This window comes from Eulemur rufifrons, chromosome 30 (genome assembly GCF_041146395.1).
Source record: "Eulemur rufifrons isolate Redbay chromosome 30, OSU_ERuf_1, whole genome shotgun sequence".
Lineage (NCBI taxonomy): Eukaryota > Metazoa > Chordata > Mammalia > Primates > Lemuridae > Eulemur > Eulemur rufifrons.
The window spans coordinates 36,604,551-36,748,729 of NC_091012.1; the positions used below are offsets into that span (position 1 = coordinate 36,604,551).

The 144,179-nt window shown below is 40.9% G+C and overlaps 3 protein-coding genes and 1 pseudogene across 3 annotated transcripts; 2 read left to right on the forward strand and 2 right to left on the reverse strand.

Moving 5' to 3' along the window:
- Positions 1-7,289: 7,289 nt before the first annotated feature.
- ARHGEF6 (Rac/Cdc42 guanine nucleotide exchange factor 6) lies at positions 7,290-89,419 on the forward strand. Its single transcript, XM_069462804.1, has 19 exons — positions 7,290-7,345; positions 8,654-8,855; positions 20,170-20,240; positions 42,336-42,430; positions 45,481-45,576; positions 46,002-46,124; positions 61,759-61,897; positions 64,382-64,441; positions 66,462-66,608; positions 73,404-73,490; positions 74,280-74,358; positions 75,362-75,507; positions 76,583-76,708; positions 78,270-78,290; positions 79,479-79,572; positions 81,244-81,333; positions 83,854-83,953; positions 86,257-86,311; positions 87,403-89,419. The coding sequence occupies exons 2-19, from the start codon at positions 8,657-8,659 to the stop codon at positions 87,541-87,543; spliced, it is 1,869 nt and encodes a 622-aa protein (XP_069318905.1). The 5' UTR covers positions 7,290-7,345; positions 8,654-8,656; the 3' UTR covers positions 87,544-89,419.
- LOC138378343 (chorion-specific transcription factor GCMa pseudogene) lies at positions 52,467-53,424 on the reverse strand (annotated as a pseudogene).
- An 8,415-nt stretch (positions 89,420-97,834) lies between the features above and the next one.
- Positions 97,835-109,234, reverse strand: CD40LG (CD40 ligand). Its single transcript, XM_069463768.1, has 5 exons — positions 109,079-109,234; positions 107,039-107,170; positions 102,909-102,963; positions 100,952-101,014; positions 97,835-98,211 (listed from the first exon to the last, which is right to left on the reverse strand). The coding sequence occupies exons 1-5, from the start codon at positions 109,232-109,234 to the stop codon at positions 97,835-97,837; spliced, it is 783 nt and encodes a 260-aa protein (XP_069319869.1).
- A 4,422-nt stretch (positions 109,235-113,656) lies between these two features.
- Positions 113,657-114,429, forward strand: LOC138378243 (eukaryotic translation initiation factor 5A-1-like). The gene has a single exon (XM_069463592.1). The coding sequence runs from the start codon at positions 113,700-113,702 to the stop codon at positions 114,207-114,209; it is 510 nt and encodes a 169-aa protein (XP_069319693.1). The 5' UTR covers positions 113,657-113,699; the 3' UTR covers positions 114,210-114,429.
- Positions 114,430-144,179: the final 29,750 nt, after the last annotated feature.

The following is a 144,179-nucleotide window of genomic DNA, read 5'->3' on the forward strand; positions in this document are numbered from 1 at the left end:
CCTGAGCTCAAATGATCCACCCGACTCGGCCTCCCAGAGTGCTAGGATTACAGGTGTGAGCCACCATGCCCGGCCAGGGTGTATGCAAGCTCATGGATTGCTTTTTCATTTTTTTCTATGTCTCATGGAAATATGAAGTGTGCATGCAGGGCTACAATGCCCCTCAAGCATTTTCTTGTGTATTTTTATTGGTTCCATCACTTTCCTACTCTGTGACTTCACTACTCTGAGTCTTAGTTTATTTATCTATGAAATGGGGAAAATAATTGTACCCACACAGCAGTCATGCTGGGAGAATCAAATGCAAAAAATATATATATTTGTATCTTACATCTGTTCAGGCTGCTCAAACAAAATACAATAAACTGAGTGGCTTATAAACAAGAGAAATGTATTATATTTCTCATGGTTCTGTATACAGGCTGGGAAGTCCAAGGTCAAGGCACCAGCAGATTTAGTGTCTGGTGAGGTCCTGCTTACTGTGTCCTCACCTGGTGGAAGAGACGAGGCTCTCTGGAGCCTCTTTTATAAGGGCACTGATCCCATTCGTGAGAGCTTTGCCCTCATGACCTAATCACCCCGCAACAACCCTAACTCCAAATACCAACACGTTGGTGATTAGGTTTAAAGAGGAATTTGGGAAGGACACAACCATTCAGATCAGAGCATATATAATCTCCAAGCATGGTGCCAGGCGCATAGCAGGAGCTCAGTAAATCACTAAGTGGTAGCTATAAGATTAGTGTGAAAATGGAACAAGGGATTGGGAGAGTTTCTTCTCATGTGCTTCCTTGCTTTTGTCAGTTTACATGTTGAAACTGAGAACTACTCCAAAAGGTTGTATTTGTACAGCCACAAAAATATTAACTTCTGTGCAGTTTATGCTGGCAGATCCACAATAGTTCGGAATTAACACCTGGTGTTTAGTGCATTGAAAATAGGTTTTGCTGTCATTGTGGATATCCAGAATGGAAAAATGTGGGGAAACATTTAAAAATGAAATGTCTAGTCTGATTACATCTGCTGATGTAGGAATGGACCTTAAGTTGGCTATATGTAAATACTTCTAAAAAATCCGTAATGAAGTTTAATTCTTGCCTCTTTTATTCCTGACCCAGAGTAGAGCAAATGTTTTTGTTGTTGTTAAACTTAAACCTTGCCTCATCTGATTGCAAGAGTGGTACCTTGAAATCATCTAGCAGTAGTCTAAGAAGTAGTACTTTTTTTCTTGTCTGAGTCATAGTAGTAGTGGTAAGATGAGTGGAGGAAGGAAATCCTACTATTCATCTGACCTTCACAGATCCAACTGGAACTTACTGGCTTATTTCTGGACCAAAATAGGTATAAAGAAAGTTCAGCTAATCTGGGGCTTGGGCACATACCAGAGACACTAAACAGGCTAGCAAGGCTTGTACAGGGCACTAGAAGATCAGTATCATCATGACTGTGTCATGATTTGACTTTGATTTTGAAAAATTTCATTGAAAATGACTTTGAAAAATTATATACAGCATAAATGTGCAGATTTGCATTACCATTTCTTATTATCTATTTATTTATGTTTTGGAGACAGAGTCTCACTCTGTTGCCCAGGCTAGAGTGTCATCATGGCGTCATCCTAGCTCACAGCAACCTCAAACTCTTGGGCTCAAACCATCCTCCTGCCTCAGCCTTCTGAGTAGCTGGGATTACAGGCGTGTGCCACCACGCCTGGCTAATTTTTTTTATTTTTAGTTGCCGCCTAATTTTCTTTCTATTTTTAGCAGAGACAGTCTCGCTCTTGCTGAGACTGGTCACAAACTCCTGACCTCAAGCGATCCTCCCACTTCGGCCTCCCAGAGTGGTAGGATTACAGGCATGAGCCACCCCACCCAGCCTGCATTACCTTTTAACAGGTTCCAGTGCTTTGCAGACAGAAAGGGGAATTGGGTCTCCAGTCTGTCTGTATAATAAGTGGGATTAGTCCTAGGCAAATGGTTTATACCATAATCTACTTTTCCTTGTTCTTCTCACACCCTCTCCACGTTGGGGGAACTCTCCTTTGCTTTCTCCTAGTTGGGCACTAGAGCCCTTAGTCTTTTTCCACATCATGCTCTCTAAACTTGTTTTCACACTTCTCATTTCCACTAAAGTATAAATGACTGATAATGACTTAAAGTGTTGTGCTCCCTTCAGATATTAATAATATTTCCATTTTCTTAAGGGACCTATCTCAAGTCCCCTACGGAAGAAATTCTGGGGTGGAATTTTCAATATCATTTAATTTTGGGCTTAGGAGGGTGTAGTGTGGTAAAGGGTGTTTGTGGTTATATCGGATCTTCCAACTGCTCTGAAATAATAATCCTTAGACATTGCTTTCTCTACTAGTTCCCAGAGGCCTCTTCCAACTCCTTCCTGTGTAGTTCCTAGTGCTACAGAATAGGCTCACAGTGAGAAGAAGTGTCTGTTGATAGATAAAGTAGAATATATTGGAATTTTTTCAAAAGGGAATTGTGTACAGTCCAGGAAACTTCCCTCAAGCAGATGCAGTGACTCTTGCTGATGCACATTTCATTTTCTTTTCTTTTCTTTTCTTTTTTCTTTTTTTTGAGACAGAGTGTCACTTTGTTGCCCGGGCTAGAGTGAGTGCTGTGGCGTCAGCCTAGCTCACAGCAACCTCAAACTCCTGGGCTCAAGCAATCCTCCTGCCTCAGCCTCCCAAGTAGCTGGGACTACAGGGACATGCCACCATGCCCAACTAATTTTTTATTTCTGTTTTTAGTTGACTGACTATTTTTTTTCTATTTTTAGTAGAGACAGGGTCTCACTCTTGCTCAGGCTGGTCTCGAACTCCTGACCTTGAGTGATCCTCCCGCCTTGGCCTCCCAGAGTGCTGGGATTACAGGCATGAGCCACCACGCCTGGCCCACATTTCATTTTCTGATCAGTTTATTTGTTTTCAAATTCAGTCAAGTACCAGTACAAGTGAATAGTACCGGTGTTGCTGTGTATAGGCAGTCAACATCCCTGGATAAGGAACAACTAAAAACAAAAGGGGGAGTTTTTTATCATAGCTTTTGTTCTCATGCTTTATTCTGCTAATATTTAACTTCTGCTTATTATTGTAGACTCCACCCATCTCTACCATACCCACCAAATACACTTATCCACATGCACATACATATGTACACTCCCATTAGGAATTATGAACTAAAAACAAGTGAATTTCTTGCTTTGCTGTCATTTTGGCATAGATGTCATTAACACTTTCCCACTTGATCAGTTCTAAGGGGGACTCAGTAAGTCCAGAATCTCCTGGGATACTAGAGACTCTCTCTCCAGTCTATTGTATGTTGTTCATCCAGGCTTTGACAAACTGAAGCAGAACTCCTGTCAATTTATTCCCGGAAAACTTTGAATTTTACATTGTAGTGTTCAGAAATATATTTAGATCATAATGTTATTTAATCGTTTAGTAATATTAGCATTACTTTTAGTAAGAGTATATTAATTTCTCATTTTTAGATCCAATTGGGCTTTTCAGTCATTTTAACTTCGAATGTAAAACATTGATTGATTAAATGAATAGTAGAGTTGTGAATCCCAGAACAGGAAGACTTGTGTAGGCTCCCATTTGCATATATCTTTATTGACCCCCCCAAACTTGGAAAAAATGGATATCTATATTTTCATTCTAGAAACAGATTTTAGGTCTTCAAGAATATGTACAAAAAGAACATGAAAATTTGTCTTGATGTGGCTCCCAGAAAATATGCAGATTAAAAATGGAACAAATGGCTCTGCCTAATGGGAAGACAGACCCTTCAAAATCCTAGGCCCATTACCAATCATGTCCCATATGAAAAGGTACATTTTATTCCCATCACCACATTTGGGGAAAACTGATGCCATCTGTTTTCTTCAGGAGATTTCTAGGTATCCTGAAACAAAATGTTTTTAGAAGGGGCATTTCCATCCAGAAGGTGAGCATCTGGTTACCTATAGATATGTATATCTACATTGTTGGCTGGCAAATTAATAGATTGTGCCTGTGCTTCAGAATACTTGTAGTCCCAAATATGTATTTTTGAGACTAGAAGTCGTCTCAATACATTTTACTACATTGACTACATCTTAAACTTAACAATTAAATTGTATTTAAAACAACAACAACTGATTAGTGTCTTCCCTAGGGACAGTAGCTTATCAGAATGATAGTTGAGACTGGCAAAGTGAAATGTTTTATTAATTTAATGTGTTTTTGCTGAGAGTTGAGTAATATCAGGAAGGCCAGAGGTCATATCTGGAAAAGTCACCTAATGCCAGTAAGAACCTATAGGCTTAGGTGGGCAAAGATTCAAATCCATGAAGATGAGCTGAGAGGGGGAAGATGAAGCAGCAGAAATCAGGAACTGAGGCTGGGAGCAAAAGGTAGACCTGGGCAGAATGTTTGGGCATCTTGGAGTCAGGATCCCAGGCAGGTGGGATCCAGTGGGCAGCAGCAGGGAGGAAGGGGAGCAGAGAGAAAGGCACTCCTGACAGCGTCCCAACTTAGTACAGTGAATAAACTGTGAAGATGAATGTGTGTCAAAAAGGCTCCGCCTCCTTTTTTGTGGACTACTGAGGACATTCTGTAGGTGATGGACATTAATTGTAACTTATGCATATGAGCTTCCTGTAACTGGGCTGAGAGTATCGATATGCTCAGGTCAGAAGTGTGGGTCTGAGCATGCATTGTGCATTTCCTGGTGGGCGCTGCCTTCTCAGCTTGGCTCTCATTTCCCATTACTGCTTCGCTCTGACTCACTGATGGCCCGCCACATGTCATTAGGCGGCTCAGCTGCCGCTCTCATTTCTCCCAAAGGTATACCGAGGTTTGTGTCTTGGCTTTTACATTTTTTCTTCTGAGAGCTGGAGGAAGTGGGCCTTTGATAGTTTTGTTTGTTGAGTTGAATACTTATAGTGTCTTACAGTTTCAATTTTCCTTTCTCGTAGGTATTTGATCCTGATGACCTTTATTCAGGGGTCAATTTCTCTAAGGTTCTGAGTACTCTTTTAGCTGTCAACAAAGCGACAGAAGGTAAGCAGGGCTTGTGATTTATGAGTTTTGGGTGACATTTTTGCATCCATATGTTTCTGATTACCCTAGGAGCCAACTATGGCCAGGATTGTTTGATTGGTGCAAATTTCCCCTGTGCCGCCAAATAAAGCCCAGCAAGCATCAAATGCTTTAATTTTTCAAGGTTTAGGATTTAGACATACGTATGGCAGATGTTCTCCTAATGCCCTTAATATAATGATAAGAACCAAGAAAATATTTCATTCAAAGCTCTTGAATAGCCAATTGAGTATAACAAGACAGAAAATAAAAAGGAGAAAACCAGTTCCCTTTTTCATAAAGTTTAAAAAATACAGTCGTCACTTCCCTTTCCCCACTAGAGACATATTTTTTCATTGTTTTCCGTATGTCTTGTCCATATAAAGGAATCCCTCAGTAACCTTGCACCAGAAATAAAGCCTTGGGTTTGTAGAGAGTGAAAAGAATATCTTTTATTTAAATGTTTAACACTCATTACTATGTAGGTATTAAATATAAATCTTAAGTGTGAAGAAAATGATGATAAACAGAGTATAATTTTACTCCTTCTGTGATACAGTATTTTACCAACAGCTGTGTAGTAATAGTCACAGTTAAAATGCTTTGAGCTCTTACCCCAGGTCTAGGCTGTCCTAAGAGTCATCGATAGTTTCAGTCAATCTCTGAAACAACCCTGGGGGGTAGGTGTTATTATTATTAGGTCCATATTACAAATAAAGAAAGTCAGGCCCACAGTTGCCCAACTGGAAAGTAAGTGGCTGAGGTGGGATTCAAACCCACATCTGACTGACTCCAGAGCCCTTCTGCCCAAACACAGGTCTCGCTGCTCAAACTGTTGGAGAGACAACCGGCTCTGTACCCAGTACTGCCAGGTGCCACAAAGGAAGTGGCAGATATGGTCCCCACCCTTGAGAAAATTACTGCCTATTTAGGGAGACTCAACTTACCCACGTGAAACAGAGAACAAGAGCAGACAATGTAATCAAGTGCCAAATAGGATGGAGCATCTAGGAAGCTATCAAGTAATTATAGTTTTAGTTAAAAGAGCTGTATTTAATAGCAATACATGTAAAAATACTTCTCCAAAGTTGTTCTTTTGCTTTTTGGGGAAAACATGCTTTTGAGCTATTATAAGGCGTATAGCAGAAAGTACAGCTAATTCAAGCAACTATATTTAACACACATGACAACTATCCAGTTCTAGGCAGGGAGGATCGTGTAATTCTAACATTATGCCACACAAATTATACGTTCCTTTGCCAAACTCTTCTAGCAAGTTTTACAGTCTCTTCCCTTGCCACAGATATTTATAAAAATACAAGGAGGTGAAAGTTAAAACCCACAGCATCAAGGAAATTACTTGGATACTGAGCTTGTCGCCTAGGGAATGTTTGGGCTTTAGACTTTTGCAGTTTATGTCTTTTAAAAATAAATGGAGAGGAAAAGAACCCTTATTTGAATTTGTCAAGAAGCCAACTTCTCTCTTTTGTACACTCTCAGCATACCGAAAACATCCAGCTCAGCCCTGGCCTGATCAAATTTCACGAGGTTTCAAGGAAGAGAAGACTCCTGAGTTTGATTTAAAAAAAATAAATTGTTCTAGTAGCGAGATTGCATCTTTCCCAGACACACACTCTCTCATTCTAATTCTCCACCCCTCCCCACACACATGGGGAGATTTTACATTATATATGCCACACGTATTGTTACATGTGAGTAAGAAAAGAACCACTGAGTTATGGGCCAAAAAACAAAGAGAGAAATTTGAAATATTTCAAAGTAATAAGAGCCACAAACAGCTGTTTGGTACCCAATATAGTTCTGCCTTGGATAACAGGGCATGCTACTGCAACTGGTTCAGGAGGGAAGAGTTGTAGGGAAATGGGTTAAGAGAAAATGTGGTTCTGTCGCTGTTTTTCATTTTACTGGAGAGCAATGGCCAGTAAGGTTAAGAACAAGAAGTTGGTCACCATAAAAGGATGGGGTGGGGGGGAAGGGGGCCGAAATACACTTGGCATGTTCATAATGACGACAGAATTACGCCAGGATGCCTTAGATAATGTCCCATGAAAGATAATGTTATGTTGTAGATGTTTTTCTGCCCGGAGTGCTTCCTTTACCATGCCTTTTCCTCTTTTCACAGATCAACTATCAGAAAGACCATGTGGACGTTCCTCTTCTCTTAGTGCTGCTAATAGTTCTCAGACAAACCCACAGGGAGCAATTTCTAGCACAGCTCCAGGGCTGCAAAGGCAGTCAAAGGCAGTGGTAAGTATAGTCCCCAATTCCCTCTGTCTGTTTTAAAATCCATAAAATTAGATCAATATCCTAGTTGCATCTCCATATGTGGGGAGACAGCCATCGTGTTTGTTTTGGATGTCACTGAAAAAAACAGTTAGAGACCCAGCACCAATTCAGGCTGGCCTGATGGAAAAAATCAAAGGCATGTGGAGCGGAGAGTCAAAAAAATCCAAAAAATTGGGGTGGAAGCCTCAGCTCTGTCTCTCACTAGAATTGGGCCAGTCACTTAACTGAGAATGCTGTGCAAATGTAAGTCATTATGGCTAATTCCTGATGGCTGTTTGCTGGGATTTTCCTTATCTGTTGTTTTATTAGGAGAACGAAATGGTGCCTGACACATAGTAGGCAATGAACAAATATCAATTACTATCATTGTCATTTTTATTTTTCTCTTTGCATACCAATTGAGCAAGATCCAACTTTAAATATCAGTCTATGATGAAATTCTATATTGGGATTTCCCAGTTGTCTTTGCATTTGGTCTTATTGGGAGCTTTTATTTGGGAGGAAACACCTCATCTTCTGCTTGTTGGGTGGAACCTTTATTCCCTGTAAGCCACCATGAACTATTACTTCCAAAACACTTAAATGGGGGGTTCTTAACCTTTTTGAGATCACAGATCCCTTCGAGAGGCTGATGAACACTATGGCTCTACATCCCTTGCACTGTCTCAAATTGTATACAGAAGCCCACGTGTATAAACTCATTTGGGCAAAGATTCATTGTGCTTATCAGATTCTCAAAGGGGTCTGTGACCCTCAAAAGGCCCAATACATACATAACAGGTTAAGAACTCCCAATTCAGTACCTATGGAGTATAATCTTTGCGTATGTGTAAGTCTTAGCCAAATTAATATATTCTTAGTAATTTGGAGATGAGAGGCAGATTTTATGAGAGTAGGTTAGTACATCTTGGTCATATCATTATGTGGACAATGTGTGTATGTTGAGCAGGGGCAGGTGGAATAGTTTATCACTCTACTTTGTTACCTGGCTTAGTTAAATAGATATGCTTAGATAATTGATAGAGGGAGAGGGAAATGAAAGCCTCCAAAATACACATTCTCACAAATGCAAAAGTTTGCACACAGTTTTGAAGGGTTTGTTAATCTCCCCGAGACCCATTTATGGACTCCTAGGATAAAAAGCTAGGAATGGGATGGACCTGGGGTTTTATCCTTGGTTATCCCACTTTATTTGCCTAAATCCATATCATTTCTACCTCTGCTTCATTTAGATGAGTGCTTAGTCTGGTGTGGATTTTGTTTCTTTAGGAGATGACGGAAAATGGAAGTCACCAGTTGATAGTAAAAGCAAGATTCAATTTTAAGCAGACTAATGAAGATGAATTGTCAGTCTGTAAAGGGGACATCATTTACGTCACTCGAGTTGAAGAAGGAGGCTGGTGGGAAGGCACATTAAATGGGAAAACAGGCTGGTTCCCTAGTAATTATGTCCGAGAAATTAAATCCAGTGGTAAGTGAAGTTTTTAAAAGCCTTTTTGCATGTGACTCTTGTACTTTCTTGGGGTTCTTGCTAAAAATCTTGTAGTTTTAATTGGTTAACAGAAACTGTTTATACTTGTATGTGTATGTCAAAAATAAGACCAGAACAGAACTGGAAAAAAATCTGGATTAGATATTTTGAAACAAAGTTGTATTTAGATTACATAGAGGCAGCAAAAAGCTAAAAAAGCAAAGGAATTCAAAGCTTAGACAACTGTTCCATCTTAACTATGTCCCTTTATGTCTACTAATTCTAGCTCATGTAATATAGTACATAGTCCTTCCTGCTACTCTAAAACTCACCATGGCAAAATACAATAATAAGAGAGGCCATGTGCTAACTTCCCTTTTTAGCCTTAAGCCCTTTAAGCAGACGTAAGACTACATGCCTCAGAGATGTGTGGAGAGATAGCAATCATAGGGCTGTAGGAAGCTGTCTGGCCTCTATGATTCGGAACAAGATTGCCTGCCCTTAACTCATTGCATACTGCTAGCGGCTTGCCCTTTTTCTGCAACAATATCCAGAGAACGAAATCTAATTGCTCTTCAGTAGTCTTTCTTAGAGTTTTTTTCTTGTAACTCATTTGCCGTTTATTATTTAAGAAGGTAAGCTCTGCTTAAATTACAAAAAAAAAACCTTTTATACATAAAAATATGTCACAATATAGATAAAAGAGTGTTCAGTCATGCACGTTATTACATCTTTTCATTTTTCAAAAACATTTACACCAGGGCCCTTTGAGTGGGTAGCTCCTCAGTGCATTATTTCTTTTGTTGATGTCTTCGTTGCTTCTTTAATGCCTCAAATTGATACAATTAATTAATTAATTAAATTGTAGACACGCTGTCAATAAAATGAAACATTACAAAAACATATAGTTGACCTTTGAACAATGTGGGGGTTAGGGGTGCCAAGCCCCTGCACAGTCGAAAATCCTTATGTAACTTTTGACTCCCCAAAACTTAACTACAAATAGCCTACTGATGATCAGAATCCTTACTGATAACATCAAGTCGATTAAGACATACTTTGTATGTTATGTGTATTATATACTGTATTGGTACAATAAAGTAAGCTGGAGAAAAGAAAATGTTATTAAGAAAATCATAAGGAAGTAAGAGAAAATACATTGACTATTCATTAAATGGAAGTGGATCATCATAAAGGTCTTCATCTTTGCTGTCTTCACATTGAGTAGGCTGAGGAGGAAGAGGAAAAGGAGGGGTTGGTCTTGCTGTCTCAGAGTGGCGGAGGTGGAAGAAAATCTGCTTATAAATGGACTTGTGTAGTCCAAACCCATGTTGTTCAAGGGTTAACTGTATAATGTAGATAATAAAACTTCCTCTTCCCTTTACTCCCTCCCCCAGATAACCACTGTTAGGAGCTTTTCCCTAAAGCGTTTAAAATGAAATTTAGTTTGCATAGTTTTCTGTGTTGGGTGAAAAGGGACCTCTCCTTTAATGTAATATGTTTACAAATAGATTTATTTATGTGGAGACTTCTTAGCATTTTTATTCTTTTATTTTTATTTTTTGTTGTTCAAAACTTATACTTTATTTTTCTTGAATATTTATATTTATGCTTTTTGTCACTGTCCACACTGGTTCTTTTTTTAAAAAGCTTGAGTCACTTTGTGATTTTAGTCCCAATGTAATAATCATCCCCTCACTCTTAAAATTCCTTTGCCTTTGTTGCTTTGCCTTCTTAGCATTTTTAATTACTGGGCATTGAGAATTTTCTTTTGAGCCCTGAAGTATTTTCACAGGCCTTGCCTGGAATTTTCTTGGTTCTGATGATTTTCACAGATGATTTTTACCCCTTGCTACATCTTTCAATTGACATAATTTTGTTGTCAGAATCCTTAAATTATTTTGCAGATTCACTCTAACATTATTCCCTGATTTAGTATCTTCGTGTGCAAAACTATAATAAAAGGAGCAGCTCTTGTTGCTTTGTTTGGGAACTCCAAGCATTGTTGGGGAGACATGGGAAGTGGACAGCATGCCCTCACTTTTATGGCCCTCATTACAATGTCCCTCACTGTTTGCTTGTAGCACAATCTGGCCACTCTCTTATGGACTGCCCCAGGCTGTTTGTCCTGGTCTTTGGGCCCTTCCCTTTAAATTTCTCCTATACTCTCTTTGGTTTAGGACTCAGTTTAGGACTCATATGGCAAGCTCCAGCTCTGATTTGAGCATTTAGGTAACCCCTAGAAGCATCTAACCCAACTGTCAGGGAAAGGTCTGGGTTGCTTGGGTCAGGGAAGCCCTGGAACTAGAAGTGTATGGAACAACATCTCCTGTAGCTTCCTAATTGGCATCCCTGCTCCTGTCCTTGTCACTCTTATACTTTAATCTAAACTCAGAAGCCAGAGTGACTGTTTGAAAATGCAACTTGGGTCATGGCCCCCCATCTCAAAAAGAGTAAACGCCAAGGTCATCACAATAGCCTACAAAGCCCTCTAAAATCTGGCCTCCTGTTTCCCCTCTGGCCTCTCCTCTGACCACTCTCTTCCTCTGGCCTCCTCTCCCCCATGTTCATTTCACTTTAGCCACACTAGCCTCTTGGCTGCCTGTGTTGGAGGCCAGGCCTCTGCCATGCTTGATGTCCTTCTCTCTGGAACACTCCCTCCAGCTATCAGCACGGCTGGTTTTCTCACCTCCTTCAGGTCCACTCGTTCACTTTGTGGGGGGCCTTCCCTGGTCACCCAGGGGAAAATTGAACCCTGTCCCCACTGCCTCTAATTCCCCTTCCCTGATTTATTGTTTATTTATTTATTTATTTATTTGAGACAGAGTCTCACTCTGTTGCCCAGGCTAGAGTGCCATGGCATCAGCCTAGCTCACAGCAACCTCAAACTCCTGGGCTCAAGCGATCCTTCTGCCTCAGCCTCCCAAGTAGCTGGGACTACAGGCATGCGCCACCATGCCCAGCTGATTTTTTATATATTTTTTTAGTTGTCCAGCTAATTTCTTTCTATTTTTAGTAGAGACGGAGTCTTGCTCTTGCTCAGGCTGGTCTCGAACTCCTGAGCCAAAACCATCCACCCGCCTCGGCCTCCCAGAGTGCTAGGATTACACCCTGCTTTATTTTTTGCTTATCATTTCTTTCCATCTAAAGTACTATACATTTACTTATTTATTTCATTTCCTGTCTATGTCTTACCATTAGAATGTAAACACCACAAGGGCAGAGAATTTTTTTCTATTTTGTTTATACTCAGTAAAATAAATGAATATTGTGAGGTAGCTAATTAAATTCTGTTCAGCTTGTACCTCCTAGGCACTCGGGGGTCTGTAATAATCTATACCTCATGCACTCTGTCCCCTAGGGCCTTACATACAGTGTGGTAGTCAAGACAGCTTTGTACACAACCAACCGTAACAGTATAGGACAGAGTAAGTAACACAGACAAAGGGCTAGGTAAGATACTGTTAGAGCAGTGAAGACACAATTTGATCAACAATAATCTAAAGAGGGGGAAGCACTTGAATTGGGTCTTGAAGGGTGGAAGAAATTTCTGACTGGTAGAAGGAGTTCTTAAGGTAAAGCACGGAAGTAGGAAAGCATGGAGTGGGTGGCAGGGTGATTTCGATTGAGAATCAAGTGTGTGAAGAAAAGGAGTGGGACCTTGAGCTGGAGCTACATTAAGAGGGGCATCGATGTCAAGTTTTATGCAGGGGATAATGTGATTTAGGAAGATCCTTCTAGTGGTAGTGTGGGGGATGGATTGCAGGAAGGTGGGGGGGATAACCAACGAGGATGTAGGGAAACCAGTAGAGGCTACTGCTGAGGTCCAGGCAACCCAGATAGTGCTGTGGACTACTCTGGTGATAGTAGGGAGGAGGTGGATGGATGCAGTAGATACAGTTGAAATAAAATCAGAAAACTTGCTGATGATTAGTTATGCAGATAAGAGAAGTGGTAAGGATAACTCCAAGTCTAGGGGTCCCGCTTGATGGTGAGCTCCTTAAGGGCATGCACTGTCGTCCACCTACTCAGCCAGCAAAGGTTTATTTTTCATGGTTAGGGTATCAGTCTCTGTCCTAGGCACTGGTGCAGCAGAGAAGCACAGGACATGGCTTTGGCCCTCATGGTGCTCGTACTCTAGTGGGGGAAGACATCATCAGAATACACTGTGACAAGTTTAATGATAGAGCTAACTACAAGGTGCTGTGGGGAGGGTTGAGGAGAAGAGGGGCACCTAACTCATCTTGACGGGGAGGTAAAGGGGGACTTATTCATCTTTGTATACTTTTATCTCTCCATAGTGCCTAACAGGGTGCTTTAGACATAGGAAATGTTTGATATGTGCTGAACTGCATTAATAGAGACGAAAGGAAGAGGAGGAGAGAAAGAGAGAGAGACAGAGAGTGTGTGTGTGCACGTGTTGTGGGGGTGGTTGGTACTGAAGATGATAAATTGTTTTGGACTTGTTGCATGGAGGTAGAGCGAGTCATAGGCCTAAAGATTTCCAGCATGTAGTTGGTAGTTATGGATAATGGAGCACAGGAGAGAGATAAGAGCTGGAGATGACACAACCGGGACAGTATAAGATAGTGGATGATGAAGTGTAAAATCTATAGCCGATTATCAGTGTTCATAGGCAGAGAATGCATTATGGCTAAAGAGGTTAGAGGAGGCTTCATGGAGGATATAGATAGGGCTTGAGTTGAACACTGAAAGACAGCTGTAGGGACAGGCCCAGAAGAGAGACAAGGACAATCTAAGGCATAGTCATTGGTCAGAGAAAACAAAAACCATGAAGATTCTGTGGTTGGACTGAGCAGAGTGAGCTTGGAGGAAAGCGGATGAGACTAGCTTGGTGTATAAAAATGTCTTGCTGGGGAAGCAGGTGCTCAAATAAGTCTTTGTTGATTTGAATTCTTTCCCACCCCAACTCTTGCTGCCTCCACAAAATAGTGAGTAAGCCACACCTATCTAGGATGCTGCTGAGGGACATTATAAATTCAATGCTGCATTGTGTTATGTTTGATCTAGAAAATGCTTGTCACTTTTTTTATGTCTTTCAATAAACTCCATAGTGATGTGTAAGCTTAGGAAAGAAGATTTGTCTTTAAGGTGTTTGAAAAAAGTGATTCATAGATGAAATGCATATTTCATAGAAATGAAACCTCCAATTTAGAGTTTTAATCCTCACTGCAATGCAGTCTCTGAGCCATTTATGAACTTGAATCAGGCATGGAACTGAGGAACTTCAGTGATCTCTGTTTGCTTCCTATTGGGTCAGACATGTAACACTGTGGTCACTGGAATAGTCAGTGATTCTGACAAATTCATACATGCAGCCTGGAGGAGGGGAATATTCCACCTGATACCACACATCCTTTTGTGATGCCTTGAAAGCAATACAAAGCAAAGTCCAGAGCTGTACAACCCTCACCCTGCAGATTGCTGTGCCATGGGAGTGCTGTGCATAGTTTTCTTCCCTTGAGCCTGTCACTGACAAGAGGCACTTTGTGCTCTGGTAAATTTGCCCTTGGGGAGTGGCATTTTAAGTTTTGGATTCCACTGTGGTTCTCATCTAGCGATAATTATGGCCAAAGCTCTGGGGACAGCTTTTTCCCACTCTTTGAGAGGAGGCTGATTTCAGAGGAGGTACAGCGTAAAGAACCACCTACCTGATACTATAGAAAGTTAAGAAATAGAATATTTGAGTATAAAACACACACACACACACACACACACACACACACAAATCTCCTTTCAACATCAGCTTGAGACTGAAGGTAGAATAGGTTTTTGTGACCATGATGATCAAAACCTCACTCCAAGGATGCTGGGACTTGGACATTGGTGATATCATGAAGCCATTATTACCAATTCTGTTTGCCTACCTCTGGGTTTCATATTACATGAGAAAAGTAAATGATATTTTGAGCAAAATTATATTTTTCCAAAGATCTTGAAAAATACGTGCATCAATAACTTAGTCATTTATATAAGCTACAGAAGATATATTAAGAGCCTTTGCTCCTTTATTTGAGTCAGATACATTATAAATAAGAAAATTAGCCATTTATACAATTTTCAGTTCACTTTTCAAAATCAGTGGTAACCTGTAAGTTAACTTGTTATTTATACATCAAAGTAATTTCTACCAATACATTGGTAACATAGTAACACATATTTTTTTATTTTTGTCTTTTCTCTACTTTCTAGAAAGGCTAAGGGTTTTGTTAGGACTTTGCATTAAAAATTCCCTGGCAAAACTTTAAGCCAAGAAAATATTGAGGCAAGTATGATTGGAGCAGATATTTTAAGCAAATTCTATTTTCCCCAACTGATTCCCTTAAGAGGTCATTAAATCCTTCTTCTAAAAGTTCTTATGATTAGCAGGTAAATGTAGGTATCAATTGAGGGGATTAGGTACATGGTTAATTAAATTTGTATTAAGGCAGATTAAGAAATCACTCTTCCTGCTCATTATAAACCAAAGCTAGGATTGAGCTTTATATTTAGACTTCCTGTTTTAATCCCTTGGGTGTATCACATAGATGTTTCATGTCCAAAGAAACTATTTGTCATTAGATTTCTTTTTGTTCTATCACCACCAACAGGCAGTAGCAATCTCTACACCAGCAAGGAAAGGGAAAGGATTCAAAGATAATTGGAAAGGGGTCTGGTCTTTACATTAGGATTAGGAGGGTTTCTTATACCTGTATCTATGTGACACTGTCGTTGTTTGAGATATATTATGCCAGACAACCCATTTGAATTCTTCACTTTATTGACTGATTTTTTTTCTCCACTGGTTGGATTGAATTGACCAATCTTTTCATTGCCTTAGAACACCACCTGAAAGATTTATGTTTTTCTGTTTTTCTGGTTAGGTCACTTTGAACCACTCCCAGGTACTGAACTTGTCTTCTCTGAACCTCCACATATTTATTCCTTCTCTGCGTGTTACTGAGTATGGGTTTCAGAGAGAACTTCACATGGCCGGAACAAGCAGTGGAAGGGGTGGGAGTAGGAAGCAAAGGAGGAACAAGCGGTAGGAAACTGTTACTGAGGTCATAGTGCTGGTGTTTTTCTCTTTGGACTCCCTCTTGAATTTTTTCATGGGGCTAGTCATTTGCAAGGGCTACATTTTTTAGACTTTCCAAGTTTATCCATCCAAATCTGTCTTCCTTCTGTTCTTTGTGTTTATCCCCCATGCTAGACCAAGTCCATAGGGAGAGCTAGAACTTCCAGCACCATGCTGAATTAATAGTGGTGACAACATATGTCCTTGCCTTCTCCTTGATCTTAGAGGGAGAGCATTCAGCATTCAGTCTTTCACCATTATGTAAGATGCTAGCTGCAGGTTTTTTGTAGATGCTCTTTATTGAGTTGAAGAAGTTCCTCTTTATTCTCATTTTTTTCTGGGAGTTTTATTTCCTTCAATGGGTGTTGAATTTTGTCAAGTACTTTTTCTGCATATTATCATGTGATTTTCCTTTTTAGACTGTTGTGATCATGGGTTACATTGATGGAATTTTTAATATTTAACCAACCTTGCATCCTTGGAATGAATCCCATGGCATACAATTATTTTAAAATATTGCTGAATTCTATTTGATAATATTTTGTTAAGGTTACTTTGCATTTGTATTCATGAAGGATATTGGTCTGCAGTTTCCTTTTTTTGTGTTGTCTTTGTATGGTTTTAGTGTCAGTGTAATAGTGATTTCATAAAATGATTTGGAAAGTGATCTCTCCTATTTTATTTTCTGTAAGAGATTATATAGCTGGGCATGGTGGTGCATGCCTGCAGTCCCAGCTACTCGGGAGGCTGAGGCAGAAGGATCGCTTGAGCCCAGGAGTTTGAGGTTGCTGTGTGCTAGGCTGATGCCACGGCACTCTAGCTCGGGCAACAGAGTGAGACTCCGTCTCAAAAAAAAAAAAGAGATTGTATAGAATTGGTATTGATTCTTCCCTTAAACACTTGATAGAATTCTTCAGTGAAACTGTATGGCCCTGGAGACTTTTTTCCAGAGGTTTTTTTTTTTTTTTTTTTTTGAGACAGAGTCTCACTCTGTTGCCCAGGCTAGAGTGCCGTGGCATCAGCCTAGCTCACAGCAACCTCAAACTCCTGGGCTCAAGCGATCCTTCTGCCTCAGCCTCCCGAGTAGCTGGGACTACAGGCACATGCCACCTTATCTGGCTAATTTTTTCTCTATATATTTTTAGTTGTCCAGCTAATTTATTTCTATTTCTAGTAGAGATGGGGTCTCGCTCTTGCTCAGGCTGGTCTCAAACTCCTGAGCTCAAACGATCCACCCGCCTCGGCCTCCCAGAGTGCTAGGATTACAGGCGTGCGCCACCGCGCCTGGCCCAGAGTTTTAAATTTACATATTCAATTTCCTTAATACTTATAAGGCTATTTAAATTATCTATTTAATATTGGGTGAATTGTGGTAATTTTTGTTTTTTGAGGAATTGGTTCTTTTCGCATCTCTTTGTCCCATTTATGTGTGTAGAGTAGTCGTTTTTAGTATTCTCTTACTATCTTTTTGATATCTCCAGGGTCTGGAATGATGTTCCCTATTTCATTCCTGATAGTCATCATTTGTGTCTTCTCTCTCTTTTTCTCCATCAGTCTCACTAGAATGTTGACAATTTTATTGATCTTTTCAAAGCACCATCTCTTTTTGCATCATGTTCAGCCATTCAGGAATCTCCAAGGCAGCTGTTCCTTTCTTTTCAATTCATGTTTCGCCTCCGTTCTACTTTACATAGTTAACATTTTGTTTCAATTGCCATTCCCTATTCCTGTGGGCTTTCCATTCCCCTGCTGTGTCTTGGCAGGCACTCCATTACTGTTTACCCTTCCTTTTGGCCTTGCTTTTGAAAGGTGATTACATCTTGCTGGTATTTCTAGAAAATTTCATTTTTATCAAGATTGGTTTACGTCATAATTACACAAAACAACTGTGAATTCTAATTAGAACCATTATAGCTACCTTATAGAAAACTTGCCTAATAAAACCTAAAAGAATTTGGTAACTGTTGATTTTGAATATGCCTAAGAGTGCAATGCTGTGGTGTACTGCAGAGAACACTAGGCTTGGCAATACGATACTTGGGTTCAGGCCCTGGCTCTGCCACTTGCAATCTTAAGTAGTAGGCAGGGTGACTCTGCATTGCTCAGGTTTGCTCAGTAAGGCCTTGTGAACCACTAGTGGATCCAAGTGGATCTTGAAGTAGCATAAAGCTTCTAGAAACTGGCCATACCCCACTTGTCATTCCTGGGGAGTAACAGAGTTGGCTTTCATTGCTGCCTTTTTGCCTTATTTCCACTCTGCCCAACCTGGCTCAGCTGGAAAATTTACTGTTACAGGAACAGAACTGCCTTCAACAGTACCATTTCTACAGCTGTGCTTCTGAAATCCTCCCTGCCTAGAAATCTCTTTGCTGTCTTCTCTGCCTGTCTGAATTCTAGCTCCCTTCCAGGGCCAGATTAATACCGGTTTCTCAGCTAGGTCTTCTCCAGCCATCTCAGATAAAACTGATGGCCCCTCTGAACTCCAGTAGGAACCCTTGCCCATGCCATCCACCACGTCCTTCAGTGGCTTTATCTCTGGTCATCATATTGGTTGGGAGGATGGACTCTTGTCAAGATACATTGGGCTTCAATCTTGGCTCTGTCATTTCCTAGCTGCATGACCTTAGGCAACTGGCTTCACCTCCCTGGACCTTAGTGGACTCCTCTGTAAAATGAGAAGATAATCTCTGCCTGTTAGGGTTGTTGTAAAGATCAAATAAAATGTCTTAAAAGCTATGAAGTGTGAAATAAATATTTTTAACACAATAATAATTAAAAATCAAGGTTAAATGGGAAAATATTCATGAAATAATGTTGTAATAGAAGAATTACAAAACTGTAGGTAAAGTAAGAAAGATCCAAGCGTGTGTGTACGTGTGTGTTCACAAACATACATAAAAAGAATGGGAAGACACACTTCAAAATGTTACTCTGGATGATGGTTAGCTCTGGGTGATGGGATAATTGCTGTTTTTTCTTTTGTTTTCTATATTTTGAATTTTTATGATGAGATTGTCATAGATTTATAACTTGAAAATATTATTTAAAAAAGAAAAATCAAGGTCAGATGATTTATTCTTATTTGGTTATTTATACTCTCCCATAATTCAGAAAGGGTTTAAAGCAACATACAATATAGTAAGATAAAAATTATAGTATAAAACAAAATAAAGCAAAGGAGAAAATACATGTAGTAAAGATGCTATGCAGTGACACTGTTAAACATTTCTTGTGACTGTCTCATATATTTATTAAGTTTTTTTTAAAAGAAAGGATGTCCTAGGATTTCCTTTAGTCATGAGTTTAATAGGTAAGATTAACTTTGTAAAAGAAAGGTAGCATTTTATAATAAAATAGAATAATGTCAAAATGATACCTAAAATAGAAGAATTTTCTGCTAGTTTTCAGTGAGTTGTTGATTCTGATTATTTTGTTGTTGGCACAGTACACAGCCCCAAGAAAGCCAAAGTTGATATTATCTATATTATATTATGGTTGTATAGTAAGTTGCAAGTTAGAAGCACAGATACTCCTAGACTTATGATGGGGTTACATCCTAATAAACCCGTCATAAATTGAAAATATCATAAGTCAAAAATGTATTAATACACCTAACCTACTGATCATCATAGTTTAGCCTAGCAGACCTTAAATGTGCTCAGAACACTTACATTAGCCTACAGTTGGGCAAAATCATTTAGCACAAAGCCTATTTATTTTATAATAAACTGTTGAATATCTCAAGTACACAATAGCTTGCCAAGGCAGGAAAACATCAAAATTCAACAAAGTATGGTTTCTGCTGAATGTGTATAACTTTTGCACCATTGTAAAGTTGAAAAATCATGAGTTGAACCATCATAAGTTAAGGACTGTCTGAATACATTTGATTAGCATTGGTTTTGCTTATCTGTTTTGAATAAGTTGAATGGCAAGGCAGACTAGAGTGAAACAACAAATCCAAACTGAGAGTATAGTTCTTGCCCTAGCCTTGATGTTACTTAGCTAGGTTTTAACTTCTTGGTTTATTCTTCTCTTGGAAATTGAGGGATCTGGACAAGAGGATCTAACTTTGACCATCTATAGTTTAGTAAATTTGTAGTTTCACTTGTTTAGTAATGTGCATTTCCATTGATCCTTCTACTTGGAATCTTCATAGTATGTTAGTTGACTTATGTTATAAAATGTTCATCATAGACTTGTATGATATTAACATAATTTAAATCTTTTTCACAGAGAGACCTCTCTCCCCCAAGGCTGTCAAAGGATTTGAAACTGCTCCACTTACCAAGAATTATTATACTGTGGTGAGTGTTCAGATGATGGACAATTTTTTTTTCAGTCTATATGGAATCTTTTCACTTGTCAAACCATTGATGTATTGAGGCGACACAAAGGAAAAACTGAATAAAGTTGCATGCAAGGGTCCAGTGTCATTTGCATTATAAAGGAGCTCTTCTACTTGTAAGCTTCTTACAGATGTCTAGAAGTCTTACATCTACCGTGCTGAAAAATGCAAGGGTAGCACAAAGAATTAGAGCAAGGCCTATGAAACAGTAGTGAAAGACAAATTGGTTCATATGTAGGCATTATGGTGAAATTCAGCAGTTAGAGATAGCCTTACCAGATTTTTAGAAGGTGAATTCCCAAGTTCCTGTAATGAAATAAGTTTTAAGTGATTGCATTCTGTGATTTTACTTCAGAATCAATCACTCCATTATTATATCCTCTGGAATATTATCAGCCTTGTTCTTGAGGACAGCCCAAAAGGAAAACTGCCCTTTGGCACAGCAAGAGGAATGAAATGGCTCTGGCTTGAACACAGATATGTCAAAGTATATTAGCTATAAATAGGGCATGTGCGATACTCAAAATAAGTTCCTGTTTGAAAAAGAAATCGTATCATTCTCCTTAATCTACTCTCTGCTTTCCTTCATGTCTTCTTTCCAGACTTGGCCCAGTTATTAATGAAAAGGTCAAGTCATCATTACCCCTAAGTTTCCCTGTCAGTCATGTCATCTCCCCCCACGTCTGCTGAAATAGAAGCTTCAGTTTTTACCCAGTGTTTTTTGTGCATTTGTACTGCATACTCATTTCATTTTGTGCATGGATAAAGAGTTTTCAAACATCTCTACACAGGTATGTGAATATCATTTGGTTTCAAAAAGTTGAATTTCACTCTTCAATGAATTTGCTCCATGATGATGACATGACCAGTAGGTGATATGAAAAATCAGGAAGGAACTTCCTAGGTCACCTGAACAATAATCATTGGGGACTATTTTGTCAATTTTCCCTCTTAAATTTCCAAGTTTAAAATATTATCATCCGACAGAATTAAGCTCCCTTCTCCCTTCCTTCCTCACCATTTCATTTAGCTTTTTAGGTGACCCCTAATTTTTAAAGAAAGGACATAGTTGAGTGGTGGATGAAAATGTTACCATAGCTTCTTTTCCCTGTGGATCTGGAGCATATCATCGCTCTGCTTTGGATCTCTCTCTGCTTCTGCTGATTCTACCAATTTAAAATGCTGTTGAGCTTTATGTAAATTCTATGTATATTATGTTCAAACTCGGATATACTGCAGTTTGTATAATCCACCTCCTATTGGAAGACATGTGCATTGTTTCTAGTTCCTTGCTATTATAAACAACTCTGTATTGAGCAGCTTATACATATAACTGCCAAAGTATGTAAAGATCTGGACAGTGGAAGTTAAATTGTTCACTCAAAAGATATATATGTTCAAAAATTTTTGATAGATATTGTCTCAGATCTTATACTTAATAAAGAAAATAGAAGGTCTTGGGGAGCTCATGGTGGCCTGTGAAGAACCTGTAGAACTTTGGTGTGGATATAGCTGAATTATTGAATAGAGAACAATTGGATGCATTGTTGTAACTGGGTATGGATGTGAAAAGATTTTGGTTGGTTGTTGCTGTTCTTATTAAATCTACATTTCTTTGGCTTTGTGTATTTAGGCAAATTTTTCATGGCAATTAATTCAAAATATGTTCTGAGTGCTCTAATTTTATTCCTAATCTGTGTTGAATACTTGGACAAATAAAAAAATTTCTGTCTCACCCATAGGATTTGGAAACTTGGAAGATGAATTTCACTCACATGAAAGGGGTCCCTATCTGAGCTTATATTAACTTTTCTTCCCTCTAAGAATCATTAATTGTAGACATTTTCTGTTGCTAGATCTATAAGAATACTAGTGACTGAATTACTCCATTTAAAAAAAAAGAAATAACATTTTTCTAATAAGTATATAAATAACTGTTTTTTAAAAAAATCAATATACAAAGAGTTTAAAAGAGAAAATAAATACTACCTATAATCCCACCACTTAGAAATAATCAATACATGCCAAACTTTCTTTGAAGTAGTCATGTATGTGAATATATATGCACATATATAGCCTGTAATATATATGTGTGTATATATGTTTTTAAATAAAAACAGGAAACTGTGTATTCTTTATTTCTCTTTCATGAAGATTTTTCTATCCCTACTTGTCTCTGACCAGACTTGTTCTTATGCTCTTGTATTTAGTGAGTCTTTGCTAATCCAAGGCTCCCTTTATTTTGTTACTGTGTATTAGTCATGTTCTCCAGACAAACAGAACCGCAGAACCAATAGAAGAGAGAGAGAGAGAGAGAGAGATTGATTTATTATAAGGAATTGGCCCATGTGACTATGGAGGCTGAGAAGTCCCACAATCTGCTGGTCTGAAAGCTGGACACCATATAAAGCTGATGGTATAATTGTCCAAGTCCAAAGGCCTGAGTACTATAGAGCTGATGGCATAAGTTGCATTCAGAGGGCAGGAGAAGACCAATGTTCTAGCTCAAATAGGCAGGCAGAGAAGACAAATGCTCCCTTCCTCCACCTTTTTGTTCCATTTAGGCCCTCAGTAGATGGGATGGTGTCCACCCACTTTGGAGAGGCAACCTGCTGCTGAATAAGCCCTCTGAGACGGAGTCTTGCTCTGTCACCTGGGTTAGAGTACCTTGGCGTCAGCCTGGCTGATAGCAACCTCAAACGCCTGTGCTCAAGTGATCCTTCTGCCTCAGCCTCCCGAGTAGCTGGGACTACAGGAATGTGCCACCATGCCTGGCTAATTTTTCTATTTTTAGTAGAGATGGGGTCTCGCTCTTGCTAAGGCTGATCTTGAACTCCTGAGCTCAAACAATCCTCCCGCCTCGGCCTCCCAGAGTGCCAGGATTATAGGCCTGAGCCACCGCGAGCGGCCGCCCATTGTTACTTGATGTTATGTGCCAGGAAGGATTAAACAGTAAAAATCAGGAAAAAGATTCTATGCAGCTTAGTTGTCAGGCTTAATTTGTATGTAGCACTTAGATCTTGGCACCCATGGTCTCATTGGGAAGGCAGGACAGACATGACAGTGTAAGCCACATGGTAGAGAATGATGTGAAGTTGTAAAGTGTCATAAGATGAGTTTCTCAAAATGTGGTTAGGGGATCCTTTGCATCAGAAGCACCTGGGGAGCTTGTTAAAACTACAGGCATATGGGCCTCACCCCTGATCTGCTGCGTCAGAATCTCTGGCCATAGATCCCAGAAAACACCATTTTTAACAACTCCCCTCACCTCTTCCTCAACCTCTTTCCCTCAACCCACAGGTGGTTCTGATGCTCATTTACACTAAAAGTTGAGAACCAATCAAGGCAAAAGTTGAATGGAGGAGGTAGGATTCAAAGCGAGTCTTCAAGGAAGGTCAGAACTTTAGGCGAGCAGAGGAGAGCTGAAAGGGAGTTCAGGCAGGAGGAACTATCTGAGCAAATTCCCCCAGGCAAGAATGTGCGTGTCTGCAATTAGTCACTACAGGTCAGAGAGTGGACCGCACTCTCCTTCCCCCATTTCAATGACCCTTGGAAGATGGAATTCTTTAGTTACTGCAACTATTGCAGCACATTTTTTTTTTCTTTCTTCATACCTTCCCATTCCATGCAGCACATTGTAATAAAGCTATCCTTTGTGCTGTCACAAATAGGCCAGACTCACAGTAATCCTAATATTCAACTCTGGGGACGAGCATCTGTCTGCAGAATGAGAGGTGATATTTCCCTGCATTCAAATAGGAAACTATAATCAGTAAGGACCAGTATTATTTACCTTGTTCAATTTTTTTTCTACTTTATGTAACCTACAGTAGATGCCTGAAGGTCATGTTTTATGGAACCTATACTCGGTATAGGGAAGGTGGAGGAAGGCTGTGGCGTGTTACATCACAAAACTCCCAGGAAGCCTCCTGTAACCCTTGCTCTAGCCTCCAGCCTTCTGCTCACCCTCATTTTCTCTCTCACTCGTCTATCTGCCCACTCAGTCCCACCCTGGATGTTCCCGATCTTTCTAATGCTCACCCACCCTTTTAATTCCACCAGCCTAAACCACCTTATGCATCTATCTGTTGATTTTCTTCTCCATATGCCTTCTTATTTTTTACCTACCCTCTTGTCATCTTACTCCTCCATAAATCTTTTCTATCCAAGGACTGGAGGTGAAGGAGGTTACAGGATTTTGTGGAGTTCGTGAGTCTATCTATAGGTAATGGGGGATAGCGCTGCTTATTTTGGGAAAGCTGAGGGCCTGGGCTGCAGAATCAATCACTGCATTTTTATATCGGCAGGCAATTCTGGCTTAGAAGTTAAATATGACATAAATACACTGATTATTGCCTTTTTTGGTCTCAAAGGACTTCACCAACATTAGCTCATTTTTATAGGCATCATAATTATCTTTGAATTTCTGTAATGTGATATTTTTGCTTTGATTTAAGGTTTCCTGAAGCCAATATAGTCTCTGTCATTGGACATATCTCTATTTTCAGCCATTGTTTATACATTTTAGCCCCTTAAAATAATTTCTTCATACTTCTATGATTCCTTCCCTTTGGAAAACATACTTATACAAATGAACTCACTCTAAAGCCTTTCCAGGAAATGTAGGAAATGTATTGTACTGGAAAATCAATAGCCCAGGATGGAGGTACAAAAATTCTTCCACCTCTTTTTCTATGGCTTCTCACCGTCTGTTTTATTCGGAATTCAGGCAAGGGTTAGTTGAGCAAAAAGTTGTCCTTGTGGAGACAGATCTGGGGAGGCAAAGGCAGTATGTGGACAGAGTCTATTTTAGTGAGTTTGAATAGATTTCCTCTCGATCAAATTGTACTGCTCTGAAGTTGGTTGGCTTGCCAAACTCCTTGCCTTCTGACTCACCACTGAGGCCTTCTGTTTGGGAACACATAGCCTTCTCTGTCTGCCTCCCTTCTTATCCTTTTACATTAGATGCCCTGTGGCTGGAAAAATAAAGAACCAGTCTCAGAAGTTCATCAGTTGGTCCTTTGAGATTGAGGAAAGCAGTAAAGTCCAAGTGAATTTAGGAAAGAATCCCAGGCATCCACGCTGATGAGTATTTCTGCTAATCTAACCACAGCAAGGGCAGTTCTATTTAATATAGTACCAATCACATGTTTTGGGGGGACATAATTTGATGAAAAAGACTTATTAATCACCTTCATCACTTTAGTTTTGTAAAGTCATCATTCTGCCACCCTCAAAACTTGCAATAATATTAGTTTAATTTATATTTCGGTTTAGCTCTCCAGAACTCGCTCCAAGGCAGCAGGAAGTGTCTGCCTGCCTCCTTCCCATGGGAAGTGTTTGTCCTATGCCAGTGGCTCCAGCAGAGATGGACCCCTAGAAAGTGTGTTGCCTCACCTAGCAGATAAACAAACCTCTGGAGCAGAACAGTTGGCACCTTTCTTGAAGAATCTTAGCAATTTCATTTAAATGAGCCCCAGATGATAGCATTTTAAAGGAAGTTGAAATAGTAAAGCTATTTCAGTTGAGACAGGGAGGTTGCATTATATCAACCGTGGAATTAAAGTAATGTTTAATTGTTTTAAAAATGACATTTTCGGATAAAAATAATATCTGTGATTTTTTTAATTTAAAAATTCCCTTCAAACAATGACTGGTGTTGTTTTTCTTTATTTCAAAAGATATTATAATTCAGATAGTGTGACAGTTATAGACAACAGTACTAGAAGGGAGGGTGAGGATGTGAGATGGCTTGTTACCGGACATAGTCTTTCTAGAAAAGTGTGAACAAAAAGATGATTGGAAGATTTCATTCCCTCCTCAATATAAGAGGGATGGCATGGCCCCATCCTTTTTGACTCCTAATATAAGTACTATAGATAACCAAATAAATATTTTAATAAAGCAATCCCCATATGAGTCTTATCTCTTCCTTGTACTCCATAAAATGTTACTGTTGAATCCTAGTGTAGTTCTCTCCATTTCTATGAACAAAAAATGAATATTAGTGCTGACCATAAGTGATTACTTGAGGTCCTGCAGTGAAAAACAGCCTAGTTGAGCAGAGAGTTATGATGATAAACAAACTTGAGTTTGGGAGAACACAATACTGGAAAAGGACTTGGAGTCAGAAAAAAAGAAGAGTTTTTAATTAACAGATGGGAAATTTGTGCTTCGATTCTTTTTAAATAACAATTTTATTGAGATATAATTCACATACCATAAAATTTGCCATTTTATTTTATTTCTTTTGAAACTTTCTCTTCTTTTATTTGGGAATCAGTTTGCTTACATTTTTATAAATTTACAATCTATTCTATCTTTCCTTTCAATTTTTATTTGTTTTTTTAAAATTTTTAAATGTTTAATTATTATGGGTACATAATGGTTGTATATCTTTATAAGGTACATGTGATGTTATGATACAGGTATACAACTTGAATTAATCAAATTAGGGTAATGGGGTATCCATCACCTCAGGCATTTATCATTTCTTTGTGTTAAGAACATTCCGATTCCACTCTTTTAGTTATTTTAAAGTGTACCCTAACTTACTGTTGATTATAGTCACTTTGCTGTGCTATCAAATATTGTTATTTTATCTGACTATCTAATTATAGTTTTGCACCCATTAACCATCCCCACTTTATCCTCCCCTCCCTGCTACCCATCCCAGCCTCTGGTAACCATCACTCTACTCTTTGTCTGCAGGGGATCAATCTATTATCTCCTTTCTCTTCTGTCACATGCAAACCTTTCCATTTCAGCATTCTCTTTCAAATAGGAGTCCCACAGGTTTTGATTTAGCTGATCTAGGTCCAGGTGCAGGCCTATTCTTTACACGTCTTGTAAATTTTTATCATATTCTGGACATTGTGTATAAAGTGACAGTAAAGACTAAAATACAAAAAAAAATATTTACCTTCCACATATGAGTGAGAATATGTGAGATTTGTCTTTCTATACTTGGCTTATTTCACTTAACATGATGTTCTCCAGTTCCATCCATGTTGCAAATGGCAGGATTTAATTCTTTCTTGTGGCTATATAATATTCCATTGTGTATATGTACCAAAATTTCTTTATCCATTCATCCATTGATGAACACTTAGGTGGATTCCAAATCTTGGCTATTGTGAATAGTGCTGCAATAAACATGGGGATGCAGATATCTTTTCAATATACTGATATATCCTCCTTTGTATATATACCCAGCAGTAGGATTGCTGGGTCATATGGTAGTTCTAGTTTTAGTTTTTTGAGAAACCTCCATACTGTTCTCCATAGTGGTTTCACTAATTTACATTGTCACCAACAGCGTATGAAGGTTCCCCTTTTTCCACATCCTTGCCAGCTTTTGTTATTGCTTGTCTTTTGGATAAATACCATTTTAACTGGTATGAGATGCTATCTCATTGTAGATTTGATTTGCATTTCTCTGATTACTAATGATGTTGAGCACTTTTTCATATATCTATTGGCCATTTGTATGTCTTCTTTTGAAAAATGTCTATTCAGACCCTTTGCCCATTTTTTAATTGCATTATTTGATTTTTTTTCCTATTGAGTTGTTGGAGCACCTTATATATTTTAGTTATTAATCCCTCGTCAAATGGGTAGTTTGCAAATATTTTCTCCCACTCTGTGGGCTGTCTCTTCCCTTTGTTGATTGTTTTCTTTGCTGTGCAGAAGCTTTTTAGCTTGATATGATACCATTTGTCCAATTTTTCTTTGGTTGCCTGTGCTTTAGGGGATATTACTCAAGAAGTTCTTGTCCAAACCAATGTCCCTGAAGCATTTTCCCAAAGTTTTCTTTTAGTACTTTCATAGTTTTAGGTCTTAGATTTAAGTCTTTAATCCATTTTAATTTGATTTTTGTATATGGTGAGAGATAAAGGTCTACTTTCATTCTTCTGCATATGGATATCCAGTTTTCCCAGCACCATTTATTAAAGAAACTGGCCTTTCCCCACTGTATGTTCTTGGCACCTTTGTCAAAGATAAGTTCACTATAGATGTCTATATTTATTTCTGGCTTCTCTGTTCTGTTCCATTGGTCTATGTGTCTGTTTTTATGTCAATATCATGCTGTTTTGGTTACTACAGCTCTGTAGTATAATTTGAAGTCAGGTAATGTGATTCCTCCAGTTTTGTTCTCTTTGTTCAAGATGACTTTGGCTATTCTGGGTCTTTGGTGGTTCCATATAAATTTTAGGATTGGCTGGGTGCAGTGGCTCATGCCTGTAATCCTAGCACTCTGGGAGGCCGAGGTGGGCAGATCGTTTGAGCTCAGGAGTTCAAGACCAGCCTGAGCAAGAGCGAGACCCCATCTCTACTAAAAATAGAAGGAAATTAGCTGGAGAACTAAAAATATATAGAAAAAATTAGCCGGGCATGGTGGCACATGCCTGTAGTCCTAGCTACTCGGGATGCTGAGGCAGGAGGATCCCTGGAGCCCAGGAGTATGAGGTTGCTGTGAGCTAGGCTGATGCCACAGCACCCCAGCCCAGGTGACAGAGCAAGGTTTATCAGTTTCAATAGTTTCTTTGTGGAGTCTTTAGGTTTCTCTAGATATAAGATCATATGTTCTGCAAACAAAGATAACTTGACTTCTTCCTTTCCAATTTGGATGCCTTTTATTTCTTTCTGTTTTCTGATTGCTCTAGCTAGAACTTCCAGTACTATATTGAATAACAGTGGTGAAAGTGGGCATCCTTGCTCCAGAGCTTAGAGGAAAGACTTTCAGTTTTCCCCCATTCAGTACGATATTGGCTATAGGTCTGTCATATGGCTTTTATCATGTTGAGGTAAATTCCTTCTATACCCAGTTTTTTGAGAGTTTTTATGATGAAGGATGTTGAATTTTAGTGAATGCTTTTTCACCATCAATTGAAACAATCATATGTTTTTTGACCTTTATTCTGTTGATATGATGGATGACATTGACTGATTTGCATATATTAAGCCATCCTTGCATCCCTGGGATGTATCCCACTTCATCATGATAAATAATCTTTTTAATGTGTTGTTGAATTCTATTTGTTAGTATTTTCTTGAGGATTTTTGCATCTGTGTTCCTCAGAGATATTGGCCTATAGTTTTATTTTTTGTTGTGTCTTTGGTTTTGGTATCAGGGTGATACAGGCCTCATAGAATGAGTTTGGGAGTATTGTCTCCTCCTCAATTTTTTGGACTAGTTTCAGTAGGATTGGTATTAGTTCTTCTTTGTTTTTTTAAAGTTTTTTTACTTTCACAATATTAAGGGGATACAAATGTTTTAGGTTACATGGATTGGTTTTGTAATGCTTGAGTCCAAGCTATAGGTGTGTCCATCACCCAAATTGTGTTCATTGTACCCATTAGGTAGGTTTTTGCTCTTCCCCTGGTCCCCCCTCCCCCCAGGTTAATTTCCATTGTGTTTTACTTCCCTCTGTGCACATGTGTGCTCATTGGTTAGTTCTAATTTAATAGTGAGTACATTTGGTGTTCAGTTCTTTTTCCATCCTTGTGATACTTCACTTAGGAGAATGGTCTCCAGTTCCATACAGATTGTTGAAAAGGTATTAATTCATCCTTCTTTATGGCTATGTAGTATTCCATGGTATACAGATACCACATTTTATTAATCCATTCATAAATTGATGGGTACTTGGGTTGATTGAATTGTGCTGCAATAAATGTGTCTTTTTGATGAAAAGTCTTCTTTTCTTTTGGATAGATACCCAATAGCGGGATTGCTGGATCAAATGGTAGGTCTACTTTTAGTTCTTTGAGGAATCTCTATATTGTTTTACATAAAGATTGTACTAGTTTGCAGTCCCCCCAACAGTGTATAAATGTTCCTTTCTCTCTGCATCCATGCCAGCATCTATTGTTTTTGGACTTTTTAATAAAAGCCATTCTGCCTGGGGTAAGGTGATATCTCATTGTGATTTTAATTTGCATTTCCCTGATGATTAATGACGTTCAGCGTTTTTTCCTATGTTTATTGGTCATTTGTCAGTCTTCTTTTCAGAAGCTTCTGTTCGTGTCTTTTGCCTACTTTTTAATATGGTTGTTTATTTTTTTCTTGCTGATTTGCTTGAGTTCTTTGTAAATTCTGGAACAGAGAACCCAGATATAAAACCATCTACCTACAAACAACTGGTCTTTGACAAAGCAGACAACAATGTACACTGGGGAAAAGAAGCCCTATTCAATAAATGGTGCTGGGAAAATTGGATAGCCACATGAAGGAGAATGAAACAGGACCCCTACCTTTCCCCACTCACAAAAAATAATTCAAGAGTAAAAGACTTTAATCTAAGGCATGAAACTATAAGAATTCTAGAGGAAAATGTAGGAAAACTCTTCTAGATATTGGCTTTGGCAAAGAATTTATGACTAAGGCCCGAATGGCAATCACAGCAACAACAAAAATTAGCAAATGGGATTTGATTAAACTAAAAAGCTTCTGCACAGCTAAGCAAACTATCAACAGAACAAATAGATAACCTATAGAATGGGAGAAAATATTTGCAAGCTACACGTCTGATAAGGGACTAGTTCTTTGAATGCTTGGTTGAATTCAGCACTGAAGCCATCAGATCCTGGGCTTTTCTTTGATGGGAGACTTTTTAGTACTGCGTGTATCTCGTTACTTGTTATTGGTTTGTTCAGGTTTTTTATTTCTTCCTGATTCAATCTTGGTAGTTTGTATGTGTCCAGGAATTTATCCATTTCTTCTAGGTTTTCCAATTTATTCACATATAGTTGTTCATAGCAGTCACTAATGATCCTTTGGATTTCCGCAGTATCTATCAGTGGTAATGTCTCCTTTTTCATCTCTGATTTTATTTATTTGGGTCTTCTCTCTTTTTTTCTCCTTAGTTAGTCTGGCTAAAGGTTTTGTTTATCTTTTCAAAAGACCAACTTTTTGTTTCATTTATCTTTTGTATTGTTTCAATTTCATTTATTTCTGCTCTGATCTGTATTATTTCTTTTCTTCTACTAATTTTGGGTTTGCTTTGCTCTTATCTTTCTAGTTCTTTGAAATGCATCATTAAGTTGTTTATTTGAAGCTTTTTGAAGCTTTTCTACTTTTTTGATGTAGGCATTTATTGCCATAAATTTTCCTGTTATTACTGCTTTTGTTGTATCCCATAGGTTTTGATATGTTGTGTTTTCATTTTCATTTGTTTTGAGAAATTTTAAAATTTCCATCTTAATCTCTTCATTGACCCACTGGTCATTCTAGAGCATGTTGCTTAGTTTCCATGTGTTTCTATATTTTCCAGTTTTCCTCTTGTTATTGATTTCTAGTTTTATTCCATTTTGGTTAGAGAAAGTACTTGGTATGATTTCAACTTTTTTGGTTTTTTCAAGACTTGTTTTGTGGCCTACCATATGGTCTATCTTTGAGAATGATCCATGAGCTGAGGAGAAGAACATGTATCCTGCAGCTGTCAGATGAAATATTCTGTAAATATCTAATTAGGTCCATTTGGTCTACAGTGCAGATTAAGTCCAATGTTTCCTTGTTGATTTTCTGTCTGGATCATATGTCCAATGCTGAAAGTGCGGCGTTAAGGTCCCCAATGATTATTGTATTGGGGTCTATCTCTCTCTTTAGCTCTGGTAATATTTTCTTTATATATCTGGGTGCTCAGGATTGAGTGTATATATGTTTAGAATTGTTATAGCCTCTTTCTGAATTGACCCCTTTATCATTAAATAATGACCTTCTTTATTTCTTTTTACAGTTTTTGTCTTGAAACCTATTTTATGTGGTAGAAATATAGCTACTCCTGCTCTTTCTTGGTTTCAATTTTCATGGAATATCTTTTCCCATCCTTTTATTTTCAATCTGTATGTGTCTTTATAGGTGAAGTGTGTTTCTTACAGACAGCATATAGTTGGCTCTTGTTTTTCTTTTTTTTTTTTATCCATTCAGCCACTCTATGTCTTTTGATTGTAGAATTTAGTCCATTCACATTCAATGTTATTATTGATAGATAAGGACTTACTACTGCCATGTTGTTATTTGATTTTTGGTTGTTTTGTGGTCCTCTCTTTCTTTCTTACTTCCTTCTTATCTTCTTTTGTTAAAAGTGATTTTCTCTGGTAGTGTGTTTTAATTTCTTGCTTTTTTTTATGTATCTGTTGTAGGTTTTTTTATTTGAGGTTACCATGAGGCTTGCAAAGAACATTTTAAAACCAATTATTTTAAATATATACAACTCTGCTTATAAAAAAACAAATAAACAAGCAATGAGAAATCTAACAGAAATTCTACTCTTTAATTCCATCCCCTAGCTTTTTTTTTGTTGTTTCCATCCATATCTTTTTATGCTATCTAGCTCTCAAAAAAGTTATTGTAGTTATTTTTGATAGATTTGTATTTTAGTCTTCCTACTCAAGATATAAGTGGTTTATATACCACAGTTACAACAATAGAGTATTTTGTATTTGTGTACTTATTGTTACCAGTGTGTTGTATACCTTCAGATGATTTCTTATTGTTCGTTAATGTTCTTTTCCTTCAGATTAAAGAACTCCTTTTAGAATTTCTTTTCTTTTCTTTTTTTTTTTTTTTTTTTTTGAGACAGAGTCTCACTCTGTTGCCCGGGCTAGAGTGCCCTGGCGTCAGCCTAGCTCACAGCAACCTCAAATTCCTGTACTCGAGCAATCCTCCTGGCTCAGCCTCCCGAGTAGCTGGGACTACAGGCATGTGCCACCATGCCCAGCTAATTTTTTCTATATATATACATATATATTTTTAGCTGTCCATATAATTTCTTTCCATTTTTAGTACAGACGGGGTCTCACTCTTGCTCGGGCTGATCTCAAACTCCTGAGCTCAAACAATCCACACACCTCGGCCTCCCAAAGTGCTAGGATTACAGGCGTGAGCCACTGCGCCTGGCCAGCATTTCTTATAGGACAGGTCTGGTATTGATAAAATCCCTCAGCTTTTATTTATCTGGGAAAGTCCTTATTTCTCCTCCATGTTTGAAGGATACATTTGCAGGATATAATATTCTGGGGTTAAGGTTTTTTTCCTTCAGCATTTTTTTTTTTTTTTTTTTTTTTTTGAGACAGAGTCTCTCTCTGTTGCCCAGGCTAGAGTGAGTGCCGTGGCGTCAGCCTAGCTCACAGCAACCTCAAACTCCTGAGCTCAAGGGATCCTCCTGTCTCAGCCTCCCGAGTAGCTGGGACTACAGGCATGCACCACCATGCCCGGCTAATTTTTTCTATATATATTTTTAGCTGTCCATATAATTTCTTTCTATTTTTAGTAGAGATGGGGTCTCGCTCTTGCTCAGGCTGGTCTCGAACTCCTGAGCTCAAATGATCCGCCCACCTCGGCCTCCCAGAGTGCTAGGATTACAGGCGTGAGCCACCGCGCCCGGCCTCCTTCAGCATTTTGAATATCTCATGCCACTCTCTCTTGGCCTGTAAGGTTTCCACTGAGAAGTCTGCTGCCAGACATATCAGACATATCAGAGCTCCTTTATATGTTATTTTTTTTCTTTTTTCTTGCTTCCCTTAGAAACTTTTCTTTATCCATGACCTTTAGGATCTTGATTATTAAATGCCTTGTTTGGATAGTCTAGTTTGGGTTAATCTGCTTGGTGTTCTATGACCTTATTGTATTTGAATATTGATATCTTTCTCTAGGTTTGGAAAGTTCTCTGTTATTACTTCTTTGAATAAAGCTTCTCTCTTTCTACCTCCTCTGTAAGGCCAACTCTTAGATTTGCCCTGTTGAGGCTATTTTCTAGATCTTGTAGGTATGCTTCCTTCTTTTTTATTCTTTTTTTCTTTTCTGACTGTGTTTTCAAATAGCCTGTCTTCAGGCTCACTAATTCTTTCATCTGCTTGGTCAATTCTGCTGTTGAGAGACTCTGATGCGTTTCTCAGTTTGTCAATTGAATTCTTAAGCTCCAGAATTTCTGCTTGATTTTTTAAATTATTTCTATCTTTTTGTTAAATTTCTCTGATAGGCTTCTGCATTCCTTCCCTGTGTTGTCTTGAAGTTCATTGAACTTCTTCAGGACAGCTATTTTGAATTCTTTGTCTAAAAGGTCACATATCTCCATTGCTCCAGGGTTGGTCACTGGTACTTTATTTAGTTTGGTGAAGTCATGGTTTCCTGGGTATTTCTGATGCTTTTGGATGTTTGTCAATGTCTGGGCATTGAAGAGTTAGATATTTATTTTAATCTTTGTAGTCTGGACTTGTTTGAATCCATCCTTCTTGAGGAGACTTTCCAGATATTCAAAGGGAATTGAATATTGTGATCCCAGTCTTTGGTCACTGCAGCTGTATCAGCACTGGGGGTGCCCCAACCCAAGTAATGCTGTGACTCTTACAGACTCCTGGTGGTACTGCCTTGGTGGACATGGATAAGATATAGGAAAATTCCCTGGATTACCAGGCAAAATCTCTTACTCTCTTCCCTCACTCTCTGTGCTGGGCTGCTGGAGTTGGAGGAGGAGTGATGTGGGCACTCCCTCATGGACACCAGCTCCAGGTCACACCTGAAGCCAGCTCAATCTCACCCAAAGCCTGAGGTGACTGTCACCTGGCTACTTCTGGTGTTTATGCAAAACCCAAGGGCTCTTTAGTCAGTAGGTGGTGAGTCCTTCCAGGACTCGATCTTTCCCTTCAGGGCAGTGTGTTTCCTTCTGCCTCAGGGTGGGTCCAGAAATGCCATCCAGGAACTAAGGCTTGAACTCAGGGGCTTCAGGAGTCTGCTTGGTACTTTATTTTACTGCGGCTGAGCTGGTACCCAAGTTGCAAAACAAAGTCCTCTAAACTTTTCCCTTTCTTTTCCTCAAGTGGAAGGAGACTCCCTGGGCCGCACTGCCTATAGTTGGAGGGAGGTGACACAGGCATTGATTTGGCCACCATTGCTGCTGTCTCATTGGGTCACATGTGCCCTAACTCCACTTGTTCCGAGCCAGCACAGCTGCAGGAATTGCCCAAGGATGCAGCCTTTGTGGCCTGACTATCTTATGAATTTAGTCCAGACTCCAGGCTGCTTTTTGTCAGCCAGTGGTGGGGCTAGCTGGAACTGGGTTTGGGGGTAGAAGATTTCTTTCTGGCCAGGCTGGTCTAAATGCTCCCTCTTCTGTGGACACCGGCAGAATTCTGCCCTGTGCTGTGTTTCTCTGTGCCAGGATGGCCCTGAGTTTCCATGCAAAGTCCCACAACCACTTTCCTCTCCCTCCCCTGGGCACATAGATTCTCTCTCCACTCAGGGTGCTGGTGTGGCACTGCCGGGGGATGGGGGAAGAGTGGCAATGACAATGTTATGAAATTAGATGAGGTAGTGGTAATCACAGCACAACTCTGTGAATATACTAAAAATCGTGCAATGTTGGTAGTGATGTCCACTGTTTGATTCCTGCTTTTAGTAATTTTAGTCTTCTCTTTTTTTCTTGGTCAGTATAGCTAAAGGTTGGTCAATTTTATTGATCTTTTCTAAGACTAACTTTGGTTTCCTTGGTTTTCTCTATTGTTATTCTATTCTCTATCCCATCAATTTCTGCTCTGATCTTTGTCATTTCCTTCCTTCTGCTTTCCTTGAGTTTGGTCTGCTCTTCTTTTTCTAGTTTCTTCAGGTGGAAGGTAAGGTTATTAATCTGAGATCTTTCTTTATTTTTTTAAATGGAGTTTATTTTTTAGAGCAGTTTTAGATTCACAGCAAAACTGAGGTGAAAGTACAGGGAGTTCCCATTATACTCCTAGCCCCACACATGCACAGACTTCCTCCATGATTGACATCTTTTCTAATCTGTATACCTTTTCCTTGTCTTGTCTTATTGCATTAGCTAGTACTTCAAATATGATGTTAAAAAAGAGTAATGTGGGGAAATATCCTTGCCTTGATCCTGATTTTAGTAGGAAAGCATCTAGCTTCTCACCATTAAGTATGATGTTAAGTGTAGGGTGTTTTGTGTGTGTTTTTTTTTTTTTTTTTTGGTAGGTATTCTTTATCAAGTTGAGAAACTATTCCTAGTTTGCTGAGCATTTTTTATAAAAATCACTGGGTGCTGTATTTTGTCAAATTTTTTTCTGCCTCTATTGACAGATCACGTGATTTTTCTTCTCTAGACTGTTGATGTCATGGATTACATTAATTGATTTTCTTTTGAATGTTGAACCAGTCTTGCATGCCTAGAATAAATCCCACTTGGGTGTGGATTAGAATACTTTTTATCTATTTCTAGACTATTTGCTAATATTTTGTTGAGGATTCTACGTCTCTGTTCATGAGAGATATTGGTCTGTAGTTTTCTTTTCTTTTAATTCCTTTGCCTGGTTTTGATATTAGGCTAATGCTGGCTTCATAGAATGAGTTAGGAAGCATTCTCTCTGCTTCTATCTTCTAGAAGGGATTGTAGGGAATTGGTATAATTTCTTCCTTAAATGTTTAGTAGAATTCACCGGTGAGCCCATCTGGGCCTGGTGTTTTCTGTTTTGGAAGGTTATTAATTATTGATTTGATTTCTTTCTTAGATATGGGCCTAATCAGATTATCTATTTCTTCTCTCATGAGTGTTGGTGGATTGTATCTTAAAAGAATTATTCCATTTCACCTGGGTTATAAAATTTGTAGGCATAGAGTTGTTTATAGTAGTCTTTTATATGATTCCTTTATCCTTTTAATGTCCACAGGATCTGTAGTGATGTCCTGTCCTTTCATTTCTGATACTAGCAATTTGTATCTTCTTTTTTTTCTTAGTTAACTTGACGAGAGGTTCATCAATTTTCTTGATCTTTTCAAAGAGCCAGTTTTTGCTTTCATTGATTTTCTCTACTGATTTCCTCTTTTCAATCTCATTGATATCTGCTCTAATTTTTATTATTTCTTTTCTTCTACTTGTTTTTGGATTAAATTTCCTTTTCTTTTTTGAGTTTTCTAGGGTGGAAGCTTAGATTTTTTATTTTAGACTATTCTTCTTTTCTAATATATGCATTTAATGCTGTAAATTTCCCTATAGGTGCTGCTTTTACTGCATCCCACAAATTTTGATAAGTTATATTTTCATTTAATTCCAAATATTTTAAAATTTCTATTATTTCTTTTTTAGAAAAGAAATGTGTTATTTAGAAGTATGTCATTTAATCTCCAAGTATTTTTCTGTTATTGATTTCTTTTTTTATTTCATTGTGGCCTGAGATCATATCTTGTATGATTTCTATTCTTTCAAATTTGTTAACAAGTGTTTTATGGCCCATAATGTGGTCTACCTTGGTGAATGTTCCTTGGGGGCTTGAGAAGAATGTGTAATCTGCTGTTTTTGGATGATGTAGTCTATAGATGTCAATTATATCTGGTTGTTTGATGGTGCTATTGAGTTCTAACATGTCCTTACTTATTTTCTGCCTGATGGATCTGTCCATTCTCTGATAGAGGTGTATTGAATTCTTCAACTATCATAGTGGATTCATGTATTTCTTCTTGAAGTTCTATAAATTTTTTCCTTCATGTATTTTGATGCTCTATTGTTAGGCAAAATACACATTAAGGATTGTTATGTCTTGCTGGAGAATTGACCTCTTTATTATTATGTGATAACCCCCTTTATTTCTGATAATTTTGCATACTCTAAAGTTTGCTCTGTCTGAAATTAATATAGCCACTCCAGATTTCTTTTGATTAGTGTCAGTATGGTATCTCTTTCTCCATCTCTTTACTTTTAAACTATAAGTGTCTTTATATTTAAAATATATTTTTTGTAAGCCACAAATGGTTGGGTTTTATTTTTTTGATCCACTCTGAAAATCTTTGTCTTTTAATTTGTATATTTAGCCCATTGACATTTAAATAATTTAAAGTGATTGCTGATATAGTTGGATTAATACCTATCATATTTGTTAGTTTTCTATTTGTTGCTCTTATTCTTTGTTCTATTTTTATCTTCTATATTTTTCTGCTTTTTGTTGTTTCAAATGAGCATTTCATATGATTCCATTTTCTCTCTTTTCTTAACGTATCATTATATTCCTTTTCTTTTTTTTTCTGTTTTTAGTGGTTGCCCTAGAGTTTGCAATATACATTTACAACTAGTCCAAGTTCACTTTTAAATAACACTATACATAGGTATACACTATATTCACAAGTAGTGTCAATACCTTATAATCACATAATATTCCTAGTTACTCCCTCCCATCCCTTGTATCATTTCTGTCATTTATTTCACTTACACATGAACACACATAAGTATATATACACACACACATAATCAAATACATTGTGGCCATTATTATTTTGAATAAACTATTATCTGTTAAGTTAATTAAGAATAAAAAATAAAAGTTTTTATTTTAACTTCACTTATTTCTTATCTAATATTCTCTCCTTCTTTATGGAGATCCAAGTTCTAACCTATATCATTTTCCTTCTCTCTGGAGAATTTCTTTTAACATTTCTTGCAAAGCAGGTCTACTGGTGACAATTTTCCTCAGGTTTTGTTTGTTTAAGAAAGTCTTTATATCGCCTTCATTTTTGAAGAATAAATTTCACAAGAAACAGAATTGAAGGTTAGTGGGTTTTTCTCTCAACACTTTAAATATTTCATTCCACTCTCTTCTTGCTTGCATGGTTTCTGAGAACAAGTCAGATATAATTCTTATCTGAGCTCCTGTATAGGTAAGCTATTTGTTACCTCTGGCTTCTTTCAATAATTTTTTCTTTGATTTTCTGGACTTGGAATATGAAACACCTTGATTTTTTTTCTTTTTTTGCCATTTATCCTGCTTGTTATTCTCTGAGATTCCTGGATCTGTGGTTTGGTATCTGACATTAATTTTGAGGGGGATTCTTAGCCATTATTGTTTTAAATATTTATTTTATTCTTTTTTCTCTTTCCTCTCCTTGTGATATTGCTATTACATGTACATTATACCTTTTCTAGCTGTCCCACAGTTCTTAGACATTCTGTTTTGGTTCTTTTCCCCAGTCTTTTTTTCTGTTTGCTTTTTGGTTTTATCAGTTTCTATTGACATATCCTTAAGCTCAGAGACTCTTTCCTCAGCCATATTCAGTCTCCTATTGAGTCCATCACAGGCATTCTTCATTTCTGTTACAGTGTTTTTGATCTCTAGCATTTCTTTTTTTGTTTTATTTATTTATTTATTTTTTAATTCTTATTTCAGCCTATTGTGGGGGTAGCATTTATTTTTGAGTCTTCCTTAGAATTTCGGTCTCTCTGTTTACAATTTGTCTCTTCTTGCATGTTGTCTAGTTTTTCTGTTAAAGTCCTTAGCATATTAATCATAGTTATTTTAAAATCCTGGTCTGATAATTTCAACATTCCTGTGATATCTGACTTTAGTTCTGATGCTTGTTCTATCTCTTCAAACTGTGTTTATTTGCCTTTTAATATGCCTTGGAATTTTTTGTTGGAAGCCTGACATGATGTACTGAGTAAAAAGAACTATGGTAAATTAGGCCTTTAGTAATGGGGTGGTAAGGTGTGAAGGAAGACGAAGCAGTCTACATTCCCTTGACTAGGTCTCCATTTTTTAGTTATCCTGTGTCCCTGGACTGTGAACTTCACTAGTGCTACTCAGTCCTTCTTAGGTGGGACAGGATGGCTAGAGAGGGCTGGAGTTGGGTACCTCCCTTCCCCGACGTGAAGGCTAGAGCTGGCTGGAGGTGGATATTTCCCTTCCTCCATGTTAGTTATGCTCTGATAAAACTCCAATAGGTTATGCCCTGGTAAAATAGTTTTTCCTGAGGGTAGGCCTTATTAGGAAGAACAGAATGCTCTGGTGCATTTCAAAATGGCTACTTTTCCCCTTCGCCTGCCTGAAGCATGAGAAGGTATTTTCCTCTAACCTTCACCAGGAGAACCTGGTAGAGCTACTGGAGGTAAAACTCAAAGTGTGGGCATGCTCTCCTATAATAATATTGGACCCCCTGGAGCTCCCAACTCTCAAATTTGTCCACACTGAGCCCTCAACAATTTGTCAACTGCAGTTTAGGTTTCTCTACCTTGCTACTAGTTCCCGTGGAGGTTTCTGCTTGTGGGTCTCTGCTCTGGTAAGTTGTGATTCTCTGTATCTGCCTGTCTGTCTCACCAATTTTTGGAGCAGCAGTTTTCCCTATGACCTCAATTCTCTAATGGATCTAAGGAAAAAATGTCTTGTTTGTTTGTTTCAGTGTGTTTAACTGTTTACTTCTTGTTGGAATGGAGTAGCAACTTTTAAGCCCCTACATGTAGATTGGAAACTGGAAGTCCTCTTTCTTCTTTTTTAATATCAGCATTCCAACTATATATTTTTCTTTAAGCACTGCACCCCATGAGTTTTTGTAATGTGTTTTCATTTTCATTTATCTCAAAGTAGTTTCTAATTTCCTTTGTTGTGCTTGGACTTTCTATTGGGGGTAACATTTTGATTCTATCACTAGATTAATTTCAGAGAACATCAGTACCTCCAGACCCCTGCATTTGTGCTTTGAGAGGGTAGTTTCTGAGGAATAGGGGAACTGAGAGTAGACACGAGTGGCTGGGAGTAGGGGCTACAACTTAACCCCCAGCTTTTGCCTATGGCCTTCTATGCCTGTGATTCTCAACTGAGAGTAATATTGCCCTTCAGGTGACATTTGACAACATTTGGACACATATTTGGTCCTCATAACAAGGGTGGGGGTGAGATGTAACTGGCACCTAGTGGGTAGAGGCCAGGGATGCTGATAAATATGCTACAATTCACACAATTCACAGGGTATTCCATTACAGCAAAAAATTATCTGGTCTGAAATGTCAATATTGCTGTCATTGAAAATCCTTTTCTTAACCCCTTAAATTAGTGGGACTGTTTCCCACTCACCCAGCACCTGCCTGTATAGTGTCTCACCACCTCTTCACAATGGTCCCTGAGGTATGTGAAATGTCATAATCTGAGTTGAGGTGAGTGAAGCCTTAAAACTGAAGCAACCTCTCAGTCAGTAGCAAAATCAGGACCACCATCCTCCAGTCCAGTTGTTTCCCAGAAAGCCCACAGTTACCTGGGTCTCCACTTGCTTTGACTACTCCACCTTCCAAAAGCAAATCATCATGCATTGTCTTGTGAGTATATGTGTCTGGCACATATCGGTAAGCTAGTGCATTTCTCTTAGCTAAGGATGTTTTACTCTGTCTTGTAATCCTCTGTTTAATGTTGCCCACTGCACATAGAGTGGGAACTCCCTGTGGGCAGCACACCATTTGGCACAGAGCAGGCACTCAGTAAATTTTGCAGAATGAATCAGAAGATATGAAATAAAATATACCAAAATGTTAACTTAGTTATCTCTAAGAGCTTGAAATGAAGGTTATACTTGCCTCCAGAAGAGGCTGGGAAATGGGGTGTGACTGGCAGGGGGAGAGAAATTATGGACCCATATATTGGTTGTTTTGCCTTTGGGATTTTAATTGTTATTTATAATAATGATTGGTATTATTTCCCTTGTTAAATTTCTCTCATTTCAGCCTCCTTTTCTCTTTGAATTGTTCATAGTAGCACATTTTGCCTTTATTAAAAGACTAGTTTTAACTCTGCTTAAAAATTCACTGTATCCTCAGATTTTGTTCCCTAAAGGTCTTACCAGAAACATAAAAATCTTTTGTGATATTTGACATCACAGTTATCCTTAAACTATCCCAACATGGAATTTCTATGCCTTAAGGTAGCTGACCACAATTTTCTCATCCATAAAACGGGAATAATGATCCTTTGTTAATTAGCCGAGAGCTTTCCTAAGGGTAAAGTGATTTAAAGCACATGAAAGCATTTTAAAGAGTACTGTGCAAATGTCAAGGCCCCTCCAGTTGTGGGTAACTCTGAAAAATTGTGATCTTGTGAGTTATGCAATATAACCAGTTGTCATGCAATTATTAAAGTAGTTCGCTAAATGGAAAGAAAGTTCATTCAGATTTTGTGCTCTTTACTTACAGTGCTAACCTGAGTAAACAGGACCTTTTCCCCCCTAGTAATTTGGTTAAAATATCTAAAGCCATATTTTACCTTGGGCTGTCTTGACAATTATAGTATGTTGACCTTTGTTTCTTCATAGGTGTTACAGAACATCTTGGACACCGAAAAAGAGTATGCTAAAGAACTTCAGTCTCTTCTTGTTACTTACTTAAGACCGCTGCAGTCCAATAACAAGTAAGATTTTTATTTTAAACCCCTAGCTAAATAAAGCAAAATAATGTCGGCATATGGAGTCATTACTTTTATGTCACTGAATAATTGATTTTGCCCTTTAGAAGAATTTCCACAGATCATAGGTTGCCAAGAACATGGTCAGGGCAGCAGAAAGTATGCAAGATGTTGCTTTTGGAGAGCTTGGATTTTTTCTCTTCTTCCTGTAAAAGGAATGAGCAGACCTGCGTTTCTGCCTGTTATAATTTTTATTTTGTGCATTTTGAAAGTGATGTGTCTGGTTTTACCTTACAGGAAAAAAAAAAGGACTCTCTAGTGATTTTATTCCAAAAGCACATAGACTGGAAATTCTTGTGCTCACTCTGACCTTTGCTTGCCAGGGCAGAACCTCTTTCCGATGCTCTGAGAGTGGAAAGAGTGTGGCATTTTTTGAGTACTCATAAGAACAATTCAAGCCAGTATTTCTCCCAAGCAAATGTGAATGATAAACAGATGTTAAAGTATTTTTTAAAACAAAATGTTCAGACCCCATTCTGGTCTTAGAAATCTGAAATGATTTCCTAAGGCCTGAATTGAAAACTTTAGTTTTCATGAAAGAAAAATATTGACCATTCATTTTATTATGCTTATAGGCATAACATCTTTAACAAATACTGGCTAGCTGCATTTATTTGTTTTTATTTTAAGTGATTAAATTTCACTAGAGATAATGATCTATAAGTCAAATAGAAAATTTAGCAGCCAGCCTGTATAATGGAAAACCAAAGCCTCTCCTTTTACCTCAGTAAGAGTTTACTTCTGCTGGACAGTTGCCTAAACCGTCAACTTCAGGCTTTAATAAGTTTAATATATTTCACTATTCTTTTTTGGTTTTTCCAAATTATGCTTGTTTAGATATAATGTCTTGCTAATTTTTCCACTTGGTTATTCTCTTGGCACTGTGGGAATCTTACTTCAGTATGAAAGGATTTTGTATTCCTGTGTTGTAAGAGTTTGAACATGATCAACAACAAAGTGTTTTTGTTGTTATTAAGTGAAATATGAAGTGTTCTGTGAATCATAGTTCTTAGACCTGAATGGAACCTCAGTAAAGCATTGGGTCTAGTGCCCTGGGAAAATGACTATCCTTACTGAATAGCGAAGAAACTGAAATCCAGAGTTCACTGTCTTGCCCATTACACAGCCAGTAAGTGGCCAGGTTGGGTCTACTGTATCTCCTGCCACCGAGTGAAATGTGCCTTTTGTTTTCTGGTGGTGACAGACAGAGGAGGAGAGGGAAACTAAAGTGGTAAGCCTCGGAAGGGAGATGGTAAAATTTCAAATGAAAGCGGGGCAGATTAGCAATCAAGAAATAGTAAGAGGGGCCAGGTGCAGTGGCTCATGCCTGTAATCCCAGCACTTTGAGAGGCCAAGGCAGGAGGATCGCTTGAGGCCAGGAGTTCGAGACCAGCCTGGGCAACATAATGAGACCAGTAACTCAACAAAATATAGATAAATTAGCTGAGCTTGGTGGTGCCCACCTGTAGTCTCAGCTACTTGGGAGGCTGAGGCAGGAGGATTGCTTGAGCCCAGGAGTTGGAAGCCGCAGTGAGCGATGATCGTGCCACAGCACTACAGCCTGGACAACAGAGTGAGAGTCTTTCTCAAAAAAAAAAAAAAAAAAAAAAAAGTAGTTAAGAGGAAAAAGAAAAGAGCCAGGGCGGAGGAGGTGAGAGACCTGAGTCAGACCTGCACAGTTCCTAAACAAGTTCAGAATGCAATTATATTAATAGTAAGTTTCCATTCGTTCTGACTATCTTTTTGGCCCCAAAGTGATTTGAGCAAACCAGACTGATTATTGACTGATCCTGAAGGGGCCAAATAAGCCCCAACTCAGGTTCTTGCTGCTCTGAGAGAGCAACAGGCAGGGAAGCTGGCTGGCTAAAGGTTTCGCTTTTGACACCCAGAATAGGGGTTTTCCAGCTTGTGGTTCAGGAGGGCAATTCAGCAGAGGAACTGGGAGCTTTTTATTCTCTAGGGGTTACTGGTAATGTTTGTTTGGGTCTTCCCTTTCTTTATTAGTCAGCAAAAATTATTCTCTTGGGAATATTGCAATGGTATTATTATTGTATATTATTAAGGAGAAAGAACATGTGGCAGACACTGGCCTTCTAAGCAAATCTTCCAAAACGTTTTGTCCCAAGAAGTGGTTAAGAGCATGGACTCTGGAGCTAGAATGTTTTGGTTCAATTTCTGTCTTTGGTATTTACTGGTTTTGTGGCTTTGGGTGATCTGCTTCACTTCTCTGTGCCTGTAAAATGGAGCCAGCAATAGCACCTATCTCACAGAGTTATTGTAAGATTAAAACGAGTTCTTGTTTGTAAAATACTTGCATAAATGTTCAGTGCTGTATGAGTGTTGGCTTTTGTTATTATTATCACTTACAGTCCGGTAGGGATGAGAACATTCTTCATACAAGGCCCTGGATAAAATTGTTTAGTTTGCCTTTTATTTGATGCCACTCCACTCCAGAAATAAACAAACAAACAAAATAAGTACTATTTTCTTCCCTTCTGTTTCCTCTCATAAAGATTTCCTGTAGTTGATTCGTGAGCATTTTGGTTTAGGTGAAAGCTGACTTTGCTATTTTTTCCTGTGCATTATGTGAGCATATATAATATCCTTCAATTACTTTTCCAGTTCCTCTAGGGGAAGGTACTCAAAAGTTTTTTATGCTTATTCACAGCTATGAGGTATTTTATCTCTTTAGATACTTAGATATTAAGCACTTGTCATTAATTTACTCATTCCTTTATAAAATACCTAAATGTCATTTATGGCACTCACTTTCTTTAGGATAAGTGTTCTTATTATATAAGAGGAAAATAAAGGAAAGGAGCTTAAGAAATTTGCCTAAGACCATAGAGCTGGTGTAAATTAAAAAGCAGAAGTTAAAATATAGGAATTGCTTCCCTTATATTTGCCATATGTTATCAAACTATCAGCTAACTAGACAGAGATAGATAACTAAAGTCATCCTCAAGTTCTGTTAACTACACGTACTTTTTTTTTAGTCTGAGTACTGTGGAGTTTACATCTTTACTGGGAAACTTTGAGGAAATATGTACATTTCAACAGACACTCTGCCAAGCCTTGGAAGAATGTTCAAAGTAAGTGCGGCATATTTCCGTTAAGACAGCCAGCAAGGTTCTTTGTGTTTTGTTTTTCTTTTACTTGTTGTTTTCGATAAGAGCACTTTATATTTATACATCTGTTATAACTTTGATACATTGTCCCAGAGCAAAGTAACAATACAGAGACAATGCACTAGGTGGTGGTGTTCACAGTGTGGAACTGTTAGTATTACCACCAGGGCTCTACATTAGTAGGTGGAGGTATTAGAGCTATTTTTGGTGGCTAGAGTTTAAAGCAGTGGTCGAGAGCCTGCATTTCATGGGTAAAATAGTTATAGTTTCTCTTTTAACCTTGGGAAAACTTTCAAAAGGTTTTCATGCTGCCAGCTTTAATTGGCATCATCTTCCTTTACCTCTTGCTTCCTATTTTACATTCTGTGTTTCATTTGTTTTGTTTACAGGTTTCCAGAAAACCAACACAAAGTAGGAGGCTGTCTACTGAGTCTCATGCCTCATTTTAAATCTATGTATCTGGCTTACTGTGCAAATCATCCTTCAGCTGTAAATGTGCTCACCCAGCACAGGTAAATCATTAACGTTTCTCCAACTAAGCTGTTTTGCAATGAGATTCTTTTTTAGGACCACCTCATTTGGAAATCCAGGGGCTCCCCTTGAGCTTTTGATTATCACTGTTCATGATTCCAGGTATTGATTCATTGTTACATGGATTGATAATCCATTAATACAACAAATAATTTATTGAGCACCTGTTATGTGCAAGACCCTGTACCAGCTGATGGGGATACAGTAGTGAACAAGGAGAAGGTCTTCACCCTCATGGAGCTTAGAATCTTGGAGGAAATGCAGATATTATTTTAAACATGTTGTATTACAAAAGGGTAATTAAAAGGATGCAGTGAGACTTTGCAATGTGTTATCAACTAAGTGGGATGGAAGGAAGGGTCAGGGAAGGGCTTCTGAAAGCAAAATTCTATTTAGATTCTATGGTTTAGGCTTCTTCTGCCCCAATGAATGTTTTATCAGAGTTACTGACAAATAGCTAAACTACATAGCTTCATCTCTTTTCACTTTCCCTCGTTGCCTGGGTAGAGGAAGTCTCAGGCAGTGACATGGCTAAAAGGCAGGGAAAGGTGGAAGGAAACCAACACTTACTGTGAGCTGTGTGACTGGTACTTTAAGCAAAGTGCTCTGATAATATGTATACGTGGACATAAATTGTTTCATATTCATGACGAACAATGGAATAGTGTCTCCTTTAAGAATAAGTGTCCTTGTAAGGGACTTAGATAAAGGCCACGTCTCTCCCACCCTTCCTTAACCTCTGGCAACCCATCCCTGACACATTCACAGACACATTAATCTGGACCAGAAAACTGTATGATAGGCTTGAAGACGCAGTTTTACCTTTGAAGTCGAGCTGGGACAATAGCAAGAACAATACACAGAGACTCTGTTGACTTAACTTGGAGACTAGATTCACAACAGGCATGGATTCTGGAGGCTGCTCAACACTGAAAATAATATTCTTCTCAATCTGGCCTAGATTTGAACTCCCAGAACCAGGCTAGAACATTAGTTGACACCAACCCTCAGAAATGGTAGGCCGGGTGCGGTGGCTCACGCCTGTAATCCTAGCACTCTGGGAGGCCGAGGTGGGTGGATAGTTTGAGTTCAGGAGTTCGAGACCAGCCTGAGCAGGGGCAAGAGCCCCGTCTCTACTAAAACTAGAAAAATTAGCCAGGCGTGGTGGCACATGCCTGTAGTCCCAGCTACTTGGGAGGCTGAGGCAGGAGGATCGCTTGAGCCCGGGAGTTTGAGGTTGCTGTGAGCTGGGCTGACACCACGGCACTCACTCTAGCCCGGGGAACACAGTGAGACTCTGTCTCAAAAAAAAAAAAAAAAAAAACGAGCCAGGACAAGAACCAAAATTTGTACCACCTTTTTTTTTTTTTTTTTTTTTTTTTGAGACAGAGTCTCACTGTGTTACCCGGGCTAGAGTGCCGTGGCGTCAGCCCAGCTCACAGCAACCTCAAACTCCCGGGCTCAAGCGATCCTCCTGCCTCAGCCTCCCAAGTAGCTGGGACTACAGGCATGTGCCACCACGCCTGGCTAATTTTTTGTATATATTTTAGTTGTCCAGCTAATTTATTTCTGTTTTTAGTAGAGACGGGGGTCTCGCTCTTGCTCAGGCTGGTCTCGAACTCCTGAACTCAAACTATCCACCCGCCTCAGCCTCCCAGAGTGCTAGGATTACAGGCATGAGCCACCACGCCCGGCCAGTCCTGGCTTGTTAGGAGCTTTATTTATTGACTTTATAGAGGTGTTTTGTGAGGACATTTTAAAAGTTGAATTCAGTAAGTTCTACTTGAAGGTCAATTTTATTCCCCTAATTGAAGTTTTGAACTTTTATGAAATAACAAATATGGAAATTAGCGTTTAAAGAGAGACACCATGAACCTGGGATTTTTAGGCAAGTGGTTGTACTGCTTGTAGCTAACGTTAGCTAATAATAGCACTGACAATGTGCCAGGCACATGATGTAAAAGCATATGAGGGAGTCACTACTATTACTGTCTCTGCTTTACAGATAAGACATTGGAAGGCTTAGGTTAAGTAATCTGCCCAAGAACTCATAGCTGTTAAGTGTTTGAGCCAGAATCCAGGTCTGTCAGACTTCTAAAAAAATGTTTTTATTAAGATACTTATTTTATCCACAAAAAGAATAATCTAAATGCAAATTTAAAGAATTATAATAAAATGAGCACCCATGTACCCATCACCCAGCTTAAGAAATAGAATGTTACCAATTCCTTTTTTATATAACAGCTTTATTGAGGTATAATTCACGTACCATATAATTCACCCATTTAAGATGTACAGTTAAATGACTTTCAGTATATTCGCGGAATTGAGCAACTAGCACCACGATCAATTTTAGAACATTTTCATAACTCCCCAAACAGACTGTTACCCATTAGCAGTCACTCCGTTTTCCCCCTCAATCTCACTAGCCCAAGGCAACCACACTACAATACTTCATGTCTCTATGGATTTGCTTATTCCGGACATTTCGTTTAAGTGGAATCCTATAACACATGTCCTTTTGTGTCTGGCTTTGTTCACTTAGCATAATTTTTTCAAGGTTCACTCCCATTTTAGCATGTATCGGTACATCATTTTCTAAATTGCCAAATATTCCATTTCATGGATACCACATATTGTTCTCCCATTCACCAGCTGATGGACTGTGACTAGTGCTGCTATGAACATTCATGTACAAGTCTTTGCATGGACATATGTTTTCATTTCACCTGGGAGTGGAATTGCTGGATCATATGGTCACTCTATGTTTCACCTTTAGAGGAACTGTCAGACTCTTTTCCAAAGTGACTACACCAATTTATTTTCCTACTAGCAGTGTATGAGGATTCCATTTTTCTCCATATCCTCACCAACATTTGTAATTGTCAGACTTTTTGTTTTTCTTCTTTTCTTTTTCTTTCTTTCTTTTTTTTTTTTTTTTTTTTGTTTTTTTTTTTGTTTTTTTGAGACAGAGTCTCACTCTGTTGCCCGGGCTAGAGTGCTGTGGCATCAGCCCAGCTCACAGCAACCTCAAACTCCTGGGCTCAAGCGATCCTCCTGCCTCAGCCTCCTGAGTAGCTGGGACTACAGGCATGTGCCACCATGCCCAACTAATTTTTTCTATATATTTTTAGTTGTCCCGCTAATTTTTTTCTATTTTTTTAGTAGAGATGGGGTCTCGCTCTTGCTCAGATGGTCTCGAACTCCTGAGCTCAAGCGATCCTCCTGCCTTGGCCTCCTGAGTAGCTGGGACTACAGGCGTGAGCCACCGCACCTGGCAGCTTATTGGATATTTTCATATCTTCTTTGGAAATATGTCTATTCAAATCCTTTGCCCATTTTAAAAATCAGGTTATTTGTTTTTTCATTGTTGAGTTGCAACAACTTTTAAAATATATTTTGGATATTATAATATGTTCTTTTTTTTTTCTTTTTGAGACAGTCTCACTCTGTAGCCCCAGCTAGGGTACAGTGGCATCAGCATAGCTCACTGCAATCTCCAACTCCAGGGCTCAAGCGATCCTCCTGCCTCAGTCTCCCTAGCAGCTGGGACTACAGGTGTGCACCACCACGCCCAGCTAATTTATTTCTATTTTTAGAAGAGAAGGGGTCTCACTCTTGCTCAGGCTGGTCTCGAACTCCTGAGCTCAAGTGATCCTCCCACCTCGACCTCCAGATTGCTAGGATTACAAACATGTAATACAAACATGCTACCACACTCACCTGGATATTATATTCTTATCAGATATAAGCATATCTTGGAGATATTGCAGGCTCAGTTCTAGACCACCACAATAAAGTGAATATTGCAATAAAATAAGTCACATGAACTTTTTGATTTCCCAGTGCCAGTTATGTTTATGGACATATAGGGTGGAATAATAAACATTGGAGACTCCAAAAGGTGAGAGGGTAGAAGAGGGGGTGAAGGATGAAAAACTACCTATTGGGTACGATGTGTACTATTTGGGTGATGGGTGATGGGTACACTGAAAGCTCAGACTTCACCACTATGCAATATATCCATGTAACAAAACCATACTTATACCCCCTAAATCTATAAAAATAAGAGAGAGAGAGAGAAAAGAAAAAGTTATATTTACACCATGCTGTAGTCTATTACATGTGGAATAGCATTATGTCTAAAACAGCAATGTACATAGCTTAATTTAAAAAACCTGATTACTAAAAAATGCTAATGATCATATGAGCCTTTGGTGAATGATAGTCTTCTTACTGGTAAAGGATCTTGCCTTGATGTTGATGGCTGTTGACTGATCAGGGTGGTGGTTGCTGAAGCTTGGGGTGGGTATGACAATTTCTTAAAACAATGAAGTTTGCCACATTGATGGACTCTTCCTTTCATGACAGATTTCTCTGTAGCATACAATGCTGTTGATAGCATTTTATTTATAGTAGAACTTCTTTCAAAATTGGAGTCAATTCTTTCAAACCTTGCCACTGCTTTATCAACTAAATATATAATATTCTAAATCCTTTGTTGTCATTTCAACAATGCTCACACATCTTCACCAGGAGTAGGTTCTATCTCAAGAAACCACTTTCCTTGCTCATCCATAAGAAGCAACTCCTCATTCATTTAGGTTTTATATGATTTTGGTATCATATCTAAGAAACTATTGCTTAATCCAGGTTGTGAAGATTTATGCGTCTCTATTTTCTAAGAGTTTTCTATCAAATTTGTACTAATTGATCAACACTTATGTGCATATATGGAAGTAACATTCATTGGGTGTTGGGCAGGTGGGAGGGGGGAGAAGGGGATGGCCATGTCCACACCTAATGGGTGCGGTGTGCACTATCTGGGGGATGGACATGCTTGTAGCTCTGGCGCGGGTTGTGCAAAGGCAATATATGTAACCTAAACGTTTGTACCCCAGTAATATTCTGAAATAAAAAGTTTTAGAGGCTGGGCGCGGTGGCTCACGCCTGTAATCCTAGCACTCTGGGAGGCCGAGGCGGGAGGATCACTTGAGGTCAGGAGTTCAAGACCAGCCTGAGCAAGAGCGAGACCCCGTCTCTACTAAAAATAGAAAGAAATTATATGGACAGCTAAAAAAATATATATAGAAAAATTAGCCGGGCATGGTGGCACATGGCTGTAGTCCCAGCTACTCGGGAGGCTGAGGCAGAAGGATTGCTTGAGCCCAGGAGTTTGAGGTTGCTGTGAGCTAGGCTGACGCCACAGCACTCTAGCCCGGGCAACAGAGTGGACTCTGTCTCAAAAAAAAAAAAAAAAGTTTTATAATTTTAGCTTTTATATTTAGGTCTTTATTTTAAGTTAACTTTTGCATATGGTGTGAGGTAAGGGCCCAACTTTATTCCTTGCTTGTGAATATCCAGTTGTTCCATCACCATTTGTTGATTTCTATTCTTATAAATTTAAGTTATGTTTTATGGCTCATAATGTGGTCTATGTTGGTGAATGTTCCATGTGAGCTTGGGAAGAATGTGTATTTTGCTGTTGTTGAATGAAATAGTCTATAAATCTCAATTAGGATCACTTGATTGATGGTGCTGTTCAGTTCGACTGTATCCTAACTAACTTTTTGCCTGCTGCATCTGTCAGTTACTGGTAAAGGATGTTGAAGTCTCTATCCATAATAGTGGATTTATCTGTATCTCTTTTCAGTTCTATCAATTTTTGTTTTATGTATTTTGATACTCTGTTGTTAGGTGCATTCACATTAAGGATTGTTATGACTTGTTGGAGTATTGGCCCTTTTATCATTAACACATTAACTGCCATGGGAGTTGTATTGAACTCATGCTAGTTTTGAGCCCGGGGCTTTATGAAGCATATGTAACTCACACATTTCTTCAGCTTGGGAGCTGCAGGAACTATTTTTCAAGTTGCATATAACTCATGCACAGAACATAATAAAAAATAACATATTTTTCATTAAATTAGAAAGGATTCTTTTGTTTTTGAACTTTTTATTCTGTTTTTGTAATAAAACACTGTGGCCTCAAGGAAAAAAAAATTTTCTAGTGTGGCAGTCAATGTGTTAAATACCTATTAATATATATGTCAAAACACAATAGTACACAGTTATATTATTTAATACAATTTTATGTCTATCAATGAAACAGAAGAAGGAAAGCAAGGATATACTTAATAGTGTTTGTTATATTAATTTTCTTATTTACTATTTCTGTTTATCTTTATTTCTTCCTGTTAATTTGAGTTACTATTTGGTATCATATCCTTATTCCAATAGACCTTCGTTCCTACCCACCCCTTTTGTGCTGTGGTTGTCAAATATATTAAATTTCTGTATATTATTGGCCCCAGAATACAATTAGAGCAAAGAATAATTGGGATGATAGCTGTCATTAAGAGGATTTCTACCCAAAGCAGTGTTTTTATTCCACGTTTGCAGATCATTGTAATCTGAGTAAACTATAGAGGCAGAAGGCTGAAGCAGGTTTCCACTATTGTGTATCCTACTATTGGACAATTTGCATTCATAGAGCTTAGTGGAGTCCAAGGTGGAAGTCAGGTCAGCCGGATCTGTAGTTCTCCCCAAATCATAGCTTTTGGAGAAGGGTAAGCAATCATTTAGTGAATTCTACTGGGGAGTGTGAGCTATTAAACCTCCACTGTAACTACCAGGCAATCAGATGCCTTCCTGAAAAGATCAAGTCAAATGTAAACTTCCCTGACTTTGTGTTTCACCTGGAAGAGACTTTGTCTCTGGGCTTCTTTTCAGGTTCAAGGAGATAGAGGAGGACACTGTGGGCTTTCTTCATGGCTCTTCTTGCCTTGGCTTTCAATTTAGTTTCTAATTTTCAATGATCATCCTCTCCCTTTGACTGGAAAAATATAACACGTCTGTTGTGCCTCCAGAACTTGGTGACTGGGAGCCTCTCATGGCCGAAGCAAGGAATTAGCTTAAGAGGCCCATTATAGTTGGGACAGTGTCTCTGCTGCTACTTTTGCTGGGCTTTGTCACAGATGGCAGGTCTCAGGTAGATCTTGCGCCCCTCCTCTGCAGAGCAGTCAGGCCACACAGCACCACAGCCCGGCAGGACTTCTTAAGGATGAGGAAGTTGTGTTTGTTCGTTTTGCTTGTGCATGGCTCAGCTGCTCAGGGGCCCCTGCTCGATCTTGTCCTCTGAGCTATAGATGTGTTTCACGTAAGAATCTGGCCCCTCCTGAAACCAGTCAGTCTTTTTGACGTTCTGTGGCAGTTTCAGATCATTAATATCCCAGCTTAACATATCTTTGTCTTCAGAATCAAAGTCATCAGGTCCATGATAAAGTCAAGCCACCCAAGGTTTTCATCTATTCAACTCCCCTCATAAGTGTTTGAGAATTTTGCTCTCAAAGGCTCTTTATTTATTTATTTTAGTGTGGGGTTTGTTTTTTTTTTTTTTTGGAGACAGAGTCTCACTCTGTTGCCCCGGGCTAGAGTGCCCTGGCGTCAAGCTCACAGTAACCTCAAACTCCTGGGCTCAAGCGATCCTGCTGCCTCAGCCTTCCGAGTAGCTGGGACTACAGGCATGCACCATCATGCCCGGCTAATTTTTTCCTATATATATTTTTAGCTGTCCAGATCATTTCTTTCTATTTTTAGTACAGACGGGGTCTCACTCTTGCTCAGGCTGGTCTCGAACTCCTGAGCTCAAATGATCCACCCGCCTCGGCCTCCCAGAGTGCTAGGATTACAGGCGTGAGCCACCACGCCCGGCCTCAAAGGTTCTTGATATAGTTGGATCAGTCCACTCAAGCAGCTTAGACCAGGAGACTGTTTTCTGAGGTTTTATTGGGTTTAAAGATTTCCTTGATGGAATTATGGTTGGAGAAAATCAAGATGAAGTTGATGAGGCCTGATTGGAGGTTTGGGGCAAGAGAAATTGATGGAGAATTTTTTTTTTTTTAAAGAGTGAAGGAAGATGAAAAACATAGAGGAAAAATATTACCTAAATAACCTGGACAGGCCGGGCACGGTGGCTCACACCTGTAATCCTAGCACTCTGAGAGGCCAAGGCGGGTGAATTGTTTGAGCTCAGGAGTTCGAGACCAGCCTGAGCAAGAGTGAGACCCTGTCTGTACTAAAAATAGAAAGAAATTAGCTGGGCACCTAAAAATATATAGAACAAATTAGCCGGGCATGGTGGCGCATGCCTGTAGTCCCAGCTACTCAGGAGGCTGAGGCAGGAGGATCGCTTGAGCCCAGGAGTTCAAGGTTGCTGTGAGCTAGGCTGACGCCACAGCACTCTAGCCCGGGCAACAGAGTGAGACTCTGTCTCAAAAATAATAATAATAATAATAATCTGGACAGATGACATTCCTTAGATCAAGAGTCCGATGATCTCAGAGAATTTTCCTTTGTTTTTTAAAAACTCTGAAGACTATTTAGCATGTGCTGCCTTTGCCTTCAGTAAAACCAAAGGCTATGGTCCAAATAAAGATTATCTTTACCTAGAAGAAAAACCAGGACAAAACCAGTTGGAAAGCTAGTACCCCCTCATCCCTGGATCTCTCAACCCAAATCTCTGATTCCTTCTGCCATTTCAGATCTACTGTTGAGCCCCTCTAATGAAATTTTAAGTTTCAGTTATTATACTTTTTAATTTCAGAATGTTCATTTGGTTCTTTTTTATAATTTATATCTCTTTACTGATGTTCTGTATTTGTTGGGACATTGTTGTCATAGCTTCCTTTACTTCTTTAAGCATGGTTTCCTTTTGTTCTTTGAACATATTTATAATGGCTACTTTGAAGTCTTTGTTAAGTCTGACATTTTGTCACTCTCATAGACAATTTCTGTTGTCTCTTATTTTCCTCTCAGTGTACGGGTCACACATTCTTGTTTCTTTGCATGTCACATTTTTTTTTTGATTGAAAACTAGACATTTTAGGTAATTTTAGGTTTCACAACTCTGGATGCTGTTTCCATTCCCCACTCTCTGGAGCTTATTTTTGTTGTTTGCTTATTTGTTTAGTAACTCGATTGGACTGTTTTAGTGAAGTCTGTTTTCTCCACAGTGTACAACCTCTGTTGTCACTCCTCAGAGGGCACAGCATTGGTCAGGCATGCAGTCACCCTCAAATGATAGTGGTTTTAGCAGGACTCCCTTTGACTGTCTAGCTCCCTGATCTCTCTGGTAAGCCCCATATGGTATCATACCCAGGTGTTAGACTCTACTAATTTCCAGCTGATGGTTCTAATGTTTTTGACAATTCCCTGCAGCATAAATTGCTCCACCATCTGATCTAATTAAGTTCAAGTAGGGATAGTTGTTGAGACCAGACTTTGAGATTTGCTCTGACTCTTAGCACTTCCTAGCTGGTTCTCTCCAGTGACCTAGCTAGCATATGCTTTAGCTTGTTGCTCTTAAATCAGAGGAGCTACTAGCCTCCTTTTATTTGCTTACTACCAAAATCTCCATTGTTTTTGCAAGAGCCCTTAGGCTTGAATTTTTCTCTTTGCAGAGAGCTTTAGAGCTCTCTGTTCCTATAGACTGCCTCTCCCCCTGGGCAAAATCTCACTCCTCTGGGGGCTGGGCAGCAGTAGTAGCCTTTGGTCTTAGCTTGCCTCTTCCTGGATGGAACCTCTGCCCTCCAGGAGAGCTGGGGTGAGGTTATTGAGCCCCAGTATTTTTTTCTATGTTTTTCAGACACAGTCTCGCTCTGTCACCTGGGCTAGAGTGCCCTGACATCAGCCTAGCTCACTGCAATCTCAAACTCCTGGGCTCAAGCGATCCTCCTGCCTCAGCCTCCTGAGTAGCTGGGACTACAGGCATGCACCACCATGCCCGGCTAATTTTTTCTATATATTTTTAGTTGCCCAGCTAATTTATTTCTATTTTTAGCAGAGACGGGGTTTCGCTCTTGCTGAGGCTGGTCTTGAACTCCTGAGCTCAAGCAATCCTCCTGCCTCGGCCTCTGAGAGTGCTAGGATTGCAGGTGTGAGCCACCGTGCCCACTGAGCCCCAGTATTTTCAACCTGCCAGTGCTGGGGTAGAGCCTCCAACCTATGTATGAGGGGTTGGGTGAAGGAAGCTTTCGGCCTCCCAGCCACACTCACCAGGAATTTACCCTCTTTTACACAGAGTTGAAAGGAGTGAAATGTGCTGGTGGCTTGTCTCTCCTGGTGAGAAATCATATTTTTTGACTGGGAGCGAGGGAGGCCTCTCTTCTTGGCCGCAAGTGCCTGGAGTGGAGCTTCTGTCAAGCTGAGCTGAGAGGGAGGGAGAGCGGAAGAAAGCTGGTCAGGCATGGCTCAAATGGTATAAACTCTCCCTGTTCTTACTGAGTTTTAGTGGATTTTCTTGATTAAATTTTCTTTCACTTATCTTATTCCATTAGGACAATTTCTAGAGATTTGAAATGGTTGTTTTTTATAGTTTCCACCAGCTGTGCTTGTTTCCCTGGGGAGTGGATCCAATGAGCATCTCATGCCACCATTCCGAAAGTGGAACTCTCCATTTTTAGTCCTTCTGCACCCCTACTTTATCTGAGCCGGAACTTTTTTTAAACCAGTTTTATATTGTGTCAGTTCACAATTCCACCACTTAGAAGCTGTGTTACCCAAGGTAATTTACTTAATTTTTAAGCCTTATTTTCCTCACTTGTAAAATGAGGATGAAGCCACCTACTTTGCAGGGTTGCTGTGAGGACTAAATGAAATAATGCATACAAAATCTCCAGCATAGAGCATGAGGTAGGTACTTGTAGCCTTGCCCCACGTCTACTTTATTCATCTTCTACCTCCCAGCTACTAGTTGCTTTTTAGAAAAAAAAAAACTATGAAATATTTTAAGCATACAAAGAACAGAGTTAATATAACATACACCCACGTAGCCACCGTTCAGCTTAAAAAACAAATTGTAGATGTAAGTCCTGTGTATACGCTCCAACATTTCCTTCTCCTCCCTCATTCACTAGAGGGAACCAAAGTCCTACATCTGTTTTTATCATTTCCAGGAATGTTTTCATACTTTACTCCATATCTGCAATAAAGAAAAAATGGTTCACAGACATTTTTCCTTTGATAGATACATAAACATCCTGTGTATATAAGGGTAAATTCCTTAATACTAATAAAATGAAATCCCCCTCATATTAGCTCACTATTTATATGAGCACATGTTCTTTACCTTTTGATGTGAGAACAACAATTCTGGATGAATACCAGAAAGACATGGTTTACCTCAAATGGCAGACTTTCTGTGATGTTTACAGAATTTCCATTGTAACTCTATGTGTTAAAATGTTACTGACTGCATTGACCTACGTTAGGAATTTTATTTTATAAATAAAATTAAGTACAACATTATGATTTAAAGTTTGTTACACAGTTGATTTAAAGATTCTCAACTTTTAGGGGAATTATAATACCTTGTTTGCTTGATTTTAGTTGGTGGTATTTTTCTGAGAATTTTATAATATCCCTTGAAATGATGGAAGACTCACTGGACTCCTCATAGAACTAAATTTTTACCTTACTGGTTTATTTACATGTAAGGGATAAAAATTAAAATACTTGAGGTTTTCCTCAGATGTGCTTCTAATATAATCTCACTTATTATACATGCATCTTGTAGTAATTTACACTGCCATATTAAAAGAAAAGCACAGGTGAATGAAATTCACAGAAAATTCAGGTTAAAATTTTGTTTTACATGAAGGTTTCAGCTGAAATAGGGACATTGGTGGGTATTCGTTCGTTCCCTGCTGGAGTTGTGACGTTCAGGTGAACTTCTTCTTTTCAGCCTGGAGGTGGCAACACCACACCAGAAATACTCAAAACAATTGGCCACGAAACCGCATCTAGCCTTAAAATTGTATGCCCACCTGCAAGTCCCTTGTTAAAAATGCTATAATATATTGCCTGAATTTGGATATGTAATCAGACCCCAACCTTGATGTGTCCCCATATTTGCATATATTTGAATGGCTGCCGCAGTCTCTTGCTATCCCCTGGGTGAGGTCTTTTGGGATTTCCCCTGTCTCTCCCCTGCCGGCTTACTGTGGCAGCTCCTGTTTCTTCCTGGGAATAACCTGTCCCTTACAAAAATACCCACTTCTCTCCCATGCTTGCTTTGGTGTCTCATCCATCCTTTTCACAAGGGAGAGGGTCAGCACAGAGAGCAGGGAGAGGAGGAGTTGGTGCGAAGACCAATCTGGACCTCACTTCCGTTGCTGTTGTGGTGACAACCCCAAGCAGTACTGTGTCCTTTTCCTCTTGTTAGTTCTCCTTACTCTCTGTTTACCATTGTTGCCAGCAACGAAGACTTTGAGAGATCCCCAGAGAGTTGAAGACTTGCTTCAGGGACAAGGAGCATAGGAAAAATTCTGAGCCTCGGTTCTGTTCTGTTTCTGTCTTTGAGGAACCAGGGAAAGGAGCAAGTGAGACTGATCACAAACAGAGGTGGCAGAGGATAAAAAAAGAGCAGACAGGCTGGGTGTAGTGGCTCACGCCTGTACTCCCAGCACTTTAGGAGGCCAAGGCAGGAGAATCACTTGAGCCCAGGAATTGGAGGCTGCAGTGAGCTATGATGATGGCATGATGCCACTGCACTCCAGCCTGGACAACAGAGCAAGACTTTGTCTCATTAAAAAAAAAAAAAAAAAAAAAAAAAAAGGAGCAGTCATATCTCTGGAATTGGATAAATGTAAAAAGGAAAACAGGGATCCACCCAACCCAGTGTGAGCAGCATCCCTGGGATTTTCCAGTGGCCAGAAGCCGGGGCTTCCCCATTTGGGCCACAGTGATTCCCTCTGCTAGGTAGAGTCATGAACATTCAAATTAGAAATCTATACAAAGATCCCACAGAAACACTGTTATATGAGATAGTTAAGCTTTGTAGTGTTATTATAATGTCCATAGTTTTTTCTTCAGCTTTCCATCCTAACCCAGTTTGTACCAGAGCCCCATCCATCATGCATTCTATGAAGCAAATGTGCTGAGTTTTAAACAGCATTCGTACATTGAGAACTGCTTCTATTGTATCACATCCCATATACAGAACATGGTAACCTTGAAAAGCAAATCTTAGCCCATTACCATTTTGGACTGGCTGTATAAAAACTGCATTTTAAAGACAGATTGTTCTTTGGTATAACAATTTATATTTGTGTATTACATTTATTTGGCTAAGTAAAATGTCTTTTAGAATTTATTTTATCATAGATAAATGGGCTTTATAGGACAGTTTTGTTCTTTTTTTGCAGTAGTAAAATTTTCTTTTCTTTCCAAGAACCAGTGTTTTAATCTAAAATAGTGATCTCATGTTATGTTGAAAATTTTTTGAATTTTTTATAATATTTAGCAAACCTAGAAATTGGACTGCTGCATGAAAAGTAATAGCAAAGTGCACATTAACATATGCTTTTAATTGCTGTAACTCGTGCATCAATTAGAGTAAAATGTTGAGGATGCAGGCAGTTATTTAGTCATGGGGAAAAAAACAAGACTTGTTTACCAAATTGAAAAGAAATTAGGAAAGTGATTTTCTCCAAATTACATTTCTACTCAAATGCACTCTCCAAATCTGAGCTATTTCCCTAATTATATTTAATATGCCATGAATTTGTAAACCTCTTTATGCACTTTATGCTCTCGGTTGGAAATTAAACATCAATTCAATTTTCATTAAGTTGGAAATCACAGGTACTGGTAGTTTTTAAAGATGTGATGTTAACAAGGTAATTGTGTGGAATAATCATAATAAGAGTAATAAAAATGCATCCATTGACTGTAAAGTTTACAAAATACTGTACTTTCCTGTAGAGAGGCAGTATGGTATCATGATGAGACCCAAGGCTTGGCTTCAGACCTGGGTATGAATCCCACCTTAGCCCCTTGTTAGCTGTTACTCACCCTTCCTGGGTCTCAGGTTTCTCATGTGTAAAATGGGGGGAATACCTATGTTGAAATGTTGTTGTGAATATTAAACAAGAATGAATGCTTGTAAAATTCTTAATATGAAATAGTAGCCTTAAAACTCCCAATATTTAATCTTCACACTTTTATTAAGAAGTAGGTTTTATCTCTCTTTTACAGATGACTCAATTGAGGCTCAGGCACTTCATCCAGGGTCACCAAATCTGTTTTATGACTTCAAGTCTAGGGCACTTCCCTCCCCTCAGCTGCTTCCAGAACAAGACTGCAAAAACTGATAAAATGGTCAGCGGCAATTAGATGTGATCGCTCAGATACGATCTTGCTTTCATTGAAGCAGCCATTCCCAGCGGTTTTTTTTCCCCCTGTCATATGTATGATACTGCGTGACTCAAGGCTGCTGCTACATTAGCTAAAACTACCTCCTTTTCTCTGCTGCTCACAAAAGCCCAAGGAGGGACAGTGTCTATTATTAATAGGGATAACATGCAATCCACTCCATTCCCAGCCCCCTACCATTTTGTTACTGATAGCGAGTTTCTTTGAACACACTTCACAACCTATAGCAGCACAGCACAGTTGGGAACCACGGCTTATGATGTGTTCTAGGGAGAATAAGGAGGTCACTCTACAGTAGGGAGTCCTGGAGTGGAGAGGTGAAAAACGTTGGTGGGGCCAGTAGGAGTGTAAAAAGTTAAGACTTGAGTTTGTAGGCACTCAGAGGTTCCTGAGTGGGAAAGCGAAGCGACTAAAGTGGTGGTCTGCAGGGCCCAGAAAAAGCATGGAAGTCAGGAGACCGTTTGGTCTATTGAAATGAGCCTAGTGGGATGAGCTGGAGGCCTGAACTAAGACAGTGGCAGTAAGAATGGGAAGGAATGAACAGATCCCAAAAGACTTGTGACTGACTGATATGCGTGGCCAACCAAGGAGGTGATCAAGCAAAAGTTTCAAAATTTGCTGTCAGTTAAGCAGCAGGTTTTCTTCTCTAATAATATTTTGCTCAAATGTAAAATGATCTTGCAGCCCCAGGATTCGACACCCGTGTTGGTAGAAAGGAGGCAACCTGGAGGAAGAGAAAACACCAGCTTAGAATTAGACATTTATAGGACATAGTTCATAAAGTATTAATAAATTTTTTCCCCATGTTGCTGCCTTGTGGAAGGGTTTGGGTAACCTGCTGCACTGGTTTGAGATCCTAGGCTGAGTGAGTTTGTGGTTAGTCATGCAAACATGCTGCTATCTGAATGTAGGACTTGATTCTAGAATTACAAGCGGGTGATAGGGAGCACTTGGTGAATTGCGACCCTTGACACCTGACCAGCCAGTAACTAGAATGTTTGAAGTGATCAAGAAAATCTGTTTTTTAAACCTGAGGTTGAGGCCATCTGGTAGGTTGTATACCCCGTGCCCATGGGTGCAGGATCCTTAAAGGTGGGGACTTTTTTGTTTGCTGCTGTATCCCCATCAGAGAACAGAGCCTGTCACTTGGTAGATGCTCAGTCAGTAATTGTTGAGTGAGTAAATGACACCAGGAATTAGCAGTGTCTGGGCACAGTGCTGATTGCATAGGAGAAGCTGAATAAAGCCTGATTGAATTGAGCTGAAATGGATGGAACAGCATTTGGACTAGTGAAACACATTTTATTTGGTTTTATACTGTGTGAAATACAGCAAAATATGGACAATTCTTTACATGGGATATTCAGCAATAACAACACTGTATTCATTCTTTTGCTAGTGATGATCTGGACAAATTTATGGAAAATCAAGGTGCATCTAGTCCAGGTATCCTCATTTTAACAACAAGCCTCAGCAAACCATTCATGCGACTGGAAAAGTATGTTACTCTCTTGCAAGAGTTGGAACGGCATATGGAGGTAAGGGAAGATGAGCTTTTTCAAGCTCATGTGCCAAGTATGTTCCTCTGCTCTGGAGGAAGCAGTCAGTCTGCCTCCAAACTAGCCTGATAGAGGAATCCAGAATATGCCTGGGTTTCAAAATTTACTGTATCTGATCTTCCCTGTTTTCGGTCTTCTAATTTTCTTCTTTATGAAGCAAAATAAGATCTCATTCTTTCTTACCAAATGTTCAAGATCATTCTCCCTCCCCTCTCTTCTCTTCCAAGCTTTGGTCCTGTTGCTTCCCTCAAATCTGTGCTCACTTGTTGACTTAGTTTTCCCTTTGCCCTCTTATCTGTAGATGGTGTTTCAGTCAAAATCAGACCAAGAAATCTTCTGTTGTTTGGTATATTAACCAACTTTATTGTGGGAGATAAAGCAAACCAACATCAGAAAAAACAGAGAACGTGTTCATTATAGACAGGAATATTTATCTCTAGAATACTGCAATCATTCAGCTTCCTGACTGCATTATAATGGAAGATTCTGATACTCCTGAGAGATTAATAAATGGTATACAATATTAGTGGTATCTCTCCATACATCAATGCATCTATATCAAAGTCCCCTCACATTTTTGTTTATCCAATTACACTTTACTTGCAACAGTTGTGGCACAGCTGTAATGCTTTCTAAATATTAAGATTTTGCAACGAAGCCTGATAATTGAATATTTTCTCATCAAGAGCCCAAACCCTCTTGTTATTAAAAACCAATAAGCAGCACTAGTTCCATGAGCTGTTCTTTCGTGATAGTGCATGGGGGATTGAGTGTGGGCGGAAGAGGAGGGCCCGCTGGGGAAGGCTGCATTTACCCTAGTTGCTCTTCCTGTGTCTGGGGAAAGGTTTTGAGGTTTTAAAGGGTTTGATTATCTTTAAAGAAATAGGGTGCATTCTACAGGGCTTGTCAGCGTTTGTAAGGATTGAAAGCATGTACTCTGAGCGAAACCACATTCTCAGGGTGTTTGACCTGCCTGAAAGCTGGAGGCAGTGGGGACCTGGTGAGTAAAGCCTGCCAGAATGAAATTTCAGTTAGGGCTCGGGAAGGTGTTGACCTCTGGATGTCTTTCCATAAGCTATACCAGTTGGCTGAACCGTTTGAGGTTTACCCCTCCTTGCTTATCACAAAAATCCGGAAATTAGTGGCCTTAGTTTCTGTTACTGCTCAGTGCTGAAATACAAATATGCACTTAGTTGGGGGAGAAAAAAAAAATCCCAGATGTTCCTATTGCCTGGAACACCTGTATCTCAGCCCTCCCTGTAGTGGAGCCTGTTTCTACTCCTGCCTCCATTTGCTGTTGGTCACATGTCTTTGACTGCCTTTCACTTCCCACCATCAGATAATACACACCCTTCATATTAGTTCAGCACTGAGTAAGACACTTTCTCCAGATTTCTGATCATGTGTCATGGCTTCTGGCTAACAGTAGAATAGAACCTGAAATTCTCAGTTGTCAGCTGATTTTGGTAAAGATAAATTTTACTACAAAGGAGTATAGCCTTTCTTTTCATGAGCAATGCCATCCTTGGCTTGGATCAGACACCTAATTTGTTCACTTCTGTATTTTATCACCTGAGTCTAGTTGAGCAGGAGATTTGATCTTCCCATTACTCTAGCTGAGTTCCAAGGGTTAGACGTTCGTACATGCCCAGGGTTAGGTACACCTATACACTTCATATTCCCCAATGTTACATACACATCTACCCCCCAAGAATATTTATCTTCCCTCATAAACAGTTATGAAGTTGTGGGGTTCCTCAAAGCCATTTTTGAACCTGTCCACTTTTCAGGGTTGCAAGTACCATGGAACTGCAGACGGTATGTAAAAGCCTTGCTTAAGAAGGAGCACATGGTATGAAACTTGGAATTTTTTTCCCATCTGCCATGTTGATACTGCTGAGAGAAAATGGAGGCATTTTAGAAAATGAGATTAGATTGATTTTTCCCTAATTATCCCTCCATTTCCACAATTCCCTACCTCTTATCATCTACCAACAACGTGACCTAATGATGTCCCCCAAATAATTATTTAGTTACTATATTTTATTATGAAATATTTATTATCCAAAGTGTAATAACAAAAAGGGAAACGGGAACTCTTGTCTCAATAACCACACTTGCTATGTTACTAACTATATCATGTGTGATCAACTGTCTTAATTTCTTAATCACCTAATAATTGGGTGTGTTGAGATTCCAAACGCTCAACTGCTATTCTATTTTTTAATTTTTAAATTAGCGTATGTAAAATTGACTTTTTTTCCTAGTGCACAGTTCTCTAAATTTTAACACAGGTATAGTTTCTTGTTACCACCACCACAATTGAGATACTGAACAGTTCTATCACCCCCCAAAATTCTCTCTTGCTGTCTCTTTGTAGCCACACCTTCCTTGCCCCCCAACTCCTGGCAACTACTGATCCATTCTCTTCTAATATTGTTTTCAAATGTATTCCTTTGATAGGATACTCATCCAGATCATCAAGATATTCTGAAAGCAATCATAGCATTCAAAACTCTCATGGTAGGTGATGCTTTAAAATTATAATCCTCCATTTTGTATATTTTGTTCCTGAGAGAGTGATTTGTGTGTAACATTTCTTTCCTTATGCAAAGGTCTTTGGAATGGAAACAATAAGCTTTCATGACAGTAGTGCAGTGATTGTTTCATTTAATTTTGTGCTCCAAAAATCATGCTTACCTATGAAAGGTTGCCAGGCCGAGGGTATAAAGCAATCACATTTACAGTCTCGGCCACATTAAGCATTGGTGTGTAGGTGGGGGGTTTCCTTTTGTCTCTTTGTCTTTACCCCCATTGCTCACCTTATGTCTGTGTAACTCGTCATTCACTGATTGGCATCAATACTGGATTCAACTATTTACGCTAAAAGGTGTGAGTTCGTTCTTTGCACATGAGGAAGAAATCCCTCATCAAATCTAAAAGGAAAAAAAAAAACCAAACTACTAAAATACAATTGCTTTATCTCGGTTGCTATCAAAGGTACCTGTAATCTTGTATCTTCAGCATGATGGTTAATGTGTCTTCTTGAACCCACTGATGTGAAACCACTTGGTGCCATTTTAGAAGGAAAGAAAACTTTATATGGGGTGATTGATGAAGTTTAGCTTCATTTCAGCTATTTCTGTAGAATTCTAAGTGACTTGGGTGAATGTTTAGTTATTGATCCTTTCTGTAAGGTTGTGACGCAACATTCACTTATCACCTCATTTCATTGCTGTTGAAAGATCAGTAACTGACGTGTCCATGGTTAAACAGCAAGTTGAAGACCAGATTAAGGTATTAGGTTAAAATTGCTGTTGTTGTAGGTCAAAACAGTCCAAATATTGGCAGTTTTGCATGGCTCAAGCTAATAGAACAGCATTATAATTTGTGGTTGTCTTATTTTTTCCTATGTAAATGGGAATATAAAATGCCTCTTTTTGAAAAACCTGTATTCCTTTCTGATTATGTTGTAAAACTTGCTTTGGTAGTTGTAGTATATTTATTCCTACTGTAGATGCTTCCAAAATATGTATACAGTGAATTTATTTCTTCAAGTCTCCATTTAGCTAAAAGGGCAGCAGAGATTTTTTATAGAAAACATATCCCAAAACACTGTTACATTATATTAATTTGGAAACAGTAACATAGGTAACCATGTGCTTATTTTTGCACTCAATTTGGAATGCATGCTCTTAAAGTATTCTAAGATAACCTCACACTTTCTGAAGCACTGATTTAAAAAATGTATATATTACATATATATACCCCAATATATATATAGTATATATATAGCATTTATATTCCACATAGTGTTGGAAAACTGTAAATTATTTCTTGGTTTGAATTTTCAGTTTGTCACCATGAAATTCAGTTGTATCTCTTTTTCCAATCCTTTTAGGAATACAAATTAATTTACTATTTTTTCACAGTGTGCTACTATTGGTCCCTAAACAAAGTACAGCAGTGCCTGTGTTTCATTATAAGATCAATGTGATTCACTGTGGCATAAAGAATTTAATTTTCTCTTTTTCTATTATTCCTGGAGTCTTGTTTTTGATTTTTGTTATTTTCAGGATGTTACCTTGTTGGAAACTGAGAATATGTTAGAAAAATACAATTGCTTTGTAACTAAAGCCCTCTTTATGCAAAGACAGACAAGGTGGAGAAGGGCTCGAGCAGGGAAACCAACCAGCACATCTGAAGCTACTGGGTGCTCTCCTGTCTCTGGCTGATGTGATTTGGCTGCTTGCCTTCCCATGCCCTTTACAGGGAGGGAGAAATAAACCCCTTCTGGCATGTTTTGCTGCCTTGGCAAAATAAAAATTAGCCCTTTCTGGTAAAATTTTTTGGGGATCAAGGCTAGACATTTAGGGTAGTGGATCTTTCTGTCTGTCAGGAATAGATATGGTTGTGGGATTCATGGTGAGGAATAGAGACTCAGTGGGTATCCAAGAGTCAGAAGCCACATCTTACTTTGATCTTGTCTTAGGTCTGTTTCATAAGAATTCCTATTCCATCATGTTCTGCTTTGGTTCTGTAGGGGCAGTGCCAAGATCTGAGAAAGAGAAAACAGCTGGAGTTGCAGATACTTTCCGAACCTATCCAGGCATGGGAAGGGGAGGATATTAAAACCTTGGGAAACGTGATTTTTATGTCACAAGTAATGGTGCAGTATGGAACATGTGAGGTAAGGTGTTTCAAATCTCAACATCATTTCTTCCGTCTTTCATATGTTTCTTCCTATATTCTTCCATCAGGGTCAAATGCTAGAACCTTCAAATCAGAAACCGAGTGTCTATTCTTTGCCCAACACTCTGCTAGGTGCTGTGGGATATAGGAAGAAAGAACGAGCAATGATCCCTACTTTCAAAGAACTCATTAAAAACAGATTAAAACACATGTTGCAACTAGAAAACAAACCAAATAGTGTCTGGTTTTGTGATCTCAACAGTAGAGTCCATAGAAATTCAGAGAAGGGAGAGATCAAGAGGACCTTACGGAACTAGGACTTGAGGAGGGGAGGCATGAAAAGAAAAGGCGGGCATCCCATAAGGTAGAGGTCATTCCTTGCTCAGGAGAGAATAGAAACGTGCAGGACAGTAAGGAAACCAGGGAGCGCAGAAAGCATGTTGGGTATAGTGAAAGAAAAGATTGATTGAGTCAGGTAGAGTCAGGCTGTGCAAGACCTTCCAAGTCAGGTAAGAGTAGTTCAGATTGATGCTGCAGGCAGTAGGAAATAATGAAAGAGTCTGGAGTAGTAGAAAGGGGTGTTTGACACTATCTGACAACCATACATGGCAGGTAAACTGGAGGGGATGGGACTAGAAACAGAAAGGCCAGCAGGGCTGGAAAGTGAGACGCAGCCCCTGACCAGGGTAGTGGCAGAGGGAATGGAACAGAAGGAGCAAATCCGAGATACCTTTAGAAGATAAAGTCAACAGAAGTCATGGCCCATGGGCTAGAGGAGATGATACATGTAACTTCAGACCTGTTAACTTTCAAGTGACTGTAGATATCCAAGTGGAGATGTCCTGTGGGCAGCTGTTAAAGTACTATGGAAATATGGGTGAGAGGTCACAGTTAAAGGCAGAGATTTAGATGTCCCTGACAGATGTGCCTTCCTAGGAAGTAAATATTCAGAGAGAAGCACAGAGAGCTGAAGATGGATTATTTCTTTTAGGAAGGGGTCAGGGTGAGGGAGAAAGGTTGATTATGTCACCTGGTATGATTTATGGGGTGTTAGAATTGTCTTCCCTCTCCCAAAACATCTTCCTATGTTCCCTGACATATCTCTGGCAGAGATTCATGACTTTAGGTTAATAAGCAATCTCATTTAAAATGTAGATACCCCAGGGAAGGTTAATGCAGTGAGTCTAACTATTAGTCATTCATTCCTTTGGAATAAACCTCTTGGGTGAAGGGAGGAAGAATCAGTGCCAGAAAATAAAAAGACAAAGAGAATGATAGAGAACTGGGGAGTGTGGTGTCATGGAAATTCCAGGGGGAGCATTTGAAAGTGGTCAGTGTGCTGAGTGCCACAGAAGGTTCAGAGGGCAAGGGGTGTGACGACCAAGAGGAAGCCATTGGATTTTGCTAGAAGGCAGTTATCAATGATTTAGAGAGAGCAGTTGGGGGTGCAGTTAGGGAGGGATCAATGGCAAGAAAATGAAGACAGCAAGTATTTTGGCAATAAAATGTGAAGAAATGGGATATTATGTATAAGGAGCCACATGGGACAAGCAAAGGCCTCTTAAGACAGGAGATGTGCATATGTTAAAAGCAAAAGAGGAAAAGCTAGTAAAGGAGGAGAGGCTGCTGGAAGATGGAGGAGAGGAAACCAAGCAAGAGGAAGCTGTGAGAGATTCAAAGCACTTGTTAGAATCGTTAGCCTGGAAGGGTTGCTCTTCTCAAATGGGAAGAAGGAGATGGAGACAGGTATAAGGATAACTGTAGCTGAGATGGTTGGGCCTATAAGCCACATGTGATTTTTACATATCTGTCTAAGGGGCTCAGAGAAGCCTTCATATAAAAAGGCTTCTTTTCTTTAGTGGCGTTGAAAAATATACTTTTCTATTTTACGTGAGTCCAATAATTATCTTGTTCTTAATGATTAAAAATAATGTTATGAATAAGACTTTAACATACTTGTTAGAGCATAACAAATTTCCCATCACCTGAAAATGCTTTCATTTTGCCATTTTTTCAAACTAAAATATATTTTCATTTTTGTGGACCTAGAGACTTACTTTGTGCCCTGGTCTAGCATATTTCACTGGCTGTGTAAACTGTGTGACTTCTCAGGCTTCCATGCTTGGGAGACAAGCATGGCTATTTGTATTTAATTGTTATGTATAGGAAGGAGAGAGATAAACTGTGAATGTCTATGTCCAAGTAGAATTCAATTAGTTTTGTGTTATTAAGTTGGATATCAGTTTTTATTTTTATTTATTTATTTATTTATTTTAATTTCAGCTTATTATGGAGGTACAAAAGTTCAGGTTATATATATTGCCCATGTACCACCCATCCCCCCGAGTCAGAGCTTCAAGCGTGTCCATTCCCCAGACAGTGCGCATTGCACTCATCATGTAGTTATACCCCCATCCTCTCCCCCCACCCCCCATCGCCCCGAGTCAGCACATTCAAGCGTGACCATTCCCCAGACAGTGCGCAACACACTCATCATGTAGGTATACACCCATCCCCTCCCCCCACCCCTCACCTCAGTCTGATACCCAATTGGTGTCATTCCCAAATGTGAATTTGGGTGATGATCAGGGAAACCAATTTGCTGGTGAGTACATGTGGTGCTTGTTTTTCCATTCTTGGGATACTTCACTTAATAGAATGGGTTCCAACTCTCTCCAGGAGAACCAAAGAGATGTCATATCACCATTATTTCTTATAGCTGAGTAATACTCCATGGTATACATATACCACAGTTTACTAATCCATTCATGAATTGATGGGCATTTGAGTTGGTTCCACATCTTTGCAATTGTGAATTGTGCTGCTATAAACATTCGGGTGTAGGTGTCTTTTTATAGAATGACTTTTGTTCCTTTGGGTATATGCCCAATAATGGGATTGCTGGATCGAATGGTAGGTCTACTTGAATCTGTTTAAGGTATCTCCATAATGCTTTCCACAGGGGTTGCACTAGTTTGCAGTCCCACCAGCAGTGTATGAGTGTTCCTGTCTCTCCACATCCATGCCAACATGTGCTGTTTTGGGACTTTTTTTTTTTTTTTTTTTTTTTTTTTGTTGAGACAGAGTCTCACTTTGTTGCCCAGGCTAGAGTGAGTGCCGTGGCGTCAGCTTAGCTCACAGCAACCTCAAACTCCTGGGCTTAAGCGATCCTACTGCCTCAGCCTCCCGAGTAGCTGGGACTACAGGCATGCGCCACTATGCCCGGCTAATTTTTTCTATATAGATTTTTAGGTGTCCATATAATGTCTTTCTATTTTTAGTAGAGACGGGGTCTCGCTCAGGCTGGTCTCGAACTCCTGACCTTGAGCAATCCACCCGCCTCGGCCTCCCAGAGTGCTAGGATTACAGGCGTGAGCCACCGTGCCCGGCCTGTTTTGGGACTTTTTGATAAAGGCCATTCTCACTGGAGTTAAGTGATATCTCATTGTGGTTTTGATTTGCATTTCCCTGATGATTAGGGATGTTGAGCATTTTTTCATATGTTTGTTAGCCATTCTTATATCCTCTTTTGAAAAATTTCTATTCATGTCCTTTGCCCACTTTTTGATAGGGTTGTTTGATTTTTTCTTGCTGATTTTCCTGAGTTCTAAATAGATTCTTTTTATCAGTCCTTTATCTGATGTGTAGTATGCGAAAATTTTTCCCATTCTGTAGGTGGTCTGTTTATTCTCGTGACTGTTTCTTTGGCTGTGCAGAAGCTTTTTAATTTAATCAGGTCCCATTAATTTATTTTTGTTGTTGCTGTGATTGCCTTAGGGGTCTTCCTCATAAATTCTTTGCCTAGGCCAATGTCTGTAAGAGTCCTTCCTACACTTTCTTCTATAATTCTAATCGTTTCACACCTAAGGTTTAAGTCTGTTATCCACCGTGATTTGATTTTTGTGAGAGGTGAAAGCTGTCGGTCCTGTTTCAGTCTTCTACATGTGGCTATCCAATTTTCCCAGCACCATTTATTGAATAAGGATTCTTGTCCCCAGAGTATGTTTTTGTCTGCTTTGTCAAAGATTAGATGGCTATATGAGGATGGTTTTATATTTGGATTTTCTGTTCTGTTCCACTGGTCTGTGTCCCTGCACTTGTGCCAATACCAGGCAGTTTTAAGAACCACAGCCTTGTAGTATAGTTTAAAGTCTGGCAAATTAATACCTCCCATTTTGTTTTTATTGCTTAAAATTGCTTTTGTTATATGGGGTTTTCTCTGGTTCCATAGAAAGTGTATAATTATTTTTTCCTGTATCTGTGAAAAATGATGTTGGTAGTTCAGTAGGGATTGCATTGAATCTGTAGATCACTTTGGGTAGTATAGAGATTTTAACAATGTTGATTCTTCCAATCCACGAGCATGGTATGGTTTTCCACCTATTTACATGCTCTGCAATTTCCTTCCTCAGTGTTTCATAGTTCTCCCTATAGAGGTCCTTTACCTCTTTAGTTAAATATATTCCTAGGTATTTTATTTTCTTTGTTGCTATTTTGAAGGTTATTGAGTCCTTAATTTTGTTCTCCGATTGACTGTTATTGGCATATATGAATGCCTCTGATTTGTGTGTATTGATTTTGTAACCTGAGACTTTACTGAATTCATTGATCAATTCCAGGAGTCTCTTGGTTGAATCCTTGTGGTTTTCCAGATATAAAATCATATCATCAGCAAAGAGTGAGAGTTTGGTCTCTTCTTTCCCTATTTGGACTCCCTTGATTCTGATCTCTTGCCCGATAGCTCTCGCGAGGATTTCCAATACTATGTTGAAAAGTAATGGGGACAGTGGGCAGCCTTGTCTGGTTCCAGTTCTAAGTGAGAATGCTTTCAATTTTTCCCCATTCAGTATGATGTTGGCTGTGGGTTTGTCATACATGGCTTGTATCATTTTTAGGTAGGTCCCGTCTATGCCTATTTTATTAAGTGTTCTTATCATAAAAGGGTGTTGAATTTTGTCAAATGCTTTTTCTGCATCTATTGAGAGGATCATTTGGTCTTTATTTTTGTTTTTATTTATGTGGTGAATTACGTTTATAGATTTGCGTATGTTGAACCATCCCTGCATCTCTGGGATGAAGCCCACCTGGTCGTGGTGGATTATTTTTTTTATAAGCACTTGGATATGATTTGCTAGGATTTTATTGAGAATTTTTGCATCTATATTCACAAGAGATATTGGTCTGTAGTTTTCTATTTTTGTTGCATCCTTTCCCGGTTTTGGTATCAATGTTATGTTGGCTTGGTAAAACGTGTTGGGGAGAATTCCATCCTTCTCGATTTTGGAGAATAGTTTATGTAGGATGGGCACCAGTTCTTCTTTGTAGGTGTGGTAAAATTCGGGTGTGAACCCATCTGGACCAGGGCTTTTTTTGGGGGGGAAGGTTTTTTATTGCTGTTTCGATTTCAGTTCTTGATATTGGTCTATTCAGGAATTCTATTTCTTCTTGGTTGAGCCTGGGAAGGCTATGTGTTTCTAAAAATTTGTCCATTTCCTCCACATTTTCCAGTTTGTGTGCATAAAGATTTTTGTAGAATTCATAGATGATATCTTGTATCTCTGTAGTATCGGTTTTGATTTCTCCTTTCGTGTTCCTGATGGAGGTTATTAGAGATTTTTCTTTTCTGCTCTTGGTTAGTCTAGCCAGAGGTGTGTCTATTTTGTTTATCTTTTCAAAGAACCAACTTTTTGTTTTATTAATTTCCCTTATGGTTTTTTTGTTGTCCTTTTCATTTAGTTCTGATTTGATCTTAATAATTTCTCACCTTCTGTTGGGTTTGGGGTCGGTCTGTTCTTCTTTCTCCAGCTCTTTGAGTCTATTCATTAGGTTGTCTATTTGTAAGTTTTCTATCTTTTTGATATAGGCATTTATGGAAATGAATTTTCCTCTCAGGACTGCTTTAGCTGTGTCACATAGATTTTGATAAGTTGTGTCTCCTTTGTCGTTTAATTCAAAGAATCTTTTGATTTCCATCTTGATTTCTTCATTTATAAAATGAACATTCAGGAGAAGGTTGTTTAGCTTCCATGACTTTGAGTAGGAATGAGAATTTCTGTTAAGGTTCATTATTACTTTTATTCCGCTGTGATCTGAGAAGATGCATGGTATAATTTCTATTTTTTTAAATTTTTTAAGACATGCTTTATGTCCTAGGATATGGTCAATCTTAGAGAATGTCCTGTGAGCTGATTAGAAGAATGTATATTCAGTGGATTTTGGGTAGAATGTCCTGTACATGTCAGTCAGGCCCATTTATTCTAGCATTCTGTTTAATTTAATTGTTATGTATAGGAAGGAGAGAGATAAACTGTAAATGTCTAAGTAGAATTCCAAGTATGTCCAAGTAGAATTCAACTAGTTTTGTGTTATTAAGTTGGATAACAGTTTTTATTTTTATTTATTTTACACAGAACGGTTTATATTAATGGTTTCACAATGAAGCAGGCCAGTCCAAAAAGGTCATTGTCTTGCAGTGATAGTTTTTTTTTAACATACAAAGTTTGAGCTTTTGCTTTAAACGTGTGTACAAAAAAGGGAGACTAGTATAATGCTGAAGTATTTTCAGTTAAATGGAAATATCCTGATATTGCATGACTTTTCAAATGAATCTCTTCAAAAATTACTGTTTTTATATAACCAAATATTGTTTGCTAGGATATCAGTTTTTAAAAATCACTGTTAATGTCTCGGTTGATTATGTGAGATCTGTGTTATAAAGCAGTGATTCTAGAAATTCTTAACAAACAAATGTTCAATCTCTATTCTCTGTTTAATATTGTTCATTCCCTCTCAGGAAAAAGATGAGCGGTACCTTATATTATTTTCAAATATCTTGATAATGTTATCTGCAAGTCCTCGGATGAGTGGCTTTATCTATCAGGTTAGTAAATTTCATATAAAAAAAATAACAGGACCCGCAATGAAAACAGGTTTCCGTCCAGATGCAGTATCTCCACTACGGCATTAAAAACTCAAGCGAGAAGAGGCAGAATGTTCTGACCCTTCATTGTAATTAAACAGCTATGAGAGCAGATGTTCCTTAGAACAAAGACCTTTGTGTTAGCACAATGAGTTTATCTTGAGTATCCACTGCTCTTGTTATGAGCTGGGATGTATAAATGGAAATCTCAGTCTCCAAGATAAATTAGCAGCAGCAATTTACAGGCTGATATTATTATTTCTGGGAAAGTATGAAGCTGAGATCTCCTCCTATGATTGTGTTATTACAGTCACATCACATGGTTCAGGTTTCTAAGATGTAAGTTATTAAATTCCTTGGAAATTAAACTTTCCTCAGTCTGCTTCGAAGATATAGAGTATCACAAATTACTATTGCTGTTATATATTGACCTGCCAATTACTCATTTTTATAAAATTTGAGACTTTACATTATTTACTGATTCTCATGAAAATGAGTTAGAAAAGTATACTGTTTTATAAATCCCTGTCTTATGGCTTAGGGTGTTTTAGCTGAATACAACCCACATTTTCCCCTTGCTTTCTTAGTCTGATTAAAATTTAGATCAGGGACACATTATCTATTGACAGACTGGAGAAATATGTCTAGCCATAATTCAGCAGTGATTGCTGAGAGGGTCAGAAAATCTAAGTGAAATAAGTAGAGACACGTATAACCATAGAATTAATGGGAATGTTCTTTTTCTGATAGGGAAAAATGCCAGTAGGAGGAATGGTGGTGACTAGATTAGATGAAATTGAAGGGAATGACTGCACATTTGAAATCACAGGTAGGTAATTTTCACTTTTTATGTAGCTACTTCAAATCCTTTTTGGAATGAAGTGGAGTTTAAATAAATAAATGCTATTATTTTCTGTGATATAGTTCATGAGTAAGTTTTACATGGCCATGGAAAAGTCTATTCCATTTCCTGGGATAATTAGGGTACAGTGATAGAACAGAGAAATCTGGCCATTCAGAAGTCTCGGCTTTGCCATTAGTTTCAATCTTCTGTTGCATAAGAGCTGCTTTCAAGAGCTGAGGAACAACGAAATGGACTGATGTAAATGTCATTTTCTCCCCGTCTGTCCCCTGATGACAGAGGAGACAAAGATGTGGACTTTTATCAGCAATCTTATCGTCAGCCTGTGAATTAGCAAGATTTGGTTGTGTTTCTAAAAAGTGCTGAAAAGCCGTGAAACTGTCTTCACAAATTGAGCAAAATGCCAGGCCTCAGTAATGGCCGCTGACATTTTGGCCTGTTAGCCCTTTTGCGAGGCCTGTGTGATTTACATGCAATGGCTGTACTGTTTGAGCTGACAGGACACAGTGGGTGAGACTGAGGTCATGGCCCCAGGCCTTACCTGCTTCTTTCCTGATAAAAAGCCTAAGGTTTGATGTTTGCCCCAAGATTGTAGCCAGTCTTAGTTGGATCTTGTTCCTAATATCAAAGTTCAATATTCTCATTTTAGACTATGAACTACTAAATGGACTATATGCTTAAATTTTCAGTTTGCAAGTTCATGTATAGTGAAGTTTTACACTATTTCTAAGATTCTGTAAATAGTTGAAATCCAGGATGGTTTTCTAAATCAGACCTGAATATGCCTTTACTTTACCATCACAGCATATCTGTTCCTGATACAGAAGTTTCAACAGGGTTATCCCATAGGTGTGAAAACCCCCCAAAATTAGACCCCAAGTCCTAGTTGTGTGAAGTATATTTATGAATGAAACAAGCTCAGGGTTTTCCTGGCTTTTTGTCTTCAAATGCTCATAATTGGGTGATGTAGGTAACACAACAGAGAGAATTGTGGTCCATTGCAACAACAATCAGGACTTCCAGGAATGGTTGGAACAGCTGAACAGACTGATCAGAGGACCTGCTTCGAGCAGTTCATTATCCAAAACATCATCATCATCATGTAGTGCTCATTCTGTAAGTAGTCCATTTGTTCTGTCGAGGGATTATTGAGTCTTTCGTCAAATCATGCCTGCTAAAGACTTACAGGAAGTAGTGAGCACGCCCTTAGTTTTGGGGTAGTCTATATTTGTAGATTTTAAAGTACAGTTAAGCCTCACTAATTCTGATTTCTCTTTGTGAGGTCCATCCAGATTAATAAAAAGTTTTACTTAGAGGTGTGCAGTTTTGTTTGACAGTATTCAGATACTCCAACTAACTGCTAGCAAAGTATTTCTAACCAAAAGTCCTGCTAAGATGTTTTAGTGATAAATAAGATTTATTTTAATGAGCAACCATTATTCTCATATTAACAATGTACTAAGTCAAAATGAATAATTTGCCTCCCTAAGTACTTAAACATCGCCATGCCATCTCATTCATGCTCTCACATTTGCTCAGTAAACTTCTTCAAAGGCAAACCTTTAGCATTGTCTTCTTCTGGGTTATCACAAATTTAGAATTCATGGAATTTGAATTGAAGAGATTTTTACTGTACCTGCTGAGTGAGATGGAAGATATCTGTGTTGTTTGTTAACATTCAAACCTGTGATGCCAAAATTCCAGTTTTGAGCACTGTGTGTTGTGGTGGGAAGAACATGGGCTTTGGCATCAGATCTGGGTGCAAATCTTGGCTTTGCCAATTACTAGTTAGTTCCTTCACTTTGCTGAGCCTCTGTGTTAGGTTGTTCTGATGCAATAACCTATTTAAGTACCTAATAGAGCACCAAACACATACTGAACTCAAATGGTGATTGTTACTCCACTGTCCTCCCTTACAGAGGAAGACATAAATCAGACTTTAATGAAATTCCAGAAGAGAAAGAGAGGACAGGATCATGGGATGTTGAGTCAATTTTGTGCTGTTCCTTAGAGACCCCATAATCTTGACTGGAAAGTACCAGTTCTCAAACTGGAGACTTTTGTTTTTCCATCTTTCCCTTTCTATGGCTGACTTTGCTGATCCAATGAAGCTATTGTTGTTCTCTCACTGTGTGGCACAAGGTCGGGTTCAGATGGCAGATTGCCAACATCTCATCAGACATTTTCCCAGTCTTTTAGCTCTACTGGACAGCCCCGAGGACCCTTGGAGCCTCCTCAAATTATAAAACCGTGGAGTTTAAGTTGTCTACGACCTGCACCTCCACTTAGACCATCAGCAGCACTAGGTTATAAAGAGGTAATTTTGCTACATACGGTATAAAATGCTTCTGACAAGTTGATTTCGTAGCTTATTGCAAGTAGTTCTGTGGGAATGTGCTAGAATTTATGATAGGTGATATTTGTCAGTCAATCTGGAATTGCTAGACTCAGAGTAGCTTTTTTGTTTCTTAATTTTCCATTTCCCTGCTATCCATCACAAATATTTATTGACTATACACAGGGTCTTTGTGCACTGTGTGAGTTTCCCCAGTCTCTTCCTGAAGCACCTCTGGTTTACCTTTATGATTATTAGGATAATTCTCTAAATTAGTAAATGATGTACACACACCTCAAACAAGAGCCACTTCACTGTAGTTGAATTTCTGACCAAGCAGACCCAATTCTGCATTTTGGATCATTTTGATCTTTTAAGCCATATCAGTAAAGTGTTATGGGACCAAGCTATGAGTTTGAACTATGAAAGTGATATTTGCTACAGTTGGAAAGGGAAAAGAATTTAATGAAAGGAATGTCTTTTAAAAAGAGGCTTCTCAGAGACAACCTTAAAGGCCATTTGATATTTGGGTAGTGTGGGGATTTCAAGGTTTTGTTTTTCCTCTCGAAGTTGAAGTTAGGAAATGTCAGTCACTAGCTTCTGTAACTGTGTGGAGCGTTACTTTTCCATCCAAACAGTGGCTTTATCCCTGACCGGTTTCAATTATTTCAGATTTCAGAAAAGATTCTCATTTATCAGTAACTGTTCTTTAAATAGGCCTTGTTGAGTGAGGATGAAATTTCTGACAGTGATGAGTCTTAGAATTGTGGTGCAAAGGCAGCATATATTTCTACATCAAATGTGTGTTTTGATGAGTGACGCAGACTTAGCTCAATTTTGAGTGTGTTTTGATTTAAACCACCATGCTTCTGTTTCAATTAATTGTTGCCACCAGCTCTTAGTGCAGTAAAAATAGGACAATATTTGGACACTGGAGGATTTTTTGATCCTTTCACCACGTAATAGGAGAAATAACTTTTGAGCTGACTCTTTATGATGTAACTCTATTTAGAATTTGGCCAGGAAACAGTCCCACAGATTTGCTTTGGAAATTTACCTGCAATTCTTACAATCATCCGATTTTCTTCTTTGATTACCTAAACCAGGAGTGCTACTTCATAGTTACCTAGGTCCCCTTTTTAATGATGGATATTTTGTAATTGTCACTTACTAAATTCAAATTAAGGTGAGCTCTGAAGGGTAAAGTTGACTTAATCCTTCACATAACTAATCTATTAAAACTAAGGCATGATCACTTTGTTTCTGCTGGGGGAAGAGAGTTATTAATATATTCTTACTATACAGTGTTTATTTCAGTTATTTTCAGCATTTGTTATTCTGCACAGAACTGTATTCCTTGGGCTTTTGCATGATGATATCGCATCTGAAACTAATGTGGGAAATGTGATGATATTCTCGCTGTGTAATTTATGATAACACTAACATTTCAAATGTTGTTTTAGAATTATTGATAAATGGATTTGGTCATTATAACCATCGACCTCTCACGCTCATCTTCTCTTTCTTTACATATTCATTTTAGAGGATGTCTTATATCTTAAAGGTAAGGGTAGAACAATATCTTTGGCTTACAGTTACATCATAATGCTGTGCTGTAACCTTTGATGAATGAAGCTTTCCTTTATGCTTGTTTTGTCCGTTGTTATAATTGGTGGCTAAAATATGAAGATGCAATTCTGACATGTAAGTATTTTCTTCAAAATGCAGGCTCGTGTGGAAAACATATGAAAATATCATCTTATACTGCCTTAAGATGCTCATTTTCCTGTTTTTTAAGTGCTGCTTTTTCCTGTTATTTATGTCACATGAATTTTTCATGTCTGTCTGTTTTTAAGTCTGAGTGGATCACTGTGGCTAAGTGAAAGAAATTAAGTTCTTTGTTTTATATGTTTTTAGAGTACTAATTATTATCCATGCTTCATGTATATACATTGAATGGAAGATTGGGATAAGATGATCAAGAGGGCTTTTTCCTAAGATCCTAATCTATTTACTTGGATACTGATCATGAGCACTTTCCCCGACATGCTAGTTATTCATAAAGCAAAAGCAAATTCAATAATTTCCATCTCTTTTATCTATTAATTAAAAATACAGCCTTGTATTATGTATGGTTAAGCTTGGCTGTGGGTATGTTACTCCTAACCCAAAATTATTTATCAGGAAATCCTTCATTTGACTTCTCTCTGACTGCGGGAAAATTACTTAGTTTCTGCGTTAACTTTCCCATCTGACAAATGGAAATTATATTCTCTGTGGGACTGTTGCTAAGGAGAAATTATTTAAATAGTTTTGAAGGTCTTTGAAAAGTGATAAATACTATATTAGTAGTTATAATTGATATTTAATTCCCTTAAAACTGTATCAGTGGAGAACATAAACCAAGTTAGAAATGCTGCTATTTTTCTAGGGTTGACATCTATTACTTTCTCTGCAGATGGTACCCTAAAGGCATTTGGCCTCGTGGAGAAGCTGCCACATCTTCAGTAGGCACACTCCATTCTTATTCTCACTCCTATGGAAATCAAGAGGATAATGTCATTGCCTCTGTTTTATTTAACCCTTTTGAGTTTCCTGGAGCCATTTTTGATGTGTATAGAATTAAATTTAGATGTACTCCTAACTGAGATTGTCAAAATAAGAGAGAGGCATTCTATTTAATTTCATTTGCTCTTTTAAATTTGTTTTGGGGAAAGAATTTTAATTCACTAAGAAACCTCTATCCTTACAGGAGTCTAGTAAAAGCCCCAAAACGATGAAGAAGTTTCTTCATAAAAGAAAGACTGAGAGAAAACCATCAGAGGAGGAATATGTGATTAGGAAAAGTATGTGTTTTCTACTTTCTGAAAGTTGTTTATGGATGAACTAACATGAGAATCTTTTTTTACCTGAGAATTTTTTTAAAAGCAGATGATTAGAGCAATTTTTTCTTGGCATCATCTGTTACATTAAAAAAATGTATGGAAAGGTTTGGTCACCTCTTAAGACTTTTGAATAAGCTGCTTCCTGCTGCATGCACTTCACGTCATCTTAGGCAGACATCCTCTGTGCCACTTTTGTGTTGAACATTTCACTCCAACTGGTTTAGAACCTCTAAAGGGACCCATGTGCTATGGGTACATTTTTTTCCCTTGTACTTTCTTTCTTTTTTTTTTTGAGACAGAGTCTCACTCTGTTGCCCAGGCTAGAGTGCTAGAGTGCTGTGGCGTCAGCCTAGCTCACAGCAACTTCAAACTCCTGGGCTCAAGTGATCGTCCTGCCTCAGCCTCCCGAGTAGCTGGGGTTACAGGCATGCACCACTATGCCCAGCTAATTTTTTCTATATATATTTTTAGTTGTTCAGCTAATTTCTTTCTATTTTTCTTTAGTAGAGACGGGGTCTCACTCTTGCTCAGGCTGGTCTCGAACTCCTGAGCTCAAACGATCCGCCCACCTCTGCCTCCCAGAGTGCTAGGATTACAGGCGTGAGCCACCGCGCCCGGCCCCCTTGTACTTTCTGATGCCTGAGATATTTTCCTGTATAGAGACAGACTAAATAGACATGAAGGCTAAAATCCTTCTGGAAGTCTGATGCTCAGTGCTATTCTCAATTAGCCAAGGAACTACACTGCTGACATCTAGAAACATGGCTTGATTTAGAGGCAGACTACAAGGTTGCTTAGCCAATCGATATGGACATATTTGGCTACAAGGCTGTGAACAAGGTTCTTTGGGATACATGTGAAAGAGTAAGTGATGTATCACAAAGAGGTGACAGAACTGTGTGTATCACTTGAAAATATAGGTAAGGCCGGAGGCAGTGGCTCACGCCTATAATCCCAGCACTTTGGGAGGCCAAAGTAGGAGGATTGCTTGAACCCAGGTGTTCAAGATCAACCTGGGCAACATAGTGAGACTTCATCTCTACAAAAGATTTAAAAAAAAGAAAAAGGAAAATATAGCTTAAATAAATCTTTGCTCGACTACAGCTTTGGCATGCCCCATCCCCCATCCTCCACCTAGGTGCGCACATTGGCATGTTAATAGGGTGCTGACATCCAGTCATTTCAAAAGTGAGTTGGGAGGGGGAGAAGGGAGGAGGAAGAATCAGTGACTCTGCTGACTGGATGGAAAAATGGGTGGGGTTAACAGGGGAAAGCTTCCTAGAGAAGGTGAGCCTTGAAATGTAAAGGAGGAGAAGGCTGTTGTGTATGAGAGCTGAAGCCAGCACCAAGCCCAGTGCTGTGATTTTGGCCTCCGAGAGACCACTGACAGGACCCCCCAAGTTGGAGCTCTGAGCTTCAAAAGCAGGTCCCCCTTTGTGCTGAACTTGCTGGGGCTGACCCCAGAGCTCTGTGGGGATGCTGTCACAAGGGTTGGACAGCTCTTTCTCCTGCCTTTCAGAAACACTACTGGTCAGAGAAGCCAGTCCCTGGCAGTAGGGTAGTGCACTGCATCATTTTGAGGGTCTAAGAGGCATATACCTATGAAAAGTCATTATTAATTAAATTTGACAGGTACAGCTGCTCTTGAAGAGGATGCTCAGATTCTTAAAGTGATTGAAGCCTACTGCACCAGCGCCAATTTTCAACAAGGCCATGGCTCAAGTAGGTGCCCCCCAAACTACTTTCTCTAATGAGCGATGTTTCTTCTTTACTGCTCACTGCCTCTTAGAAAAAGAGAACAGCGGCCCAGATGGGTTGCAGGGTGTGGAAAGCAGGTGACTCGGTGCAGAGGAGCCGTGCAGGACTGCATCTTTCAGATAAGGTGGTTTTAGCTACCAAGCGGTTTGTTTACCCACTGTTGTTTTCACCCAGAAAGAGAGATGCAAGAGTAAAAATGTTGGAGGTGATAGAAATGAAAAAAAAAATTTTTTTTTAAAGTCATTCTCCTTTGAAGCACCCAGATACCTTCACCAACACTAGTTAGGAATTAAAGAGCCCAGAGAGTTCCTGTGTCTGTGAACTGATGCTAATCTCTTCTTATAGGCAGATTTGGAAAGGAAGTCAAAATACTATCTTTGATCAGCTGCATATTTAAGCGAACAATGCTTCACCAAACTCAAGTTTCAAAGTTGCTCTGAAAATCTGGAAATGTAGCTGCTTAGCAGGGCTTGTTCAAAATGTATAAAATTTATCAGGGAGCTAATAGGTAAGGGTATTTCCCCAGACAACTTTCAGGTTACAAAGTGAAATCGAGATAAAGTTTTCTGATTCATCCTTGTGCTTTTTAAAAGCCAGGTCACATCAATTATGTCTTTTGTCTTCCATTAATTATAAATGTTCAGGATACCTTTTGTGACGTTTTTGCATCTGCATCAGAAATAAATACTCCATAGCGCTCCATTTTGGATAGCCACTGACCCAGTCTCTTGAGTGTGGGAGGGGATTTGTTAGATTACTTTGATATATTCTTTCAAAGTAACACTTCTCTAAGGCTGACATGAGGAAAATGTTCGATGTGAAAGTTGACACTTTTGACCATGAAGAGGGGACTGTCACACTTTCTGCTTCACAGACAAAACCTGGCTGTGGCTTTGGGCATGCCCCGCTCTGATAACAAGTTTCGAGGAGCCAGGAGAGGAAAGTGAGAGTGGTTTTTTTATCGTGAAAACTTGGAAAGAGAGGGGGACAAGCAGACATCACAGGAAGCATCCCTCATACAAAATCCGATCTCGCCTCCTTCCCCATCACCTCTTTTCACATCGACACAGTTGATGGATCTGCTTCGAGGTGCGAGGAAAGTGTTCTAGCTGAAAGACGCACATCTTCGGCTCTCCTCCCTAGCCTGCTTTTGTCATGTGGAAAGTGTCTAGCACCGTGCTTGGCACTCAGCAGGCCATTTAGCATCACAGTGGCCTGCTACCCTCTCTCCCTCTCCAGCTAGAAGTCCTGTTTCCCTAGCACTGACTGCTCTCAGCTCTTGCTGCATTCATTCCGAGTCAGTCACTCTGCTGTCCACTCACAGCTGGCTCTCGGTATCCTGGGGGATTGGTTCCCAAATCTGAGGGTGTGCAAGTCCCTGATATACAATGGCATAGAATTTGCATATAACCTACGCACATCTTCCTGTATACTTTAAATCATCTCTAGGTTACTTATAATACCTAATACGGTACAAATGCTATGTAAATGGTTGTTAGACTGTATTGGTTTTTTAATTAGTATTATTTTTTCTGAATATTTTCCATCCACGACTGACTGAATCCATAGGTGTGGAGCCCGCCGATATGGAGGGCCAACTGTGTTAAGCACCTACAAAGTGCTGGGCCCCGAGGAAGGGAGAGAAACATCTGACTTCAGGATAGGGGAGGTGATTAAGTGAAGGTGTGAGTGTACACGTCGCTGAAGGAACTTGGCCTAGAAGAGAGGAGGCCGGAGGCTCAGGGAGAGCAAAGATTAAGCACTTGAGCTCTGAGAGGAAAGATTCAGAGTGAGGAGGAGGTTGGAGGTGCAGGAGAGCTGTTTAGTCGAGGACTCGTATCTGTTTTGTCACCTCTTCTTCCCCAGAGCCCGGAGACATTCTGAGCAGAGAGCAGTGAGGACACATGCGTCTTTGCCAACCCCACTCTACCCTTGATCAAAGTGGTCTTAAGTGACCCTACCTTATCCTATAGGACTGTAAAGAGAACAACTGAGCATGAACGATGCTTCTGAGCCCCCTTTAAACATCTATTCCAGTGCGGTGCTACTCTCCACCTAACGTTTACCACAATTACAGAGCACCATAGTGTAGGATGTGGGGTGTCATTTCCTGGAGAGTTGCAGGGAAGGGCGATCACTGGTCAGCTCTTTGCTCTGGAGGAGGCAAAACAGGAATGAGTGGAGGTCTCGGTTGACGACAGGTATTACAGAGGCCCTTTCATGTTATTTCTCTGAGTATGAAATGCTCCCCCTGACCAACATACACACACAAGAAAATTGAATCAATATATTTGGCCATTTAAAATTTCTCACGTCAGGAAGATTTAGTCAGCAAAGGTTGGGTAACTGCCCTCTGGGTGCAATGTAGCCATATGCTATGAACAAAGACCCTTCTATAACAATGGTGGAGGGGAACTAGCGCCTATAAAATGCTCTTCACTAGTAACTTTCCCCTCTCCTCCCTCTTGCAACCCTTGTCTGTAGGTACTCGCAAAGATTCTGTCCCACAAGTCTTACTCCCTGAGGAAGAGAAACTCATCATTGAAGAAACCAGAAGCAATGGCCAGACCATCATGGAAGAAAAGTGAGTAGAGCAGACTAAACCTTGCCTGGTTTGCCTAGGGGCTGGCGAGAAGGTCTGGCCAGGCAGCCCCTCCACATCTGGGAATGTGACCCTCTTTGCTGAGCACATGCAGTTGGGAGCCTCGAGAGGGCTATTGCCCCACAAAGGAGGGGAGAAAGGACAGGCAGAGGTGCCAGAGCCCTCCAGAGCAGCTCCTCCATGCGCTAAGCTACTTCAGGGCAGGGAGAATATCGGTGCTCCGGATGGGTTTGGGAGGTACCAGAGAGATATCGTTTACATTTTTTGAGTCAGGAGCTACACTTTCCCATAGCTGACCTCATTTCAAATCCTCCAGCAATCCGGTGAGATAAGCATTACTCTCACCACTTCTACACATAAGGAAACTGAGGTTCATGGAAATTATGTCTCTGCCTTACCTTTGCACAGCAGTGAGTGTGACCTAAGGGGGGAAAATCAGGTTAAGTACTTTATGGCTCATAAAATAAACACAAAGTAGCCAAATAATTCATTTGTTTAAGCTTGAGTCATTTCTGAAGTCAGGCCTAAATTTGCTTAGGGCAGCATATTTCAAGGTGCTTGTCTCAATGTATTTTTGCATCTGGTATGTGAAGTGATACGGCAAAAGAACTCGGACTTGAGAGAAGAACAGTCCTGGTTCAGCTCCTAATTCTACTACTCATTATCTGTGTGACCTGGAGCAAGTTCCTTCACTTCTGTATGCCTCAGTTTCTTCATCTGTAAAATGGGGATGATAGTAATAGTTTCAGAATTGTTGTGAGGTTAAATGGAATGATAAGTATAAAGGCTAGCACTCAATAAATAATGATAATTATACTTATTATTATTATAGCTATATTAATCTTCACAACTTTGTGAGTTTTTCAAGGAATGTGATATTATCCCCATTTTATATGTAATGAAATCAAGACTAAGAGAGGATCAGAAGGAAGGAAACTGATTACCCAAGGTTCTAGGACTAGTAAGTGGCAGGATCAGAACTGAAACCTAGATCCCTAAAGTCTTGTCCGGTGAGAGAGCCAGAGAGAAAAAGGCTGTTCTACAACCCACCCAGGGCACTTCATCCTTTTTTCTGTAATATACAGGATCCTCCAGAAATGATGCCCCTGACTTTGTGTCATGTGGGGTCAAAGAGCTGAGAAGGGCAATGCCATAGCACAGATATGGTAGAATAGGCAGAGCCCTGTGATACCTATCCTTATACATTAGGTGGGGTAGGAACATTTGTTCCTGCCCCAAAGCTAAAGAAATCAAACTCTTATGATGGGAATCTTAAAAAGTCAAACTCTAAAAGCAGAGAGTAGAATAGTGTTTTCCAGGGGCTGAGAGGAGGGGAAAATGGGGAGATGTTGGTCAAAGGACACAGAATTTCAGTTATGCAGGATGGACAAGTTCTGGAGAGCTAATTAATGTACAGCATGGTGATGAGAGTCAGCCCTCTGTATACATGGGTTCTGCATCTGTGGATTCAACCAATCCTGGCTCGAAAATATTTGGGGAAAAAATGGAGGGTTGTGTCTGTCCTGAACACGTACAGAATTTTTTTTCTTACTGTTTTCTAAAAAATATGGTATGACAACTGTTTACATAGCATTTACATTGTATTAAGTATTATAAGTAATCTAGAGATGATTTAAAGTGTATGGAAGTATGTGTGTAGGTGTATGCAAACACGATCCCATTTTATACAAAGGACTTGAGCCTCCTTGGACTTTGGTATCCATGGGGGGTTCTGGAACCAATGCCCCACGGATACTGAGGGACAACTGTATAGTTAGCAGTACTGTATTTCATACTTGATGTTTGCTAAGACAGTAGTTCTTAAGTGTTCTCACCAGACACAAAAAATGGTAACTGTGTCAGATGATGAATGTGTTAATTAGCTTGATAGTGGTACTCATTTCACAATGTATCATATATCAAAACATCACATTGCACACTTTTGTCAATTATACCTCAAAAACCTAGAAAAAAAAAACCTTATAACAGGCCCTCATCCCTTATTTTTTTTTCCACACCAAGCTGGAAAGCGAGTAGCCAAGGAGGTGGGAGGTAGAGAAAAGGTGCAAGGACATGGCGTTTGAATAAGCATGTGTGGTGGTGGTGGTTCTCCCATCAGAATAAGGAACATAAGGACCATTCAGAGCAGTACCATTCCTGATTACCTAGAAAGTCCACTGTTTTTGAGGATCTTCATTTTTATAAAGCTGCTTTTATTGTTAAATATTATGTAACAATACTTCAGTGCTAGACATTCATCTCTGAATCTTATCCTTGTGTTCTAGGAGCCTTGTCGACACTGTTTATGCCTTGAAGGATGAGGTCAAGGAACTGAAACAGGTAATAAAATGTGAAAGTCATTTTCTCAGATAATAGAACCACTCCCTGTTCCTTGCCACACACTGGTAGTGCTGTCAGGAAAGGTCCAGGAGCAAGGTTGTGAGAGGGGATTTTTATTTTCCTTGTGTCATCAAGGTAGGTTTTGTTGATTTTTCCACATGGCCTTGGGTTTAAATTTCTGAAGCTTGCTGACATTCATATTTAGTAGTTTGCGATAGGGTTGCAAATTTGGTTACAACTTTCCTGTTCCCTGCTATCCATAAACAAACCTTAAGAAAAGACATACCATTTGTGAGTGTGTGTTTGTGGGCTTTCCTGCAGATATAGTCCAGTGCTCCATTGTACACATTCTACCTTGTGTGCGAGGACTGACTGTACCTGGTGACAGGGTGAGGGCTGGTTGGGAGGGGAGAGAGACCAGGGACTGGAAGACTATTTAGGAGGTTCTTACAAAACTCAGGGTGCGACATGTCAAAGTCCTGAACTGAGGCAGGCCAATGAGGTCGTGGAGGAGGAGGACGAATGTAAAAGGGCTGCACATCACAGGATTTGAACCAATGGAATATGATCAAGAAAGAGCCAGGGATTAAAGATGGAGCTTCTTCCCTAGGTATCTAATTTGATATGGTGGTGTCCTTCACGGAGATCAGGAACCGCAGGAGGAGGAGAAGTTTGGAGTGTCAGAGGAGATACTGAGTTCACTTTAGGACCTAATGACTTTGAGGTGCTTGTAATGTATCTAGGTGGAAATACTAAGCTGGCGTTTGGGATTGTGGACCTGGTGCTCAGGAGATGAGGTCCGTACCAGAGATATTTGGGAGATGCCTTCATAGACACTGGGGTTGAAAGAGAAGAGACACTACGTGAAAAAAGTATTGAATTAGAAGAGGGCCAGGGCAGGGAAGAAGAATGCAGAAGGCTTGCCAGAGACAGGTAGGAGAATCAAGAGTCTGCCTTGTCTTAGATGCTGAGGGAGGGGAGGTTGAGGAATGAAAGCGAGTGGGTGGTGAAGGCTGCTGCGAGGATGAGTAGGAGGAGCCTCAGGCAGGGCCCCTTCTGTGTGGTAATCAACATGTCTTTCCCCATTATAGGAGAATAAAAGAATGAAGCAATGCCTGGAAGAAGAATTGAAGTCAAGAAGGGATCTAGAAAAGCTGGTCCGGAGGCTACTGAAGCAAACAGATGAGTGTATTCGAGCTGAGTCCAGTAGCAAGGCCTCGATTCTTCCATAACCATCACTGTGCCGCTGGGCAGAGAGTGCCTTCAGGGCATCTTGAAATGTCCCACAGAATGATTTGACTCCATTTGCTCACTTCTGTGGCTTTTATTTTGTGTTTGAGTCTCTCTCATTCTCTCTCTCTCTCCCTGTGTGTGTGTGTATGCGTGTGTGAGAGAGCTTGGGCATTTGTTGTTTGGTTATTGGTTGGTTGTTCATTTTTGTCAGCAGGGGAAAAAGCAGGAGGTGGTAGAAGTGGCCCCAGAATCTTTTCCATTCAGTAAGAAAAGGAAAGTGAATGCAGGCAAATGACTTCAAAGGTTTTCAGATGGCTTTCCGCCATTGCCTTTGGGTCACATTCTTTGGGCAGGCTGCTGTCGCAAAGCAGCTGACCATGGCTTATTAAATGAGAACTCAACTTTCCTGCCAATGCCTTCCTGTACTTCCAAGCCCCACAGTATCTAATTACTGAAGGTAAAGCTTCTTGAGCTGTGATGCAAGTAGGGTGAAAGATGAACACGTTGGCCCAATGACCCAGCTGCCCTTTCCTAGATCATCACGTGCCATCCCTCAATCACACTTTTTTTTGTTACTGCCTTATGTTGTCAATAAGACCAAGAAAACTGTAGTACCCTTATTTTTGTCGTGTTGGTGTACATTGTAACTCAGTGGGGCAGAAGCTCGGGTCATCCTTGCCAACACCAAATCCATCAGCAAATTGTATTGGACAATCTTCCCCTTCAACAGAAGAGTTGACCATTTCTTCCCTGTGCATGATAGGTTTTTTCCCAAGCCTTCTGCCTAATGTGTAAGTTTTCTATTTCCCCAGTGCTTTTAGCCAACCATATCAAGTGGTGTGTAAACTAGTATGTATGGGCTTTGCTAATTTTAAAAAAATGTAGTTAGACTGTGAACAGTTACTTTATCTACATTGCATATTCAAACTGCGACCTTTTGTCCTTCGAAACAATCTGCATCGAGGAGATATCATGCCCTAGTAGACGGCTTTCATTCATTGTATTGCTCTCTCATATATGCTGTGAGAAGTTATAATATTCATTGGCCACTTTGAGTAGGACTCTACGCCTTATTTGCAGAAATGTGCTGTTTGTCAAGTGTGTATATGCAGAACAAAAGGGCCCCTCTAGTAGCTGTGTGCTGGTTACTAGTGAAGCTGATTATTTGGAACTGGCTTACTCAAGTTGCTCATTGAATCAAGCCATCAACTTTGTAAGTATCCCAGAAACCAGAACTGTGAGAAACCAGCTTCAGAAGAGAGTCACAGAGCAGCGCACAACCAAATCCAGTACAATTGAGAATCGTCCCAAGGCCCTAGGACAGAGCAGCGCAACCTGCCCCTCCCTCCCCCAAAGACAAGGGAAACTGGCAGGGTGGGGAAGGTGACTGGAAGAGAGGCCAAGGGCCAAAGAGCTGATCAAAGTTGTCTTTCAGATACATTTGATCGGCGCCTGTAAATGTCGGTTTTGCAAATGTTTAGAATCCAAACTTGAAGCTTGAAACCCCCAGCTTGCTGAGGAGCCCTTTTTCCTTCTGGTACTGAGGGTCTCAATGTCCCATAGCTACATGGTACGGGGCTGTTGTTTGCTTTTTGCACAGCAGAAATGACACGATCCACAGGAAATGGACTATTCCTGCAGTCCACCATCAGCCAAGCACTTACAGCTGTCACTGGAAGCTGAAGAGTAAAGACGATTTCTAGGAATGGCTGTTGTTCTGTTCTTAAGCACAACAGTTTAGATATGACATTCTTCACTTAAAAATTAAAAGCACCACCACCAATAACAGCAGCAACACAGATCTTCTCATCTGCCCTGCCTGTGGTTAGTCAATGGCTTGCAATAAATATGCAAACTATATCCATAGGAAACATTTTTGTGATTACAAAATACTTTAGCTGATTGCTGAAAATATTGAAAGGTCTTTATTTTAAAGTGATGTGTACATATGCATGGGACTTAGCCCTTCTGCTGAGAGGCCCTCGGTACTCTGGGTAATGAAGCTTGTGCAGAGCGGTATCCGTGCTTACACACTAATAATATAAAGGAAATGAAGCCATGTTAACCTGAGAGCAGTGTCTCCATAGTTGTGTTGTTTACAGTATTCTATAAATGGGTTCCTGTCACCCTGTAATTAAACTGCTGCCCTTAGAGGCCTTTCAGTTCCTTTTTGGTCATGTCCCTTCTTACACAAGCTCAAATTTTCTAACTTGTTTTTATTTTGAAGACTTTTAAAATTGACATTTTCAATACGTAAGAATAAACAGTGCTTTATAAAAATAAGTCCTTTGTTTCTTTTTTTGCTAGCTGGGGTGCAGAAAGATCTCTTGTGCTGTGTCAGCTTCCTCTCCCGTTTCCCTCATTAGCTAGTCCACTCTCACTAGGCCCTCTCGCCAGCCTCTACCTCTTTCATTTGGGGCAGATGACATTTGCTCCCTACTTTACAGAGATAATCCATGCCGCGAGATAGAACCTTCCTTAACTTCTCCACCCATCTTCTTCTGGCCCCAATTTATAAACTACCTATACTCCTTCTGACCATTTTCCTTCCAATATTAGAGAAAGATATATCCATTTTCCTTTTCAAGCTTATGCTTTGATCTTTAGTTTTTTCCCCATCCCTCTTTGTATTTTGCAGGATTTTGTCAATCAGTGATAATCATATACTTTGACCACAGTTGGAATGCTGGTGTCAGCAGTCAGGATGAAAAGATTTGCTCCACTTCAAGATAAATGAGCTGGATATTATCTGCTACTCAGCACACATTGCTACCGCTTTTATGTTTCTCCCCCAAAACATAAAGGCTAACATTCCCCAGACTCTTTTGCAGCTAGAGTTTTCGAAACAACGTGGGTTCCAATACATTTTCACTGCTGCCAACAAGGTTTGGAAGGCTTAAATTAGGCAGAGGCTATCTTCTTGGGGCCTGGTGGCCAGCAGGCAGTTCTAAAGATGTGTTTGTGGTTTCTGTACTCCACATTCCATCGTGTCTACTAACAGCTTTGTGGGTGAGAGGCTGTAGTAGCAGCAATAGTGGTAGTAGTAGCAGCAGTGGCTTCCTAACATGTGGATCCCAACTGCAGTGGCATGACTTTGAAGCCATTAGTCCAGTGGCTGCTCCTGACTTCCCCTTGACTTCCACTTCTCTAGCCCAATGGTTTTGTAGATACCTAATTACTTTTCTGCCTGAAATACCCTCAGTGGTTTGTTTCTTGCTCTGAACCAGTAGATACAACATTACACCTCATATGTGCTAGGCACTGTACTAAGTCAATTACATGGTTAAGCTCAAATAAGCCTCACAACCACCCTATGAGGTATTCACTCTTGTTGTCTCTATCTTAGGAATGGACAGAGACACAGAGATGTTGAACAACATGCTAGTACACGGTGGAGCTGGTGTTTGAAACCCTGGTCTGTCTGCCTCTAGGACACATGCTCTGTCTACCGCATTTCCTCCTCTGTATTTGGCACCTGCTAACTAAGGCTCCTACCTCAAACATCCACCCTCATGAAGTCACCAGTACACTCTTAATTCCTGAAATGCTTTTTAATACCCATCTTGACCTCTTTGCAGTATTTGGCCCTTGTCTTCTTGATAAATCTCTCCCTTCCTCGGTTTTCACGATCCTGTACTTTCCTTGCATTCATTCAATCACCCCTCAGTCTCCTTTGCTGGACCTGCCTCCTTTGCCTGTTCCCCGAATTCTGCTGATCCCCAACACTCTTTTCCTTGTCTCTTCCATTCTACAGCCTCTTCCTGAACAACCTTGTCTACTCCTATAACTTCATTTATCAAAATGCAAATGAGGCTGGGCGCGGTGACTCACGCCTGTAATCCTAGCACTCTGGGAGGCCAGGGTGGGAGGATTGTTTGAGCTCAGGAGTTCAAGACCAGCTTGAGCAAGAGTGAGACCCCGTCTCTACTAAAAATAAAAAAATTAGTCCAGCATGGTGGCCTGCACCTCTAGTCCCAGCTACATGGGAGGCTGAGGCAGGAGGATCACTTGAGCCCAGGAGTTTGAGGTTGCTGTGAGCTACAATGATGCCACTGCACTCTAGCCCAGGCAATAGAGCAAGACCCTGTCTCAAAAAAAAAAAAATGCAAATGCCTTCCATGTCCATGTTTTCCCATTCTGACTTTTCTCCTGAGCTCCAGACCCATGGATGCAGTTACCTTCTGGACATCTCAGCTTGGATTTCCTACAGCACCCCAAACTCAACTAGTTCAAAACCTCATCTCTGTTCCCAAACCTGCTCCTCCAATGTTTCCCATCCCAGTAGACAGCACCCATGGCAACTTAGTTGCCCTAGCCAGAAACATGGGCATTATCCTTCATTCCATAGTCTCCCTCAGCCCTTTATAAATTTATACATTAACCTTTATAATTCTAGTCATTAAGTCTTACTATTTTAACTCTATCATATCCCCTGAATTCCTCCTCTCCATCCTCAATGGCCATTGCCCAATTTGGGCACTTGTCATCTCTCCCTTGGCATCTCCTTGCTTCTTATGTGGTCCTTACCCCACTGCAGCATTAACACTGGGCTTAGAATGTTTGCACACCTGTTTTGCAAAAGACTGTAAGCTACTTGAGAACAGAGACTGGATAATATTTATCTCTGTATATTCCAAATTCATAGCACAAAACCTGTAACCTCTCAGTGTTTCATGGGTGGGTAGATGGATGAAAAAACCCTTTAACCACCTCATAGTAGAAATGTGAATCAAATCTAAGATGTGTTAAAGATTGCATGTTAGACCCCAAAGAAGTTTATAGTCAGCGGTACAAAAGGTAGGAGTAGGTTTGTCACCAAAAATTATTGAACTTCAAGTGGGATTACATTAGCAAAAAAAACTCATGTGAGGCCAGGCACAGTGGCTCACGTCTATAATCCTAGCACTTTGGGAGGCCGAGCTCAGGAGTTTGAGACCAGCCTGAGCAAGAGTGAGACCCCATCTAAAAATATATATAGAAAAATTAGCCAGACAACTAAAAATATATAGAGAAAAAATTAGCCGGGCATGGTGGTGCATGCCTGTAGTCCCAGCTACTTGGGAGGCTGAGGCAGGAGGATTGCTTGAGCCCAGAAGTTTGAGGTTGCTGTGAGCTAGGCTGACACTACGGCACTCTAGCCCGGGCAACAAAGTGAGACTCTGTCAAAAAAAACCCCCAAAAAACCAAAACGAAAACCATGTGGATTTATAGATAACTCAGTGGAATTCCAAGGAGGGGGAATGGAAATAATAACTACATATAAATATATATAAAAACTGGTTTTCCTGAGAGTTGCTGAATTGACTATAAAGTTGCTCAGAGGAGTACGGTATGGGAGGGGTAGGTTTGTGTGCTGATGTCCCTTAGATTGAGAATAAATGACCATGGTCTTTTAAAGAAACCTTCCTACATATAGAACTATTCAAACCTACTGAAAAATCTGGCAACACCAAGTCCCCAGTGGTTAACTGTTTTTGTCAATGAAACTATAAAAAAGGATCTTTGCTACATACAGATCTTCTCTAATATTATCCTTCCATAAGTTAACCTTGCTTTCTCTTTCTTTCTTTTTTTTTTTTTTTTGCTTTCACTTTGCTTCAGATTGGGTGTGGTCTTTGGTTTACTACATGCGCAAGGCCTCTCATGTGTACCTGGGTTGCCAGGCATTCTCTTTGGTCTACAGAGGTTTCAACCATTTTAAGGTGGCATCCTGGGTGCGGTGGCTCATGCCTGTCATCCTAGCACTCTGAGAGGCTGAGGCGGGAGGATCGCTTGAGGTCAGGAGTTTGAGACCAGCCTGAGCAAGAGTGAGATCCCGTCTCTACAAAAATAGAAAAATTAGCTGGGCATGGTGGTGTGTGCCTGTAGTCCCAGCTACTTGGGAGCCTAAGGCAGGAGGATTACTTGAGCCCAGGAGTTTGAGGTTGCAGTGAGCTATGATGATGCCACTCTAGCCTGGGTGACTGAGTGAGACTCTGTTTCAAAAAAAAAAAAAAAGCAGTGGGGGGCATCCCGTCCACTTGCACCATTGGACGCAGATGGGGGTGCTGGGAACCACATTGTGACCCACCTAGGTGCTTTTCATATGATGATACGCTCCATAGAGCAGACTCTGCTGGGGACTTTGTGTAGACAATCTCATTGAATCTTTATAAACTCTGCACAATAGTTATTATTCCCACTTTACAGATGAGAACATTGAGGCCTAGAGGAAATGAAATGACTTGTCTGTGATTATAAAGTTGGCTACTAGTGGAGCCTAGATTAAGACTGTATCTGTCTGACTACAGACTTAACCACTACACTACAAGGAGTATTTCTGGTTTTGTTTTTTTGTACAAAGGGGATGTGGTTCACAGAGAAAAGGAACATAAAAATCATACTTAGTTCCATGTTTCTGTGTCTCAAAATACTTCAGACCCGCTTTAAAAGCCTAAGCCAGTGCAACTCCCAACACAGTGGCATTAAGCCCTGTGGAAATAGTAGCATATAGTGCAAAATGAGTTCTCTCCTGAAGCCCAAGCATCTACATGTTGTTTCCCTTTAAGTGGGGGTGTCCCTGTACTGACAGCTTGCTAGAGCACATTGTTTGCATTCTGTAGTCATTTGCTTACTATCAAGTAACAGAGACAGTAATATTTTATCCTTTGTTCATTTGCCTTTATCTAGAAATAAAAATTATTGAGTATTTCAAACATTCCTCCCTTCCTTAGAATGCACAAGTGACATGTTTATAAAAATGGAACTAATAACCAAACTATTACAGATAGATCAGAAAAGTACTCAAATCTTTATTATTTATTGAAACAACTTTAAAAACGTTCAAGTGAAGCTTGGAGCAAATATGTACTATTTTATAAACTATTGATAAATGTAGTATAATAAAAACATATTATCTATCTTTATCTACAGTATAATCCTCAGTCATTCTCTACTCCATGAATGCATTTTTATCATCTAGAGGTTTTTGACATAATAAAGATCTTTTCAGTATTGCAAATTTTTGCTTCAAGCAACACACAGAATTATCTCATGGACTATTGAGTTATAAGCAGCTACATGTATTCATTCATCTATTACTTCATGCAATGAACAAAGGGCCGATTCTATGCTAGGCCCAGTGGTAGACACTGAAGTTACTATGGTGAACAGGATAAGGTCTTGGTCCTCAAGAAACTCATAGCATAGTAGGGAAAACCTCAAGCGTAAGTGCTGTGAAGCACTTGCTAAATGCTGGGTGCAGTGGGGGAAGGGAACGGGTCACATAAGAAGAGAAAACAGCATGCCTGGGGCCTAAGGCAGGAAAGCATTTGAAACTTTGCTGAGAGGAACTGAGGGCTAGACCTTAAGAGACTGAGACAGGGATTGGCAGAAGATGAAATGAGTTAATTATTTCGGTCTTTATTCTAAGGTCCATAAGAAATAGGGGAGTGGTGAAATCAGAACTATGTTTAAGAATTCCACTCTGGCTGTGCATGGAGAACGGATGGAAGAAAACAAGAGAGGAGGCAGGGAGTCTAGCAGGCTGTTGTACTATTTCAGAAGAGAGATGATGGCAGTTTGGACTAGGATACTGGCAGTAGAGATAGAAAGAAGTCGATTAATTTAAGTTAAGAGATAGGCTTGATGAATATAGGCCGGTGGGATTGGACATAGGCAGTGAGGACAGGGAGAAGTCAAGCCAGGTTTCTGGCCTGGGAAACAGGGTAGATGAGGACACCATCGACTGGAAAGGGAAACACTAAAAATAGATCCCATCATGTGTGGAACAAGATTAAGAGCTCCATTGGGATGCATTGGGTTTGAGGACAAGGCCCACCATTTGGAGATGCAGACAAACTCTAGGGGACAGATGAGAACAAAGGCATGGCATTAGTAGCATGAAGACGAGGTTAAAACCATGAACACAAGGGAGACAGCTCATAGTGAGCATGTAGGACAGGAGGAGAAAGGGTGAAGGATCTGGAGTGGTGACCTCATGAGGAAGCAGACTGGGAGGGTGAAGGCAGTTGGCTATGTGAGGCTGAAGCTTAGGGAAAAGGTCTGCACTGGAGCTATGGAAGGTGGCATTTGGAGGGTAGTAGAAACCACAGGAGGGGAGGAGATAGCCTAGAAAATGTAGAGTGTTTTTGTATCAATAACATCACTTCTGCTAACAGATATAATCAGCAATTTGGTTACTAGAGGTAGAAATAATCTTAAAGATGATGATTTTCAAAGAAGAAGGCAGGGTGAAATGCAGGGGCAATGTTTAATCCAAAAGAGGGCATGAATATAAGAAGATTATAAAAATTTTGTGCAGGTGGACATAGATTGCCTTCTGGTGAACCCTACTAAATGGGTGATGAGTCTTGCCCACCCCCCCATTGCCTCACCCAGGCAAGTTGGGTAAGTATGGCGATGCTACAAAGTGGGCACTCAGCCACTGTAAGGAAGGGAGGGCCATGGCCTGTGTATTGTGCCTCTCTCTCTCTTGACTGGGCCTGGGATCCTGGTCGTCCTGAGGGAGGCCCACACCTGTGACAATATCATGTCTTCTCAGCTGCCATGGCCATTGCCCCACTTCCTTCAAGTCTCCCATGTAGATGTTAACATTGCAGAAGGATCTTTGCTTCTGGAGGACAAGACAGCAGTGTGGACATAGCCCTTGTGAGTCCCTGAATCAACCAATGTCATCCCTGCTTGTGCTAAAGTTCTCTCATTGGAGAAAGCACACAGCCAAGCATGTTGGCCTGGCATGATTTCAGCTTTGTGTTGGATGTTCATGCTCCACGGTCTTCAGAGTCACTCAGCCAAGGAAGGACTGTGCTATCCATGGGACTGAAGAGCAAGGGCAGTGGCCAGGAGCTGGCCTCACCATTTCTCACTCTCCTTTCTTATCTCTACAGTAATATTTTCTTTTGGATGAACATGTGGTGTTTGTCTTAAGCAAAGCATTCTACCAGTAAAGATGAAGACGCCACTCCGGGTTTCTTAACCCGAATAATTCCTCTACTACAGGCGAAAGAAATGCCTCCACTGGCTTCCATGGAAGACTGTGGGGCCAATACTTTCCCTCAGGTTGTCCCAGCTCCATTTCCTCTTGTCTAAGGTGGAACCACCTAGACAGCTATTAAAAAGATACACTATTGCTTCTTATTGAAGCTCCCCATCTCCCGGGTACACTTAGCTGTGATTAACCAAGAAAAAAAATCTCTTCTATCTCCTGCAACCTTTTCAGAGCAAGCTGGAAATAAAAACTTCGATTGCTTTGCACTGAACAGGCTAACACGCCATCCATCAAAGGCTATCTCAGACTTCTGGAGAGTGTGCAGTCGCCAAGACATTTTGTGGTGTAAGTAGCTTGAAAACCAAGTTTATGAAAACATCACAAAGGTCGGGAAAATTCCCTCCAAGTACTTCTTGGCCCAACCCAGCTGAGGGCCTCAGGTATTAAACTACAACAATAATGTTAAGGGATCTTTATTATTCAAAAAATAAATAACAAGATAATTACAAGTTCATTCTGGAAACAATAGAGACTGCAGGTAGATACAATAGACTTCCTTTAAATATAGTCATTTTTTGATGAGGAGTGGGCAGGCTTGGGCTGCCCCCCCATCTACAGTGGGACAAAGTGGAAACAAAATAACTGGTTAGCAATGGTCTGACTGTGTGTGTGTGTGTGTGTGTATGTGAGAGAGAGAGAGAGAGAGAGAGACCAAAAAAGAGAGATTGGGAGAGAGAGATTGAGAGGAGAGAAATTGAGAGAGAGAGACTGAAAGAGAGATGGAGAGAAATTGAAAGAGAATGAATGACTGTCAGGGTGGGGGGCAGGGGCAGGGTTTTCAGTTCTCCACTGCACTAGACGATTTAGAGCCTGGCCCCTCCATCGGGGCCCCAGGAGCCCAGAGTCAACCCTAACTGAATGTGCGCTGAGCCTGCCCATTTCCCTTCTGCATCCTCACTGATAAATCAAATATATTGTCCCCTGAAAGACACCGCATGCAAAGAAACAAAACTGAACTTGGCTAATTATCTGCTGTTTACTCAGAATTTAGCCTGTGCATAATGGCCTTGTGTTTTCATAGGACTCTCTGGATGTCTGTATCAGTGGGGTTGCTGCTTCAGAATATAAGCTCTTATGGAGCAGGGCCCGTTTTTGGTTTCCCGTGCCCTGTAATTCACTTATTACAGCCCTCCATGCCCTGGGTGTATAATAAATAGTTCTCCATGAGGAGGATCCTAGGGTTATAAATAGGCAGTTCAGCAGGGGGTGGTGTTTGCTGCTGCGCTGCAAGGTCATACTGTTCAGAGTTTGAGCAGGCCAAAGGAGGTGAAGCCAGTCCCGTGGCTCACTCGGCTTGGATCAGTCACATTGACAAACACCGAAGCACCCGCTTGCAATTCAAACACTCCTCCCAAGTGGATGGATTGCTGCCCACAAGGTTTGGAGGAACTGTGGGTATTTGCCGCTCGGAGTAAGATTCTCTCAGATCCACCCGTGGACCTCAGGCAGAGGCTGGCTATAAATGGAGCTTGACTCGAAGCTTCCTGGTTGGAGCAGAAGGTGACTTGGGCATAGATGTAATAGAGTCCTTGTCTTTTAACGGTGAGCTGTTTCCCATTCTCGAGAGTCACCAAGTTGTTGCTCATGGTGTAGTATCCTTTTTCAGCCCACTGTAGAACTGTTACAAAGAGGAGAAAAATTCATGATGATATGAAACACAGCGATAGCGTGGCTCACATTCTAACAGAAACTGTAGCTTAACGTTAGCTACTGGCTTTGTATGGGAATGGATTTGCACGGCCCCTTCTAGCCCTCAAAGTCTATGTGGGAGTTATGGCTAACAAATCAGCATGGGCTTCAGAGTCACACAGAGCTGAGTTCCAACCCAGGCTTTATCCAAGCTTGGGCGAGTCACTTAATCTCCCTGAGCTCCAGTTCCTCATCTGCAACCTGGGGCTAATATTTGAGTGGCTTTCAAAGACTCGGGAAGATTAAACAAAGTAACGATTCACAGTGAGTTTCCTTCTCTCTTTAGGGTTCTTAAAGCCAATTTGCCCTTGAACTTAACAATGCAAATGATTTCAAAATTCCATATGATCAATTATGCATACCAAATTATTCAGACAAAATCCCTGCTATTATTAACATGGATACCTTGCTTGCTTTGAATTTTACAGAGTCAAAGAATTGTCAGTCTACCTAGCTCAACCTTAGCAGAGAAAAGACCCCATTTGTTCCTACCTAATCACGCTGTTGCAAACCCAATCTGCCTCCCACAGCAAGGACTAAAATTAGGCAAGGAAGTATGAAAATAAACTGTGTGCTCACTTTGCTGTGTGTTTTGATCTCCCATTGTAGTGGGTGCCACCAACTCGAAAGTACGTGTATTCTTGTGGCTAAGCAGAGTACCCACCAACAGTGTGCCATTTTCTCAGCTGAGATGTTGAGTGGGTTCAAAGTAGTGTGTGCACCTGATTTCAAATCTCAGCTCCCACAGACGTTAGGTGCAGTGATGGGGGGAGAAGTGAAAGTACTGAGGAGCTTTTAAAAAATAATTCCTATCTGATGGTCTTAGGCCTATGAGGGCACAAGATCCCACCTGCTACGACTCATTCTTTAGTAATAGGGAGGCATCCCTGAATGCCTGACATATCTAGGCCCTCTAGACCATTCCAGAAATAATGCTTCACTATGATAGATTTCCCTTTTGGACCATTTGATTGAGAACAAAAAGGCAGTGTCTCTATCTTTTTAGTCCACTAAATTTACTTCAGTAAGTCTTTATCTAATTTTAGTCCTTGCTGTGGGATGTAAGGCAAGTTTGCAGCAGCACGGCCAAGTACAAATAAGAGGTTTGGGACTGGAGTGTGGGAGGAATGTTACTGTCTTCCCACCTGGTCCCCTGCAGACCTACTGTAACTCAGACTGTTAAGATATTATAGGATCAATACCAATCATGAGCCTTTTGAGAGAATGAAATATATCCAAGGGGAAGGATTTAGATACAGATGGACAAAGACCAGTGGGAAGCTATTCTTCTAGGAGGTTTCTCTGTTGCTGTCATCCAATCCAAAAGAGAGAAGGTGTCATGTGGATGGCCACCCTGGACAGGGCAATATAGTTGTGATGTTTTCCCATAAGTGTATTTTCTTTTTTTTTCTCCTGTCTTTTTTTTTTTTTTGCTCTGCATGCAGGGAAGGCAACCATAAGTATATTTTCTGAGAAATGGGTACCTGACAGAATTATTAAATATTGTGGGAATAACCTATATTAATGAGGGACTTTATAGCTCTCCTTTGACATCTAAACCACAGTGCAGTAGAAGTAGTAGCACCTTGCATGTGTATAGCACTTCAGGGCGTAACTTTCTGCCACATTAGCTGCTTTGATGCTCAAAGCCACCCTGTGGAGTAAGTGAGGTAGGAAACTGCTGTGTAGGTAAAGCAACTTGCCCAAGATCACCCAGCAAGTAGTGGTCATGATTCTTGAACCCCGGTGTTCCTATCCAGTGTTCTATTCCCATACCATGATCCATGATAACCATGCATGTGTTGTAACCACTGAGAAGCCCAAGCCACCTCAGAGATAGCATAGGCGGTGTCCTCTCTCTCTCTCTCTCTTTCCTCCTCTGTCACACACATACACACACACACTGTTTATAACTCCATTCCCGAGCACTCTGCTGAATTTTTCAAAGACTGCTCTGATGCTCTTGCCTTCGTGTCGATGGGGAACTTTATGCTAGCGTGCATGTTTCCATCCATTTATCAGATGCGACACATTCTCCAGCACCAGCTATCACAAGGTACAGATTTGGGAAAAAAAAAATCTAAGGGCTAGAATGGTAGCAGAACGTATATGGAAATAAAATCGTTCAAAGTTGAAAAGATCACAGTGTGTCGTCTGTTGTTACTTCATTGGAAAATCTAACGTCTTGGCACCTATTGATCTTTACAGAATGATTTTACCTTTAATTTCCCTGAGGTTGGCCCCAGTGAGGCTGGGCTTAATCATACAGGGATTGACAGATGGCAGGAAGTACCCCTTGAGGCCCATTTCCACACAGCAAAGGGGGGTGAGGAGAAGGGATGCTCCCAGTCACAAGGTCACTACCTGCCATTTCTTCCATGTTGTCAGAATAATGGTCTCTCCACCCAGTAATTCATCATTTAAAATCAGCCATTGAGCAAAAACATAATGAGAGCATCAGGATTGTGTCCCACCTCCTATTGTCCCTCTAAGTCCCATCTGCGCACTTGAGCTCACTTTGAAGACAAAGGAGAGCATAAGAGAGATGTATGGGTAGGTTTGCAAATTGGGCCCCAGAGGAAGACAGGAGACTAGTCATTAGGCTGCACTGCTTGGGCATCCCAGCCTTCCCCCTTAGGTGGCTAGCACTCAGACGCTATGGGACTTACCAGATGCTGTTTTGCCACTGGCCTCACTTATGACATGTGCTGCAATTTGAGGACTCTGATCACCTGAAATGAAACCAAAACCAAACTGTCATGCCAAAGTAATACAAAATTGCCCACAGAAGTGTTTAGTCAAGTTCTACAAGTGTGTGTACTAGAGAGACTGTGCTAAAGTAGGTTCCATGAAAGGAAGGATGAAATGGTCTGAAATCCCTCCCACTGAAGGAAAAGTTGGTTTATAATATCTTAATAATTGAATTGGCTGTTTCCATTGATCCCATTCTCCTAGTAGTTGATCAATACTGGATTTCATTTTACAGAGATTGGCACAGGCTGAAAATACTGGTCTTCATTAAACATACCTTGAATCTTGCTTTTAATGACAGTTCCTGTACATCGGGGTCTCAGTGGGCCCCAAGATTGTGTCTGCACACTTAGTAACATGCTTGTGGTGTCTGATTTGGTCAAGCAACTGGCCAAACTATTGCATCTATCTCTAATTGTTCCTCATGTAAAAGGATTGCTTCTTAATAAGTGCATAGCCTATGTGGTAGTTTCTTTTTTTCTAGTTATGAGCCTGGTGCTGGGCACTTTGTAGATGCCCTATAAATGTTGAGTCACATTGCATGACCTAAATGACCAGTTTGGTTAAGTTTATCATTTTCTTGAAGACTGCTAGGCAGCATCCACATGAACGATTTCCTCAAATTTCACTGTAATTAACAGGCAGCATGGTATCACTCAACATATCTTGCGGTCATTCTGAAGACAACATCTTCATGGAAGTCAGAGGACTCTTTAGCTTCCAGACCAATAATTAAGGAAAGCTCTGAGTACTTTCTTTGTTTCACAAAATAGTATCTATACCTCTGCATGTATGTATTTCTTTTGGGTATTAGAATTGCACAAGTCATAGCATCCAGTTCAACAACTTTGTGACATAGTAGTCTCTCTAACAGCACCCTGTATTTCCCCTACTCATTATTGTGTTGGGCGGGGTGCCATACTCTAAAGGGAACAGGGAAACATTAGTGTGTCTGGAAAAGGAGGTAACTGGGAGAGAAAAAGGCCTGGAAAGGGTAATAGGAGGAACAGTGGAAGACATTGGTGATCTTTAGCCTAGAGAAGAGAAAGCTCAATCAAGGCTCAGGGGCCACAGTTGCTGTCTTCCATATCTGGACCGCTGCTGTGTATGAAAGGAATTATAGTTTGTTTAGTATGGCTCTAAAGAGCAGAACTGGGACTAGTGAGTGGAGATTACAGGAACAAATTTTGATTCAAGAGGAGGAAAGACTTCTCTTGAGTAGTATAATAATCTTACTATAATTGTTAGAGCCATTCAAAGATGGACCAGGCTGCCTTATAAGGTAGAAGGTGCCTCATCCCTAGACATGTTTAATCAGAAGCCCGATTGTCAGTGCTGTTGTGAAGGAGATTCGTGTTCTGGGGATGGTGTTCCGGATTTGAGAACCATCAAGTTTCTTTCCATCCCTGAGATGTTCAAGATGCTCTAATGTCAAGAATAGGGCAAAGAGTAGAACATTGTCACACTGTCACTCCTAGATCCCAGAAGCTCTGCCAGCCACTGTCCCCCATGAAAAACTGTTATCATGGAGTGATGAACACCACTGCTACCAAATGATGACTTTCCTGTCATCTCATCCTCCGTAGGTGGTAACAGGCTGCATGGTTGCTTGGATTAAGGTATTGGACATAATGAGATTTCTTCAGGCTTGGTATTGTCAGCATGAAAGGAACATAGACTTCCCCATAAATATGTACATACAAAGCCTTTCCAAACCACAGGGACCAGAGAAGGTGTCAATGTGACAATCGTGTCCCTGTTAGATTTCCAGGGTTAAAAGTTCCCTGATTCAACACTAGATTGTTCAATATGGTCAGTCTTTAGACTTCCTTTTAGTTTTTAAGCATTCATAGAAATTGGTAAATGGCAACTCACCTTTTTGCATTTCATAGCTGTTTTCTTTCTTCTGCTCTTTGTTTAGGATTATTTCCTGAAAGAAGAATCATTATAAAAGGTCATTTTGACAGGGCCTCTGCTGTGGGGTTGTGAAGGTATCATTCATTTGGCATCTGTCACTACTCTGTTGCCTATTTCTGGTGAGGATTATCATATAGACTCAGATCCTGTCATTAATTCCATCATACCGCTTGGGAGCCCATGGCTCTGACAGATGAGCCGACAGCCCAGAACACCCAGGGGAGAATCTGGAAGCAAAATCCAGGCCTTATTATCTCCATTCCAGTGCTCTCTCCAGACCAGAGGCTGTGATACTGACCCATCCTATGACCCCGACCTCCCTGGCTTTGACAGGTATTGACAAGTAATGTTGAATGGCAAGATGATCCTTCCCTGGGAACTGGTGTAGGGGATATTATTCAACATAAAGCATGGTGTGTATCTATTAGAATAAAAGTGTTCTGAAGTCTCGTAGGAAAAGGTAATAGTAAGTTTGATCTTGGGACAGAAAACACAGACTATGAAAAGACTCTCAGGCATTTTTAATTTTGTTTTCCCTTTCAATGTGCCGAAGAGATTCTCTTGTTGATGGTTGCTTTGTATGGCCTGAATTTATGTAGAATAATCAGCATTTAGGAAACACGTCTCCTGATGCTGCTGATGTTCAAAGGCAAATGTGACCCTTCTTAAAAGATTTCTTTTCACTTATAAACTGAAGGAAGGCTAGAGATACTTAAAGAAGCTAACAGGGACTTCCATCAACACAGGTTGGAAGATAATAAAAGCCGTTGCTGCCATTTTAAAGAGACTGAACAAAAGGTCTGGAAGGCTTCAGTGGACAGTGGACAGTGTGAGGTCACCCGAAGAGGCTGAGGTTTAAACTAAGAGAAGCAACTGTGAGATCACATTCACGGGCTGGACTCAGCCCATTCCATCTCTCTATCTTCAGAATCCAAAGGAGTAAGACAGTAGCGTTTCTACATCTTCTGATAATCAAAGCCCTGTGCTCCTTCTCACTCCCAAAATTGATTGTCTATAGGACCCTTCCTTTTCCTTCCTCCCCAGAAAGGATTTGTGTTGTCACTGTTGAGCGTCTTGCTGTAGGCTCAGCTCAGTCACCAGATGTGAGGGTGTAGGTCACAGAGCCCCAGGGGGAACCTGAGCCTCGGAACTCTCACATGGGCCTCAGAGCTACAACTTTCCATTTGAGCTAAGGTGCGGCACTATGAAGACGCGGTGACAGGAAAATGTTTGTGAGATCACAAGTAAACAAATGACTATTTAGTGTCTCTTCAAAAACTGGAGTGTGATGATTGAGGTTGAGATACTATTAGGCTAGGTGGCTTCATTGGTGTCACAGCCTGGCCAAGATGAAAATGTTAAGTCAGCAAAGTGTGTGTTTTATGACTCCAGCCTTGCCTTTCTGGGAACTTTCCCCCAGCTACACTCCCCAGAGCCTTTTTTATTTTTCTTGCTTCACTCCCCATCTCAACTGAAATACTCAAATAAATTTTCAGAAAATCTGGGATTGATTATTTCTCTTTTAGTAGTAACTCTATGTGGCAGGTATGGACAGATTACCCTTTATCTCCAAAAAGGGAATGTGTTGATCCTCTCAAAGGCATTTCAGGCATCGGCGGGCAGATAATCATGCAGCTGATCATTTCAGCAGGATGTAGGGTGGCTAGTAAATTTTAATGTGAAATTACTCCATTCAAAAGGATGCCTCTGTTTACTCTAGCATGAGCCCGAATCCCGTCTTCCCCCCACTGTGACAGCTTGGTGCTTCCTGCCTCAGAAGATAATGGGATCCCTGTCACTAGAGGTGTTCAAACAGAGATTGGATGGCCACTTAGTAGAAACGGTCTGGATGGAGAATTGGATCTGATGACTTCTAAGACTCCGTCAAGCCCTATGGTTCAAAGGCTTCAAATTCAAACTTGAAGTTGCTGTGGACTAGCCAGCCTGTGGCCCAGAAAGAAAGCCTGTTAACATTAGCTGAGAAAATACAAATCCAATCTGGGGCTTTCCTGTTGTTGGCTTATTGGGTTAAAAAAAAAAAAAGTCTTAACATACTGTTTTAGAGTAAGAAATTCCAGAGAATGGGTATTGGAAAGGGGGTCAGTCATTGGAGGAGGATTGGGTAGCTAGAGGACTTTGTATCTAACCATTGTGCATATTCTAGGTACAGATGGCATTGAGTAAGATCCCACGTCTGCTGCAGTAGAAGCAAGGGGTCTCCTCAGTCATATGTAAGGAGATCCCTGGGGCCCCAGTTGACACGCCTGAGGAGGTCTGCCCTTTTAGAATATGAAACTTTGTAGCTGTCACTTTTTTCATACAAGCATAAGCAAGGAGGCCAAACTGACCATTTTCCTTACTCCTACCCTGGGTAGCTGATTTTGGAAGCTTTACGTATCCAACCTGAAATAAAGACTCGAGAAATTGGCAGTTCAACTGTAAAACTCTCAGTAAGAAAGAGAGGGAGGGAAGAAACCAACAAGCCTCTCTCACTACCACTGGAGGACACTGAAGACTGATCACTTAATTACAGAATATCAGGCCTGCCCTTACAGATAATCTCAGTCCTCTCATGTTATAGATGAGAAAACTGAGGCCCAGAGAGGTGAAGTCATTTTCTAAAGGTCACACAGCCAAGCACATTTGATATGCTATTTGGATTATTAACTATTGATTTGAAAGTGCCTTTATTCACATTTAAATTTGTAACACCTTCCAGTACCCCGTAATACCAGCCAGAATCCTCGAAAAACCTGAGAAACTCAAATCATTTCCCAAGCTGGCCAGTCTTGCAAATAAAGGGTTAGGAGTTTCACCTGAAACCTAGATTAGTGCAAAGAAGTTGAAAGCCAGCGGTGGATTTGAACAGCATTCTGATCCCCGTAGGTGACTGAGGAATAAGCTGTTAGAGTCTTCACTACTGGATTAAATTACACATGAGTGACAGTACAGGACGACAGGAATAAGCTCCGAAATAAGCTCTTAAGCCCTTTAACGCCTGCATTAAATTACACATCATCTACTTGGGAGACTAATTCCTGTTGGTTTATCCAGATCCCCACCCACCTGGCACAGAGCTGACCTCGATGTGGAGTGCTGCCTCCTAGACACGACCCCCACGTGAGCCGAGGGCCAAGGGTATTTGGCTCAGTGTTCTGAGAGCGAAATGGGTAGGAAGAAATCCTGATGTTCTGCTTCAGGAGAAAGAGCCCCTAGACCTCATGTCTGTGATGACGGAATTAATGCAAAGGTTCTAAAAATCCTTGTTTTAGGTACCCATTATAGGCTACAGTCACTGCAGTGACTTCATGCTGGCTGCCAGCCTGGTGGGCTAGAAGGCTTCAAACCCTTCCTGCTTCTGGTCACGACCAGCCCTAGAGTGCACTGGCTTCATGAGCAAGTGATATTATGCAGGGTCTGGTTTGAGCGGCACTGAGAATGTCCGTTATCTATGCCCTGCACCTCTCCCCACAGTAAAAGGGAAAGATCTCACTTTCAGGGCACCTGAAATTCCATTATCAGAGAAGCACAGGAAACTGTCATCAGTCTGCAGGAGACCCTTCACTGTGGCCTGCCAACACGGCAGCTGCCAATGGCCATGGCTTCCCTGGCAAGTGGCGATCAGACCGTGGATCCACAGTGGGAAGGCATCAAGGTTTGGATGGGGAGACGCAGAAATGCAAAAAGCAAACTGGACATACTTCATAATTTTGCCCAGTTGTAGCTGCGTATGTGAGCTCACATGTGCGAATGTGCCCGTGAAAGTGTGTATTTTCCCCCAGATGGGGCCTTTTTTGTTCTTCTCAAGTGGGAATGTGCACATTTCCAACTTTCTTTTCCCTTCTAAACATGGGATTTTGGCTTCGTTTTTGCTTTTTTTGATGCACACATTCATACACACTCCCCATACCCATGCACGTAAGTATGCCTGTATGCATGTATATATCCATGTATGTATGTGTATAAGTGCATACGTGTATGTGTATAACTAATGTTTAAACTTTTACATTGTCGGGTTTTAGTTTCCCAACCTAGCCAATGCAGGAAAACATTTCAACGACAATTTTACCAACAACTAAGCTCCTTACCTTGACGAAGCCTTCAAACTGGCTTCGAATCTCCTCACAGTTCAGCAAGGATAAGGACCCTTCTCCTTTGTTGCATCTCTGTATTGTTTTCATGAATACAAAATCCTCATGAAGACTCCTTTCATCTTCTATCTATTTTGAAATAACAGGAATAATACGAGAAATGTCATTGTGAAGGAGAATGCAGCTAATGACATCTGCCTCCACATTCTCTTCCACAGCGTCAACAAGAGGGCTTTGGGGGCATAAATGGGGAATAATGAGTTGTTATACTGATGTGTTGTTATTTGGTATTTGCATTTTAAAAAAATCTATAAAAGCTGGCAATTAAGATGTCCTATGTGAAATTCTAGGTAGAAATCACAGCTATTCTAATAAGCTTTCATCACAAAATGTACATTTTCCAACATAATTTTAGCAATATTCTATAATTGTCATATTTCCCATTGCTCCAGTAATGATTGGTCATTATAAACATCAGCCTATAAAATAGTTTTCTGCCGAGCTAATTTGCCCACTTCATTATAGTGTTTGCGATGCAGTGCTTTTAAAAACAGAAGTTAATTTGCAATGTGTGTCAATTAACTTGAATTCTAATTACATGTCTCTCCCTTTTTAACTTTAGTATTTGTAGAAAACATTTGCATTTTTAAAGACATCATCTTTCATCCCCAGAGTTAACGAGATATTTTATTTTCCCTTGTCTTAGAATAATTAAATGTATGCCTCACTCACAGCATTAACTAATTCTGTACCATTTTCTTGTTTTAACAGTAGATTTTTTAGATTCAAAACAGGATCCAGGTAGCCGGCGGCGTTTGCTGTCATTAAGAGCACACCTAAATACAATGGTAGATTTGAGTCTACTTAGGTCACTATTTCCCTTTAGAGGCCAGGCCTATGTCCAGGCATTTGATTGACAGAGCATACCATGCCTAACACAAACAAACAAGCAACCTGACCAGAACCCCCCTCTTTTCTCAGCAGTATTTCCTAAAATTTGGGTAACCCAGTGGATCACTCCAACCTTCACTGGCTCACCTTATCCTCACAGAAAACAGACCTTAATTCTAGGTCTGCATCCCAAGAGAGGACACCCCAGCATCCCTGAGAAAATGCAGCCATCCAGATGCTGTCCAGCCATCCAGATGCTGTCCAGCCACACTTCCCACATCCAGAATTTTAGGAACAGCCAGATAATTGATCAATTTTCTCCTTTACATTTATTATTGATATTTTGTCAGTACAGCCAATAATGCCCCTCAGTGGAAGTGAATAAATACATGGAAACAAAATAAATCCTGATGGTTATTTTTTCCTAAGAATGCAAAACAACCTGCTAAGTTACTCTATTCTTTTGTTCCTGTAAGTGCAACCATTTAAGAATGTAAAACATCTCAGAGGGAAACGGAGCATCTTGCAACTACAGTCAGTGCTTGAAGAAGTATATAGCGAACGTCACTTGCACTAAAAGACTGCAAAATCTGGGACTTATTCATGTGTACGCTAATCTGAAGCACTATGAAATTTCAAACCAAATTGATGCTCTCCTTCCCTAGTTGGAAATTTAAAAGAAAAAAGTTGTCTCCATCAGGAAAAAAAAAGTAGTTTAATTTTTAAGCAAAACGTTAGCACTACAGCTAATGCCTATGTAGTACTTACTATGTGCCAGGCACAGTTCTAAGCTCTTCATAAGGCTAAACTCACTTAATCTATGAGATGGGTACCATTACCATCCCCATTTCTCAAATGTGGAGACTGAGGCATAGAAATATAAAGTAACTTGGCCCAGAATTGCCCAGCTGGTAGGAACAGTGCTAAGATTTGAACCCAGGCGGTCTGACTCGGGATCCCAAGATCTTCACCAGAGACAAGAATATGAGACTTCACTGACTAGACAGCGAACATTATTCCATAAGACCATTCATCTATTTGGGTTTCTGCCATGGTCCATCATTTGGGTAGCACTAAAAAATAAACCAACTCACAAATCAATAAGAACCCCAAATTTAGTTAATAAAGGCTTGTAGTTCATCTTACCTTGTCCAACCGCCTATGAAGATACACAGCGAAAAATGCTGATCCAATCATCTGAGTGATAAGAAAAATAGTAAGTAAATACATAAAAATTTTCATGCTGGCGGGCTGTCCAGTGGCCACAGATCGGGGAGAAGGTTGGTTGTATGTTTCGATCATGCTGTGTTGGAGTTGAAATGGTATCTTCTGGCCAAGAAGGTGGCAGAGGCAGCATGAGAAGACTGTCAAAGTGGCCGCCTTGCTCAGGATTAGTTAAGAGCACACAATCGTGGCAGCCCACACTTCCTGGAAAATGTGCTTCGTAGTCTTCTCTCCCAGCAAAAAAGTTACGTAAAGGTTTTTTTTTTTTTTTTAAGTTATACTCATATCATTCACTTCCAGGCTTTCCTTTTTGTTAGTAAAGAAGAAACAAGTTTCTTCTTCCATATATTCATTCTTGCCTTGAAATGTCATAGACTCCTTAACAGACAATGGCAGTATTTTCCTATCGTTGTCTAACTTTTTGGGTTCACCGGTTTCAAGGAAAGTGACAAATTCATCCACCAGCAACAGAGTCATTTCATTTTCAATCTTACTAATATAAAGCGGGAATCTGGTATATGAAGAAAGAAACACATGTCAACAAAAGTTTGGATTGATTTTATGACTGGTGTGGCACCAGCTAATTTCTTCTCAAGACCTGACTACTTTTTAAACTCAGAGAAATCATGGCAGCTTTTCAGGTCAAGTCTACATGGCATAAAGCAATAAAGAATGCTGACGGTTATTAAATAAAATTTAGCTGGAAAGATAGTGCAAGAAAAATAAATTTCTCAAAGGCAAAGATAAGTAGGGTCCTGAGGGAAATCAGGCCAAGACTCTGGGATTGAAGTTAAAGTAGGAACATTGGCTTGGCTTAGCCAAGGTGCCTGTCTACACTGTTCTAATCCATCAGATAATTGCTGATGCTGATGTAATGGCTCAGAATAGGGAAAAGAGGCTGAAGTTCAGAGACCTGGATTCTAGTCCTCACTCTACCAATAAATTGCTGTGGACCTTGGGCAAATCACTTCACCTCTTTAGCCCAGTTTTCTCAGACCTGAAGGGGGCAGTTGCACCTGTCTCACTTATGCCTATTCTGTAGGTTGTTGTGAAGATTGAATAAAGACACGCACAAAAGAGATTTGAAATGTGTTAAGCAATAGACAACTCCCATTCCCAATTTTAGGAACTTGTTTAGCTCAAGGCATGGGTTTTCCAAATAATTGCCAACTCCTTACATACTGGCAAAAAACAGACAATAGCAACATCAAAAATACCTAAAGTTTTGACAATGCATTGAATCATTGAGGTGTGTAGGAGTACCCATTTCTGAATGGCCTTTGAATCATCTTATCAGATTGTCTTCAGACTAAAAGCAGCTGTGGAAATCCCTACCCCACATCCCAACCTGGTCTGAAAACCATGATAAAACTGCTTTGGTGATTCCTATAAAATTGTTTTGAGAGACAAATAGGAAACGTAAAAACTGCTCTGATAGGCACCCTGTCTGTATAGCTAGCACCTGCTTTCTTCCCCTCCCACGCCCCAGCATCCTGTCCTGGGCCCAGATCTGTGTAGCTTTTCACTACATCTGCCAAGTAGGTGGCTTCAGTGCACGTGATGAACTTTGATCACTCAAGTCAGAGGCTTTGGTTCTTAGACAAGTAACCTTAGTTCCACTGAAGGAAAATTAGCACGAGAGCCAAAATGGGCTCAGGGACTTCTTCAAGGCCAGTTTCATACAATTACAGGAGGCCCTGCCATCAGCTGAGCCAACCCCGGAGGGAGAGGATGCTGAAGTGAGCATGGAGATGCAGACAATGGCAGGATTTGGTCATGTGACCAACTGCAAGAAAGAGTCATCATCCAACCTCCCTGCCTCTACTTCTTCATCTCCAGCCTTCCGCAGTCTGACTTCTGCCCACAATATTCCCCTGACATTGCCCCATACCATTATTAGCTCAATAGTGATTGTAGTTGAATACTTTTTAGAGTTTATTTTTAGTGACCTCTCTATTATTCTGTTGTCATCTTTCTGAATACTCTCCCCACTCAAGTTGTATACCACCATTCTTTTATGGGCTTCTGCCTCTCACAATCCTTCATGTGATCCTCTTTTCTCTTTGTACCTCTTAAAACTTTGGTATTCCCTCTTCTCACTCTTTGCTCTCCTTGCTCCTCCCCTCCACTCCCCTCTCTTCTTGTTCTTCATGTTTTCCTTGGGTGATTCCCATCCTCTTTTATGGTTTTCACTGTCACCTTCATGGTGATACATTTCAAATCTACCATGTAACTGCAGCCCTGAACTTCAGACTTGTAAGTATAGCTACCTCTGAATATCTCTACATGAATATCCCAAAGGAACCTTATACTTGGCATGCCCCAAACTTAAGTCATCTCCCTACTCTACTTCCAGTGCAGGCCTGTTCTCCCTTAAGGGTCTCCCTATCTCAATGAAAGGTCCTACCACCCACCTAATTGCTCAGGTCAGAGTCATGGTAGTCATCCATGATTCCTCCCTCTCTCTTGCCCCAGATTTCTCCCCAATCCCAATGGCTTCTTCTTCCCCAAATCTTCTTGGTTGCCATCCCCCCTGCCAACATCTTAGTCCAGGCCCACATATCCTTTTTATGTAGATTACTGAATTGTTCCATTCTAATTTGTTTCTTTGCTTCCCTTCCTGCCACATGCCATCCATCTTCCACACTGCCAGCAGAATGCCTATTCTAAATCTTATAAATGACCATATTATCTAATCTGATTTGACCCCCTAAGACTCTGTCCCAGACTCAAGGAAGCATGTTGATATAGTGCTCTGGTATGTTCAACATGAATGGGATTGGCTCCAGAATGCATTGTTTTCACCTCAATTCTTGAAACCTCATCTTTCTCCCATCCTTCTGCCTGGTGCTCTAGCTTGATGCCACAATTGGCTACTTTTCCAGCTTCCAAACTCAAGATTTTCTGATTTTTGACTCTGTATCAGAAGTGCTTTGTGTCAGAACCTCCCATACCTGTTGATATAGTTTGAATGTTTGGCCCCTCCAAATCTCATCTTGAAATTTGATCCCCAGTGTTGGAGGTGGGGCCTGGTGGGAGGTGTTTGGGTCATGGGGGCAGATCCCTCATGAATGGCCTGGTGCCCTCCCCATGATAATGAGTGAGTTCTTCCTTTATTAGTTCACGTAAGAGCTGGTTGTTTAAAGGAGACTGGCACCATCTTCTCTCCCTCTTGCTCCATCTCTTGCCATGTGACACACCTGTTCCCCCTTCACCTTCCACCTTCATTGGAAGCTCCCTGAGGCCCTCACCAGAGGCAGATGCTGGTACCATGCTTCTTGTACAGCCTGCAGAACTGTGAGCCAAATAAACCTCTTTTCTTTATAAATTACCCAGCCTCCAGTATTTCCTTTACAGTGATGCAAAATGGACTAACATACCTGTCTTTCCCCAACAAGGAGTGGGCTATCTGTGGTGTTGGGTCCTCTTTTAAAACCTTCTAATTGATCACAACTAGTTACAGATTCCTTTGTTCCTGTTCCGCTCCCACTGCTTCACTTGACCAGCCTTTTAAAAACTTAAGAAAACAAATAAAAATCAAAGGGAAAAAAGAAAAGAAAATCTTCAGTTGCCCAACACATCCAGAAATGATTATCCACCTTGGTTTCAAAGAAATATACAGCTCCATGGAGTACATGAAAATGCCTGTAGCCAAAACCAAATTTTGGCCATCTTTTTCTTAGTTTACAGAAACAATTAAGTTAATGGATTGAATTGTCTCAGTTTTCAGTTATTCTTGCACAGAATGTTCTTAAATCTCTGTCACCCTTTTCTACTACTGCTTTTCTGCTAGCTAGTGATTGACCTGTAGCAAATAAGCATCAAGGGAAAAAAATAAAAAAAAAATGGATCATACTCAACAGCTTGTTTTTGATGCAAATATGCTTGTGGTTGTGATTTTATATTGATAACTTAGAACACAGTCATAGTTTCTGCTAGGAAAATTCTTTTCAGTACCTTTGAAAGAGTTAAATACATCAGTATTTTGTTTGTTCTATGAAGGGCTTCACAAGGACTCTTTTCCCCTGAATATGTCTGGAAAACTCTAGTCTAGAGGAAAGGGTCTCAGTTCTTAGCATGGCAAATGAGCTGACCCCTGCCCACATTTCTGTCTTCATCTTCCACAACTCAGGCTCCACTCTGAGCTTCAGGCACATTAAGCTGGTTTTATTTCCTAAAATGTGCTACTTTGTTCATGCTGTGCTCTGTGCACAGACTGATTTGCTCCTCTCTTATCCACTAATGTGGAAGTGAAATATCCTGTCCCAGCTGACAATGTGCCCTCTTCTGTGCTTAATCTATCATAGCATTTGCCACACCACATCATAATGGAATTGTCTGATTTTTCTACCATTAGCTCTTAGAGGAAAGAGACAATTTTTTTTTAATTCTCAGAATCCTTGGTTTCTGAAACATTGTAAGGAAATAGCAAATATTTGCCAAATTACCAAATCTTCTTTTAAAGAAATAGAAGGGGAGATGGTAGAGGCAGCGGCGGCAGCGGGCTCGGAGGTAGCGGTTGGGCTCGCAGCGAGCGGACGGGATGGAGTCAGTGCGCTCGCGCGAGTTGGAATCGAAGCCTCTTAAAATGGCAGATGATTTGGACTTCGAGACAGGAGATGCAGGGGCCACAGCCACCTTCCCAATGCAGTGCTCAGCATTACGTAAGAATGGCTTTGTGGTGCTCAAAGGCTGGCCATGTAAGATCGTGGAGATGTCTACTTCGAAGACTGGCAAGCACGGCCACGCCAAGGTTCACCTGGTTGGTATTGACATCTTTACTGGGAAGAAATATGAAGATATCTGCCCGTCAACTCATAATATGGATGTCCCCAATATCAAAAGGAATGACTTCCAGCTGATTGGCATCCAGGATGGGTACCTATCACTGCTCCAGGACAGCTGGGAGGTGCGAGAGGGCTTCCGTCTGCCTGAGGGAAACCTTGGCAAGGAGATTGAGCAGAAGTATGACTGTGGAGAAGAGCTCCTGATCACGGTGCTGTCTGCCATGACAGAGGAAGCAGCTGTTGCAATCAAGGCCATGGCAAAATAACTGGCTCCCAGGGTGGCGGTGGTGGCAGCAGTGATCCTCCGAGTCTGCAGAGGCCCCCTCCCCCAGCCTGGCCCAGCTCTGGCCTGGCCCTAGGCTGGAGTCATATACAATTTATTTGACGTTTTATTTTGGTTTTCCCCACCCCCTCAATCTGTCGGGGAGCCCCTGCCCTTCACCCAGCTCCCTTGGCCAGGAGTGAGCAAGCCATGCCCTTGCTGAAACTGCCCCTCTCTTCTCCCCTTGCACTACAGCCCTGGTCGGGGAGGGGAAGTGGGTGCTGCTTGTGGTTTAGTTTTTTTTTTTTTTATTCAATCTGGAATAAGAAAGCTGTGGATTCTGGTAAATGGTCTTGTGCCCTTCCCTACACATTGCTGGTCTGGTCCCCTATCTCCCATAGCTCTTTACCCCAAGTACCACCCCCACAGACTGGAGACCAGCCCCCTCCCCTATTTCTCTCCCCAAACTCCTTTAGATGGGAAGGGAAGAGGAGGAGAAGGGAGGGGACCTGTCCCCTCCTCAGGCATCTGGGAGGGCCCTACCCCCATGGGCTTTACCCCTTCCTGCGGGCTCTCTCCCCGACAAATTTGTTAAAATCAAACCTCAATGAAACTACAAGTTTAACATGAAAAAAAAAAAAAGAAATAGAAGGGGAAGTTGTAAAACATTCGAACCTGGAAGATTAGCACAAGCCAGCCTCTCTGCTGATAAAAATCAGAATATATTTAAGTTTTCTTCCATTCCTTTAGTTATCTCTCTTTCCTCTGAAGTCAGTTCCATTGCTTTATTTTAGTCCTTTTCTTTCTTTCTTTTTTTTTTTTTTTTTTGTTGAGACAGAGTCTCACTTTGTTGCCCAGGCTAGAGTGAGTGCCGTGGCGTCAGCTTAGCTCACAGCAACCTCAAACTCCTGGGCTTAAGCGATCCTACTGCCTCAGCCTCCCGAGTAGCTGGGACTACAGGCATGCGCCACTATGCCCGGCTAATTTTTTCTATATAGATTTTTAGGTGTCCATATAATGTCTTTCTATTTTTTTAGTAGAGACGGGGTCTCGCTCAGGCTGGTCTCGAACTCCTGACCTTGAGCAATCCACCCGCCTCGGCCTCCCAGAGTGCTAGGATTACAGGCGTGAGCCACCGCGCCCGGCCTAGTCCTTTTCTTTCATGTTGACAGTTTCCCTCAAATGTCTGGTGATCCTTAGTTGAGTGGTCATATTTATGAATGAAAAACTGGGTTGGTTATTATGGGCAGATAGCATGAGCTTCCTCTGCCATGTATTGGTCTGTTTCCCCCACAAACCTCTGTCTAGAATGGAAGCGCTGACTGTGGGTTCTGTTAAAGTGGGCAGGACCTGTCAACAGTCAGGCTTCCCTTTGGTTTATGTGGGTAGAGAGGCAGGAAGACCAAGGACCCCCACAACAGATGAAATAAGGAGGGCTTTTCTCTGGGGGTGGAGCCCTTTAGAGGGTTTCACTCTTGACTGATACTGGTTTTCCTTTTGTTTTCATCCTCCTATCTGTTGTGGAGGTCTCATCACCCTCCAGAGAGCACGAGCATGCCTCAGGCAACTTTAGCCTGAGGGCAAAGGCCAAATGTTGCTGCTAACAAATGGTCCACTGGGGAAGAGAAAGAGGAGGGAAAAGGTCCCCCTGTCCCAGCTGTTTCTAGGGCAACTCTTCAATGTATTACCGTAATGATCGCCTCCCAGCCCATCCCTGCTCTTCACGTTCATTAACTCTGAGATTGGTGCTTCTTTGCGAAAACATACTCTTCCCTCTAATTCCTTGAATTGCAATGTTTTCTACCCTGATTTCTCTGTTAGTCCAAATCCATTGCCTTCCTGGTATCCCTCAACTAGGGCTATGTCTCATTATGTCACACTGGTGTCACCTTTACTTACTTCCCTCGGTTGTTGTGGTTTCTTTCTTTTTACATTTATTTTTGACCAAGTAATATTCACATGGTTAAAAATGTAAAGGGTACAAAAGAGTATGCAAGGCACACTTTTTTATTTTTGTTTTTACAACAGGGTCTTGCTCCGTCACCTGTGTTAGGGTGCAGTGGTGCCATCATAGCTCACTGCAACCTCAAACTCCTGGGCTCAAGCCATCCTTCTGCCATGTCTGGTTAATTTTTCCATTTTTTTTGTAGAGACAGGGACTTGCTCTTCCTCAGGCTGGTCTTGAACTTCTAGCCTCAAGGGATCCTCCCACCGCCTTGGCCTCCCAAAGTGCTAGGATTATAGGTGTGAGCCACCTCAGCCAGCACAATGCAAGGTCGTCTTCTCACCTCTTCCTCCCAGTCTTCCTTTGTCAATCAGTGTTGTCAGTTTCTTATGCATCTTCCAGAGGTGCTTTTATGCACATTCAAGAAAATATGTAGATATTTTCTTTCACCCTTTTTTTTTTTTTTTTGAGACAGAGTCTCACTCTGTTGCCCAGGTTAGAGTGCCATGGCATCAGCCTAGCTCACAGCAACCTCAAACTCCTGGGTTTAAGCAATCCTTCTGCCTCAGCCTCCCGAGTAGCTGGGACTACAGGCATGCGCCACCATGCCCGGCTAATTTTTTCTATATATTTTTAGCTGTCCAGATCATTTCTTTCTATTTTTAGTAGAGACGGGGGTCTCAGTCTTGCTCAGGCTGGTCTCGAACTCCTGAGCTCAAACGATCTTTCACCCTTTTCACACACAGCAGTGTACAATACATTATTCTGCATCTTTGTTTTTTTCATTTCTTGTCTTAAAGATTGTCCCATGTCATGAAAATGCTTCTTTATTCTTTTTTTTTTTGAGACCACACAGAAAAATCTTTATTCTTTTTTTAACAACTGTGTAGTATTTCATTGTCTGAATGATGTACCATAATTTATTTAACTAATCACCTATTGATAAATATTTAGGTTGTTCCCAGTCATATGATATTAAAAAATGTTGCAATAAATAACTTTGTACTTACTCATTTTTAGAAGTTTTTTCCCAGACATTTTCATGGAATCCGGAAGGGCTAAAATTCATACATATTTTAATACTGACCAACTTTTAACCTACACATATCACATTCAAAAGATGATTTAAGAATTATTGTTTATTTTCCATTAGTCAGATTGATGCACAGTAAATTATATGTGATATATATCCTTTTCAAAGCCAGATATCACATTTTAAAGCTTCCAATGCAAAGTCCTATCTGGCCTTAAGGATTCTGGTTGCGCTATGTGGGATTTTCCATGTGTGTCTGCAGCAGAAAGCCAAAGACGATGTGATCTGTGGTACCTCCATCCAGAATGCTGCATTTGATGGCTAGACTGGTAAGAAGCAATTTCAGGAGATACTTCTTGAATCAGTTTATTCGTCCAAATCAGCCTTCACTGAGCGCCTACTGTGGGCCAGGTGCTGAGCTGCACCCTGGAGATACAAAGAAAAAGATGATAGTCCCGCCTTGCCAGGAGCTCCCAGCTCAGGGAAGCTGATCAATACAGGAGCAGACAACCATAAACAGCGTGAAAGGTGCCACAGCAGAGGGGAACACAGAACGCTGCGGGAACATTAGGGGGTGGGCTAGGAGGGATATCCGGGAAGTCTCCCTAGAAAAAGAAATACCTGTCATAATTTTGCATTTTGACTTGCAGCACTTTACTGATAAATGCCAACATTCAATGTCTGTCCCCTGCCCTTGGCTTTTCTAGTCCATAATCTTCCACTCTTCTTCATTTTGCAGAAGTCTTCTAGTTGGTTATATTTATTCTGACATTCTAAGGGCTCCAGAGGAGTAATGTAGGAGGGGATTGAGGATAATAATCTCCAGCATAGATGAGTGTGGTTGGAAACGGGGATGTCTGGGGTGCTGGCTTAGTTGTGGGTGTTAGTTTTGATAGTGTGACCAGAATCCTCAGTCTCCACTTCTACCAGCTGCCTACCTCCATTCCAGGTGGAAAAGTCACCAAGGTGAACTTTCTTGGCAAATATCTACATACTGTTTCTGACTTGTGGGAGCTCTGACCACACTCCCAATTTGTGTAAGAAAAAAGGCTATATTTATTGATGTCTTTAGATGGACAAGAAATGCACATAACAGTCACTACTACTGGGAAGTAAAACTGGGGTGGGGGGCAAGTTTTACTTTTTGTTCTATTCCCCTGTGCTCTCTGCATTATTTTTACAATGAGCATATTTTATTTTTATAATACTTTATTTTTTGACAAACTTTTTATTGAAGATAACCTTTGCACACAGAAAAGTGCACAAGTCATAGGCTTAATAAATTTTCATAAAGTAAACACACTCTATAACAGTCACCCAGATTGCAGATCTCTCCTAGTATCTCAGAGGACTCACCCCTCCCTTGTCTCCTTCCAATCGCCTCCACTTCTCACAAAGGTAATTGCTATTCTGCCTTCTGTCACCAAAGATTAGTTTTGACTGACAGTTCCAGTTGCTCCTTATCCTACTAGTACTTGGGATCATCGGTAGTATTTATCTTGTTATTCTAATAGGTCTGTAGTATTATCTCATTGTGGTTTTGATTTGCATTTCCCTAATGGCTAATGATGTTGAGCATCTTTGCATGTGCTCATTTGTCACCCTTATGTCCTCTTTGGTAGTAAGATCTTCCATAATTATGGAACCTAACCTGTTTTTTAAAATTTTTTATTAATACATAATAATTGTACATATTCATGGATTACATTTCTTGAAAGTAATAGCACCATTGACCTGACTAGGGAATATTGTTTGAGTGTAACAATCCTTCTGTGAGGAGGGTTGGTGTGGTGGTGGAAATAGCCAGAATTTGGTAGCAGACATTCTGGACTATTCTATTTGCTATGGGATCTTAGGCAAAACAAATTATTTAAACTTTTTGTGCCTCAGTTGGTTTGTTTATAAAGCAGGGATAATAATATCTCCTGCTTCATAGGGTTGTGCTGAGTATTAGATGAGAAAATCACGTAACGCTCCCTGCTCCATGCCTGACACAGTGAATCCTCATCGGTGTTCTCTGTGCCCTTCTGGGAAATCTTGGAAAGAAGGCAAGGGAGAGAGGACTGCCCTTGAGGCAGTCAGTGGCTTAGCATCTGAGGGAGAATGGGTGAATGACTCTCTTTTTGCTGGCTCTAAGGAAAAAACTCCAGAGTTGTGAGTTGTGTCCTAGAGGCAGGATTCTGTCCCATCACCCCTGTCCCCACCCCTGTCAAACACAACAGGAGCACCCTGCTTCAAAGAGAATTCTAGAAGAAATTTCTTGTCATAAGTGGGCTCTTGGATACAGTTGCACTGCTTGTATGACTTTTAACACTTAAACTGCTGTGAGTCTAGCAGAAAAACACACCCCCTCCACCCCTGCATCTTTTCACCTAATTCCAGAAGTTTCGCCAGTGGATGTTTCCTATGGCAGGACTGCCTGAGGGGCCTTGTGGCTGCCACCAAGTAGTCAACACCCTTTCAACAAATATTTGCTCAGCACTTAGCAAGCACAAGGCCCTCTCATAGGTCTGGGGATCCAAAATGAAAAAGAAAGAACTGCTAGTTAAGGAGACAGAAGAGCCAGGAGTGGACGACAGGGCACTGGACACACACCACAGTGGAGAAGCACAGGGGGTTTCAGAGCATGGAGGAGGAGGGAGCACGAAGAGGTAACATCAGAGCCCTGAGGGAATTTTCTGGGTGAGGAAAGAATACATTCCAGGTACAGGGAACAGCACGTGGAAGGACCCAGAGGCTTGGCTCAGGGCCTCAGTTTCCTCTTGAGGCTGCACACTTGGGACCACAGCCTTGCTCCGGGCTGTGCACAGCACCCCAGGTTCTCCCAGTGAGCCCTTAATGTGGAACACAGAATATCAGGCCCTTATAGTAAGAAAAAAAATTCCCTTTCTTGCAAGATGAAGGGTCTGAGGGATTGAGTGCTCTGCGGGTGTTTATATTATTGACACCCATTTTCCTTCAAAAATGAGCCTGACATGATGGAACATTTAAGACTTCTCTGCGTGGTTCTGGCCCATGCTTTACCTCCCTTGCTCCACTCTCAGCCTGCCTTCTGCACCTCCCCTGGAGCTCCAGAACTCGGGCAGGGTAGCCCCTGGCTCCTATGCCTAGAAACCCCTCACACAGCCTTTCCCTGGGCCCCCTAATTTACCCCTACCCTCATCCTTCTTCTTGACTTAACTTGTTCAGGGTTCTCTCTTTCTGCAACTTGAAACTGCTGTCCTCCAGGCTGCCCTCTTCAGTTCTGACCCCAGGCTCGGGCAGGCTCTCTCTGATTCCTCCTGTGGTCCCTCAACCCCTCAGGGGCTGTTTTTGCAATTAGCCCTTTTTGCTCCTAACTCATTTCCTAGTATCCTCATCAGAGACTGCCTTCTCAGTGGGGACCTGACTCAGGAGGCCTCTAGCTCTTCCACAGTGTCTCCCGGGGCCAGCCCGACTGTTTCATGAATGGGTAAACTGAGGCTCAGAGAAACGGAATGACTTACCAAGGTCATGCAGCATGTTAGTGGCAGAGTTGAGACTAGCCCAGGCCTCCTGACTTCCAGCCCAATGCTTTTTTCCTGGAATCAGGCTGCCTCTCCAGGGCTCAGAGTCTTCTAGTCAGCGTCGGCTCCCACCCACCAACTGCACTGTGCACCCATCTCTGGTAGCACTTCCTTCCTGAGCCACTTCATTAAAACTGAAGCCGGCCCGTCCAGGCTTCTGACTCAGCAGCCTAGCGAAGAACATCCAGCCATTTCTGCATATGATTAAGGAAATGCCAGGGCCAGGAAGCATTTTCTTTTCTGGCTAAGGTGGGGACAGTGCAAAAGGAGGTGGGGAGATTCAAGTAAATGGGAAGATTTGAATGGAAGGCAATCTCTCAGCACAAGATGTTATCACAGGGATCACGGGAATGGAATGGGAAGAGGAAGGGCCTTATGAAAAGGCTTAGGGTTACCAGTTAAACACATTTTGGTACAGAAGCATATTTACTAGCATAAAAGGACCCCTGTGATACACCTAATATTAGTGCCAATATCATGGCAAAAATAGAATGTTCCTATAGTTCCACTTTTGTAAAAATAGTTGAGAGTGACCCCAAAGTGCCTATGAGTGGTAGTTAAAATTTATCTGTGTGTTCCCCTCCGTTCTTTGCACACATGTTAAGTCTTGCCCACAGGTTGAAAGTTGGAAGACAATTACCATGAACTTCATGAGCTGTCGTGGCACAGGTGTTGCCCTGAGAATAAATGGAGCTGAGAACTTTTCTCCTTCACAATGTCCCCCAGTGAACCGTGCCATTTTGGTAAGTGTGGACTTGGAACAACTCTCACCAGAGCACATCCACGTAGAACTCAAAAGCCTCTGATTTGGACATCAAGATGTTTTCTGACTGTGAGTTGCAGGAAGTCCTTGTGCCCCTTGTTATGGGGTGGCCAATGCTTGGAGATCTCTCTCCTGACAAGGGGGAACCAAACACATCTGAAGTGTCAATGGGGATTGACACTTATATGGGGCTGGAGAGTGTCCTCCTCCCCAAATTTATGCCCATGTGAAACCAGCAAATGTGATCTTTTTCTGGAAATAGAGTCTTTGCAGATGTAATTAGTTAAATTAAGATGAGATCATTCTGTGAAGAGGAACTTGAGAAAAAAAAAAGATGAGGTCATACTGGATTAGGATAGGCCCTGATTCAGTGACTGGTGTTCTTATAAGAAGAGGAAAATTTGGACACAGACACACATACAGGGATGGCGGCCATGAGAGGATGGAGGCAGAGATTGGAGAGGCGTGTCTACAATCCAAGGACCATCAAGGATTGCTGACAACCACCAGAAGTTATGAAAAAGCAACAAAAGATCCTCCCCTAAATCCTTTAGAGACAGCATGGCATAGCCAGCACCTTGAGTTCAGACTTCTGGCCACCAGAACTGTGAAAGAATACTTTTGTGTCGTGTTAAGATCCTTAGTTTGTGATAATTTGTTATGGCATCCCTTGGAAACTAATATAACACTTCTATAGAAGAAATTGGCCCCATCTTTTGGAATGCTGCTCCAGTCATTACATGGAGAGGAACATGCTCATCAACAGAGGACACGCTGTCAGGCAGAGGGACTGTGTGGCTCTTTGATTGTGCTGTATATTGGCCTGTATGTGCACACAGAAATAAGTCTGGGAGGTAGCACGAGACTTGTCTTTGGGTGATAGGTCCTGGGATATTTTCATCCTTTTGCTTGAACTTGTCTATAGTTTTGAACTTCTCTACAATGTATATGTGTTACTTGTATAAAAATATGTATCTATAGCTATATCTACCCATCATCTATTTATTCATCTACTTGTCTTTAATTACTTGTATTCTTATGCACTTGCAGAACCCTTCCAAGTGAAATCGTCCCAGAGTACCTCCATGTCTCGTAGCCCAAGGTTAGGAACTACTTCCTAAAAGCTGTGGCAAGGATGAGACTAGACAATAATAAAACCACATATTTATATGGTACTTGATACTGTTCGAAGAGCACACCTTTATATCCATTGACCTATTCAACTTGATACCCCCTAAGAGATAAGGAAACTGAGTCTCCAACTTCTAACTGCGATCCTCCAGGCTGCCCTCTTCAGTTCTCACCCCAGGCTCAAGGAGTTGTTAAAGGATTCCTCCAAAATCTCATAGCTAATAGCTCATGGTCCTGATGCCAGTTCCAGCACTAGTTTCTAGAATGTAAGATCCATGGGGCAACACATTTGTCCATCTTGTTCACTGGTGCAGCTCCAGCATTTAGAATGGTGCCTGGCATATAGTAGGTGATCAGTAAATTTTCACTGAATGGATATGTAATTATAGTGTGATGAAAGCAAGCTCCTCTGGAGAGGTATTTTCTTCCACTGGAAACATGTTTTGTTCAAGCCAGGCTGTTGTGCTCTGCAGAAGGCAAGCAGGGATGCTGATAGGTTCCTGCTCTCTTCCCAATCTCTGTCCTTCCAAGGCCTGGCCCCCACCCCCAGGGAAGAAACAGCTATTCCCTAGGGCTGGCCTCTCACATCACCTGAAAGGAGGCATCTGTTAATACGTGATGTGGTTCAAAGTAGGGCTGCAAAGGGCTCCTTGTCCAAAAATAATGCCACCCAGCAAAAAGATCCAGGGATGGGGGGGGGGCGGTTACAGGCAGAATGATTTAGTTCTGGGACAGGGAATAGGCCACATCAAGAAATATTCAGAGAGATAGAGAAGGTGGTGGAAAGGTGGATGGAACAGTTCAGGAACAGAATAAGAGGAGTGCAGAAAACAACCAAAAATAAGTGAAGAAGGAAGATCTTGGTGAAACAAAGAAGAAAAATGAGGGTGGGGGTGAGGCAGGTAGAAGAGTCCTGTTCTCCCACTCCCTATCACCAGCTGCCACCCTGGCCCAACCTCCAGTTCTCTGGTCCTCTCCCCAGGGTTAACCCTCCACTTCCCCACATAGGTGACACCTTCCCACTGGGCCCTGCCCACATCTCCCAGAGGACGGCCTTTGCACAGAGGGGCGGGCTCCCTCCCCAGGTCTCCTTTTTAAGTGCAAATTCTCTTGGAAAGCTGCCATCTCCACTGCTTGGGAGGGTGGAGGTGGCTACTGGGGAAGCTGAGAGATTGAAGAAGTGGGAGAGGGCTTCTGACAACTGGGTGGGGAGCAGAGCTCTGGGGGCTGGGACGATTTCACATTCCCCCCCCCCACCCTTTTCCACACACCCCAGAGCCGGAAGAGGAAGCTTAAAGAGGATTAAGGGCCAACTGATTGTAGGTAAGGAAGTTGCCTTAAAAAGGCAACCTCACACCACTGTCTTAATTAAGGACCATTTCCGGCTCATTTACTAGACTAGGAGAGAGGGGTGTGGTTGTGATAGAGAAAGGCTTCAGGAGATCACTCATTCCTGCATCCAGGTAGAGCCTCGGGTATTCTGGGAAAGGAAGTCTTCTGGGGCCTTTGAGCTATATGGGAGGGGAGTGATAAGGGTGTTTTTCTTCTTTTCCAACGTTGCATACTTCTGCCCCCAGCCTTCTAGGGTTCAGAGCACAGGTAACCACTAGGCACAAAATCCCAATCCGGGATGTTACTCGTGTGGCTGCACCCGAAAATCAATGCATTTTGTCAACCATCAATGCTCCTATTTCCACGCTTCTTAACAAAAACTTATCCCCAAATCCACTTCCATCTGGGAGCAGAGCATTCATTTGGCAGCTTAGGATGGGAAAGAATTTTCTGGCAGTGGGGTGGGATTTAGGAGTATCCTTCACAGAGTCGGTGAACTATGAAAATTACTGTGTTTTCACAGTTAGCTCCTCTGAAACCGGAAATGTGAGCAGAGCTGACTTAGTGCTAATACTTTCTCTTACTGCTATAAGAAAGAGGAAAGACTGTGCTAGAGTTAGCAGTGATGTGCGAAAACCACAGTAGAGGTTTTGTGAAGAAGAGCATTTGTGGCTTTTGCACAAGTTATTCCTAAACCGAGGCTGGGGAGGGCATTATGACACTTTTCAAAGTAGCTTCTGGATTGGTATTTCACTGAAATGAAGATCTTTGAGCAAGACCGGAAAGCCAAAAAGCTACATTTCATGACCTCTGCAGGAAAGTAATAGTTGCACTGTGGAACATTCTAGAATGGCAGGCTCAAACCATGGCCCGGAAGAACTGTAGGCCTTTTTGGGTGCGAGGGGGCAAGACAGGGAAAATCTAATTCCCAAAGGTTTCTGATAGTTTTCCACTCTCTCTCCGCACCCCCCACCTGGTTCTGTGGGTCTTCAGCCACTTCCTCTAGCACAGGGGATCTGATATTAGTTGGGAAAGAGCAAGTAGAGGAAGCAAAAGAAAAGTTAGTGTGAATCTCAGAAGTCCAGCCTTTTTTAACTCAACAGTTGCCTGCATATTGCAAAGAATCGGCATCAAGCACACAATTGTACTGGAGTGCACCAAGTAGATCGTGCACCTAGATGTGGCCCTAGAAAAAGTCAATGCTATTTTAGAACTAACCCAGATTTGGAGAAAAAGGAAAAAGGAGAGATTTACCAGGTAAATATATGGCTATCATTAATGAGTATGGAAACAGCCTGACGGAGTAGAATGACTGTCTTTGCCTCTTACTGGTTTCCTTGGGTTGGGTTAAGCCCGTATGGCATAAATTAGGAATATTTTTTTTTTTTTTTTTTTTTTGTTGAGACAGAGTCTCACTTTGTTGCCCAGGCTAGAGTGAGTGCCGTGGCGTCAGCTTAGCTCACAGCAACCTCAGACTCCTCGGCTTAAGCGATCCTACTGCCTCAGCCTCCCGAGTAGCTGGGACTACAGGCATGCGCCACTATGCCCGGCTAATTTTTTCTATATAGATTTTTAGTTGTCCATATAATGTCTTTCTATTTTTAGTAGAGACGGGGTCTCGCTCAGGCTGGTCTCGAACTCCTGACCTTGAGCAATCCACCCGCCTCGGCCTCCCAGAGTGCTAGGATTACAGGCGTGAGCCACCGCGCCCGGCCCAAATTAGGAATATTTTTAAGTAATCAGCTCTCCTAAATAGTGTCAGGCTCAGGCAGTTTCATGAATGAATTCTTTCAAACTTTCAAGAAACAGGTAATTTTGATACTTTTCCAAATGTTCTAGAACAGAGAAAAATAAGAATAGGTTCCCAATTTTTTTTTTACCAAGGCCAGCATAACATTGATATCAAAATCTGACAAAGAACATAGAAACTTAAGCTGCCTATCAGTCTCACACATAAGTATTTATTGAATGCCACGTAAAATATTAGTAAATAGAATCTAGCAGTATGTGAATGGACTCATATCTTCACCCAGAGGAACCCATTCAAGTAATGAAAGGATGGTTTAATATTACAAAATCTATTAATCTAATTAACTGAACAGAACAAAGAAAAAAACATTATTGTGGTAAATGGTGAAAAAGCAAAGAATTCACATCCGTTCCTGATGATGCTTCATTTCTAAGATAAATTACTATTTAATATTTCAGTCTTACTATCTCTATAACCTTGGGCATGTCACTTACTCTTTGTGCCGTAGTTTTCTCATATTTTGTTTATTTATTTTTTTTGAGACAGAGTCTTACTCTGTTGCCTGGGCTAGAGTGCCGTGGCATCAGCCTAGCTCACAGCAACCTCAAACTCCTGGGCTCAAGCGATCCTCCTGCCTCAGCCTCCCGAGTAGCTGGGACTACAGGCTGTGCCACCATGCCCAGCTAATTTTTCTATATATTTTTATTTGTCCAGATAGTTTCTTTCTATTTTTTAGTAGAGACGGGGTCTTGCTCTTGCTCAGGCTGGTCTCGAACCCCTGAGCGTGAAAGACCCGCCTGCCTCAGCCTCCCAGAGTGCTAGGATTACAGGCGTGAGCCACCGCACCCGGCTGACTTTTCTCATATTTTAAATATGAATACTTCTCAGTATTGTTGTGAGGATTCAATAATATATATATAAAGCGCTGTTACACAACAGCCAATTCTCCCTACCCTCTCACTGCCTTATTTTCTCACCTGTAATGTCCATTAACACTGTGTGAAGCACACTAAGGCAAGTGATATACTATCATTTCTCTGTTTTCCTGTTTTTTTTTTTTTTTCATTTGCACCAGTGAATATAGAATGGTTTTTACTGGATTCTGGCTTGTGTTTAATCATGCATAGTGTCAAAGTAAAAAATATAGAAACAAATTTCTAAACAAGACATTTTATTTGGGAGAACAATTGCAGCTTAGGGCATACACAGAGATCTTTGGCATGTTCAAAGAACAAAGAGAAGGTTGAGGGTTTTATTAGAAAGAGAAATGTTACCTATTGTTTTGAAAGAAAACTCCTTGGCACTAGTGAAGTTTTTGGGAGCTGGAGGCTCTGACTGATGAGTGATGGCAGTGGGTAAAACTAGTCTTAGAGTCTTAGCAGGTCATTTCAGCAGCTACCAGGTAAGACTGGTTTTAAGGTTATAGCAGGTCATTTCAGCAACAGGCTTGCAATAGAATCCCTGGGCAGGTGCTTTGTGCCCCCTGAGTGCTCTTTTTCCCCTGACTAAATTAGAGTGGTGTCTAACAAGATGTGACAAGATAACTCCAATTCATAGAATCAACTTTCACAATGGTCTTGTAAACAAAGTAACACTCTTTCTGACCACTTAGGCTTTCAGCCCTTCTCCATGTTAACTCCTAGACCCGCTTAAAGTGAGATTGTCCTGATTGGCTTCATTGGTTGTAATAACCCAGTGGTTCCCAGCTCCGTTTGCACATTGGAATCACCTGAATAACTTCCCCAGGTGCTTCTGTTGGACAGTTAGAATTGCAAACTGATGTGGTCGCCATTTCCCTACAAGTTATGAATGCTTTCACTAGCACGACACGCATTCATGTATATGTCATTTGATTCTGAAATCAGCTTTGATTCATTACTAAAAATTAACCGAATGACTCCATAATACACTAAAAGAGCACTCATTAGAGTGAATGCACTGTCAAAAAGAAAGGGAACTTAAAAGGGAGCAGAGAAAAAGTAACCAAACCTTGGGGGAACCTCAAAATTAGATAAAAGAAAAAAAGTGAAGCAAAGAGGGGTCAAAAGAACAGAGAACCAGAATTGGGTAGTACTATAGAAAAGAGGGAAAGGGATTTGAGAAGGACTAAGCTCAACTTTCTTGTTCTCCTCAAGCACCATCGCCCCATGGAGGGCTTTTTCTGGGCTAGTTGGTGTGGTCTGACCCTCAGAACTAAAACTATACTGGCTTCAAATCCCAACTCCACCATTCCCCAGGAACACAACATTGGACAAGTTACTAAAACTCACTGTGCCTTCATCTCCCCACCTACAAAATGGGGAGAACAATAGTCGCTCCTCCTAGGGCTATTGGGAAGCCTAAACAAGGCACCTGGAAAACAGTATGCATGTATTATGTTAAGTGTTAGTTATTGTTATTTCAAACATTCCCATTGCAGGCCCTCATAGCACCATGTGTTCCCCTTCTGGAGCATTTGTCCCAGTTTTCATCATACAATTTCTTTTGGTGATTAAATTGACCCATCCAGGATAACCTCTTCTTTGAATAACTCAAAGTCAACTAATTTGGGACCTTAATTACATCTGCAAAATCCTGTCATCTTTGCCAGGGAATGTAACCTAATCATGGGAGTAATATCCCATCATATTCACAGATCCTGCCCACAGGCAAGGGAAGGGAATTATATAAAGCATGGTCACCAGGGGTAGGAATCTTGGGGACCATTCTAGGATTCCTTCTACCACAGCAATTACAGTATTTGATTAATCTGTCTCCCTCACTAGACCATAAACTCCACAAGGGCAGAGGCCATGTCTGTTTTGTAGAAAGAATGAACAAATGAATGGATGAAAAAATGAAAGAGAACCAAGGAAAAATAGATGTGGATATATCTGTTTTGATTTGACACACCAAGAGCCTATGTTCAAGGAGCTGAGGGAGCCCTTACAGCTTCACAGAAAGCTGTGGGAAGCTGTAAAGCTTTTGTCCAGGTGAGCATTAAGCCTGAACCCCTCTTTGGTACTTGTCCTGTTACCCAGGGGCAATGAGGGAGCTACCTGGGACTTCTGCTGGCTTGGGACGTTCCCACAACACAGGGTCTCCCCCATACACTCAGCTCTAGCTCCTTGCCGAAACCTGGAGCCCAGCACCTGGTGCTCCAAACACAGGGGCACCATCTGATCTCAATTGTTTATGAAGAGATCAAGGGCATCCTGAGTGAGGGAAGAGGGTGGGGAGAGAAATGGCATCTAAGGGCAAACCTAAGAACTTCAGAAAATAAATGCAATACCTCACCTCAAAGGCACCTAGGGTTGTGTGTGTGTGTTTTTTATTATTTTTTTATTTTTTTGCTTAAGGTGTATAAAGTGTCATAGCTGTATGACTATACATCACTGTATTTTTCTGTCATTCACCAGCCCCGTTCCTCTCCTAGTGACTGAGCCCCTCTTCTGGGTCAAGACCCAGAATGGGTCCACTCAGTATTTTTTATAACACCTTTATCGAGATATCATTCTCATACCATATGATTCACCCATTTAAAGTGTACAGTTCAATGGTTTTTAGTCTCTTCACAAAGTTGTGCAACCATCACCATTATCTAATTTGAGAACATTTTCATCACCCCCAATAGAAACCCTGTCCCCTTTAGCAGACATGCCCCATTCTCCTGTCCCCTGGCCCCTCACTCGGTTTTGATTAAGGCAGGACCCCTGCCTCCAAGTGTCTTCCAGCCTAGTGCCACATCACCAAGGCTCTGGGGGTGGGGGGGATTCAGAAGACCAAAGTTCCAGTCCTGGCTGTGCTCCTGGCCAGCTGGGTGACTGTGTGGCCTTCCTTTCAGGGTCTCATTTTTCTTAGATGTAAAGTGAGGGGGTTGGATCATACAAAGGGACTTTGCTGCTCTCATATTCTATCCTCAAACTATGGCTGTAAGCAAGGTATTAATTAGTTTAGTCCAACCACCCAGCATTCTTATTGCCTCCATTATGCCTTCACTTTTGTTCTCCTCACCTGAGATGCTTTCCTCTCCTTTAGAGCCAAGCCTAGCTGTCCTTCCTCCAGGAAGTCTCACATGCCTCCCTCTTTTAGTCCTACGCAACTAAACCTTCTACCACACAGCTTGCTCCTTCCTTATACAGAGAAAATCTGTGCTTCTTGTGACTGGCTACGGCATGGTATCCCACAATGCCATCCCTTCTCCACCCAATGCCTTGTAGTATGTCTTTGTGATTCTTTCCTGTTTGCCCCCTGGCAAGAGATTGCAGTGCTTCAGAAGGTGGGCTGGAGGTGGGAAGGAAGTAGGATGGGACTAACAGGGTGTGGGTACTTCTCATATGCCCAGTCCATGCTAAGGGTCGGATATGCTTTCTCTCACTGGAGGCTCCCAGCAGCAACTTGTGAGGTAGAACTAAAGCTGGGAAGGGTAAAGTCACTTGGCCAAGCTATTAATAATAAGCAACACCGAGAAGATGAAAATCCAGGTCTGTCTGAATCCTGTGTTTGTGCTTTTAACCTCTGTGCTATGATGGCTCTCACTACAGGAGGAGATTCCTCCTGTAACCAATGGGCATTGGGCTCAGGACAGAGAGCAGAGACCTCTGCAGTGCCACCACGCCCAGAGACACGCTGGACACACAGCAGGTCCTCAGCTCCTCACTCAGGCTCTGGGTGGTCTGTCAGGACACTGAGATAAGACAGCAGGTCTGGAGGAGGGCGTGGCTGCCCCCTGACTCTGAGTAGAAAAAAAAAGTTTACCTCGAAGAGGCCTAATTTCTGTTAAGAATTCATTTTCAATTAGCCAGGGATTTCTTTAAAATTGTTCTTAAACGCATTTTATTATTTTCACGGAGAGCCCTACATTTTAGAATACTTCACCCAGCAATGCCTGATGGAGCTCTGGTTTTCAGATGAGAACGGTGATAAGTGTTCATTGTGGGAAACTTTAAAATGCAGAAACAAAAAGCACCCACAAGCCAAAGATAACCACTGATAACATTTTGGAGTATTTCCTTCTAGTCTCGCTGGCTTGCATGTGCTCTCAATAAAGAAATACATTTACGTACATTATGCATCACTGGAATCACAGTATACAACTTTACGTTGGCTTTATCTCTGAGCATTTTTCTATTTAAGTTCTTTCCAAATTTGTCCCCATTAGGAACAGATTTTGTAAACAAATAGAGGAACTTTCCATAACTATCAAATACCGAAACCTAACAAACTATTGAGAAAAGCTCCAAAGGCCAGAGGGTGGCAGAGTCCTCTGCAGAGGTTGTTCTGATAGCCTAGGAATTCTCTTCCATTCACGTGGCACTTAATTATGTAGCACCAGGCACTGGTACTTAACCATTTCCTGTCTGCCCAGTTAGTTTATGAGCTGCAGAACAAGCACAAGGTATGAAGCTCTTTTGTTGTCTTGTACCTTCACTCCCGATTTTTCAATAAACAATTGCTGAATTGATTCAAATGTATGTTTGAGATATTTTTGGTCAAAGCAATAAGCAGCCCCTGCAAAAATATTTTGGTAAATCTGGTGATTCACTTGATGATTTCTGGGGGCCAGGGAAAGCTCTAAGTGGCAAATCTTAGCTACAAGAATCATCTTCCTTCCCAGGAAGAGGAGGCCCCATCTGCACCCAACATGCTGCCTTTCCACCTTCCCTACTTCAGGCCCAACCACACGAGCTGAAATGAGATGCTCCCAGCTGTTCTTTTTCCTCCTTGAGGCTCAGCTTTCTGAAACCACCCTGGCAGGTACTCATAAAAACGGGTTGCATCAGCTAGAGGGACAGAAGGGAATGAGGCTCTTGCTCTGGAGTGACTCAAAGTTTCTCAGGGCCTAGTCACTGAAAGCCAAGAACCCCACTGAGCCCCTCTCCTAGGCAACCTTTTTAGGATGAAGTATTGCTCACGCCATCGAGAGTGTCGGTTTCTGGAAAATTAGGTTAGGCAAAGGGAAAAATCAACTCATGCTTTCGACCTAGGAACTTAATCTTATAGTAACTGCACAGAAACCCCTCTTTTAAATAAAATTATGAAAAAGTATAAAAGCAATTAAATGATATTACCAAAAAAAGAAAGAGAAAGGGAATACAATTACAAACCTACCTTGCTAGCATAGCCATTGTTGTCATATTTCCTTCTAGTCTTTCTTTACATAAATTTTTTCATGGTTATAATTATAGAATCTATGCAATGTTTGCATCCTGCTTTTTCCACTTAGCCTTTCCTAATAAACATTTTGCTATGTTGCTCCGTATTTTACATTTTAAATGCAACATAATAGAATGTTTCTTTTTAATGATGTCACGTCACTGTGAGATTGTGGTTTTTCTCCTATTTCTCTGCAATAGGTACAGGGTTAAGAGGTTTAAGACATGATTCTGCCCTCAAAGAGCTTTTACTCTTTCTGGTGGAGAGAGTCATTTCTTCAAAGACCCTTAAGTTGGAGCCCCAAAACGTGAGCAGCTTCAAGTTCATGAGCAATGGAGTATTCATGAGTGTGACTGGATGAGTCATTTTCAGTGACCTAAGTCTCCCACCACCAAACCCAGATTGTGTATTGGCACCTATTACCTATATGACCTACTCCTAGCTAAAGAGGTGTTTCAGTGGCCTTGATGTGGGGGCTGTGTGTGTGGAAGCCTCCTCCACATCCTTTTAATCTGGTTGTTTGGTTTGCTGGAGAGTCTGCCCTGGTGGGTGTACACCCCACCCCCGTGGTAACCGAGTAAGAAGATTCTAGCATCGTGGAGGGCATCAAGTTAAATCCCAAGGTGAGAAGCAGAATCTTTCTGACATTAAGTGGCTCAGCTGATGGAGGTGTCACCGTGACTCTACAGTCTTGATAAGGGTTACTGCATTTTGTCACATTGCCAAAAATCTCCAACCTTTTGACACAAGCATCATTAATCAAAAAAATTGGAATCATGAGCCTCTTTTATTAGGATGGACCCTCTTTGGTAGCCCAGATTCCCTGAAAAAAGTATGTTCTTGATACAAGGAAATCTTCACTGGCTGCCAAAGCCCAGAAAATAACAAAGCTACCAATATGTTCCCAAGTGAAAAGAGCCATTTGAACATTTGGTGGCTTTAGGTCTAACAGCTATTCTGACTTCTAAACAGGGTACCACTCCTTTAGCCAACATTCAGCTTTGCTAAAAATTACTTTTCTGTACTTTCCTAACTAACTCTACAGTACGTTTTTATACTGAGGCCAAGAGCACTCTTGTTTATGAACTTGCTGTTGACTTTGATCAGTAGTATCCTGGATTGGTTGATATAAACAACTTTTCTTGAGGCACCAGCCCAGACACTGGCATGTGGGAAGTGCCAGACCATCTGAAAATGAAGGTTTAAACTTTGGACTATAGGAAGACTGTGAAAAACAGATGTCATAGAAAGGTCCAGGGAAGCATCCCTCAATGTCATTCCCTACAGCTTGTGAGAGTCTTGAATACTCATATTTTCTCCTCTTCTTAAAGAACAGCTTCCGAGCATTTCCCTGCTAAAAGGTGGCAGATTGTACTCCATCACTGCAAAAAGTCATTTTCCCATTTGCATTGCCTACTTGCCTTCCTCAATAAAACATTTCAGTAGTTTTGTCCACAGCCATTAGCCTTCCTCTAATTGCTCTGACTCAAATGGAGATTGACTTTGTGGTTGGAAATTTTGTGACATTACCAAGAAAGTTCAGTCAGTATCAGGACTCTTCTCAAACTCCTGTTTGCAAACCCAAGGAAAGACCTTTAGCAGGAAAGGCCAAAATACTGATATGCAAAACAATTATGAGATGTTTGGTAGAACTCAAATGATTAGCGAACCTACCTTTCTCTCCGTTGTTTATTTTTCGGTCAAAGGAACAAGTTCAAGGAAATTTTTAGTGAGGCTACCTACCTACTGATCATTGTGTTCATGAGGGACAAACAGGTTCTGGAAAATTAAAAGCCAGGCAATATCAAAAGTTTAGGTTAAACTAGTAGTTTCAAAATTATTCTCCACCAACACTTTTTATTTTTGCTTTTCTCCTCGCTAGGGGTCATCCTTTGCTGGAAGTGCAAATATGGCTTTTATAGCTAGAAAGCACTTGAGGACATCACCTGCTGCCTTAAGGATCAAATCAGAAGCTAAGAGTAGCAAGGGGCCCGGGCATGACCCTATTTCTAAACAGATGACGGGGATGGAGCAGAGTGAATGTTGGTCATAGACTCGTAAAAAGTTAAGTTGAAAGAGATCTTAGAGCAATGGAGCTTGTTAAAATACAGACTCCGAGACTCTGACACCAGAGATTCTGATTTAGTGAATCTGGGCTGCGAACAAGTATACGAGGTGACTGTGCTGCTGGCAGTCCCTACCAGGCCACCTTGAGAAACCCTACCGTGGCAGGAAAGGGATACAGTGCATTTATTTTATAGAGAAGGAAACAGAGGCCTTGAGAGGTTAGGTCATTTGCTCAAGGGCTTTGAGAACAAGATTAAGAAGCCAGATTTCTCAGCCCAGGGCCTTTTCTTCTCTGTAATGGACCTAGAGAGAGTTCTTTCTCCTTTTTCTGGGCTCTCCACCCAAGTGCATGCCAATGGCCAAGGCAGTTAGGTCTATCGTTTCCGGGGGCGGGCAGTACTTCTGTTCACTACAGGCCTCAGCCTGGGTGGGCTGTGCTAGCAGGGGAGGACTGGGACCTGCAAAATAGATCTGGCCCCATTAGCTTCATCATTCCTTGTAAACTGACTGAACTGCAACACAGAATTTCCTGGGGCCAGAGTGCCAGGCTGTAAGGACAAAGTGTTATTACTGTTGGTTAAGCCAGCCAGCTTTTTCACATCCAATTGCACATCTGGGTTCCTGGGCCCTGGGAGATATCTGTCCTGTTGAGGATTTTCCCCAGGAGGCCTAGCCCCTTAGCATATACAGGTCATTAAAAACTTGGATATCTGGTCACTTTACGTAGCCATAAAGAATAATATTAATTGACCATATATATAGTGTATTAGTTTGCTGGGGCTGCTATAACAAAGTGCCACAAATTGGGTGGCTTTCAACAACAGAAGTTTATTGTTTAACAATTATGGAGGCTAGAAGTCCAGAGTCATGGTGTGTCTACAGGGTTGGTTCCTTTTGGAGATGCTGAGAGACGATCTGTTCCATGTCTCTCTCCTGCTGGTTTGCTGGCAATCTTCGGTGTTCTTTGGCTTGTAGATGCATCACACCAATCTCTGCCTTTGTTTTCACATAGCATTCTCTGTGTGTGTGTATCTGTCTCTCTCCCAATTTCTCCTTTATATAAGGACACCAATCATATTGCATGAAGGGCCCACCCTACTCCGGTGGGATCTCATCTTAACTAATCACATCTGCAATGACTTTATCTCCAAATAAGGTCATATTCTGAAGTACTGAGGGTTAGCACTTCAATGTATGAGTTCTGAGGGACGCAATTCAACCCCTAATGTGTCTTTGTTTAACTCAACAATAAACAGGGATGTGCAACTGATGGTAGAGGTGAAGTGGGTGGGAAGCGGAGAGAGAAGGAGAAGAGTGGAAACAAACCCAAGTACACGGCTGCCTAGCAAAGTGGGAAGTGTTTAAGAGAACTCAGATGTCAGGGAGGAAATTCCATCCATTAAATACTAAAATCATGTACCATATACTTTTTTTTTTTTTTTTTTTGAGACAGTGTCTTGCTCTGTCTTCCAGGCTAGAGTGCAATGGCATCATCATAGCTCACAGCAACCTCAAACTCCAGGACTCAAACAATCCTCCTGCCTCAGCCTCCCGAGTAGCTAGGACTACAGGTGCACACCACCATGCCCGGCTAATTTTTCCATTTTTTGTAAATACAGGGTCTTTCTCTTGCTCAAGCTGGTCTCAAACTCCTGGCCTCAAGAGATCCTTTTGCCCCGGTCTCCCAAAGTGCTAGGATTACAGGCATGAGCCACCATGCCTGGCCCGCATACTTTTATTTATTTATTTAGTTAGTTAATTGTTTTTTCTGGGGGACCAACACATGTAAGCCCATATACTTTTATTTGCACTAAATTCAACATTTAATAAGGACAGGTGAATGTTTCATGAAAACTCTCCACATGCATGAATTGATATTATATTGTAGTGATAAAATGTGCTCTTCTGAATCAAAAAGACAATGGTGCCTTTTTTTTTAACCCTTTGGAGCTTTCTATCATAAACTTCTCCAAATCTTTTAACTTTAAGGGAAAAAGTAGAAACATATTATCTTAGAAATTTAAAAAAAGATATAGAGGCATTAAACATTTCACCACTGAGAACATAAGTAGAGGTGTTGTAGACCACCCTATTCAGATGTTCCTAAGATGTGGTTTGCCATGGCTGACTTTGAAAAAATAGAGGACATAGGTCAAGGGTAGCCTGGCAAGAGGAGGGAGGACATCAGGAGGGGGATGGGGGAAAAAGCCAACTTGGTGATGACAGAATTGTCTTGGATCAGTCCTTACAGTTTACTAACAAAGATTAGGAAGCTATTACAGTTTAAGTGGGAGCTTACTTGTTTTGCAAATGAGAGCTTAGGCTATTTGAATTCAATTTGTTACAGGGGATGAAGCTTTTGCCCACTCAGAATCCCATTAGGGAAAGGTGTGGAGCCCTAGGGATGTCTCTATGCAAGACACCCTGCACAGCCAGGGTCATTATAAGAGCACAGAGTACCTGGGAGAATTGGAAAAGGGAGACGCTGGAGGAAAGAGAGAGGGGGGCACCCAATAGATACTGACAATGTAAATGTCACCCACTGTTGTGGTTCAGGCTAGCCTCAGGTTTAGGGTACTATTGGAGAATTTGCAAGTGAGTGCTGAGTCATCTACCCAAAGTTTCTAGAAGACAGAGGTGGGCAATTCTGGGTTTTGGTGGTCACAGAGTGTGGCTTCTGGTGGGCCACAATCTAACTACTCTGCAGCTCAACAACAAATGGTAGAAAGAGGAAAGAGAAATATTTGATGCACAGAAGTTTGAACTTGCAGGCTTAACCTTCAACTTGCTGCTTCTATTTTGTTTATTTGGTGGCCTGTCCGTGGGCTAGTTTTTCATCACAGGTTCATTTTTTACTTGAAACAGCATAATAACTTATGTGGTGTTTACTATGTGCCAGGCTCTGTTTTAAATGCTTTATAAATAGTAACTCATTTAATTCACACAACAGATGAGGAAATAGAGGTACACAAAGATGAAGTAACTTGCCTAAGGTTATCTTGCTAGCTAGTGGCAGAGCCAAGATTAGAACTCCAGAAGTCTAACTTCAGAGTCTGTGCTCATCACCACTGCAACTTCATACCATCTAGTCACTGTGGGTATAGGAAGGCCAGTGACACCAAGCAAGCCCGCTATGCACAGCTATTGGGGGAATACTCTTCTAGAGAAGGTCATTTTCCAAATACAGTCATGGACTGCACAACGATATTTTGGTCAACACAGGACCACATATAAGATTATAATACCATATTTTTACTCTACCTTTTTTGTATTTAGGTACACAAATACTTACCATTGTGTTACAACTACCTATAGTATTCAGTACAGTAACACGCTGTACAGGTGTTTAGCCTAGGAGCAATAGGCTACACCATATAACCTAGATGTGTAGTAGGCAAGACCATCTAGATTTGTGTAAGTACACTCTATCGTGTCCTCACAACAATGAAATTACCTAAAGACACTTTTCTCAAAATGTATCCTTCTCGTTAAGCAATGCAAGAGATGCAGGGTTGCAGTTGAAGACCAGCCTTTCATATATGGAAACTTACAAATTATAGCTGTTGTTGGATAAAAACTTCCTAAAATGGTAGTGCCCAACAGAAGATTCTAAACATGTGGTCACATTTTCTTGAAGATTAAATTGCTTCATTACAAACATTATTCATGCATTCACTCCACATTTATTGCGTGCATGTGCTGTTAATGTAGTTGTAGATGCCAATGGTGACTGCCTTGAGCTCTAGCTGAATGGGCTTTTTGGTCTGTGTAGAACACCAGAATCCCAGTGCTTTACCTGAATGCCGTAGCATACTGGTTGGCATGTCTTCAGCTGGAAACACAGCTGCCTGAGATTGGCTCCGGAATCAGGCAGACCTAGATGATTCATGTTCAAGTGCCTCTACCACTTACTAGCTTTGTGACCTTGGGTGAGTCCATGAGCTTTAGTTTCCTCATCTGTCAAAGGGGGATAAAATGATTTCCTACCTTAAGGGTTGTGAAAACCCAATGAGACAATGCAGGGAAAGTACAGTGCCTGGCCCTGAGTGAGCCTCGTGATCACAAACCAATCAGAAGATTCCTTTCATTCTATACAGGAAACCCACTACTCTTAAGTACTGGGTGTCCCCTCAGGGGCTGTGGTCTTCCTAGCTCTGCTCATTTGCTGCTGTCTGGTCAAGTGCAGCTTCTAGGCTATTGGAGAAGCCTCTCCCAGCTGTGAGCTAAGCAAGCCCGGGCCTGTCAGAATGGGAGAAATAACATGGGCTACTGGTGACATTGCTCAAGAACTATGCCTTGTACAAAGTAGGCACTCAATGAGTGGCAACTTGAATGGAGTACACAGTAAGCCAGGTGGGTGATTCACCTGGCTTGGCTCACCCACACCCCGCCTTGGCTGTGCCTCACTTTCTCCACCCGTACATGGGCCTAATAATAATTGCCACCTACACACCTTGTTGCTGTCATGAGAGTTATTGTAGGCAAAGGCCATAGAGAGCGGGGGATCATTAGAAGATGTACATCTAACAAAGTGGAAACCTTTGAACTTTCAGAGCTGTGGGGTTGTCTGTGGAGACCTGTTATCTTCATCTTTCAAACTCCTCTTCAGCATTTCAGTTACATTAGAAGTGAAAAGTGTTCTCTTCCAGCCCCAAGCCAGCGCGTACATACCCGGGAGAGCATCCTGGCCTCTTGGCAGCTGGTACTCTGGCTCACCTCTCGCCGAAAGTCCACTGAATGATGGTGACTAAATGACCCTGACTCCCTATCACCGCCACAGCCGCATGCTACTTAGTGTACAAGAGGAACAAAGGGGAGTCTTGTTTGCCCCATAAAAACGTATGGGGTCTGAATTGTGAAAGGCTGTGGAGAATGAATGATTGATTTTCAGGAGAACTTGCTTAAAAAATCATTTTGGTTCATTCATTCATGCCACAAATATTTATCAAGCGTCTATTATGTGCCAGACACTGTTCTAGGCACTTAAGTTTACAGGAGTGAACAAACCAGGCAGAGTCCCTGTCCTTATATACATTACTGTCTTGAGAAAGTAGACAAACAATATAATCAAAGAAATAGATAAATTAACAAGATGTTTTGGGTAGTTATAAGGGTTATGAAGCAAATGAAATGGGGTAATTGGTCAGAGGATGATCAGGATGGGGAGATGATTTAGTTGGGATAATTAAGAAAAGTCTCATTTAAACTAGCTTATTTCATCCTGGGGCTTGGAGATTAGAGGTCACAGGGCTTCGGGGGTCCACTTTAGAGATTTCTCACCCTATGTGGGATTCCCTCCAAATGCTAAGTTCTACCTAAAGGGGTCGTACCCAGATGACACAGGCCTTACTGTGAATTCAGTGTCAAATCCTTTCCGCTCCATCTAGAGGGATGAAGCAAAATGCGGGCTGAGGCACCAAGTGGGGTAGAGAAAGAACCCTTTGTTGCAGCCTCTGTGTCATCGTTTCCGCCTTCTTATCAAGGTGCTTTACCCCTCAGGAACAATCTGTAGATGACGAGTGACTAGAAATTGGTTTGAGAGGTTTCCAAAGCCGGAGATCTTGTGATCACTGTTGCCATACCTGCATTCTTCCCTTCCTATCAACAAACACTGGAAAAGCTCTGATTCAGGGCGATAGCCTTGCCATGTGGGCCTCTTGTTCTGAGTCAGAGTGGAAGAGCTCGGAGGCCTTCGGTTGGTAGGGCTTAGTAATGAGGAAGGAAACGGTTACTAGGAAATGAAGAGTTACGCTCATCAAAGTGATCAGTAACCAAAGAACGGTGACTTGGTTCTTTGTTACATGGTGGAATAGAAAAGAGTAGGTGTGTGACAGAACCAGACCCAGATGACCCCGCACTGCTCAGAGGGCCAGTGCCAGCTTCCTATGAAGCTGCCTAGGAAGTAGGTGGGGACGGCCCCAATTGTACCTCCATATTGTTTATTTTTGCTTTTCCCGAAATAAGCAATCTCAATCTTTAATTTCCATGTGGAAACACTCCCCACTCTCCCCTGCCCCCAAAATGTGGGGGTGTAGAAGAACAAGAACATAAAACGATGTCAACAATACATTTTGCGGGCAGTAATCGATGACCGGAATTGGGAAATTTTACTCACAGCGGCTCTCCTCTCACAGGCCTTAGAATTGTTCTGCCATTAATGGCTACTCGCTAAACTGGCATAGCAGCCAAAGTTAGTTGAACATTCTAGAAACATTTAGAACTCAGCAACAATAACATAACAGCACTTAGTAAGTGCTTATCTGTGTTTGAATCACTTTCGACATAATAACACGGTTAATCTTACAATAGCTCGGTAAGGTGGCTATCCTATCATTACTCCCATTTTACAGATTAGGAAACTGAGGCCCAAGGAGGTGAATTAACTTGCCTAGCTACAGAATGGCATGGCGGGATCTGCTTCTCCCAATGTCTGCGACAGGTGTTGCCCAAGCTCTTGGTGTTTCTGGCTGCTCTTGTATGTTTGCTTCAACGCTGCCTCTTCCACTCATTTCATGTGTTATTTATCTACCCCTGCAAGTACTTCTAGAAACAATTGGAGGTGGTAACTTAGCCTCTAAGGATTCAACCTACTTAGAGGAATAGTTCACCAAATGTCTACCAGCGCTTATAATTAATTATTTGTTATCCACCACAGACTTCCCCCAAGTGTTTTTCATACTGTCTCCTTCCTCAGAGAATCAGGACTGTGAACTTCTGACACCCAAATGAGCACCATAGTATTATCTGAGTTGGGTGGGCACCATGTCCAGAGATGGCCCTGGCAGACACTCTACTTTTTAGAGATGATTGATTTCATTTTCAGAAACTCTGAGCCAAAGCAAAATCTTGCTGAATACTGGGACGAGAGTACAGAATTTGGTTATTACTTACAGCAAGAAATCCTACCCGGGGCTCTTAGGGAAAACAGTTTCATTGATGAATCGATGGATTGGTTGGCTTATCTGTGCCTGGTTAGCTGGTTGAAGCAGTGTGATTACTAATGATAGGGTCAAGAGTTTGCTGTTAGGGGCAAGAATATGATGGCTGGGGGTGGTTTGTGTTTTGCCCCTAGGGACACATACTAAGGGGAAGAATCAAAGCTTGAAACCAAAGATCCATCCACACTCCTGGAGGAACATGTCAAAGAGAAAACTGCAATTTAAGAGGCACAGCTTCACTAGTATTTTTAGCATAATGCAATGAAAGCGTCCCAGGAAGCTAGGTGCCAAACTCACACTTGTTTACTATAATCCACAAGTCAATTTCAAGATGTCCTTATAAAAGAAGACGCAGCAACAGCGCAACCTCGAATTCTATTTCCCCTTCCGCCACAGAGATCTCCTACCACTTACGTCATCTGACACAGTTTTCTCACCCTTCTTAACCACACTTTTCTTTTTCAATTCCCTTTGTGAAATTCACTGATTCCATGATAATAGTCCATAAAAAGGGTTTTTACCCAGGGGAGGATTAGAAGCTTGTCTTTTTTTCCACGGAAAGAAGGATGAGAGGAAATAAGCTTACATTTGAGACAAAGAGATTTGTCTGATGACCAAAACCCACTCCTGACATCCCCTCCACTCCTTAATTGGAGGCATTTCAGCACGTGAATCATTAATTTCTCGTTGATTACTTGGCACGTGGCCATCTGTTGCTTGAAGATGGTAGCGAGTGATTTTCGCCTGCTTGAGCATTTGCTTTTCCTAACAAAGTTTTGTGGGTCTTCTCACAAACCTAAGTCAGGTTTGAAACATTCAAAAAAACTGGATGATGTGAAGCAAAAACCTAGAGGAGTTGTTTTTGCGTTTAAGTCAGCATGTATTACACGTTCCCATGTGGGACAAGTTTGTGCTTGGTTTGTGGCAGAAGCGCTTCTTCAGGTGTGTGGTGGCATTTTCAGTGACCGTTTTACACTCTGTCGTGCACTCTAAAGCACTGAGAAAAGTCTACAAAGCCTGAGACGACTGATGAGTGCCCCTGTCTAAAGACACCAGTCTTCCACTCGTCAGAACACCCCTTTCGCTGCACGCTGAGGGGAAGGCCCCTCATCTGAGCACACCAGGAAGTCAAATGAAAGGTGAAAATGGCCTCCATTTATTGAGCACTTGCTGTGTTCAGGGAATTTTCCATGGATTATCTCTTCTTATCCTCACAGCAGCTCTGTGAGGTAGGGAATGTTAGGATCGTCCTCATTTTACAGGAAACTGAGGATCAGAGGGACTTAAAAACCCACCCAACCTTGGTCATCTTGTAAATGGCATAGCTGGGAATTGAACACAGTGAGGGCCCCCCAGCTGTGTGATATGCCACTGCCCTGTACTGTCTCTCAGTGTCCCCCAGTGCATGAAGGTGGGACTGGATTGGACTGTACGTACCATGTAACCACTCCACTATTTGGATTTCCTCAATTATAAGATACCATCGGGTATTTTAAGAGGCACCATTAGTTTACAAACAGCTTTTGGGAGGGAACATAAATCCTATGGTCTTGTTAAATTGTATGACCGTGCAGTGGTTAGGGTCACTGACTCTGCCTACCTCTGCCACTTAACAGAGGTATGTACAAGTATGTGGGGGTGTGTGTGTGACACCTTGGAGAATTCACTTAACCTTTGTGTGCCTCAGTTTCCTCAACTGTCAAAGAGAGGATAATAACTGTATCTAACTCACAGGGTTGTAAATGTGTTAATACAGGTAAAGCTCTTAGAATAGCACCCGGCATACATTAAATTTTATATGTGTTAGCTGTCGTCATCACCACCATCATCATAATTGTACATTCTGACTTCATAAATGATAAAAGGTAAAAAAATGTGCTTTTTTTTTTTTTCGTTTTTTGAGACAGAGTCTCACTTTGTTGCCCGGGCTAGAGTGAGTGCCGTGGCATCAGCCTCGCTCACAGCAACCTCCAACTCTTGGGCTCAAGCAATCCTCCTACCTCAGCCTCCTGAGTAGCTGGGACTACAGGCATGCGTCACCACGCCCGGCTAATTTTTTCTGATATATATTTTTAGCTGTCCATATAATTTCTTTCTATTTTTAGTAGAGACGGGGTCTCGCTCTTGCTCAGGCTGGTCTCGAACTCGTGACCTCAATCAATCCACCCGTCTCGGCCTCCCAGAGTGCTAGGATTACAGGCGTGAGCCACAGCGCCCGGCCAAAATGTGCTTTTTAAAGGTGAGAAAATAGAGTAAAGATAGTGATCTGATTCAATGACTGCTAGTCTAGATTGTGCCTATTGTCTTATAATGTCATCATATATGTGACCTAAGCATTAGTCACTTCTGCTACCCCAAGGGTCACTTTTTTCCTAAAATCCTGGGGGAAAGAGCTTTTGTCCTCCCACATTTACTCCTCAGCCGGATGTTCACTGGGTAGCCACTTCCCTGGGTTTGGATCCCTCCTGGCCACTCTCAGAGATTTGTCAATGTGTGGACCTTGTCATCACGTGGAGCTTCTGAACAGTGGCCCTGCCTGGTGTGCTGCTGCCCTTCTGCCTGGACCTCAGCCCCATGCCAAATGTGCAGCAGGCGCTGCTCCCCTCAGTGCTCACCCTGGTCATCTGCACAAGTCCGTCACACAGAGCTCTGTAGGAGTACTGGACTTTGCTGGAGGTTTGGGGACAAGGGTAGCTAAAAGAATTACAGTGGGGGAGGGAAGGGTGCAAACTGTATGCTCCAAATGGCTTTTGCCTTTGTGTTGTGCAACAGAAAAGCATGAAACAATTTGTCCCTACGCCAGGGTCCTTTGTGAGCACGCCCCAGTACCTAGCCTTGCTCTCCCCTGTTGAGGGCTGTGGGTCTCCCTTCTTAATAAGGCCTCCATTTTCTTTTTTTTTTTTTTTTTTTTTTTTGAGACAGAGTCTCACTTTGTTGCCCAGGCTAGAGTGAGTGCCATGGCGTCAGCCTAGCTCACAGCAACCTCAAACTCCTGGGCTCAAGCGATCCTCCTGCCTCAGCCTCCCGAGTAGCTGGGACTACAGGCATGCGCCACTATGCCCGGCTAATTTTTCTATATATATATTTTTAGTTGTCCATATAATTTCTTTCTATTTTTAGTAGAGATGGGGTCTCGCTCTTGCTCAGGCTGGTCTCGAACTCCTGACCTTGAGTGATCCACCCGCCTCGGCCTCCCAGAGTGCTAGGATTACAGGCGTGAGCCACCGCGCCCGGCCAGGCCTCCATTTTCAAGGTGGGAATTGCCACCTTCCTTTGGGGAAACCCCACCCATCATAGCAAGCTTTGACCACTAATTGTATGCCAGGCACTGCTCT

Bases quoted from the DNA above. Each gene is read 5' to 3' on its own strand.
- CD40LG (XM_069463768.1), bottom strand. From the start codon at position 109,234: ATGATCGAAACATACAACCAACCTTCTCCCCGATCTGTGGCCACTGGA. The intron at 101,015-102,908 runs GTGAGTTGCCAT...GTTTCATTTCAG, and splicing joins CAGCTATGAAATGCAAAAAG to GTGATCAGAGTCCTCAAATT. The intron at 98,212-100,951 runs GTAAGTCCCATA...TCTTTGTAACAG, and splicing joins CAGTGGCAAAACAGCATCTG to TTCTACAGTGGGCTGAAAAA.
- ARHGEF6 (XM_069462804.1), top strand. From the start codon at position 8,657: ATGACGGAAAATGGAAGTCACCAGTTGATAGTAAAAGCAAGATTCAAT. The intron at 20,241-42,335 runs GTGAGTGTTCAG...GTTTCTTCATAG, and splicing joins CCAAGAATTATTATACTGTG to GTGTTACAGAACATCTTGGA. The intron at 64,442-66,461 runs GTAGGTGATGCT...TTGGTTCTGTAG, and splicing joins TAGCATTCAAAACTCTCATG to GGGCAGTGCCAAGATCTGAG.
- LOC138378243 (XM_069463592.1), top strand. From the start codon at position 113,700: ATGGAGTCAGTGCGCTCGCGCGAGTTGGAATCGAAGCCTCTTAAAATG.